The following is a 127,152-nucleotide window of genomic DNA, read 5'->3' on the forward strand; positions in this document are numbered from 1 at the left end:
TACTTGGGACCTACTTTTCAAGGACCTATGTTTGAGACCAACATTTGGAACCTACATTTTAACTCGTTTTATATGAAACTGTCAGGAATATTTTCCGTAAAATGTCTTTGTAAACAATCCCAAAAAGCAAATTAAAAATAAGCGCTGGATAAAAACCCATCTATCGTACATAAATAAAGGTACAAATTTCGTTGTCCGGTGGTCGTGTTTATGAGGTACGTTGCCTTGCACTTATGATCAGTTTCCCTGTGGTGGTGTTGGACGTTGTTCGTATGTACGGTCGCTGTACGGTCGCAGAAGCCATCAAAAATCAGGTCGATGCGTTCTCATATTCTTTCAAGTATGGAGCTACGCTATGAATATCAGAATACAGGGTGCATGAACGTGACGTGCATCAAGCCTCGATATTTTAGGGTGACCAGACGTCCCGGTTTTACCGGGACAGTCCCAATTTGGGGTTGTGTGTCCCGAGTCCCGACAAAAGTCTGTCGGGACACGGATATGTCCCGGTTTTCGCCACTCACAACGTTTGCGACTGAGCAGCGTGGGAATCATTAGCGGAGAAATGTCTGCATTTACTATTTTGATGAATTGACAGGAATCGCAAACTTTCCTGGTTACTGCCCCCTGGCCCTGTGGCATGGGTGTTTATTTAGCCACATTATTCCAGACAACAGAACGTGTTGCCATGCAACAATAAAATAAACATTAACTGGCACGAATGTTCTTTGTCTAGCAGCTAGCAGCAGTAATGCCGCAGCAATTATGCCGAAAAGAAAATGTACCTTTTCCAAAGATTTACAGGGCACCTACCCCTTCCTCCGAGAGGTGCAGAACAATGCGCACGAAGCCTACTGCACACACTGTAAGTGTTCTGTAAGTGTGGGGGCTTTCCTCGGGCTGTCGCCCCTCTCCTCCTTTATTACTGTTTTGTTTGAGTGTATATTCTCAAATCACTTGTCTCTTTTTTGTTTCTGTTTAACATACCATTCTGACAGTTTGGCCATATTGCTGTGTTGAACAGCTTTTGCACCTTCCATTAAAGTGTTCACTTTTGTCCACATCTTCTTGCTTTATTCATTCAGTTGTGGGGAATGGTTAGTAAGGCTGATTCTGACCTAGGCTATGTTGAGGTCACATATCTACTTTTTAAGTTCATGCTATAGTGCATACAATTTTAGAGATATAGCCTACATGTGCATATGCATTCTTCTTGGTGTTCTCACAAACAGGTGAAATAAATCAGTTTAAATTTGGCCTATGGACATAGCCTGGCCTATTCTCAGCCATTACAAAATCTGCTGTCTGAACATAATTTAACTGATCTGTATACCACTATGCTACTAGATAACAAAATGCCTGTTTGTTTTATTTCATGTGAGATGTTGATAAATGTGAGCTTCAACATAATGATAAGAGCACCTCTCTGAGTGTCACGTTTACGTAAAAAAAGGTGTGCGAGCACGAGCGCGCGCAAAAGTGTCCCGGTTTCAGACTAGGGAAATCTGGTCACCCTACAATATTTATATCAATCCATCACGGTATGAACTTTATTCTGTGCATCTGTTGCATGTGTTACAATTAAAGAGTTAATATATTTCTACATACGGTGTATAAGTTACTTCAGAATGTCACCAAATGTTTCATAATGACGTGAGATGACACACATGCACAACACAGATTGGGGAGTGTCATAAAGCATCATAAAGCATGACTCATACTTCTGTAGGTACAGTCCCTTTTAGAAACTACATTTCCCATCAGCCCACTTCCGCGTTGACCTGCGTCACGCCGGGGCGGGATCACCAACGTCACATCCTACAGGAAAGCCTAAGTAACGGAACACGCTTCCGCTTCCTCCTCTTTCCGTCCGGACCAGCGGCCTGGACACAAGGAGGATCGCTTGCTCCGCCAAGCACCCAGATAAAGACATCTTTTTCTTTTCTTTCTTGCAAGAATCAGAGTTTCGCGCTTTTCTTTGTTTACCTTTGGCCACGGTAGACTCTAAGATCGCGCGATTTTAAACTCAGCTCGAGTTTACAACCGGTTTTTCATTTGTTCCTTATAAGTACGTACAACACTGCAACCAGGCAGTTATTTTAAAGTTAAGAAGCGATTGAATCCTTTTTAACTCAAAAGCTGTGCACAGTATTTAATCAGAGACTTTCTTTTCATCACGAGCGACGCGTCGGATCAAGAATTCTCTGCTTTCCACAGACGTGCTCCACGGGCCTCTGTGAAACTCAACTTCTCCGAGTAATTCCCTGTGACTCACGTGCTTCACAACGGTGAAAAACTCCAAAGTTTCGGGACATCTTCTCATAATCTCGCATAGAAGCGGGATACGGAAGTAAGACTTGGCAAATTTTGGGCATAATTAAAGCTAGTCTTAGGAATTTGCTTTTATTGAAATAGTGTGAATTTAAACCCAGGTTTATTTGTTACACTGTTAAACACGCAGCGTGTTGATTTATTTTGTTCTATGTTCTCTCAATTGTTTAATAGATAGGCTGTGCATGCTCTTCTTTACTCCTACTAACATATTTAGTTCTCTTATTATACATCTTGACCGCATCAAGATTTCAGTGGATTCAGTATTGTTATAAGCTAGTGAAATTAGCCTACGGCTAATTCTTTGTTCCATTAGCCTCCAGGGCTAATTGTATTTGTCTCAAGGGATCACAAGGCCTCCACCACGTGGAGTTAGCTACACAGGCTAATCTAGGCCTACACAAACACGTGGCCACTCACAATTCCTTTAGCTAGCTCCCCTTTGTCTTAGCTTAGCCACATGAGGCTAATCTAGGCCTACACAAACACGTGGCCACTCACAAATTCCTTTAGCTAGCTCCCCTTTGTCTTAGCTTAGCCACACGAGGTTAATCTAGGCCTACCCGAACACATGGTCAACTCCTCCCCCACAAACACACGTGGAGTTAGCTACAAAGCTAACCCTCTTGTAGGCCACACCCACACAAGGCCTCTCATACACACACACCCACACACACACACCTCACTGTTGTATATAGTTCAATCTGCTATTATCCATTTTTATTTTTGTTATAATAAATTAATTTATTATTGAAACTGTGTGTTTTATTTGTGTTCCAATATCTTTGAAGTCCCCAATCTCCCAAAGAATTCAGAAAGGTGCATATAAGTTATGTAATATGGTAAGTGATCATAATAATTTGGAAATACCATAATTTGGCTGTTTGGTAATTTATTATTAAGCACCAAAATTAATGGTATGATTCACTTTAAATGATTCACTTTAAATGATTCACTTGAATGATTCACTTGAATGATTCAATTTGAATGATTCATTTTAAATGATTCAATTTAAATGATTCAAATGAGACTGATTCAATTTAATTATTAACCTTCAAATTTAATGAGACTGATTTAATGAGATTGATCACTTAATAATTACCAAATGCACCTACACTTCGATCAACCTGCCTCAAAGTTCATCAAAAACACATCATAACAAAACAACAAAAACCACACATCATTCAATCCAATCTGTTATTAATTCGGTTTGTGATGTCCACATTAGCCATGAGATCAATTTGCATCACATCCTGAATAAAGCACACGCTCTGATGGCCTACCTGTGTGCACTCTGACCGGAAAAACAAAGTGAGGCAGACATATTGCTAAAGCGAGCAAGTTAGTCACACAGGAACGGCAGAGAAACAGCAGACAAGATTTCCAGTAACACCTGATGTTCAGAGATGGACAATAACGAAGTACATTTACTTGAGTTCTGTATTTAAGTACACTTAAGTATCTGTACTTTACTTTTTTTTTTGGAAACTTCTGACTTTAACTTCACTACATTTGAAAGACAAATATCGTACTTTTCACTCCACTACATTTCTATCAAGGTCCTCGTTACTCGTTACTATGAAGCAGCTTTGAAAGTGGATGTTTTTTCTTTTCTTTTCTAAAACATGATTGGTTTTTTCGCAGGTGACACTGAGAGCCGATCAGTAATCACTAGGGTCACGTCACGTCCATAGACTGGATAAAATCAAGTTCAGTGATTTCTCAGCAGCGTTATTTAACACGATCAGTTGATGGCAGAATGGAAGGAGGCGGTTCTTCTGGAGAACGCACGCACTCATGGCTTTACCTAGAACCCATGTTTCAGTTTTCTGAAAGGATTAAAGATTCGTTTCGTTTTAAATATTTGTTTTGTTTGTCAAAAACGAACCACATCACGGCCGACAAAAACTCGCCGTCCGACCTGCAGAAGCATATTGAGGGATATAAACGTTTTATTCCAAGAGAAAGCTTGTAATGAAGTTGTCTGTGCTTTTAGAGCTAGCGATAACGTTCCAATAGCTGTGCAGTCTGGTTAGTCAAATGACTTTCTATGGATTTTCCCGCCAAGTTGCCATCGCCTTGTCCACGGCTAACGTTAACACATAGCTAGTTAACTTGGACACTGTTAGTTAGCATGTAAACATGGAGTTACGCTAACATGAATAACGTTAACTTATCTGAAGTCCTTTCAGAAATATGTTTTAGCATAATCTTGCCAAATAAACAGAATGTAGAAATCTTTATTTTCTAGTAGCGTTAGCTACACAATATGATTTCGAGTTTGAAAAGAGTTTGCTCACATGTCAGGTGGAGCTTCACTGACTAGCTAGCTTAACGTTAAACCACCATGATGCACAGAATGCGTTCATTTTGTGAATTCACATTTCTGTCTTTGGTAGAGGCGTTAGGTTTTGTAAGCGTTGTGGCAATAATACAACGATGCACTGACAGAAAATGTACTTTTAATACTTAAGAATTTTAAAAGCGAGTACTTCAGTACTTTAACTGAAGTAAAAATTTGACTGGAGAACTTTCACTTGTATCGGAGTCACATTTGACCAGTGGGATCTGTACTTTGACTTCAGTAATGAAGTTGGGAAGTTTGTCCACCTCTGCTAACGTTATATCTGCAACAGCCTGCACTGAGAAACAAAGCAAGAAAAGAAAGACTGAAGCGGAAAAGGTGATGATGAGAAAGAAGTCGGATAAACGCTGCCTTCATAAGGAGCCGACCTTAGAAGCTGCACATGAACATGAATGGCCCTCAACTTGTAATTTCGAGTGGGGACTTTGGAAATAATTTGCGTTTCAGAGTTGGGCTCCGCTTCGATCTTTCAACATTTCGGAAAAGAGGATGTTTTCAGTTGTGGATGGTACGTACATGTTTATTTTGAGCAATACAATTATCACTAGCTATTGCTTGTGTACGGTACAAAGTCTACGTTTTACTTGATATAGAATGATGCTAGTTAGCACGTGTGTTACAGAATCAAAATAAAATTTCCCAAAGATACAACTGAGAAGGAATTTGTTATGTTTCATTTCATTCCAGCATCAGAGAACTTAAACATGATATTACTCGTAATTCTGAATTCACAAGTGGGATGTAGGAACGACTAAAAATAAAGGATGTGAAGTGCAACTGTGAACGGCGACAACTGAGGGAGTTTTCTGGATTTGTTTTGTTTATTGGGGGAATTTTGTTAGTTGAAGATGACAACAATACGCTCCCACAACGCTCTCTGTTATGGGCTCATCCTCCAGCAGTAGTCAGGCGGTGTGCGTTCATGTGTTTTGGAGGCGTGGTTTCGGAGGGAAGGCTGAAGGCAGAGGGTGGGATTTTTTTGTCTCGAGTTTACTCTTGCTGTTTTTTTTTTTTTTTTAATTCAAAATCCCCGACTCTAGCTTTAATAAATCAGGGCCTTCACTGTTTCGCACTTCTATTCGTATTGTTGATTGAACATTTCTTTTCTTTATAATGTCTTTTTCTTTCCTTCACAACATCTTGACATTCCTGCGCTCTCTCTCTCTCTCTCTCTCTCTCTGTCTTTTCTCCTATTTTTCCCTCTGTCCCCCCTCCCCCCTTAGTTTATATTAGTTTAGGGAGAAACTGTCAGCGAGGTGAGTTGTGAATCCTGAACGAATTTTGCATATTTGCATTGTACAGCATTTCTATCTGAATGGAATATTTTCAACGCCGCAGTGTCATTCCTGCTGCAAACTGCATCTTTAAACAGCTAGAAAATGCTTACTTCACCTTAAACACTCCGTGTGTGTGTGTGTGTGTGTGTGTGTGTGTGTGTGTTTGGTGTATATATATATATATATATAGTGTGTGTGTGTGTGTGTGTGTGTGTGTGTGTGTGTGTGTGGTTTTACTTCACTCAGTGTTTGTAGAGTTGACTCTAGACTTACCTTTCATCTCACAAAATTCAACTTCTTCCTTTTTTTAAATAATATTGACTTGTGTAGCAAAATTATTGGCACCCTGTAAGATTACTGATCTTCGTCTCCCTAAGTACTGCCGCTGTCTTTTGAATTTTCACAGCTTAGCCGTCATCCATCATGCGCAATCAGAGCCATAACAAAAAATAAATAAATAACAAGAAGACAGAGTCATCTATATCCTCCGCCCTATATACCAACTATATACCAAGTTTCAAGATATTATTTGTCACATTTTTCAAGTTCTGCTGCAGGAAACCAACCCGACCTCTTTACACTGACCTCAGCAGCCCATGGCATAAACCCACCGGACCATTTCATTTTTAGGTGAGCTAAAATTTTAAATTTCTCACATTTCTTAGTCTCAAAAGGCACATATACATTACTTAATCAACACATATACCAACTTTCAAGACCATACCGCTCATAGTTTTTAAGTTCTGCTCTGGAAACAAAACCTACCCCGAAGACTAACCTGAGAGACTAAGTCGTTTCCATGGAAACATGAAAAATTTAAATTTCTCAAATTTCTTAGTCTGAAAAGGCACATCTACATCACCTTGTTAACATGTATACCAAGTTTCAAATCCGTATCATGAATAGTTTTGGATATATGCTCCGGAAACCAACATTGCTCTTAGAAACTAAGTGAAAATCTATTTTTTATGTAAAAATTTGAAACTTTTTTTTTTCAAAAATCCAAAATAGCAAAAGGAACCAGTTCACATGTTGCTTGATATGTATACAAAGTTTCATGAAAATATCTTCAGTAGTTTTAAAGATATGGCCCGGAAACGAAAACGTGACTGGACGGACAGCTGGATGGAACCCGTTTCTTTATTCCCCGTCGAACTTCATTTGGGCGGGAGATAAAAAGCTTCAAAATACTGAAAATAGTCAGAGATAATTTTAAATAATTTTGCTGGGAATTGGACGCATGAGCAGTACAGGGGATGCGAGACTTCGAAAGATGACAACATCGAGGTCCTCAAATTGCTGTTCCTGAACTTCACCATGAACCAAGAGTTCTTCAAAGGTTCATTTGAAAATTAAGGGCTCTTAACATGAGTGATTTGTTTGTTTTGCAACAATTAATGCAACTATAAATTGATAAAAAGTACAACGTATGATGTCATTTTCATGTCTCGCTGTTAAAAACCTGCAGTGTAAATTGAAAAAGGTGGAGTAGTTTTGGAAGATCCTTCCAAAGCAAGATGTTCGGTGCTTTTATTCTCATTAGGTGAGTTTTCAAAGAATATTAATTAGGGGGTGCCAATAATTTTGAAACAACTGTTTTGCAGAAAAAGCTTAATTTCTCATCTCATCATCTCTAGCCGCTTTATCCTGTTCTACAGGGTCGCAGGCAAGCTGGAGCCTATCCCAGCTGACTACGGGCGAAAGGCGGGGTACACCCTGGACAAGTCGCCAGGTCATCACAGGGCTGACACATAGACACAGACAACCATTCACACTCACATTCACACCTACGCTCAATTTAGAGTCACCAGTTAACCTAACCTGCATGTCTTTGGGGGAAACCGGAGCACCCGGAGGAAACCCACGCGGACACGGGGAGAACATGCAAACTCCACACAGAAAGGTCCTCACCGGCCACGGGGCTCAAACCTGGACCTTCTTATTGTGAGGCGACAGCGCTAACCACTACACCACCGTGCCGTCTGTGGCATATCAAAGGTGCCAATAATTCTAGAAATGACTTAATCAGCCTGTTGAGTGTGTGTATGTGTGTGTGTGTTACTTGTGTTACTTTATTGTGTGTTCCCTTACATATATGTGCGTGTGTGTGTGTGTGTGTGTGTGTGTGTGTGAGAGACATGCCCCGCTGAGAAAAACAGGCCGGACGCCGAGTCCTGAGAGATAAAGAATAATTATAGTGATGATCTGTCCTCAATACAGAGATAGACTGAGAACTGTGTCATTGTATTATTACCCTGAGGCCAATCACTCACACATACACACCTTCCTTCTGTCTTTCCATCTCAATACAGAGAGAGAGAGCGAGAGAGAGAGAGAGCGAGAGAGAGACCAGACTGAACAAACTTTTAATTAAGAGGAAACACGACATCATCAAACTCGCTCCGAAAGTTTAATCTTGCCTCCAGCAGCACACTGTACAATACATTACAACTGCATCATTATTTCGACCATAGAACATGATCGCTTGGCAACTTTGCCTAATCCTGCATCCCAAATGTGTTTGGAATGCATTTAAAACATGTTAAATAGCATGCACAAGACCACAATCGCTCAGAATGCCTCCGAAAAGCCCAAGTGTGAGCAGTTCATTACATCACATTTACATTACATCTCGGCTGAAAACGTATCTGTTTAGTCAAGCCTTGTGTTAATGGTGTTTATGAGGTAAAGGAGTAGATCTGGAGGATCCTCAGACAGAGTGTTTTGGTAAACTGGGATGTATGGATGCTGTCAGTCCCCACTCGTTTGCTCACTCGAGTTTGTTGACGGTGTAGTGGCTGCTGCTTTATGTCCCGGGGCCCCTCATGCCTGTGTTACCTTCTGGCTCTCCCCTTTTAGTTATGCTGTCATAGTTAGTTGCCGGAGTCCCTGCTTGTACTCAGTGCAATATGTATACTGTTCCTACTTATTCAGGTGACATTGGGCATACCTAACCACCTGTGTTTTCTCTCTCCTCCCCCCCAAATCTGTCCCTCTGAGTTACATGTCGGTCCTGGGATCGAGATGCTGAACGTCTTCTGCTCCTCGGACCTGCCTGATCCATCCTGGTGCCCTGTGTCTGGTTGGAGTCTCATCACATCGCTCCTGTAGAGGACGGCCCCATATGGACAGTTGAAAGTCACACCTGGAGGACGCGCTGGACTCTTAAGGCCAATTTATGCTGACAACCCAGTCCTCGCAGACGGTGTCGCAGATAGCGCCTGCGTAGCCCCCCCCCACCTTCGCAGACGCTCTGCGCGCACCTCCCAAAAATTGTGACCACCGCAGAAGCCTCGCAGACAGCGTCGCAGACAAGAGGGCTCTGATTGGTCCACTCGACATCCGCTGTACACGCACTTCCGCTTCCCTACTTTCCCGGTTTGGTTTGTTTTCACGACCGGCATTTTTAAAAACACGAGCGAAGATGGAGCAGCATGAAGAGCGGTTGATTGAGGAAGTACGTACATCTATACGACTCCAGTTCTAGTCATTATAAAAAAAAAAGTTATAGTCATTATAAGTAACCGGAGGATAAACACTCCACTAACCACACCCACCAACTACTCCTAGCGACTTCGCGCCCCCTTGCGTTGTGCCGGTGAATAACATCGCGCACGCCTATTGCTCCCCGCTCAACAATAAATTACAACTGTCTGTGAAAAGCTATCTGCGAAAGCCTTGTCGCAAGAGCATGCAGAGGCCCTTACAGTAATGCTTTTATGGCTGAGGGCTACAGTTGACTTGCTAACTTTAGGACTGCAGTTGTCATGAACAGTTTTGCACTCAAGTTTCCATCAATGAAGAGTTTATAACATCAACGAAACTGACTTCATGTTAAAACTGTTAATGTTATAGTCATGTTGTCTGTTGTTGCCCAAATGAGGATGGGTTCCCTTTTGAGTCTGGTTCCTCTCGAGGTTTCTTCCTCATGTCGTCTGAGGGAGTTTTTCCTTGCCACCGTCACCACAGTCTTGCTCATTGGGGATAGATTAGGGATAAAATTAGCTCATGTTTTAAGTCGTTCAAATTCTGTAAAGCTGCTTTGCGACAATGTTTATTGTTAAAAGCGCTATACAAATAAACTTCACTTGACTTGACATTAATGGTGTTTAGCAGACGCTCTTATCCAGAGTGACATACAGCAAACCCAGAGCAGCCTGGGGAGCAGCTGGAGGTTCGGTGCCTTGCTCAAGGGCACTTCAGCCATTCCTGCTGGTCCAAGGAATCAAACCAGCAACCTTCTGGTCCCAAAGCTGCTTCTCTAACCATTAGGCCGTGGCTGCCCACCATGATGCATAAAGATAGAACATTACTTATTTTACATAATTTAGTATAATTTGAGCTGTTCACTAACATGTGATAATGAGATTCTGGTGTAGTGTCGTGTATATCAGGCTTGTGGTACTCGAATCCGACTCGTGCCCTAATTTTAAGAACTCATGACTCGACTTGGACTTGAGCACTGATGATTCGGACTCGGACTCGTGCATTAACTGCATTCGGACTCATAAATTAGATATGAGGACTTGGATTTTTTCTTTATTTTTTTCTAACATGCCATAATAATTTGGCCTAAGATATTTACATAAATTTTTGTACTAATTTCATGTAAGAGTGTCACACCTGCACACCTTGGTGCGTGCATCAGACAGACTCTTGGGGTCGCTCCGGACAGCGCGCACGCCAAGCAAACGCTCTCTCGCACGCCGTAAATGACTCACATCTGTCTGCACAGGATTACGGTGCAATCAGCGCGCCGATATAAAAACTGTGAAAACACACTTACTTTGCGAAGTATTGAGTTGCATTGCTGACACGTTACCAAGCCTTATTTCCTTGTTTGGTTTCCTGATCCCTGATTTCCTGTTTCTCGTCTTTGATTCTGCCGAGTCTACGATCGCCTGTTTCACCGTTTTACGATTTTGCCTGCCGTTCTGGGTTGTTTACCGTCTTCACTTGTATTAATAACCACACCTTCTGCACTTCCATCCGTCTCCGACAGAATACTTCACACTCCCTGATAAAGAGAAGCACATTCACCTGTTCATACGCCATGTTCAGGAACAAACTAATGTTAATAGTGCTGAAACAGACACCGTCACATGGTGCGGTTGGAGTCTTGGACTTGGACTCGACTCAAATTTTTTTTAATGACTCGGACACGAACACTGGAGACTCAAGACTGGACTCGGACTCGAGGTTTAGTGACTCGACTACAACACTGGAGTCATGTAGTATAGTATAGTAGAGTATTGTAGAGTAGAGTACACGTTGTAACTACTACTGTTGTCATGTGTTACACAATATTATACAATATAGTGTAGTGTGGTGCAGTACAGCGTATGTGGAATAGAGGTGTGAGTGTGTATATAGTCTGGTGTAATGCGTGTATAAAGTATAGTATATTATGTATGACAAGGTATTGTATATTTTATCCTTCATCAAAAAATTCCTGTGCAGGGATTGGCTAAGGATGGATCATGTGACATAATAGTTCAACCGTTGATTAAGCAATGTATCTCATGATGTCAAAAAAAAAATGGACATGGTGTGAGTCAGTCATGGTATATCCTGGATATCCTTGACTTGCAAGTGACGTCAAAGCAAAATCGAAACCCGGATGTCGGCCATGTTGGTGGAGATCCAAATGCGGGGTCAAGCGACATTCTATACAAAACATAGTCATGTGTGCACAACTCTCTTTGTTTTTCCACTGCTTTAAGTGTTCTTTTAGCTCTGCCATATCTTTATGGTTGTGGTCACAACAGCACTCGTGACCGTGGCACGTTCCGATTTTTTAGAATTCCGTCCGGGACTCGGAAACAGGGCGAGGAAACTCTGAGGCTTTGTACGGAGAGGAGACGAGCACGGCTGAACAACATCAGCAGGGCTGATCGAACAGAGACTAAAACCAAAACAACTCATGTTTGTAGTGATCATTTTATCTCAGCTCAGATTTAAAAGCTCTCTCGATAGTATCATGGAAGAATTAGAAACAATCCAGACTGGGCACCCACTCAGAAAATGGGCTGTGCTTCGTCCGAGGTCGGACTTGATTCTTCGGCAGCCGAACCAGAGAGAACACGATATCTGGGTACTCGATGGTCAGTAGAAGCGTCTTATCTTCAGAAAAGTCTGACTTTTTAAAATAATACGGGTCAAAACTACACATACACTACCGTTCAAAAGTTTGGGGTCACTTTGAAATGTCCTTATTTTTGAAAGAAAAGCACTGTTCTTTTCAATGAAGATCACTTTAAACTAATCAGAAATCCACTCTATACATTGCTAATGTGGTAAATGACTATTCTAGCTGCAAATGTCTGGTTTTTGGTGCAATATCTCCATAGGTGTATAGAGGCCCATTTCCAGCAACTCTCACTCCAGTGTTCTAATGGTACAATGTGTTTGCTCATTGCCTCAGAAGGCTAATGGATGATTAGAAAACCCTTGTACAATCATGTTAGCACAGCTGAAAACAGTTGAGCTCTTTAGAGAAGCTATAAAACTGACCTTCCTTTGAGCAGATTGAGTTTCTGGAGCATCACATTTGTGGGGTCGATTAAATGCTCAAAATGGCCAGAAAAATGTCTCGACTATATTTTCTATTCATTTTACAACTTATGGTGGGAAATAAAAGTGTGACTTTTCATGGAAAACACAAAATTGTCTGGGTGACCCCAAACTTTTGAACGGTAGTGTATCTATCTTCTCTTTGTATTGAATCTTCACTCGAGCGTTCAAATCGTGGTAATAGTGAGAAAATTCAGCATTGTTTACAGACACGCTTTCAGCGGCTGCCAGGCTAGTTGCCTTGTTTATCCACCATCGTGGTGGACGCTCATGACGGAGCACATTTTGATCACGTGGTTGTAAGTCATCTATACCATGAACTGACATCACTGTTCCAAACTTTATGGCTGACTCGAGTCACAGCTGTGGTTCCATGAGCATTTCCGTGTGTAGATCTACGGATCATGATCATGCCGAGCGAGGCAGGCGATAATGTACATGGTACATACGCAGGTTTGGTTTTTTTTTTTCAGATTTATTTGTAATTCTTTGTCCTTAACACTTTTAGTTTGGAATTTTTTAATGAAGGATATAAATCAGATATACCATCCACTGAGAGGCACCGGGAATCATGGATTCTCTTCGGTGACTGGCTGAAATTTCAACGGAAGCCTCTCAGTGTATAGTGTGTCTGATTACTGTTACAGTACAGCATTGTACCGGTAGTACAGTACAGTTTGTCATAGCTTATTATGATTTATTTAGAAATCATATTATTTTTTAAAAAATGGGTCCTTCAAAAGTTCTTCAGGCTTCACTAGATAAATAACGTAAAAGATTACCAAAGCTAACTTTTTTCATGAATGTTCCACAACACGAAATACAACTATAAAGGGAGAAAAACAGGATGTGACCTTCTTTAATAAATAATTTTTTTTTTTTTAAAATCACAATGCTCGCAATTGATTGATTGATTGATTGATTGATTGATTGATTGATTGATTGATTGATTGATTGGCAAATCAGTGCTGTACAAAAAGCATCGCTGATTATTTTACTATAACAGTCACACACTCACTGGAAAGAATAAAACGTTTTAAAAAATTAATAAAATAAGACAAAACCATCACTCGTTCTTTAAAGATTCCACGACAGGATGGTCAGAGGAAGGTGGGAAAGGTTTTGCTTGTGACCTCATTTGACAGAAATGAATAAAGTGCGACAGCGCGTACAGCGGGGAATCGGGTTAAATTAAAATTAAAAAAAAAAAATTAAAAAAACAGCTTTCATTATCAGTGTGTTATTATACCTGCATTCTTCATTACTCATCCTCTATAAATACACATGATAAACGGATTATTGTGTGCAGAGGAAATGATGAATAGAATGAATCCACTTGAGGAAGTCAGGTAAGGAGTAAAGATGAGAGAGAGAGAGAGAGAGAGAGAGAGAGAGAGAGTGACTGGGTAGTGTCCTCTTCAATACCAATGAAAGAGGAGCAGGTGGCTTACAGACTCGGCCAGGGCTCTGTTTGGACATCACTCAGTGCTCCACAGTGGGAGGACATCACGCCAAGTGTCTTACTGTAATGCACACAGTATGAGAGAGAGAGAGAGAGAGAGAGAGATAGATGTGTGTGTATGCGTGTGACATAGGGAATGAGAGATGAAGAACAAAATGACAGTTGCAGGGACAGACAAAGCCCTTAAGGGGAGAAATGTGAATGAGTGTGTGTGTGTGTGTGTGTGTGTGTGTGTGTGTGTGTGTGTGTGTGTGTGTGTGTGTGTGTGTGTGTGTGTGTGTGTTTTAAGCTGCAAGGCCATGAATCAACACATCATCGTATGAACTCATCAACTCCAGCTCATAAACTCGTAACAAAATCTATTAAAAACCCAAATAAACACATAAACATAATAAAATCCATCAAAAACCCAATCAACACGTAACGGCAGAAGGAAAGCGATTACAAGCCCAAAAAATACAAAAAGTCACACAAAACCCAATTAACAGAACGGAAACTCGAAATGAAATGAAAAAAATACAACGAAGGTATTAAGTCGTATTAAAAATAAGACCTAAATGAAAAACCTCATCATGAAGATGCTGGAAAAGTAATCGCTGATGCAAAGCGCTGATGCTGGGGACTCCTTCTGTAAAATGTTAAATAAAAAAATTAAAAAGACTACCACCACACACACACACACACACACACACACACACACACACACACACACACACACACACATTTCTCCTTTCAGAAAAATTCACCACCTCAACCATTGGACACTGAAAAATCTGTTTTTTGTTAACAAACAATGGTGCGCTGTTCAGATCCCTCTGAGCGATCTGTTACGATAGATACAATAACATACAACCCCGATTCCAAAAAAGTTGGGACAAAGTACAAATTGTAAATAAAAACAGAATGCAATGATGTGGAAGTTTCAAAATTCCATATTTTATTCAGAATAGAACATAGATGACATATCAAATGTTTAAACTGAGAAAATGTATCATTTAAAGAGAAAAATTAGGTGATTTTAAATTTCATGACAACAACACATCTCAAAAAAGTTGGGACAAGGCCATGTTTCCCACTGTGAGACATCCCCTTTTCTCTTTACAACAGTCTGTAAACGTCTGGGGACTGAGGAGACAAGTTGCTCAAGTTTAGTGATAGGAATGTTAACCCATTCTTGTCTAATGTAGGATTCTAGTTGCTCAACTGTCTTAGGTCTTTTTTGTCGTATCTTCCGTTTTATGATGCGCCAAATGTTTTCTATGGGTGAAAGATCTGGACTGCAGGCTGGCCAGTTCAGTACCCGGACCCTTCTTCTACGCAGCCATGATGCTGTAATTGATGCAGTATGTGGTTTGGCATTGTCATGTTGGAAAATGCAAGGTCTTCCCTGAAAGAGACGTCGTCTGGATGGGAGCATATGTTGCTCTAGAACCTGGATATACCTTTCAGCACTGATGGTGTCTTTCCAGATGTGTAAGCTGCCCATGCCACACGCACTAATGCAACCCCATACCATCAGAGATGCAGGCTTCTGAACTGAGCGCTGATAACGACTTGGGTCGTCCTTCTCCTCTTTAGTCCGAATGACACGGCGTCCCTGATTTCCATAAAGAACTTCAAATTTTGATTCGTCTGACCACAGAACAGTTTTCCACTTTGCCACAGTCCATTATAAATGAGCCTTGGCCCAGAGAAGACGTCTGCGCTTCTGGATCGTGTTTAGATACGGCTTCTTCTTTGAACTATAGAGTTGTAGCTGGCAATGGCGGATGGCACGGTGAATTGTGTTCACAGATAATGTTCTCTGGAAATAGTCCTGAGCCCATTTTGTGATTTCCAATACAGAAGCATGCCTGTATGTGATGCAGTGCCGTCTAAGGGCCCGAAGATCACGGACACCCGGTATGGTTTTCCGGCCTTGACCCTTACGCACAGAGATTCTTCCAGATTCTCTGAATCTTTTGATGATATTATGCACTGTAGATGATGATATGTTCAAACTCTTTGCAATTTTACACTGTCGAACTCATCTCATTATCTGTAGCCGCTTTATCCTGTTCTACAGGGTCGCAGGCAAGCTGGAGCCTATCCCAGCTGACTACGGGCGAAAGGCGGGGTACACCCTGGACAAGTCGCCAGGTCATCACAGGGCTGACACATAGACACAGACAACCATTCACACTCACATTCACACCTACGCTCAATTTAGAGTCACCAGTTAACCTAACCTGCATGTCTTTGGACTGTGGAGGAAACCGGAGCACCCGGAGGAAACCCACGCGGACACGGGGAGAACATGCAAACTCCACACAGAAAGGCCCTCGCCGGCCACGGGGCTCGAACCCAGGACCTTCTTGCTGTGAGGCGACAGCGCTAACCACTACACCACCGTGCCGCCTGCATTAATATTAAAATTAAAATAACATTAATATTAATATAAACCTGAGGTTTGCAGCTGCACTACTCGCCAGAGCTGCAGTTCAAGGAAATTAATCATGACCTCCTGTCCAGTTTTATTTCTGAGAGATTCTGCCAGGTTCTGAGAGTCAGGGCTCGCGAGGAGAATCTGCGTGTGGTGTTTTAATTCGGGGTAAATCGTGTTATGATGAAGGTTTGATGACTGAAGGATGATCCAGGACAAAAATAAAATCTGTGAAATCTGTCGTGATATCTGAGGTCTGTGACATTTTTATCAGCCAGTAAAGCACATTAGCGCGTTACCTGTTAGCATGCGTGACTCTCAGAGGCAGAGACTCTCAGATTCAGATCCTCAGCTGCAGGAGAATCAGCGGAGCTGCGTAAAAGAGCGCAAGTCATAACCGCTGGTGCCAGATGTTGCTGCTTCATGTCATTAACTTAAACAGAATCGCTAAAGCGAGCGTCACAGGGTACCGGCACTTGCACACAAAAAGAACCAATACGTTTCTATCAGTACTTGAGTTAAGTGCTAAATTGCTTATCAGTGCTATATGATCTCATCTCATCTCATTATCTCTAGCCGCTTTATCCTTCTACAGGGTTGCAGGCAAGCTGGAGCCTATCCCAGCTGACTACGGGCGAAAGGCGGGGTACACCCTGGACAAGTCGCCAGGTCATCACAGGGCTGACACATAGACACAGACAACCATTCACACTCACATTCACACCTACGCTCAATTTAGAGTCACCAGTTAACCTAACCTGCATGTCTTTGGACTGTGGGGGAAACCGGAGCACCCGGAGGAAACCCACGCGGACACGGGGAGAACATGCAAACTCCGCACAGAAAAGGCCCTTGCCGGCCCCGGGGCTCGAACCCAGGACCTTCTTGCTGTGAGGCGACAGCGCTAACCACTACACCACCGTGCCGCCGTGCTATATGATTTAGTCCCAAAATGTTGTTTTGGTTCCAATTATTGTTTAATGTGCCGTTTTGATGCTATAAAGAAAGAAAAAAAATATTAAATTTCCTTTTGAAATGCTGTCACAGCGATGCAGGAGTCCTCACATGAAAACTCCTTGCGCTAGTTCAGTCTTCTCAATGTAGTCAATGTGTGTTTTGACTGAAATCATGTCTCCGCCCTGTCCTGTTCCATCCCATCATCGATTGGTTAGGTGCTCGATTGTGTTCAGGCGTCCTGTGTTGAGTCCTTGATTAGTTTGGCCATTAAAGCTAGACGGCCTTTCAGATTTTTCAAGTGTAGGTCATAAAAAGAATTTTCCCAACACCCAGTTATTTTTGTTTAGTGAACAAAAGCTACTGAATTTGAATCCTCGTTTTAAAATTGAACAATTAATGAATTTATCTCCACATGGCCCTAAATTCTCGGCTATTTTTTCCTGCTTCACCATGACACAATTCAAGATACTACGTCATGCATTATGCATCCCGTGGTGGGCTTTCCCCGTTCACGCAAGGCATTGTGGGATACAAATTTGAAACAGGAGAGAAAAATGGAGGACGTGAGTGTGCGAATGAAACGTGAAAGAGCGACTACAGTAACGGAAAGAAAGCGAGAAGAAAAGACGTTATGTTATATACGAAGGAAAGGAAACGCAGGACCAAACTAATAAATATTGGCGCTCAGCGAGCACCTCGGTGTGATCAGCTGTTCGTTTAGCGACAGAATGATGGAACTGTCAGTGCACGCTCAAAGGGAAACCTGTAGGTGGCAGTAATGCAACACTGTGGATGCCAGCTGCCGTAAAACCCAAAAGAAGAAGAAGAAGGTAAACCTGCGCATGCGCACACGGACTTCCTCTGTCTGCTTGACTGCGCCAAGCGAGCGATTTCATGCACATTATTTGCTTTAATCCCCTCAAATTAAATAACTTCCCAGCCACAGAATGGCCTGATATTTTGTGAGATATTACAGAAATAAACATCTATCACAATCACCACATTTCAGACGGAACTACATTTCACCGATTTTATGAAATCGAAAGGCCGTCTCGCTTTAAATCCTGTGTTGTGTCTTAACGCTAATGATACATGAAGCAATTTTTTGGGCAGTGTTGCCGGGCAATTGCGCTTCGACACTTTCCCATTGAGATTGCGCAACATCATTTTGATTGTTTTGCACAACTTTTTAAGATCATCCAATCAGAGTGCTAGCAGCGAATCACATGACCACCTGAGTGAGAGCTTCTGAAATTTTCAACAAAGATGGCGGTGTCTCAACAGCAGTGAAGAAAAAGAAAGAGAGACAACTTGTATCTTTTTATAGCGGTAAGTTGTTGTGTGTGTGTAAACCCAAAGTACTGAATTTACCTCAACAAATACTTCGAAAACCAACAGACGTCTATTTTTATATGCTCAGGTTGTAAATAAGACATTGATGGGGTTTTTTTTCAGCTAAGCATAAACTGCCGTTAGCTAACCACCGCTCCAAAGAGACTGAATGGGATTTACGGTAGCTAACTACCGGTGGTTTTTGCTAACATAGTTAGCTGAAAGTTATCGCTAGCTATGTAGGGATAACGTTAGCTCTCTTGCATCAAGTTAAAAGTGATGGGCAGCTCACGGTGTGTTTTTTTTTTTTGTGAGTTGTAATAGAGATTGTTGAACTTATCGTCTGATCTAATTCACATCCAGAGCACGACGACTTGTAGAACCCGAGAGCGAAACAGTGCAAACTTCAGGATGTAAAAAAGAAATAAAGCCTTTCAGGAGCTCTGCCACGCCTTTTTCCTCCTCAGCAGCATCTCCTGGTCCGTGTCCTTTTGTCTGTTTTTGTTGAGATGAAAATGAAACGATGATGTTTTTGTGATGTATGCGTCAATTATTAGTTCTAGTATAGGTGATTGAGGCTAGTAGCGTTTTTAAAGAGATTTAAAAAGTGTTAACAGAATAATGCGGTTATTTTGACTTATAAATGTTAAAATGATGGCGAATTATCTTTTGACCAGAGGATCTATTCAGTTTTGTTCCAGAAGTGATACTTACTTCTGCGAAATAAATAAAGGCTGAAGCCAAGACAAAAGTGACAGCTGTGAATGTTTCAGTGTCCATCATTGTGATGTCTGTGTCCCTGGCAACAGATTTGCACTTATCTGATTGGTTGTTGGGTGGCACGGTGGTGTAGTGGTTGGCGCTGTCGCCTCACAGCAAGAAGGTCCGGGTTCGAGCCCCGTGGCCGGCGAGGGCCTTTCTGTGTGGAGTTTGCATGTTCTCCCCGTGTCCGCGTGGGTTTCCTCCGGGTGCTCCGGTTTCCCCCACAGTCCAAAGACATGCAGGTTAGGTTAACTGGTGACTCTAAATTGACCGTAGGTGTGAATGTGAGTGTGAATGGTTGTCTGTGTCTATGTGTCAGCCCTGTGATGACCAGGCGACTTGTCCAGGGTGTACCCCGTCTTTCGCCCGTAGTCAGCTGGGATAGGCTCCAGCTTGCCTGCGACCCTGTAGAAGGATAAAGCAGCTAGAGATAATGAGATGAGATGATTGGTTGTTGCCCTAATTAGTCGTCCTGTGTCTCACCTGGTTGCCCCTTGCCGGAAACAGTGCCCAAAAAGTTGCCCCGTGCATCATCACCTTTAGTATCGTCGCGAAGTCTTTCCGTTTCATTCATTCATTCATTTCCGAGCCTTGTGTTTGTTAGTTTCTATTCCTTTATTTTTCTTTTTTACGACCTTCGCCTTCGTTGCTTTTTATGATCATGGATCATATCCTAGTACTTTGCCCCCCTGCTTTCACTTCTGTCTATGATTCTTGGATTTTCCCCAGATAAAGCCCACGCTGAGGATCTGCACTTGTGCTCTGCCTCGTTCACCACCTCCCTTTATAATAGACTGGAAATTGGCAAAATGATCAGAAATAATGATTTTTACTCTCAAACATGGTGTCATGAGTTCCATTATAAAGCCTGAAACATCCATTTACACTCAGTGGGTGGATTTGGTGCAAATTTTCAAACGTATTTGTCCAGCTTTAGAGGCGTGAACTCACTGGCTAATGTGGGTTAGTGAGCTAAAATGGACAAATCCACTTTATATTCATGACATGCGCTCGCTACACAGGATGTCATACATGCCATTCTCGGACCTACAAAAGATCAAGCTGACAAATACCATTTTTTCAGATCGAGCTCATGATTATTGGGACTCATCCAGACTTACTGTACGCTGCCTAGTACATGGAGCTTTTTTGTGAGTATGAGTAAATGAGCATGGTATTTGACTGATATCCAATATCGGTATCAATGTGTCCCTCGGCTACAACAGTATTCACAAAATCTGATCCCTTGGGCTTCAGAGACACGACAGCCAGGACAGAACCAGGCCAAGGACCTTCTCCAGGAGACGTTCTGGAGCCCGTGTTAGAAACAGAGATTTGGAATAGAAAGAACGTTAAGTCTATGGATGCAGTGAACGGGGTGGAAATCATTTATGCAGAACAAAATAACAGTGAACTGAAACAAGCATTAAATTGTGACAAAATTGTGCTGCCTTAAAAAGTTTCATGAGTGTGAACGAAGACAATGAGTTCCGGCATATTAGAATTGTTAATACGCCTCGCGCCGGCTGATTAAAAGACGAGAGAAGAAGGTAAGCTGCGGCCACGGGACTCTTAAACAAGCAAGATTTTCCATCAGTCACAAACAGTTACCCTGCTTCAGGCCGTGCTGAAGCGATTTAATAATAATTTCCATTAATTTCGAAGCTATTCATTCATGAGGCGCGGTATCGGCATCTAATTTGACACGCTGAAGAATTTCCAACCTCCTGCATACAAGCTAATGATGAGTGTTAAAGGTATTTTAGCGAAGTCTGAGTCACAATGGAGTCTTAACGAGACGGGTGGTCTGTGTGCTTTTAGTCTGAGAACCAAGAAGATCCTGCATAGAATGAAAATGACGACAACAGCGCGATTATAGAAATGTTCAACCAAGCTAAACAAAATGACTCGAGCTGCAATATTTGTTCGCAATGCGAGCTTAAAATCTTGAGAACAATTAAATAGCACGATGACCACATCACAAACATTTACCGTATACTGTCCCACCCTGTGGCACGCATGGCATTTATAAGACTACACAACATCTACATAAGCCCTTCGTGACAACTGATATAAAGCTACAACAGATAAGCATATTTATTCTATCCACATTCGCTGGATATGAGCAATCACGCGCTCTGATTGGCTACTCTACTACTAAGATATCAGCTCATATCCCGTGAGTAGAGAAAAACAAAATGGCGGAGGGTGTTGCTGAACCAACTGACGATGAAATAAAAGCTCTACTCGAAAACAAAACCCAAAAAATAAAAAAGGCAACAAAATATGGAATAAAAGTATGATGGTAAGAACGTATCCTTTTTTTAATTTTTCAAGAATTTTTATTATTATTATTATTATTATTATTATTATCATCGCAGTTTTCTCAGATTGCTCCTGTCATTTCGTCGGTTTGTTTACGTTCTTCATCTTTAATCATTAAAATTTGTTTAAATTTTTTAGACTGGTTCAAAAGCTCAAGCAAGTTTGAAAATTATAGAACTGAAACGTCCAAGAAAGAATTAAATAAATGTCTAAAGCTATTCTACACCTCGGCACGACAGCAAGACGGCACTTTCTACAAAAAAAAAAAAATGAAAGTCAATCCGTGCTGCCATCGAGAAGTTTTTAAGAAGTCCGCCTGAGCGGAAATGATTTTGTCGGACGTTTTGTATAAAGTTTATATTTATCGAATTTGCAATAAATAAAAAAATAAATAAAAACGCTCCATTTCTTGAATGTGGATGGAATAAAACAGTTATTCCACTCAATCTCAGTGCTACGCGTCTCATCAGCTATCAGCTCATGTATGATTCAATTTCGTAGAACAACTGTTAAATATCCAGGAGGATTTATCTTTGTCCATTTTTTATATTGACATAACACCAGCGTTAAAGGAACAGTCCACCGTACTTCCATAATGAAATATGCTCTTATCTGAATTGAGACGAGCTGCTCCGTACCTCTCCGAGCTTTGCGCGACCTCCCAGTCAGTCAGACGCAGTCAGACGCGCTGTCACTCCTGTTAGCAATGTAGCTAGGCTCGGCATGGCCAATGGTATTTTTTGGGGCTGTAGTTAGATGCGACCAAACTCTTCCGCGTTTTTCCTGTTTACATAGGTTTATATGACCAGTGATATGAAACAAGTTCAGTTACACAAATTGAAACGTGGCGATTTTCTATGCTATGGAAAGTCGGCACTATAATGACAGGCGTACTAACACCTTCTGCGCGCTTCGGCAGCGCATTGATATCTGAGCTCCGTATCAATGCGCTGTCGAAGCGTGCAGAAGGTGTTAGTACGCCTGTCATTATAGTGCGCACTTTCCATAGCATAGAAAATCGCTACGGTTCAATTTTTTTAACTGAACTTGTTTCATATCACTGGTCATATAAACCTATGTAAACAGGAAAAACGCGGAAGAGTTTGGTCGCATCTAACTACAGCCCCAAAAAATACCATTGGCCATGCTGAGCCTAGCTACATTGCTAACAGGAGTGACAGCGCGTCGGACTGCGTCTGACTGACTGGGAGGTCGCGCAAAGCTCGGAGAGGTATGGAGCAGCTCGTCTCAATTCAGATAAGAGCATATTTCATGATGGAAGTACGGTGGACTGTTCCTTTAAGATACAATACGATACGGTTTGAATTCAAAAGGCAACAATTTGATATTTGAAGATACTGAATGTGATACGAGATGATTCAATACAATACGATACGATGATATATACTCCAATACAATACAATACGACACAACACCATACGATGTGATTTCAATTCATAAGGCAATAATTCGATATTTGACAATACCACAGAATCTGATACTCTATGATAAGAAATGATATTATATGAGGCAATATTATACGATACAATATGATATATGAAATATTATTATCCATACAGGACACGTTTTTGATGGAATAAAAACGTGCTCTATTCCCTTCTAGCGGGTTTCATTCATTTGGTTCGATAGCATGCAATATTGTTAGCATATCGCTTATCCTATGTGTATTACGTCACTCTACCCAATGGAAAATGAGCGTTGAATATGGGTTACGATATTGCACGGTTCAATATTCAAGACAACATGATGTCACACGTCGGAGACATAAAACTTCCGCGCTAGCGAGCGACTGGGACAATTTGTAAACAAACATGGCCGCCAGGTTTGCTTTGTTAAAAAAAATACAGAAGATTTTGAGAGAATTTTGAAAGGGAAAGACACGTTGAACACCCAAAATGAATGTATAATAATAATAATAATAATAATAATAATATTGGCTGGCTTTTTTTCATGGTCTATCAGATATATTCCATTCAGCTACTCGCCTTCGACTTGTTCAGTATCATGCTCGCTGAATGGAATATATCTGATAGACCACTCAACACCAGCCAATATTATTTAAATATAAATGTTATACACTACAATATTATGCGATGCAATATGGTATATGAAATAATATTATCTGATATGATAGTATATGATACAGTATGATACAATGTTATACGATAAGATGTTATACGATACAATACGTTGTTATAGAATACAATATTATATGATACAATATGATATTTAAATAATATTGGCTGGCTTTTTTTGTGGTATATCAGATATATTCCATTCAGCTAGCATGATACTGAACAAGTTGAAGGCGAGTAGCTGAATGGAATATATCTGATAGACCACGAAAAAAAGCCAGCCAATATTATTATTATTATTATTATTATTATTATTATTATACATACACACTCTCTTTTCCAGTTTTTCGATGTCTGTTGGTATGTTTTTCTCTTGTAATCAGAGGGGAACCGTCAGGGCCTTCTAGGCCTTCAGAGAAGGTCCAAACATATCAGCATTTCAAATGTTATATTTAATTTCTTTCATTCTTTAATCACTTTCATTCTTTCATAATTTCATTATAATTATTCTCTTCTAATTTGAATTTGGCCTCATTTTCTATCAAATGTCCTGAAAACATTAAAATCGAGTTATCCAATGAGATCGTTTTGTTTGTTGTGTCTAGGCTGAGAAGAGTTTGGAGCTGCTCACTCACTGGTTTGGACTTCATTGCCCGGACAGAACGCCATGGCAGTGTATGTTTATGTAGGAAGTGACAGACGACTGATTAACCAATCAGATTTTGATTTATAGTGGGAGGGACCAAAAATTTATCACCTTAGACCTACTCGAAGGCCAACGCGAGTCGGCGCCGTCAGCACAGCAGTGAAGTCACCTTCCAGCTGGTGTAGCATTCATCAGTAGTGTTAGCAAATGCAAATTAATAAAGCGGTCAAGCCAGTGCTATCTATCGAGAGCAAGTAGCACAGGCTAACAACCGAGAAGCTAAGATTTCTGTCTCCAGACTCTTCTTCCATGCTGCACACGCACTACAGTAGTTTTCACTCAGACTTAAGTATTCATTTCCCTGTGAGTTACTTTTAAAATCAACATCGACAGCTACACACAACGGAGCAATGTTACGGAGCGATGTCATGTTGTCTTGACAACCATACAACACTGTAAACCATATTCAATGCTCATTCTCCATTGGGTAGAGTGACTTAATACACGTAGGCTAAGCGATATGCTAACAATATTGCTATCAAATCAAATGAATGAAACCCACTAGAAGGGAATAGAACACATTTTTATTCCACTGAAAAAGTGTCCTGTATGTGTAATAATATACAATACGATCCGATATTATCAGTTCTTGTGGTGTTGATCTACAGTGGTGCTTAAAAGTTTGTGAACCCTTCCGAATTTTCTATATTTCTGCATAAATATGACCTAAAACATCATCAGATTTTCACACAAGTCCTAAAAGTAGATAAAGAGAACCCAGTTAAACAAATGAGACAAAAATGTTATACTCGGTCATTTATTTATTGAGGAAAATGATCCAATATTACATATCTGTGAGTGGCAAAAGTATGTGAACCTCTAGGATTAGCAGTTAATTTGAAGGTGAAATTAGAGTCAGGTGTTTTCAAGCAATGGGATGACAATCAGGTGTGAGTGGGCACCCTGTTTTATTTAAAGAACAGGGATCTATCAAAGTCTGATCTTCACAACACATGTTTGTGGAAGTGTATCATGGCACGAACAAAGGAGATTTCTGAGGACCTCAGAAAAAGCGTTGTTGATGCTCATCAGGCTGGAAAAGGTTACAAAATCATCTCTAAAGAGTTTGGACTCCACCAATCCACAGTCAGACAGATTGTGTACAAATGGAGGAAATTCAGGACAATTGTTACCCTCCCCAGGAGTGGTCGACCAACAAAGATCACTCCAAGAGCAAGGCGTGTAATAGTCGGCGAGGTCACAAAGGACCCCAGGGTAACTTCTAAGCAACTGAAGGCCTCTCTCACATTGGCTAATGTTGATGTTCATGAGTCCACCATCAGGAGAACACTGAACAACAATGATGTGCATGGCAGGGTTGCAAGGAGAAAAAGAACATTGTCGCTCATCTGCAGTTTGCTAAAGATCATGTGGACAAGCCAGAAGGCTATTGGAAAAATGTTTTGTGGACGGATGAGACCAAAATAGAACCTTTTGGTTTAAATGAGAAGCGTTATGTTTGGAGAAAGGAAAACGCTGCATTCCAGCATAAGAACCTTATCCATCTGTGAAACATGGTGGTGGTAGTATCATGGTTTGGGCCTGTTTTGCTGCATCTGGGCCAGGACGGCTTGCCATCATTGATGGAACAATGAATTCTGAATTATACCAGTGAATTCTAAAGGAAAATGTCAGGACATCTGTCCACGAACTGAATCTCAAGAGAAGGTGGGTCATGCAGCAAGACAACGACCCTCAGCACACAAGTCGTTCTACCAAAGAATGGTTAAAGAAGAATAAAGTTAATGTTTTGGAATGGCCAAGTCAAAGTCCTGACCTTAATCCAATGGAAATGTTGTGGAAGGACCTGAAGTGAGCAGTTCATGTGAGGAAACCCACCAACATCCCAGAGTTGAAGCTGTTCTGTACGGAGGAACGGGCTAAAATTCCTCCAAGCCGGTGTGCAGGACTGATCAACAGTTACTGCAAACGTTTAGTTGCAGTTATTGCTGCACAAGGGGGTCACACCAGATACTGAAAGCAAAGGTTCACATACTTTTGCCACTCACAGATATGTAATATTGGATCATTGTCCTCAATAAATAAATGACCAAGTATAATATTTTTGTCTCATTTGTTTAACTGGGTTCTCTTTATCTACTTTTAGGACTTGTGTGAAAATCTGATGATGTTTTCGGTCATATTTATGCAGAAATATAGAAAATTCTAAAGGGTTCACAAACTTTTAAGCACCACTGTATCTGTGAAGGCTCGCTGTCATCATGCATTTGACCTTCTGGCTGAAAGGAAGTGTAAACTTCGATTAAATGATTCTTTCAGTCCAGAGAGCTTTAAGTTACACTTCAGGCGAAACGCTAATTTACTGTATGTTCAAATCTGAACGAAGCCCAGGATCCTTTCTACAGCTACGGCGCTTCTCTTCACTCATTTTTTAATGGACTTCTTTTCTTTTAGTGTTGTTCCTGATATCAGCGTATCAGCTTTTCGGCTCTCGGAAGAGTCATTGGGCTCCTCGTGGATGAGAGCTGCGAGCTATTTAAATACAAGAGGAGTACTTATACTCAGAAAACTGCTGGCCTCATTCTCTAAAGGTGCACTGAGAAGAACTTTCAATTAAAACTAAATGGCAAAGTAAGAAACAACAAGTGTGTTTACATGCACACTAATAATAAGATTATTTTTATTATTATTTCCTGCAATTATCATTTACACTCGCACTCAGATGTTTCTATCCACAGACAGGAATGTCATGGCAATATTGGGCTTTTAATTATTTCTCTGAGCTGTTCTTTTTTGTGACAGAATTGTTGTATGACACGTCTTTAATAGAAAAAAAAGAATTTGGCAGATGTTTTAATTTCCTTTGGATTTTCTGAAATCAACACAGGGTCAAAATTATACATACAGCCACTTAGATTATTAACTCAGTGGAGCTGAAAGTCCAAAATGTCTTTTAACTTGCCAAGGCCAACACACAGTACAATGGGAAAGTCCAAGGAGCTCAGTGCAGATCTGAGAAAGAGGATCTCACACTCAGGAACATCTCTTGGAGCCATTTCTAACAACTGCAGATTCTAAGAGCCATCATTCACACAATTATATGTAAGTACAAGTTATTGGAATCGTGAGTTGGCCTAGTAGTTAGCTTGTCTGTTTCTCGACCGGGAGATCGTGAGTTCTACTCGCAGTTGGGTCATACCAAAGATCATCATAAAAATGGTACCTACTGCTGTCTGGCAAGGCATGCTGCAATACAGATGTGAGTGGGGAAGTCAAACTCTCACGGTTACCAGAGAGGTCGAGGGCTATCGAAATGGAGATCGGCGCCGCACCCATACACCTTAAAGAGTTGGTTAGTACTGGGACAGGACAGTGCCTGGGAAGACCAGATCCTGGTATCAGAGGGACTTTGACTTTTTGACTTGACAAGTTATTGGGAGGTGGAGCTACTTTCCTGGAAGAAGATCCAAACTGTCCTCAGTTGAGTGGAAATTGGCTCAGATGGTCAGGAACAACCCAGGAACCACCAAGGCACAGACCTGCCATGAACTGGAAGCTGCTGGAACACTTGAGTTTTACATCACCATGAACTGAGAAGCTCCCATCCAAGAAAGACGCCCCAGCTCTAAAATCAACACCTTCAAGCTTGAGTAATGTTTCGAGCTGACCACATGGACAAAGGAAAAGCCTTCTGGAGGAAAGTTTTATGTTCAGATGAGACAAAGATTGAGTTGTTTGGCCACAATGACCAGAGGTACAGAGGAATTCATGCTCACTGTACAAACTCTGAAGCATGGTGGTGGTAGCATCTGGCTCTGTGGCTGTTTTGCTCACACTGGAACTGGTGCATTGCGCAAAGTGGATGGAATCATGAAGAATTCTTCATAATAAAACCTCAAACCATCAGCTAGACGGTTGAAACTTGGACACAACTGGGTGTTCCAACAGGACATCATATCAGAGCTGGCTATGGATAAAGCAAGAGAACATGAAGCTTAAAACAAGTCCTGACCTCAAACCTGTTGATATATGTAGACGGTGTTTCAAAAAAAAAAAAAGAAGTCGGGTCTGTTCCAAGGAACACACAAATTTAACTGAACTCCACCAATTCTGCCAAGAAGAGAGGACAAATATCTGACAAGAATTCTGACAGAAGCTTGTCGATGGCGAACAAAAGCGTCTGGTGAAGGAGGAACTCGCTAAGGGACATTTAACCAAATACCAGGTGGTTGGAGGTATAATTTTGACCCTGCATTGATTTCAGGAAACCCAAAATAAATTAAAACTGTCATGTGTGCACCAAATTCTTGCTTGTATAGAAACTTCTGTGTATGTAAACTTCCGAGTGCGACTCGAACCACTGAAGCACTCTGTGATCACTAATCAGATTATTTCTTGAATTTCACCAACTCTGATAAAACTGGATTTGAGCAAGGAGTCAGATTTTTCAGCACATGTACACTCAATCAGATTTCTTCCTTTCACAGCATCGCATGCTCACAAACACGAAGAGAGGATTTTAAAAACTGTTTTTCATCACTGTCTTTCAGATATACTTATTTTACAGGAGCTCTCGTCAACATTTATGCGATTGTTAATTGGTATCTGATTTTATTGATCTTTTCAGATCGAAGTTGTTGTCCCGAGAAACTAAAATTATCAGCAAAACTTGTGACTCGTGCTCCAATCAACCGACAGGAAATACAACATGACGGATTCAAATTTTACACTTGCAAACCTCAATTCCTGCCATGCTTTCTCTTTTTCCCTTTTTTTCTTCTCAATTTAGCTTGATCATATTCTTATTGCGCGTGTTATGTGTCCTTTTACCTTTTAGTTTTACAATGATGTGGATTTTTTTTAGGTGCTTTTAACATCGGTCCATGGACAACAGATACAGAAGAGCCATTGCGGCTAATTATGACATATTTACATTTTATGTTTATTAACGTGCATTGTACTGCAAGTTGGCCTAGTGGTTAACGTGTCCACCTTTTGACCGGGAGGACGAGAGTTCTACTCAGGGTCGGGTCATACCAAAGACCATCATAAAAATGGTACCTCCTACTGTCTGCCAAAATGTGAGTGGGGAGTCAAACTCTCGTGGTTACCAGAGGACCTCCCGCCCACTGTAACCCTAGCTGGGTTTCAGTCATGTGACTTTTCTTAACAGTGAAATAGCTGGTGGTCTAAACAGCTGCCGTAGCGCAAACAACTAGCGATAACTTATCAGAGTACGTTCGTAATCTAGAAACCACTGCTTGCTTTAGATCTATTCAGAAGATTGCTATGTGCAATGGAATTGACCCCTACAGTCTGGGAAAGAAGGATTTGTCATACGATCTCGAAAACTACCCTTCAGTCGAGTTCCCCGACATCATTTTTTTTTTTCCGTTTCCGGTTGAGAGTACGTCGTGCGCATTCTGGCTGCCGCTTCTCACCAGAGCCTTTTTAATTTTATTTTTATTTTCTTTCTTTTTCAATTTTCATTTTTTTTTCTGTGTGTTTGTGTAGTTTGATGTTTGTTTGAGTGTTTTGTCCGCCGGTTGTGGTGTAGCTCCGGACCCAGTTTTGGGCGTCGGTTCCCTCCAGGCCTTGGTTCGCTGTGGGCGATGCCGGCGCTCCCAGCTGTGGACTGCAGTGAGCTCGCTGCTCATTTAACATCGTGGTTGTCCAGCGCTCTGCGCTTTAACGCTTGGCGTGATGTTCTGAGTGATGTTGCTCGGTGGCGTCGCGGCGGCTGTGCAGGCGGTTTGGGACACACCAGCGCTCTGCGTGGCGGTGCTTCTCTGCTCGCTTTGTGGATCCACAGCGTGGTGTTTGAGCGATGTGGCTGACGGCGTCATGGCGGCTGTGCTGGAGATGTGGGACTCGTTTTCATGCGCTTTTTGGTGGGACTGTGGCTGCTACACCACGGGAATTACATCTTGACCCCTACTTGGTGGACTTTTTACTTTTTATTTTTTATTATTTATTCATTTATTTATTATTTTTTATTAATTTTTTTCCTTTATTTTTTATTTATTTATTTTTTCTTTGTCTATAATTGTAAAGCGTCCTTGGGTTTTTTGAAAGGCGCTATATAAATTCAACTTATTATTATTATTATTATTATTATTATCTCAAACTATCTGGCGTTGCAGACGTCCTTCTACACCGCAAAACAGATGAAAGCGTGGAAGAGTACGGAGGCTTACAACTGTTTTGTATGTGTCTGGGCAAAGGACCTCGGGATCAAGTCGCTGCCCAATGAATCCTGGATTGTTTTTGCCCGTGGAAGTATGTTTAAAAAAAAAAAAGATTTTTGTTCGCGTCTTTACAATGAAGCGCTGCAAGTTGAAGTGTAAACAAACAACACTTGGCTTGATTCTCACTTGTGTTGGCTCTTATCTCTCAGCTAAATCATTCACAAAGATCATCAGAAACCCCTTTAAAGACCTGGATCTTAGTTAAACAAGATGGAGAAGTGATCACGGCGCATTGTAACTGTACGGCTGGGGAAGAATTTTGTCGCAACCTTCATGCATATGGACTTTGTGAGGAGGAAACAAAGAAACCGCTGGGGACTTTAGCGCTTCGGGACTAAAAAAAAAGTACCGTAAAATAACGACACATAGCAAGAAAAGTACTTGGAAAAACACTAAGGACAGAGCTGAGAGGGAAATACAAACCTTTCACCGAGTGATCACTGCAAACTCCAGCATGCTTCGACTCGGCTCCCTTCGATTTCAGTGAGAGGTTCGAAAGCCACCTTTCTCCACGTCTTTTTGTGAAATCCTGTGTTCATTCACCCTTTTTTATTAGTTCACAGGGAACCCTGAAGAAACTTTTATCACTTTTCACAGGCTGATCGATTCGAACAACCTAAAACAACACAAGCGTAAGGCATTTTTCATGCAGGAATGCACCTTCTCTGTACAAACGCTTTTTCAACTGAGCTTTGGTAGACCACCAGATAAAGTTTTGAATAACTAATGATGCGGCTGTGACGTCACGTGAAACCCAGCAATAGGCAAGAGACCGAGGGCTATCGAAATGGAGATCAGCGCTCCACCCATACGCCTGAAAAAGTTGGTTAGTACTGGGACAGGAGCCTGCCTGGGAAGACCAGATTCTGGCATGAGAGGGACTTTGACTTTGAATGTACATTGTCCATGTCAAATAAACCTTCAATAAAAAAGTAAATAAATCAAACTTCAAGAAAAAATTTTTTTCTGCTTAAAAAGACACTTTTTCCTCTGATATTTGTTTTTATTACGATTATGAGATACACATCGCAGCTACAATACAGATTTATTCCTTTCTTTGATGCCGCATGCCATGCGCCAGAAACAACAGCACCACGTTTATTATGGTGTGACTCTGCTGGGTGCCTGGGGGACAGCAGTGAACCAGTGCTTTTACTTTACATCACGACTGTAGAGTTACCATCCGATATCACACTCGATATGTGTCAGATAACGGAATCCAGGGACACATGTCGGCCCGGGGGCATTTTGAGTTATTGACAGATTCAGAAAGTACAGTTTCTAAGCTTTCCAATGATGCCTTCCATGTGGAGATCTGACAATATTTGAAGAATGTGTGGCCTTTTGAAAGTGTATACTTCTTAAAACAGAAAAGGGAGAAAATCGCCCTCAAAGTTTTCCATCTCAGCTACTCTGGGTGTAGGGCGGGCACATAATGCTGCTCATTTGCATGACATTAAGGAAAGCCCTACCCCCTACGAGCTAGTACGATGCTACTTTCATGTAAACAAAGATCACCACGTCAATTTTCCTTCCATGCAAAGTATGCCCAACACAATTATGAAGTACAAAAATAAGTCCTAAAGTATACTTTAACGTTTTGTGGTTGAAAAATTACTCACACCGTAAGAAAGAAAGACAGCACGATGATAACACAACTAACACAATGCTAGTTTCATGTAGCCAAACCACAACACTCTCCGTTACATGCAAAAATAACCACACAGCCTTAGATTAATAAACTTACCCCATCAGAAAGAGAAACGTCACCTTGCACACACCAATGCCTCTGATGGAATAATGTAGTCCTAGAACACTTCCTTTTGGTTGCGTTTTTTTTGCTAGAAATGGTTATCTCCGATGTAAATACCGTGTGTCTGTTTGCTTCGCGGTGTTTCAGCTCCTCTGCGCTCTGTTTAGCTTGCTCATTCCATAGTGAAATTACACGCCTGTATACAGCTAAGTAGCCACGAGCTCAGCTAGTATCATACAGCTGATTGGCGAAAAAAAAAACCCCAAAAGACTTAAATCATCATGTGAATGGCCCATATGGTAATTTACCCACACCCCCCAGCAGGCTACAGTCCTGACAAAAACGAGACAATTTGCAACAAAAAAAATGTATGCTTTTCCAACAAAACAATCTATTATCTGAAATACTGATTGCATTCTTCAAGATCTCAACTTTCACATTATGGAAAAAACCGAAAATCACAAATTTCGAAAAAAAAATGCTTCTTCTGCGATTATCTCGGATTCGTTTCGGCCGATATGCATCCCTGGATTCGGAGAGGTGTCACATATGTCAAACAGTCGCCTGGTTTCATCTCTCACGTCCACAAGAGCAGCAACATTAAAGGAACAGTCCACCGTACTTCCATAATGAAATATGCTCTTATCTGAATTGAGACGAGCTGCTCCGTACCTCTCCGAGCTTTGCGCGACCTCCCAGTCAGTCAGACGCAGTCAGACGCGCTGTCACTCCTGTTAGCAATGTAGCTAGGCTCAGTATGGCCAATGGTATTTTTTGGGGCTGTAGTTAGATGCGACCAAACTCTTCCGCGTTTTTCCTGTTTACATAGGTTTATATGACCAGTGATATGAAACAAGTTCAGTTAAAAAAATTGAAACATAGCGATTTTCTATGCTATGGAAAGTCCGCACTATAATGACAGGCGTACTAACACCTTCTGCGCGCTTCGGCAGCGCATGGATATCTGAGCTCCGTATCAATGCGCTGCCGAAGCGCGCAGAAGGTGTTAGTACGCCTGTCATTATAGTGCCGACTTTCCATAGCATAGAAAATCGCTACGTTTCAATTTGTGTAACTGAACTTGTTTCATATCACTGGTCATATAAACCTATGTAAACAGGAAAAACGCGGAAGAGTTTGGTCGCATCTAACTACAGCCCCAAAAAATACCATTGGCCATGCTGAGCCTAGCTACATTGCTAACAGGAGTGACAGAGCGTCTGACTGGGAGGTCGCGCAAAGCTCGGAGAGGTACGGAGCAGCTCGTCTCAATTCAGATAAGAGCATATTTCATTATGGAAGTACGGTGGACTGTTCCTTTAAGACTAATTACCCTGAACCTGTTCCTGATTAGAGCTCAATCACAGCGCAGACATATAAGGACTCTCAGTAAGAAGAAAAAGACACCTTTATTTGTCACACACACACTCAAGCACAGTGAAATTCCTCCTCTGCATTTAACCCATCTGAAGCAGTGAACACACACACACACACACACACACACACACACACACACACACAGACAAGTGAGCAATGAGCACACACACATACCCAGAGCAGTGAGCAGCTACGCTACAGCACCCAGGGAACAGTTGGGGGTTGGGCACCTTGCTCAAGGGCACTTCAGCCCAAGGCCGCCCCATGTTAACCTAGCCCCTCTAACACACACCTTGTGTCCGAAATCACTCACTACTCACTCTATAGTGGACAATATAGTGAGTTCGACATTTTGTCCTGCTGTATGAATGTATAGTGAGAATTATTACACCCTATAAGGTGAACTCATAGTATCCCACAGTGCACCGTGAAAAGTAGTGAACAACCGATGGGCACTAACCAAGCAATATATACACTATATACATCATGCATTGGGGTCGCGCTGAACGAAAAATAGCAGACAACATTAGTCGTCGTAGTGTGTTGGGGTGAACGGACGGAGGAAGAAACACATTATAAACGGACATTCAAGTCCAATTAAAAATAGCAAGAGAATAGAAAATAAGCTAAAATAGAATCAGACAGATAAAATACCAGAATAAAAGTTCCAGTGCAGAGCGAGGAATTAATCAAAAGCCTCAAATTTGATTTAATAAAAGGCAGCGGCAAAGAAGAAAGAAAGAAAGGATTTAGCCTTGATTTAAAAGAACCGAAAGATGCAGCAGACACAAAGTACTTTGTATTGATTAATGTGGGAAATATGTTCAGTATAATATGGATTTATCACAAAAATTTTATCACGTGCGTGTATTTATTATTTTGAAAACCAACCAGCCACAGTTTTAAACAGTTTTGCACTCAATTTTCCATGAAGCGTTATAATATCAACGAAACTGACTTCATGTCAAAACTGTTAAAAATGTTATAATCATGTTATCACCCAAATGAGGATGGGTTCCCTTTTGAGTCTGGTTCCTCTCGAGGTTTCTTCCTCATGTCGTCTGAGGGAGTTTTTCCTTGCCACCGTCGCCACATTCTTGATCATTGGGGATAGATTAGGGATAAAATTAGCTCATGTTTAAAGTCATTAAAATTCTGTAAAGCTGCTTTGCGACAATGTTTATTGTTAAAAGCGCTATAAAAATAAACTTGACTTGACCAGCCGACTGATCTGGCACATTTTAATTGTGCCACAGTAATAACGTAAATAACGGCGCGGCGGAGTAGTGTCCGAAAGCGTTTTTTTTTTTTTTCATTTTACCAATGAGCTCACTATACAGTGGTGCTTGAAAGTTTGTGAACCCTTTAGAATTTTCTATATTTCTGTAGAAATATGACCTAAAACATAATCAGATTTTCACACGAGTCCTAAAAGTAGATAAAGAGAACCCAGTTAAACAAATGAGAAAAAAAAATTATACTCGGTCATTTATTTATTGAGGAAAATGATCCAATATTACATATCTGTGAGTGGCAAAAGTATGTGAACCTTTGCTTTCAGTATCTGGTGTGACCCCCTTGTGCAGCAATAACTGCACCTAAACGTTTGCGGTAACTGTTGATCAGTCCTGCACACCGGCTTGGAGGAATTTTAGCCCGTTCCTCCGTACAGAACAGCTTCAACTCTGGGATGTTGGTGGGTTTCCTCACATGAACTGCTCGCTTCAGGTCCTTCCACAACATTTCCATTGGATTAAGGTCAGGACTTTGACTTGGCCATTCCAAAACATTAACTTTATTCTTCTTTAACCATTCTTTGGTAGAACGACTTGTGTGCTTAGGGTCATTGTCTTGCTGCATGACCCACCTTCTCTTGAGATTCAGTTCATGGACAGATGTCCTGACTTTTTCCTTTAGAATTCGCTGGTATAATTCAGAATTCATTGTTCCATCAATGATGGCAAGCTGTCCTGGCTCAGATGCAGCAAAACAGTCCCAAACCATGATACTACCACCACCATGTTTCACAGATGGGATAAGGTTCTTATGCTGGAATGCAGTGTTTTCCTTTCTCCAAACATAACGCTTCTCATTTAAACCAAAAAGTTCTATTTTGGTCTCATCCGTCCACAAAACATTTTTCCAATAGCCTTCTGGCTTGTCCACGTGATCTTTAGCAAACTGCAGACGAGCAGCAGTGTTCTTTTTGGAGAGCAGTGGCTTTTTCCTTACAACCCTGCCATGCACACCATTGTTGTTCAGTGTTCTCCTGATGGTGGACTCATGAACATTAACATTAGCCAATGTGAGAGAGGCCTTCAGTTGCTTAGAAATTACCCTGGGGTCCTTTGTGACCTTGCCGACTATTGCATGCCTTGCTCTTGGAGTGATCTTTGTTGGTTGACCACTCCTGGGGAGGGTAACAATGGTCTTGAATTTCCTCCATTTGTACACAATCTGTCTGACTGTGGATTGGTGGAGTCCAAACTCTTTAGAGATAGTTTTGTAACCTTTTCCAGCCTGATGAGCATCAACAACACTTTTTCTGAGGTCCTCAGAAATCTCCTTTGTTCGTGCCATGATACACTTCCACAAACATGTGTTGTGAAGCTCAGACTTTGATAGATCCCTGTTCTTTAAATAAAACAGGGCGCCCACTCACACCTGATCGTCATCCCATTGATTGAAAACACCTGACTCTAATTTCACCTTCAAATTAACTGCTAATCCTAGAGGTTCACATACTTTTGCCACTCACAGATATGTAATATTGGATCATTTTCCTCAATAAATAAATGTCCAAGTATAATATTTTTGTCTCATTTGTTTAACTGGGGTCTCTTTATCTACTTTTAGGACTTGTGTGAAAATCTGATGATGTTTTAGGTCATATTTATGCAGAAATATAGAAAATTCTAAAGGGTTCACAAACTTTCAAGCACCACTGTATAGTCCTCTATATAGAATTCCCTAGATAGTGAGTAGGGAGGAGTGAGTGAGTGAGTGAGTGAGTGAGTGAGTGATTTCAGACACAGTTACAGACTTTGCGAAAGCCTTGTATCACTTTTGTATCACTTTTCTGGTTTTGACCCTGTTTGTGTTTTTGGACTGTGAGTATTGTATTCACTCTGATATCTTGTCTGTGCCTCGCCTGACCACTGCCTGTTCTTTGACTCTGCCTTTGTCTCCATTTTGGATCTGTTCGCGAGCGTGTTTTCTATAAAACTCTTCCTGCGATTACATCCGTCTGTCGCCCTTACATAACACAAACTGTCATCTGTCCAACAAGCGAGTGGACTAATAAAACTGTTTTAACTCGTTTTTTATGAAACTGTCGTGAATATTTTTTTGTAAAATGTGTTAGTAAATAATCCTTATAACTGTTATTATCTCATCCGGCCGACAGACGATGATCTTATCCCATTCTGTGTTGTCCGTCATCCGTCGTCCATCGTGCACATTTCATGAAAATCGCTTCTCTCTCAATTCTTCACCGATTTTTATTCTTTTTGGCAGGAAGGTGGGTCTGCCTGGGGTGCATATAGCTTCTACCCAAATTTCCATAATTGCAATTAATAATGAAGATATGGAGTAATTAATCAATCCCTAACGAGCAGTTTCCACACAAATCGCTTCTTCTCTCTCAATTCTTCCCCGATTTTGATTCTTTCTGGCATGAAGGTAGGGGAACCTAGGGTGCATATAACCTTCTACCCAAATTTGCTTCGCTGCAATTATTAATGAAGTTATGGATTAATTAAGCCTTAATGAGCAGTTCAACAAAAATCAGTCAATTCCTCGCCATTTTGGATTCTTTCTGGTAAATAGGTCGGTATTCCTAGGGTGGATATCGCTTCTATATAGAGCTTGTATATAATGTATATAGCTTGCAACATTTATTGCACAAGGTGACCCACTTTAGATCGTTCCTTCTGGACTAGGCGGGGCCGGAGTAAGCTACGCTGACATTAACAGACTCGTTTTTCTTTAAAGCAAATTAAAAATAAGCGCTGGATAAAAACCCATCTATCTTTTGGAAATAAAGATACAGATTTTGTTGTCAAGTGTTTGAGATACGTTGCCTTGCACTTATGATCAGGTTCCCTGTGGTGTGTCTGGTTGGAGTTTTATTGCATCGCTCCTGTGGAGGACGGCCCCATATGGACGGTTGAAAGTCACACCTGGAGGACGCTCTGGACACTTAGAGTAATGCTTTTATGGCTGAGGGCTACAGTTGACTTGCTAACTTTAGGACTGCAGTTGTCATGAACAGTTTTGCACTCAAGTTTCCATCAATGAAGAGTTTATAACATCAACGAAACTGACTTCATGTTAAAACTGTTAATGTTATAGTCATGCTGTCTGTTGTTGCCCAAATGAGGATGGGTTCCCTTTTGAGTCTGGTTCCTCTCGAGGTTTCTTCCTCATGTCGTCTGAGGGAGTTTTTCCTTGCCACCGTCGCCACAGGCTTCATCATTGGGGATAGATTAGGGATAAAATTAGCTCATGTTTTAAGTCGTTCAAATTCTGTAACGCTGCTTTGCGACAATGTTTATTGTTAAAAGTGCTATACAAATAAACTTGACTTGACTTGGTACACGGACATCGTCTGGTCAAAGCCATCAAAAATCAGGTTGATGCTTTGCCATATTCTCTGGAGTATGGGGCGACACACTGCTATTATAGTTGATGGGTTTTTTTGTGTTTTTTCCCCACAAGATATGACTAGCGTCACGTTTTTGGCTACAAGTCCTGACATTAATTTTAAAAAAAGATTACTGATTGATTTGGACTTTTCCTGAACTGCTTGTTAAAGCTAAAAGCTGATTTCTGTCAGACATTTTCTGATTCTGTGCACATAAACACCCCGAATCTGAGCCCTAATAGCAGCATGTGATGCTCAAAATAAGAGAAAAAGCTTACAATTTATGCTTACGATGTAAAATACACCGCTGATGCTAATGAAACCATCAATAAAGAACAATCCAGTTTTACACAGACTACATTCTTTTTTTTTTTCTTTTTTTTACTTGAACAGGAAAAAAGTCCAGGACGCATGCAAATCTAAATCACAGACTGTTTTTTTTTTTCTTTCCCAATGTGTGTGTGGACCTGGAGGAGAGATCAGAGGTCTGTAAGTGTGCGCTGGAGAATCTGCATAATAAGCTCCGGACCATTCAGCCATTCAGCTGCACCTTCCAGACCCGTGACTCATGAATATGCTAATGAGCATGCAAATGTACGCATATAAAGGGAAGGTGAACTCTTGCTGACTTCATCGAGACGTAGAGAGAGAGAGTGAGAGAGAGACCAATGATGAGTCGCTTTCTCAGTCGATAGCCAGGTGAAAATGTTTTCACAGCATATTTTTTCAAATAAAATTTTTAAAGAAATGGATTGAAAGCATCTCAGCGTAATGCGAAGGAAGTCGAAATAGACGGTTAGCTCAGGCTGAGCGATTTGCTGTACTGTTAATGTTATCAGAGATAAACCCATAACAGGCTGAGATCATGATGCGTCTGAAACGTCATGAATAAAAGGACGACTTTAATCGGACACTTTCGATCTAATTTCACTTGAAGTCGTTTCATTGTCTCATCTCATTATCTGTAGCCACTTTATCCTGTTCTACAGGGTCGCAGGCAAGCTGGAGCCTATCCCAGCTGACTACGGGCGAAAGGCGGGGTACACCCTGGACAAATCGCCAGGTCATCACAGGGCTGACACATAGACAACCATTCACACCTACGGTCAATTTAGAGTCACCAGTTAACCTAACCTGCATGTCTTTGGACTGTGGGGGAAACCGGAGCACCCGGAGGAAACCCACGCAGACACGGGGAGAACATGCAAACTCCGCACAGAAGGGCCTTCGCTGGCCACGGGGCTCGAACCCGGACCTTCTTGCTGTGAGGCGACAGCGCTAACCACTACACCACCGTGCCGCCCTCGTTTCATTGTAAAGAATAAAATATATTTTTGTGTTTTCACTAACATTTTGTTTTGGGGATTTTTGAGCACAGAGTGTATTTTATTTTTTGTTTATTTATCGGTTTATAAATTTAAATGGGGGCGGCACGGTGGTGTAGTGGTTAGCGCTGTCGCCTCACAGCAAGAAGATCCTGGGTTCGAGCCCCGTGGCCGGCGAGGGTCTTTCTGTGCGGAGTTTGCATGTTCTCCCCGTGTCCGCGTGGGTTTCCTCCGGGTGCTCCGGTTTCCCCCACAGTCCAAAGACATGCAGGTTAGGTTAACTGGTGACTCTAAATTGAGCGTAGGTGTGAATGTGAGTGTGAATGGTTGTCTGTGTCTATGTGCAGCCCTGTGATGACCTGGCGACTTGTCCAGGGTGTACCCCGCCTTTCGCCCGTAGTCAGCTGGGATAGGCTCCAGCTTGCCTGCGACCCTGCAGAACAGGACAAAGCGGCTAGAGATAATGAGATGAGATGAGATAAATTTAAATGAGGAGTTACTAGAGACATATATAGAGGCCACAATAAAACAAGTGAATAATTTATTAATTAATAAATAAATTTATTTTATTAATTGAGCTGTGTTCTATTGATTTATGTAAATCTTTCTCCATAAAACAAGAAAAATTCAGTCTCGGTGAAGGAGGCGGGGCTTCTGTGTTTTCGGTGACACATCAAAGAAAAAGATGTGGCCTATGTGTCTGTCAATCCATGAGAAGGGGGTGTGGCTTCTATGTTCTTAGTGAGACATCAGAGAAGGATGTGTGGCCTGTGTGCCTGTCAATCCTTGTGAAGCAGGTGTGGCTTCTGACACATCAGAGAAAGGGGCGAGGCCTATGTGTCTGTCAGTCTTTGTGAAGGAGGTGTGGCTTCTGTGTTTTCAGTGACACATCAGAGAAGGAGGTGTGGCCTATGTGTCTGTCAATCTATGAAAAGGAGGTGTGGCTTCTGTGTTCTTAGTGACACATCAGAGAAAAAGGTGTGGCCTATGTGTCTATAAATCCATGAAAAGGAGGTGTGGCTTCTGTGTTCTTATACCCCTTTTCCACCAAATCAGTTCCAGGGCTGGTTCGGGGCCGGTGCTGGTGCTGGTTCACAACTCGTTCAACTTGCGAGCCAGCTGAGAACCAGTTTGCTTTTCCATCGCTCGCGGTGCCACGTCATTACGTTGCTGTATACGTCATTACATCGCTGTATACATCAGTTACGCCGCTACGTTTGCTTAAACCTTGGCGCGAATATCAACTCCGCCCCCCCACTGACGTAAGCGGTTCTTTCCTCTGGCCCAGCAGAGAGTTGGTGCTAGCCTGGAACCAGTTTTTCTGGCCCCAGAGCCAGTTCTTTGTCAGTGGAAACAGAAAACCCGGTTCCAAACTAAGCACTGGCCCCGAACCAGCCCTGGAACTGCTTTGGTGGAAAAGGGGCATTAGTGACACATCAGAGAAAAAGGTGTGGCCTATGTGTCTGTCAATCCATGAAAAGGAGATGTGGCTTCTGTTTTCTTAGTGACACCATCAGAGAAAACGTGTGGCCTATGTGTCTGTCAATCCATGAAAAGGAGGTGTGGCTTCTATTTTCTTAGTGACACGAGAAGGAGGTGTGGCCTGTGTGTCTGTCAAGCCATGAAAAGGAAGTGTGGCTTCTGTTTTCTTAGTGACACAATGTGGAGGAGGCGTGGCCTGTGTGTATATCAATCTATGAGGAGGTGTGGCTTCTGTGTTTTCAGTGACACATCAGAGAAGGAGGCATGGCCTGTGTCTGTCAATCCATGAGTAGGTGTGTCTTCTGTGTTCTTAGTGACACATCAGAGAAGCTGGTGTGGCCTGTGTGTCTGGCAATCCATGAAAAGGAGGTGTGGCTTCTGTGTTCTTAGTGACACATCAGAGAAGGAGGTGTGGCCTGTGTATCTGGCAATCCATGAAAAGGAGGTGTGGCTTCTGTGTTCTTAGTGACACATCAGAGAAGGAGGTGTGGCCTGTGTGTCTGTCAAGCCATGAAAAGGAAGTGTGGCTTCTGTGTTCTTAGTGACACATCAGAGAAAGAGGCGTGGCCTGTGTGTCTGGCAATCCATGAAAAGGAGGTGTGGCTTCTGTGTTCTTAGTGACACATCAGAGAAAGAGGCGTGGCCTGTGTGTCTGTCAATCCATGAGGAGGTGTGTCTTCTGTGTTCTTAGTGACACATCAGAGAAGGAGGTGTGGCCTGTGTGTCTGTCAAGCCATGAAAAGGAAGTGTGTCTTCTGTGTTCTTAGTGACACATCAGAGAAAGAGGCGTGGCCTGTGTGTCTGTCAATCCATGAGGAGGTGTGTCTTCTGTGTTCTTAGTGACACATCAGAGAAGGAGGTGTGGCTTCTGTGTTCTTAGTGACACATCAGAGAAGGAGGTGTGGCCTGTGTATCTGGCAATCCACAAGAAGGAGGTGTGTCTTCTGTGTTCTTAGTGACACATCAGAGAAGGAGGCATGGCCTGTGTGTCTGTCAATCCACAAGAAGGAGGTGTGTCTTCTGTGTTCTTAGTGACACATCAGAGAAGGAGGCATGGCCTGTGTGTCTGTCAATCCATAAGAAGGAGGTGTGTCTTCTGTGATCTTAGTGACACGTCAGAGAAGGAGGCGTGGCCTGTGTGTCTGTCAATCCACAAGAAGGAGGTGTGGCTTCTGTGTTTCTCGGTTTCAGAGTCTCGACTGGACTGAAATTCCTTCGCCGTGATGTTTGATGGACGGGAGAAACGTGTCAGCGAGGCAGGATTGTACGCATGTCAGAAATTCTATTCTGCTTCTATAAACGTTACGTTCGGAATCACAGACTGGAATGAATTTATTCCGAATGTAAGAAAAAGTGTGCTATTGTAAACGTAGCTAATGAGGAGGTGTCGCCTCTGTGTCTGTCAATCCCTGTGAAGGGGGTGTGACTTCTGCTTTTCGGTGACGTCTCAGTGAAGGAGGTGTGGTCTCTGTGAGTGTTAATGAGGAGGCGTGGCCTCTGTCTTATTATTATGTGCACTGTTTGTTTGTTTGTTTGCTTGCTTGCTTGCTTTTGTTCTAATTAACATCCAAAGTGTTACTCCTACGATGCATCCCAAACGAGCGAACTGGAACCAGTTCATTGATGACGCCTCAAAATGGTGGACGATCAGAAACTACAAAACGTTTCCACGTCTTTACAAGAGAGCGGTGAAAATTTTCACGACTAAAATTTCTCTGGCATTGTTTTAACTTCAATTTTACGTTAAACAGAACTGAAATAAATCAGCTCTCCATATCACAAGAGTCAAATCTTTTACTCCAAACTTCTTATTTCAGACAAAGGACACGTGATATTGAGGTACGTTTCCTGTGACCTTACTGAAGGGGGTGGTATCTCATCTCATTATCTCTAGCCGCTTTATCCTTCTACAGGGTCGCAGGCAAGCTGGAGCCTATCCCAGCTTACTACGGGCGAAAGGCGGGGTACACCCTGGACAAGTCGCCAGGTCATCACAGGGCTGACACATAGACACAGACAACCATTCACACTCACATTCACACCTACGCTCAATTTAGAGTCACCAGTTAACCTAACCTGCATGTCTTTGGACTGTGGGGGAAACCGGAGCACCCGGAGGAAACCCACGCGGACACGGGGAGAACATGCAAACTCCACACAGAAAGGCCCTCGCCGGCCACGGGGCTCGAACCCAGGACCTTCTTGCTGTGAGGCGACAGCGCTAACCACTACAGGGGGTGGTATGGTGTTAAATATTAAAGTGAAATATGATAATCAGATAATATGTCAAATAACACAATAATTACATTTATGAAGGAGAAATAATGAGTTATTAAATCAAAATACTGTCGTAGCACATCTGTAATTTCCCGCCTTGCAGTTGTGCAGTTGAAATCTTTTTGAAATATGACGGAACAAGCTGCAGACTGATTGACTTCCCGATTTATTTACTCTGGAATGTGTTTCCCTGCGTGCACGGTGTTGCAGTCCTGCACTCGTTTATTCACGGTGCCGGTTAATAGTTTTCTCAGAATGAATCACCGAACCTGGAAATAGAAGTGCTGTTATACAACAGACCAAAATAGTGCAGGATTGAAGTGAACGCACACAAAACTTCTGCTTCAAAAGCTTCCAACGCTTCTCTGAAATCCCTCCACTTCCCCCAAATAACTGAAACGTCAGTGAGATATTCATCTGTTTTTATTTTGATATTCCTCCCTTCTGCCATTTTAGTTGATTAACCTGTTCACTCGCTCTGTCCCTCTGCGTGAGGAAGCGAGGGATCTGAATGTGCTGAAGGGGAAAGTGCTGCAGCAAATGGATATGAGTACACACACGCGCGCACCAGCTGTGGCCTCTGAGTGTACAGTACTTTAAAACAAGAGAAGAGAAGAGAAGAGAATGAGAGGGAAAAAGGACAAAAGAGAAGAGTAGAGAAAGTGTGAGAGTAAAAAGGAGAGAAAAGAATGCAAGAAAAAACAGAAGAGAAAACAAGAGAGAGAATGTGAGAAAAGGAAAGAGAAAATGATGAGAGAAAGAATAAGAAGAGAGGAGAAGAGAGGAGGAGAAGAGAGGAGAAGAAAGGAGAAGGGGAGAGAAGAGAGGGGAGGAGAAGAAAAGAGAGGAGAAGAGAAGAAAAGAGAGGAGAAGAGAAGAAAAGAGAGGAGAGGAGAAGAAAAGAGAAGAGAGAAGAGAAGAAAAGAGAGGAGAAGAAAAGAGAGGAGAAGAAAAGAGAGGAGAGGAGAAGAAAAGAGAAGAAAAAAGAGAGAAGAGAGGAGAGGAGAAGAAAAGAGAAGAGAGGAGAAGAAAGGAGACAAAAGGAGAAGAGAAGAGAGAAGAAAGGAGAAGGGGAGAGAAGAGAGGGGAGGAGAAGAAAAGAGAGGAGAGGAGAAGAAAAGAGAAGAGAGGAGAAGAGAAGAAAAGAGAGGAGAGGAGAAGAGAAGAAAAGAGAGGAGAAGAAAAGAGAAGAGAAGAAAAAAGAGAAGAGAAGAAAAGAGAGGAGAAGAAAGGAGACAAAAGGAGAAGAGAAGAGAGGAGAGAAGAAAAGAGAAGAAAAGAGAGGAGAGGAGAAGAGAAGAAAAGAGAGGAGAGGAGAAGAGAAGAGAAGAAAAAAGAGAGGAGAAGAGAAGAAAAGAGAGGAGAGGAGAAGAAAAGAGAATAGAGGAGAAGAAAGGAGAAGGGGACAGAAGAGAGGGGAGGAGAAGAAAAGAGAGAAGAGAAGAAAAGAGAGGAGAGGAGAAGAGAAGAGAAGAAAGGAGAGGAGAAGAAGAGAGGAGAAGAGAAGAGAAGAAAGGAGAGGAGAAGAAGAGAGGAGAAGAGAAGAAAAGAGAGGAGAGAAGAAAAGAGAAGAGAAGAAAAGAGAGGAGAGGAGAAGAGAAGAAAAGAGAGGAGAGGAGAAGAAAAGAGAAGAGAAGAAAAAAGAGGAGAGGAGAAGAGAAGAAAAGAGAGGAGAGGAGAAGAAAGGAGACAAAAGGAGAAGAGAAGAGAGGAGAAGAAGAGAGAAGAGAAAATAAAAATGAAAAGAAACATGTTTAAGGTTGTCTTCTTTCTGTATGGAGATCTGATGATGGTGATGATGATGGTGGCTTGTGAACGAATCCAGAGGTGAATTAGCAGAACAGGTAATTCCCACACAGGTAAGAGTCTAATCCAGATGTGCAGCACTGACACCCTGCTATGCGCGCGCTAGCATGGATTAGCTTGGACCTGGACTTGGATACATGCACTGATCCAGAACGTCACGCTATCTGTGTATCAATATTCGGCGGCACTAGCGCGAGGCAGATGGAGGGAGAGAGAGAGAGAGAGAGAGAGAGAGAGAGAGAGAGAGAGAGAGAGAGAGAGAGAGAGATGGAGGGAGGAGGAGGGTGAAGCGGGGATGCGGTGCTGAAACATTGGACTTACCTTGAAAGGGAACATAGGACATGTTCCATCAGTGTTGAACCTCGCTCGCGCTCCTCAAATCCTCTGCATGCTAAAAAAATCCTCCCTCAGCACTGACAGGCGGAGATGAGTTCGAATCTCCACAATCATACAAATAATAAAAATAATAACACTAATAACACTAATAACAACCCGCTCATGGTGTCTCGCGCGCCGACGCAGAGAGAGAGAGAGAGAGAGAGAGAGAGAGAATTCCGGTGATGGAGAGATGAGGGATGGAACAGGCGAATGGGTTTCAGATGATATTCCAGAGCATGGAGGAGGGAAAAAAACCGTGAGGAGGAGAGAAGAGAGGAGGAAAAGAATCCGGCGCTTAAAACTGTCAAAAATAAATAAATAAATAAATAAATAAAATAAATGAGCTTCACAAATAAATAGTGGCACGCGCCGATAGTGGTGGAGAGAGAGAGAGAGAGAGAGAGAGAGAGAAGGGGGCGGAGGAAAGAGCGCGAGCTTGTAGTCTATCTATCTATCTATCTATCTCTTTTTTTTTGCAGTGTGGTTAAATCTACATGCACTCGGTGTCCCCTCTCTCTCTCTCTTCCCTCCTTTCCTTCACACCGCCGGATAGCAACGCGTTAGTACAGCGCGAGCTTCTTTCGCTCAGCGCGCTCCCCCGCGTGCGCACCCACACACACACGCACGCGCGCGCGCACGTACACGCACGCACACGAACAAACAGGATGGCACGAGTGTCAATCGCGAGGGCCGCGCGCGCGCAGGATGTTGTGCTGGAGCGAACCCGGCCGTGCAGCCCGGTCCGGTCCGCTCCCATCCGGTCCGCTCGCGCTGTCTGACAAACAGCGAGAGAAAAGAAAAGAAAAGTTCATTCAGAAAGGAATAAAACATCAGCAGGGCGTGGTGTTACAGGAAAGCAATCCACGGTGGTGTTCCTGCAGGAGCGCATCCTGATCGGTTTTATTCCTCTGACACCGCAGTGATTTGCCAAAGACGATCATTTGTGGGGAAAAATCGTTAAAAAATAGTGATGTGTCGTTTGCAAATGAACCGACTCTTTCAGATGAATGATTTCGAGCGAACTCTATTTATTTATTTATTTATTTATTTATTTATTTATTTATTTATTTCCTCCTTCCTGACTTTTCTTTCATGACTCAATGTGCTTTTTGGAAGCAGAAAGAATCGACTCGTGTGCCAGTGAATCAGATCATCTCATCTCATCTCATCTCATCTCATCTCATCTCATTATCTGTAGCCGCTTTATCCTGTTCTACAGGGTCGCAGGCGAGCTGGAGCCTATCCCAGCTGACTACGGGCGAAAGGCGGGGTACACCCTGGACAAGTCGCCAGGTCATCACAGGGCTGACACATAGACACAGACAACCATTCACACTCACATTCACACCTACGCTCAATTTAGAGTCACCAGTTAACCTAACCTGCATGTCTTTGGACTGTGGAGGAAACCGGAGCACGCGGAGGAAACCCACACGGACACGGGGAGAACATGCAAACTCCGCACAGAAAGGCCCTCGCCAGCCCCGGAGCTCGAACCCGGGACCTTCTTGCTGTGAGGCGACAGCGCTAACCACTACACCACCGTGCCGCCCTGAATCAGATCAATCAAATGAAACTGAAAAGAGTAAGAATTCCCATTACGAACACTATATTATATTTTTATCCTTTTATGGTAACATTTATTGTTCCGGAACATCCACGAAATCTCTCTCTGTCTGTCTCTCCCTCTGTCTGTCTCTTCCCTCTCTGTCTCTTCCCTCTGTCTGTCTCTTCCTTCTGTCTCCCCCTCTGTCTGTCTCCCCCTCTGTCTGTCTCTTCCTTCTGTTTGTCTCTTCCCTCTGTCTGTCTCCCCCTCTGTCTGTCTCCCCCTCTGTCTGTCTCTTCCTTCTGTCTGTCTCCCCCTCTGTCTGTCTCTTCCTTCTGTCTGTCTCCCCCTCTGTCTGTCTCTTCCCTCTGTCAGTCTCTTGCTGTCAAGTTACATGTCAATCCTGAGACACCAGTGATCCTGACGTCTTCTGCTCCTCAGACCTGCCTGATCCATCCTCATGCCCTACTTCTTGGGTGGAGTCTCATCACATCGTTCCTGTGGAGGATGGCCCCCATATGGACAATCTAAAGACACACTTAGCAGACGGCTCTGGACTCTGACAGTAATGCTACGATGGTTTAGGACGACAATCACCATGATAACTTTAGGACTGCAGTTATCATGAACAGTTTTACACTCAAGTCTCCATCAACTGATGAATAGTTTATAACTTCAACAAAACAGACTTCCTGTTAAACTGTAATGAATTTCCTGGTTACACAGTTGTACTTTGTGACTCTACAGGACACAGTTATAGAAGTGAGTTATTCATAATCACGCTATCTGTGATCACCCAGATGAGGACGGGTTCCCTTTTGAGGTTTCTTCCTCATGTCGTCTGAAGGAGTTTTTCCTTTCCACTATCGCCACAGGCTTGATCTTTCGGGATAAATAAACTTATTAAGGATAAAATTAGCTCATGTTTCAAGTCTTTAATTTTCTATAAAGCTGCTTTGCGACAATGTCTGTTGTTAAAAGCGCGATACAAATAAACTGACTTGAAATGAGTTAGTTCTGACTTACAGTACATTACAGCAGCGATAAACACCCGTTCCCTCAGCAGTCTCTCTTTTTTATCTTTAAAGATAAAAACAGCTTGTCATGTTACAAAGAAACCACAAAGAAGCGCAGAGTGTAACTGACACGCTGACACTGGAGACTCCTTCCATAAAAGATAAATAAACACATTTATTCTATCCACATTCACTGGATATGAGCAATCACGTGCTCTGATTGGCTACTCTACTACTAGGATATCAGCTCATGTATCGTGAGTTGAGAAAAACAAAATGGCGGCACGTGTTGCTGAACCTATCGAGGACGAAATAAAAACTACTTGAAAACAAAACCACAAAAAATACAAAAAAGCAACAAAATATGGACTGAAAGTATTTGATGCTTAGAATGTATCTTTTTAAAAATGATTTTTCAAGAATTATTATGATAGCATTTTTTACAAATTGTTCCTGTCGTTTCGCTGGTTTGTTTACATTCTAAGTGGAAATTATTTCGTCGGACATTTTGTATAAAGTTTTTATTCATCAAATTTGCAAAAAATACAAATAAAAATGCTCCGTTTCTCAAAATCCAGTGAATATAGATAGAATAAAACAGTTATTCCACTCAATCTGGTCGTACATGGATTATAGTGCTATCAGCTCATGTACGATTCGATTTTGTGGAATAACTGTGAATTATGTCTCTTTGTTCAAGAACAATACATTTTTATCTTATTAGACTGAAATCAGACAGGGTGAAATGAACACAGGGTCCTGGGGTAGTTTCCAATATTTACAGGAGATCCTCCATGGAGGGTTTTATTCCCATCTGGACCGGCCATGTCAGTGTCCGTGTTTTATTTATGTTGTTCTCCTCTGAGAAATTTACCTGCTGTTTTTCATCAAACTCAGCTCCTGTCTGATCATTTTAGTCTGGATTTAGTCTGATATTGGGTTAAATGTTGGAGCTGGAGAAAAAAAAAGAAGAAGCTGTTTGACTGCTGCTGCTACTTGGTGGATTTAATCGTGTAGTGTGTGCATCAGAGTATCAGGGGCCCTTCATCAGATATTAAACACTCCCTGACTCATGGAAAAAAAAGGGATGCATTAAAAGAAGCAGTGAACCATACGCAGGACTTGGTGGGATAAAACCTCAACTCCACACACTCCCTGGGAAAGCATTTTCAGGAGGAGAAAAAAATAAAATCATGAAAATGTCCATCAGCGATGGAGGTTATCACGGCAGCTACAGATATAAAGGATTGGTTTATATTTACAAATGCGCAACTTTTATCGGCAACTTTGACTGATTCATACAGGAGCTGTTCCACTGACAACATCTGGGTTTGTAGAGAACACAACCCACTCACAACTCGGAGAAAATCAATCCTCCTGTGGTCATATAAAATAATATAAACCTGTGATTTGTAGCCGTCAGAGCTGCTGTTCATCGATTAGATTTGAGAATTCAGCTGTGCTGTGGAGCAAAACAAAAACGGCATAACACTGGGCTGCCAACTCTCACGCAATGAGCGTGAGACACACGCATTTGATTGTCTTCACACGCCATACCTCCAATTTCTCACGCTAGAAAAAAATCTAGTTTATCTATCTGATCTAGGCTACCCATTGCGTCACGCCAACCACTTGCGATCGATCAATTACGCCTTACGCACGGCTAAACAGGCAGAGAGGTGTTCCCTTCTGTACACACTCCCCTATGGTAGGTGGCGCATCTAATGATGCTGCACTCGCCGGAAGTTGGATAATCGCCTACCGTCAATTTAGCGGAAGAGGAGAGAGAAGAAGGTATCCGAGTTGAAGACAGGTGTCTCAGACAGGTTTGTACATATGCACGCCAGTGTGTGGTGTTACTGGCATAATTATGAACTTGTATAAAGTTTCTTAATCGTTTTAGCCTATAAGTGTTGTGAGGATATTTAATGCCATATCGAGAGCTGTGTACTAGGCATGCTAAATCATTATAGGCCTACTGCCGTGCCACAGCCTCTATCTTCCCCAACAAGCAGCACGGGAGAGCACCTCCTTAGCACACGGTTATTAAGGCGCATTTTTAGTTTGTTTACTGTATGTTATCATACTTTATGACTTTATTTGAAGCCATACTGGAAATGTTGTAAAATAAAGCAAGTAAGAGATATTACAAATGCAAGAAGAGCCATTAGCCACCATACCTATTGTTTATTTACAGGGTATTTATTTTAATTATTTATGATGTATGTACTTGCTCAGTTAAAATAAAGCATGGTCACCTGTAATATCAAAGAACTTGAACTTGTGAATAATTAAAAAAGACAAGAATATACTGAGGAGAGGGTTTCAAAGAGGGCAAGACAGGTTGTTACAAATGGTAACACAGGAAGGCGACATAGACGCAAAAAGAACAATTCAGAATAATTTAATAAACAAAAGTCTAGGGGAATACACAAAAGGGGGAGCCACGCTCCCGGTTCAAGATGAAAGCAAAAGCAAAGAGCCCCTCAGAAGGCTCAAAACACAAAAATAGGGCGCTCAGGCCAATCAAAAAACAGTCACAAACAGGCGCGTAGCAGAGACAAGACAAGCGCTGGCGTCAGACGGGTTCAGCGAGGGAAGCGAGCCGGATGTAAGTGAACGGTGCAGGGAAAGCTCCAGCTGCCGCTTAAATACGCTCACGCCCCTCCCCGGCCCAGGTGACATTGAGCAGGTCCTCCTACTGCGCCAGCGGTGTACCTACAGGGCATGGGGCACAACAACGATTAGTGGGTGCCAAACCCACATAGACCCAGAGGGAAGAAAAAGGAAACCAAAAAAACAAAAACACCAGGCTAGTAACACAGGTAGAGAATATTTGTCAGATAACAGGCCCTGACGAATGCTCTATTACTAATAAGAAACATAGATAAGAAATAAATTAATAAGAAATATATTAATATAGCTTATTTAAGTATGACCAAAATTTTTAAGCCCAACTTTGTGTGCACATTCCCACCTATGGCCAAGGTTCAGCTTTTTGTGTTTCAATACTGTTCAAACTTAATCATTGTAATGTTTCTTGTAGCACATGCACATTTTGCTTACTGTTTAAGCATTTTATTTGTTCTTTTGCTGTTGATATTTTTCCCCATGCCAATCTTCTGCTGAACCCAGTGGTGGGGAAAGCCCTTAAATGCATAATGAATAGTCAGTGAGGGACAATCTTATTTTTTGCAACAGTTATTAAAAACTTAACATTTAGCTTCAATTCAGAAGGTGTTTAGGCTTAGCTGATGAAATATTTTCAAACATGAACTTGCCTTTAAATCTGAAACACAGGTCTATAGGGCTACAGGAACATTGGCAGTCATCTGTAGTTTTCTAGTGTGGGGGCTTTTAAGCCAAAACTTGGTGCTTTTGTTGGCCACAAGCTGAAGGCCTGGCAAGTCAGGGTGTGTAAGAATGTAGGTATGGCACAGCAGGCCACTCTAAAAATCCACCAGAATGCTAGCCTAGTAAACTAGACCCAACCGCCTAGCTGCCAAAAATATTTTTTGCCTAGCGAATGGGTCTAGCCTCGCACCATATAAACAAAAACACCCCGGGCATCAAATCGTGCCCGCCAATCATAACGCAAGGTTTTTGTTTGGATTCTTTGGGCGGGCTTTTGCAGGAGTGACGACAAAGCTGCGCGACGCTGGAGAAAGCACAACAGGAAAGATGGCTACGGCTAGTGAACAGCGCGCGTTTGACTCCGCTTTGGAATCAGTTTTAGAAGAATTAGACTTGGAGTTTTCGTTGAAACATGAGCAGGAAGAGGCTCTCCGCTCATTCCTTTTCAAGAAGGACGTTTTCGCTGTTTTGCCAACCGGCTATGGCAAAAGTCTGATCTACCAGCTGGCTCCGCTCGTAGCCAAAAGGATGGGGCTAGTTTGTGCAGTACGAAGAATTAATAAACAGCTTTGAAACATTACTTTTTGATTGTTTCTTATTTTCCCGTTATTTTAAATTTAAGGGAAATTATTTCACCAAACACCACTAAATAAAAACTCTCAAAAACAGTTTAAGCAAACCCTTGAAAAACACTTGGAAAAAAATGTGTATGTGGTACAGACTCCAAACTTGTGGTCATTATCTCCAAACTTCTTAATATCTAGAACCTGTTTATTAATTAATGCACATTTTGAAAAATTATTTAATTTCAAGGCCTCCCCCACTGCTTTCTGTCGCTCTGACTACGTCACAGTCACTGTTGCGCTGATTGGTCAGACCGTTGGCCTATACGCACAGAGACAGTTTGAAAGACAGTGGTTTGTTCCTCCCACACCCTTCGGAAATGTCTACGGATCGAGGCCAGACTAAATATTCACATTTAGTCTGGCTTGCCAGGCTACCAGAATGCAGGAACATCTACTAAATCCAAAATCTCAACACCCCCCCCCCCCCCCCACCCCCCATTGTCCATCTCCAGCTGGACGACCCACAAACAAAACACCAGAATGCAGGGGGACAAGTGAATATCAAACTGAATACAAAATTCCCACTTACTGCGTGGTGTGCGGAAAAATTTTGCCGTCGACCCCCCCCACCCCAAAAAAAAAAATCTCACTCCAAGGAATTTCGAAAAGTTGGCAGCCCTGCATAACACACAAATTATTGGGGGAAATGTTTAAATGCTTGATGGGTTTACATGTTACTCGCTTTGTTGGTTTCATTGTGGTGGACTGTCTCACTAATCCTCAGTGGTGCTCCCTTTTCATTGATGGACAGGAGGCAGGGGTGCCAATACATTGTGCAGAGCAACAGATGGACAACAGTCAGTGATTATACACCTACACAAACCCAACACACACCGCACCTCAGCCAAGCCATCTCCTGGTGCCCCAACACACACCCGGAAGCTGAGCCTCGTTGCCATGGCAACCGCAGCCAAGATGGCGCTCACTGCAGCCGAGGGAAGAGCTTTGCACTTTAGAGCGCTATTAAATTGATTTAAACCCGCACACAGCGCTGCCACTTCCGCTCACTGACTGAATACTGACCTCATATCCTTTAGGAACGCACCACAAGGCGGTCCAAGCTGGAAAATAATAAATATAAATAATATTCCTTTGGCTTGGAATTTCGTTAGTGGAATCGCTTCCTGTTGATGTGCATGGCTGCCATCTGGTGGTCACTTATATGAATTACAGGCTAAATAATTTAAAAAATATGATGTTTTACAGTAACAGGAGGGAGGTTTCTTCACCAAAGTGGCTTTCAGGAAGGTCCTGACAGAGGTGGACAGGAATGAAGTACATTTACTTGAGTTCTGTACTTAAGTCCACTTTTTGAGTATCTGTACTTTACTTGAGTATTATTTTGGAAACTTCTGACTTTAACTTCACAAGACAAATATCGTACTTTTCACTCCACTGCATTTCTGTCAAGGTCCTTGATTGTTTTTTTTTTTTGCAGGTGACACTGAGAGCCGATCAGTAATCACTAGGGTCACGTCACGTCCATAGACTGGATAAAATCAAGTTCAGTGATTTCTCAGCAGCGTTATTTAACACGATCAGTTGATGGCAGAATGGAAGGAGGCGGTTCTTCTGGAGAACGCACGCACTCATGGCTTTACCTCGAACCCATGTTTCAGTTTTCTGAAAGGATTAAAGATTCGTTTTGTTTTAAATGTTTGCTTTGTTTGTCGAAAACGAACCACATCACGGCCGACAAAAACTCGCCGTCCGACCTGCAGAAGCATCTTGAGGGATATAAACGTTTTATTCCAAGAGAAAGCTTGTAATGAAGTTGTCTGTGCTTTTAGAGCTAGTGATAACGTTCCAATAGCTATGCAGTCTGGTTAGTCAAATGACTTTCTATGGATTTTCCTGCCAAGTTGCCATCACCTTGTCCACAGCTAACGTTAACACATAGCTAGTTAACTTGGACACTGTTAGTTAGCATGTAAACACGGAGTGACGCTAACGTGAATAACGTTAACTTATCTGAAGTCCTTTCAGAAATATGTTTTAGCATAATCTTACCAAATAAACATAATGTAGAAATCTTTCTTTTCTAGTAGCGTTAGCTACCCAATATGATTTCGAGTTTGAAAAGAGTTTGCTAGCATGTCAGGTGGAGCTTCACTGACTAGCTAGTTTAACGTTAAACCACCATGATGCACAGCATGCGTTCATATTGTGAATTCACATTTCTGTCTTTGGTAGCGGCGTTAGGTTTTGTAAGCGTTGTGGCAATAATACAACGATGCACTGACAGAAAATGTACTTTTAATACTTAAGTATTTTTAAAAGCAAGTACTTCAGTACTTTAACTTCAGTAAAAATTTGACTGGAGAACTTTCACTTGTATCAGAGTCACATTTGACCAGCGGGATCTGCACTTTGACTTCAGTAATGAAGCTGTTCTTAAATTTGAAGATGTGCAGACATTGGTGACAAAGTCTGGGTTGAGTGAGATCTTTCCAGTTGGGTTCCTTACGTGCACTGGTTCCTGAGGACTGTATCCCTGGGGACAATCCAAGATGATCTTGGCAGCTTCATTGTGCAGAGTTTGAAGTGATATCATCAGTGTGATGTTGTCTTTATCTCCGCACACAATATCACCATAATCAAAGAGCGGTAAAATGAAGCTATTGAAGCACAACAATCTAGTAAATTTAGGTAAGAGATGTTTAATCCATTTCAGAAGATCAAGGTGTTTACAGTGGTGCTTGAAAGTTTGTGAACCCTTTAGAATTTTCTATATTTCTGCATAAATATGACCTAAAACATCATCAGATTTTCACACAAGTCCTAAAAGTAGATAAAGAGACCCCAGTTAAACAAATGAGACAAAAATATTATACTTGGTCATTTATTTATTGAGGAAAATTATCCAATATTACATATCTGTGAGTGGCAAAAGTATGTGAACCTCTAGGATTAGCAGTTAATTTGAAGGTGAAATTAGAGTCAGGTGTTTTCAATCAATGGGATGACAATCAGGTGTGAGTGGGCACCCTGTTTTATTTAAAGAACAGGGATCGATCAAAGTCTGATCTTCATAACACATGTTTGTGGAAGTGTATCATGGCACAAACAAAGGAGATTTCTGAGGACCTCAGAAAAAGCGTTGTTGATGCTCATCAGGCTGTAAAAGGTTACAAAACCATCTCTAAAGAGTTTGGACTCCACCAATCCACAGTCAGACAGATTGTGTACAAATGGAGGAAATTCAGGACCATTGTTACCCTCCCCAGGAGTGGTCGACCAACAAAGATCACTCCAAGAGCAAGGCATGCAATAGTCGGCGAGGTCACAAAGGACCCCAGGGTAACTTCTAAGCAACTAAAGGCCTCTCTCACATTGGCTAATGTTAATGTTCATGAGTCCACCATCAGGAGAACACTGAACAACAATAGTGTGCGTGGCAGGGTTGCAAGGAGAAAGCCACTGCTCTCCAAAAAGAACATTGCTGCTCATCTGCAGTTTACTAAAGATCACGTGGACAAGCCAGAAGGCTATTGGAAAAATGTTTTGTGGACAGATGAGACCAAAATAGAACTTTTTGGTTTAAATGAGAAGCGTTATGTTTGGAGAAAGGAAAACACTGCATTCCAGCATAAGAACCTTATCCCATCTGTGAAACATGGTGGTGGTAGTATCATGGTTTGAGCCTGTTTTGCTGCATCTGGGCCAGGACGGCTTGCCATCATTGATGGAACAATGAATTCTGAATTATACCAGTGAATTCTAAAGGAAAATGTCAGGACATCTGTTCATGAACTGAATCTCAAGAGAAGGTGGGTCATGCAGCAAGACAACGACCCTAAGCACACAAGTCGTTCTACCAAAGAATGGTTAAAGAAGAATAAAGTTAATGTTTTGGAATGGCCAAGTCAAAGTCCTGACCTTAATCCAATGGAAATGTTGTGGAAGGACCTGAAGCGAGCAGTTCATGTGAGGAAACCCACCAACATCCCAGAGTTGAAGCTGTTCTGTACGGAGGAACGGGCTAAAATTCCTCCAAGCCGGTGTGCAGGACTGATCAACAGTTACTGCAAACGTTTAGTTGCAGTTATTGCTGCACAAGGGGGTCGCACCAGATACTGAAAGCAAAGGTTCACATACTTTTGCCACTCACAGATATGTAATATTGGATCATTTTCCTCAATAAATAAATGACCAAGTATAATATTTTTGTCTCATTTGTTTAACTGGGTTCTCTTTATCTACTTTTAGGACTCGTGTGAAAATCTGATGATGTTTTAGGTCATATTTATGCAGAAATATAGAAAATTCTAAAGGGGTCACAAACTTTCAAGCACCACTGTATTGATTTTGGTGATCTGTTTTTTAATGTGAGCAGACCAAGACATGTTGCTTGAAAAGACCACACCAAGGCATCTGAATTCCTCCACTTGGTGCACTTGAATGGATGTAGTGGAAATGTTGCTAGTTTTCCTCTTACTTCCAAACAGCATGTTGTTTGTTTCGGATGTATTCAAGGTTAAATGATTGCGCTTAAACCAATCACCAACCGTTTTGATATCGTCATTAAGCTTGTCTTCAATGTCAGCAACCGTTAATTTGATTGAACATTGAAGCTGAACAACCAAGCTGGTGCAATAGAACAGAACGAATCCCATGCTGGTTTTAGATATAGTGAGAAGCTGAGCGGATTTTTTTTCAATAATAAAAAAAAAATCTTTTAAAAAGTAAAATGAGAAAAACACTAGACAGGGCAGCGCAGTAATGCAGTGGTTATTACTGTCACCTCAAGCAAGGTCTGGGTGCGAACATACTGGTTGATCAGGGCCTTTCTGTGTGGGATTTGCATGCTCTCCTCATGCTTGTGTAGGTTTCATCTGGGTGCTCAGGTTTCCTCCCATCCGGTTAAAGCCAACTGGTGACTGTTTACATTAGACCGTATCAGCGGATCATCAGATTAACATTCTTAAAACGATTAGTGTGCACACAGCAACACCAATACATGATTCGCGTGCACACAGCAACACCAATACACGGATACGCTCGGCTCCGCAGGCATCCTGTGCTCCAAATCACTCCGCCCTGAACAGCGAGTGCCCTCTGGAGGGTGCGCACTCCGGCCCTGCGCAGCTCACAGAGTGCACAAGTGAAGCACACGAGCAGTGATTCGGGACTGAGCTGCTGTGTGTGTGATCTCAGTGCATGTCGGGCATGCGCGTCACTTACCACTTGCAAGTGGAAGGATGGCAAGCCTAAAGACAATCATAACTACACAATGGGCAGTATTTGCATCAGTATTTGCAGTATTTTCATACTTTTATACTCTTTAATGAAAGGTGATACAAGGCGGAAGTCCGCGCCGTTTTTCAGCAGTCGCGTCACATGACCAACGCCAGCGAATCAGGAAGGTGAATGTCACAGTGACGTTGTCCAATGACGATGCCAGCTAGAGCTCAGCACAGCGTATCCACGTATCTCAATGTTTACACAGCACCGGACCAGACACGATCTAGATTGAATACGTGGACCCTGGCGGATTCCCGTTTCCCGGCGTTTCCAGGCGTTTTAATGTAAACGGACAGTGCATCCGTGAAGAAAACGAGACAGATACGGTCTAATGTAAACTTGGCCTAATTACCTGGAGGTGTGAATGTGAGTGTGAGTGTGAATGGCTGTCTGTCTGTCTCTCCATGGAGCCCTGCAATTGCTGGGTTTCACATGATGTCACATCCGCCTCATTAGTTCTTCAAAACTTTAGCTGGTGGTCTACCAAAGCTCATTGACAAAGTGTTTGTACGGAGAAGATGCATTGTTCGCATGAAAATGCGCATTGTTTTAGGTTGTTTGAATCGATCAAAGTGTGAAACTGATAAAAGTTTCTTCAGGGTTCCCTGTGAACTAATAAAAAAGGGTGAATGAACACAGGATTTCACAAAAAGACGTGGAGAAAGGTGGCTTTCGAACCTCTCACTGAAATCGAAGGGAGCCGAATCGAAGCATGCTGGAGTTTGCAGTGATCACTCGGTGAAAGGTTTGTATTTCCCTCTCAGCTCTGTCCTTAGTGTTTTTCCAAGTACTTTTCTTGCTATGTGTCGTTATTTTACGGTACTTTTTTTAGTCCCGAAGCGCTAAAGTCCCCAGCGGTTTCTTTGTTTCCTCCTCACAAAGTCCATGAAGGTCGCGACTAGCCTGGCAAGCCAGACTAAATGTGAATATTTAGTCTGGCCTCGCTCGTAGACATTTCCGAAGGGTGTGGGAGGAACAACCCGCTGTCTTTCAAACTGTCTCTGTGCGTATAGGCCAACGCTCTGACCAATCAGCGCAACAGTGACTGTGACGTAGTCAGAGCGACAGAAAGCAGTGGGGGAGGCCTTGAAATAAATAATTTTTCAAAATGCGTATTAATTAATAAACAGGTTCTAGATATTAAGAAGTTTGGAGATAATGATCACAAGTTTGGAGTCTGTACCACATACTTAACATACACTCATTTTTTTTTCAAGTGTTTTTCAAGGGTTTGCTTAAACTGTTTTTGAGAGTTTTTATTTAGTGGTGTTTGGTGAAATAATTTCCCTTAAATTTAAAATAACGGGAAAATAAGAAACAATCAAAAAGTAATGTTTCAAAGCTGTTTATTAATTCTTCGTACTGCACAAACTAGCCCATCCTTTTGGCTACGAGCGGAGCCAGCTGGTAGATCAGACTTTTGCCATAGCCGGTTGGCAAAACAGCGAAAATGTCCTTCTTGAAAAGGAATGAGCGGAGAGCCTCTTCCTGCTCATGTTTCAACGAAAACTCCAAGTTTAATTCTTCTAAAACTGATTCCAAAGCGGAGTCAAACGCGCGCTGTTCACTAGCCGTAGCCATCTTTCCTGTTGTGCTTTCTCCAGCGTCGCGCAGCTTTGTCGTCACTCCTGCAAAAGCCCGTCCAAAGAATCCAAACAAAAACCTTGCGTTGTGATTGGCGGGCACGATTTGATGCCCGGGGTGTTTTGTTGATATGGTGCGAGGCTAGACCCACTCGCAGGCAAAAAATATTTTTGGCTGCTAGGCGGGTGGGTCTAGTTTACTAGGCTAGGTCGCGACAAAATTCTTCCCCAGTTGTACAGTTACAATGCGCCGTGATCACTTCTCCGTCTTGTTTAACTAAGATCCAGGTCTTTAAAGGGCTTTCTGATGATCTTTGTGAATGATTTAGCTGAGATAAGAGCCAACACAAGTGAGAATCAAGCCAACTGTTGTTTGTTTACACTTCAACTTGCAGCGCTTCGTTGTAAAGACACGAACGAAAAGCTTAAAAAAAAAACTTCTATGGGCAAAAACAATCCAGGATTCATTGGGCAGCGACTTGATAGCGAGGTCCTTTACCCAGCCACATACAAAAAAAGTTGTAAGCCTCCGTACTCTTCCACGCTTTCATATGTTTCGCGGTGTAGAAGGACGTCTGCAACGCCAGATAGTTCGAGATGTCGGGGAACTCGACTGAAGGGTAGTTTTCGAGATCGTATAACAAATCCTTCTTTCCCAGACTGTAGGGGTCGATTCCATTGCACACAGCAATCTTCTGAAGATATCTAAAGCCAACAGTGGCCTCAAGATTACGAGCGTACTCTGATAAGTTATCGCTAGTTGTTTGCACTACGCCAGCCGTTTAGACCACCAGCTATTTCACTGCCAGTAAAACCGCTAAGAAAAATCACGTGACTGAAACCCAGCAATAACCTGGCGACATGTCCAGGGTGAATCTCACCACTCAGCCAAAGTCAGCTGGGATTGGCTCCAGTTCACCCTGCAATGGATAAACGGTTTAGAAAATGAATGCATTAATAAAACATGAAACAATCTGCTCTTTAGCATGGGAAATTTTCAGCTCATCCATTCAGCTTGATATGTTTTTTTTAAAGAATCACATGTATGAAATGACTTGTCTTGCTTGAAACGTTCAAAATTCTCAATATAAAGAGTCTGATCATCTGTTTCATCTGCACCGTGCCAGATGATGGCATTCATTCAAGGTAAAGTGATACTCCGAAAACCTTTCCACTTCATATTCCCTTCTCATGGACGTCAACACAGGAAAAATGACTGAGAAATTTTTCCAGAGTTAAAATAATTTTCCTCAAAAATAGTGAATTTTGCTGTATTTTGAGTTTAGAGAGTAAAATGTGGAGTTGGATTTGGAGCAAAACTACAGAGTAATTGATAAATAGGCAGAGCTTGTCAAAAAGTTAAGTTTTATAATATCACAGATGTATAGAAGGCTCCAAATTAGGAATATAAACATTTGATGAATTAAAGGGTTTTTTTAATGAAAGTGTATCCACTGATTAATTCAGCATTAACTTCATGACAAGATCAGCTCAATTCACAAAGAGTAAAATATTCACACTGAATTGAGGAGAATTGACTCTGGAAAAAGAGCTCGCTCAAAAGAGGAACTTCTACTCTTTTTAGAGACGCACCTCGTTATCTGTTTTTTTTCCCGTTTCCAGTTGAGAGTACGTCATGCGTGTTCTGGCTGCCGCTTCTCACCAGAGCTTTTTTTTTTTTATTTCTTTTTCTATTTTTTTTTCTGTGTGTTTGTGCTGTTTGATGTTTGTTTGAGTGTTTTGTCCGCCGGTTGCGGTGTAGCTCCAGACCCAGTTTTGGGCGTCGGTTCCCTCCAGGCCTTGGTTTGCCGTGGGTGATGCCGGCGCTCCCAGCTGTGGACTGCAGTGAGCTCGTTGCTCATTTTACATCGTGGTTGTCCAGCGCTCTGCGCTTTAACGCTTGGCGTGATGTTCCGAGTGATGTTGCTTGGTGGTGTCGCGGCGGCTGTGCAGGCGGTTTGGGACACACCAGCGCTCTGCGTGGCGGAGCTTCTCTGCTCGCATTGTGGATCCACAGCGTGGTGTTCGAGTGATGTTGCTGACGGCGTCACGGCGGCGGTGCTGGAGATGTGGGACTTGTTTTCGTGCGCCTTTTGGTGGGACTGTGGCTGCTACACCACGGGAATTACATCCTGACCCCTACTTGGTGGACTTTTTACTTTTTATTTATTTATTTATTTTTTATTATCTTTTTTTTTCTTTTCTTGTCTATAATTGTAAAGCATCCTTGGGTTTTTTGAAAGGCGCTATATAAATTTAACTTATTATTATTATTATTATTATTATTATTATTATTATTATTATTATCTGGTGTGGAGTAAAACTTTCTTCAATTTGAGTTTGAATACTAGAGCGGCGGCTACAATTATCAGCAGTCCATAATTATCGACACCTTTTCAGATTTACCAATAAAAAGCAATTTTACAACGGTGAGTTGCACAAAGTGTTCAACTGTGTTTACAAACTGTGCACAAAGGTGTCAATAATTGTGGAACGGTGTCAATAACCGTGCACAAAGGTCTCAAAAATTGTGGAACGGTGTCGATAACTGTGGACAAAAGTGTCGATAATTGTGGAACGGTGTCATGTGATCTGATACGCTAAGTAATCGGGAATCAGCTCATCTCTTTTCCCAGTGGAAGTTTGAGTAATTATTCATGCACAATTTACGTATCGAAAGTCTTTTCTACTTTTGCAACAGCCAAAAGATCGTTAAGGTGTTGATAATTGTAGCCGCCGCTCTATATGTGAGAAACAAACAAACAAAAAGTCACAAATTTGATACGACCCGTATTACTGATCAGTTAAAGCTCTGAGGAGGAGAAATAAATGAAGTAAAGTCTGAGCTTAAGATATTCTTACGGAGTTGTGTCCATCTTCTGAATACTGGAGGAACTACTTTCGATCGTGTTCAGCACCTGATAGTCCACTGAAAGACAAGATAAACTGATTAAATAGGTGGAATCAGACATGGCTTCTGCTTGGATGGAATGAAAAGCTACACACACACACACACACACACACACACACACACACACACACACACACACACACCTCTGGGGAAATCCAAAGTGACCATAACTACAGTTTACTGTCCTGGTTAAGTGTCAGAAAGTTTGTTCCTCGAAACAGGACGACTTTTCATCGTGTCTGGTTTACGGATACCACGAAGTGTGAAAGTGTAAAACTACTTTCATTGTCCTTTTTTTTCTGATAGTTTAATCAAACATTTTCTCAGGTCTCTCTCATCCTCACACCATGACTGTATAACAGATACAGCACTTTCAAAATGTGTGTTATATACAGTGTCTTGCAAAAGTATTCATCCCCCTTGATGTTTGTCCTGTTTTGTCGCATTACAAGCTGGAATTGAAATGGGTTTTTGGAGGGTTAGCACCATTTGATTTACACAACATGCCGACCACTTTAAAGGTGAAAATTGTTGTTTTATTGTGACACAAACAATAATTAAGATGGAAAAAAAAAACAGAAATCTGGAGTGTGCATAAGTATTCGCCCCCTTTCATATGAAACCCCTAAATAAGAGCTGGTCCAACCAATTCAATTCATAAGTCACATAATTAGTGGATTAAGATCCACCTGTGTGCAATCAAAGTGTCACATGATCTGTCACATGATGTTTGTATAAATCAACCTGTTCTAGAAGGACCCTGACTCTGCTACACTACTAAGCAAGCAACAGGAAAACCAAGGAGCCTCCAAACAGGTCAGAGACAAAGTTGTGGGGAAGTGTAGATCAGGGTTGGGTTATAAAAAAATATCCCAAACTTTGAATATCCTACAGAGCTCCATTAAATCCATTATAGCAAAATGGAAAGAACATGGCACCACTACAAACCTGATGAGAATGCCTCGCCCACCAAAACTCACAGACCGGGCAAGGAGGGCATTAATCAGAGATGCAACAAAGACACCAAAGATAACACTGAAGGAGCTGCAAAGATCCACAGTGGAGATGGGAGTATCTGTCCATAGGACCATTTTAAGCCGTACACTCCACAGAGTGGGCGGGGCTTTATAGAAAAGTGCCCAGAAAAAGTAATTGCTTAAACATGTTTGGAGTTTGCCCAACAGCATGTGGCAGGCTCCTCAAACACATGGAAGAAGATTCTCTGGTCAAATGAGACTAAAATTGATCTTTTTGGCCATCCTGGGAAACGCCATGTGTGGCGCAAACCCAACACCCTGAGAATACCATTCCTACAGTGAAGCATGGTGGTGGCAGCGTCATGCTGTGGGGATGGTTTTCATCTGCAGGGACAGGAAAGCTGGTCAGGATTGAAGGAAAGATGGATGCCACTAAATACAGGGCAATTCTGGAGGAAAACCTGTTTGAGTCGGCCAGAGGTTTGAGACCGGGACGATCGAAGGCTCACATTCCAGCAGGACAATGACCCTGAACATACTGCTAAAGCTACACTGGAGTGGTTTAAAGGAACACATTTAAATGTCTTGGAATGGCCTAATCAAAGCTCAGACCTCAATCTAATTGAGACTCTGTGGCATAACTTGAAGATTGCAACCCATCTAACCTGAAGGAGTTGGAGCAGTTTTGCCTTGAGGAATGGGCAAAAATCCCAGTGGCTAGATGTGCTAAGCTAATAGAGACATACCCCAAGAGACTTGCAGCTGTAATTGTAGCAAAAGGTGGTTCTACAAAGTATTGACTTTGGGGGCAGTGAATACCTATGCACACTCGAGACTTCTGTTTTTTCATTAGTGTGCTTGTTCTTCTTAAGTTTACTTATTCTGCCTTATTCCGACACGTTTTTTGGATCCACTACTCCTCCTACGGCGTTCGAGATAGAGACACCATTCCAACTCTGAGACGTCTGGCCCGAAGTGGTGTAGTGTGCTTATATACAGCTTTTGGATCAACGCGCCCATTCGCTTGTTCTTGTTGTTTTTCTTTTGGTTTTTTCCCATAGAGAATGAATAGGGCTCATGAATCGAATCATCCTACTCGGACACGCTCCATCGCAGATGCACCAAACCTCGTGATACTTCAGGCCAACTCCCCCGACACATACATGCAATCGGTTCTGCCCCGCACTCATATTTTTCCTTTCTTTTTGCTCATCCCTTTTTCCTCCATAGGCTTGCATTGATTTTTGGCCCCATTGAAAATGAATGGTGTTTCAGGAGAAAAACTTTCACTCTCCATCAATTTTTTTAACCAAGTGAACAAACTTCAAGAAACTTCACTTGATGCCTCAGGCCAAGTCCCCGCACAGATACATCCCCTCATCTGAGACCTGCACTCGTCTTTTCCTTGGTTTTCACGCATCTCTTTTTCCCTCCATAGGCTTCCATTGATTTTTGGCCCCATTCAAATGAATGGAGTTTTGCTCAGTAACACTTCACCACACATCCACCAAACTTCATACGGCACCTCAGGCCAAATCACCATCACACACATGATATCGGTTCTGACCCGCACTCGGCTTTCTCTCGCCTTTCATCCGTCCATTTTTTCTCCATTTTGCCGCTAATCAGTGGAAGCTTGACTGAGTCGTTCCTCCCTTCCCCCATCGGTGATGATGCATTTGGCAAGGATCTGCTCATTTCAGACTTTGACAGCAAATCAACTTCAACTCAATGGCCACTTTATTAGGAATACTTACACGCACACATGATAGCAATTAGCATATAAGCATTCACGTGTAACCATGCTAGCTGTTAGCATGTTACCCATTACGATATCATGCCTGCTGTTAGCTCACGAGTTGTTAGCATGTTCACCATGAGCATGTTATCATGAGAGCTGTTAACATGTTAGGATTAGCATGCAGAGTTCACATGTTTGCTGTTAGCGAGTTCGCCTGAGCATGTTAGCATGCTAACTGTTAGCATGTTAGCTGTTAGCATGTCATCCTCAGCGTGTTAGCATGCTAAAAGTTAACGTACTAGCCATTAGCATGTTAGCCTGTTAGCTGTTAGCATGATAGCTGTCAGCATATTAGCCTTAAAGTGTGAGAATTTTAACAAATAGCATGGTAATCATTAGCATGTTAGAATGCTAGCTGTTAGCATGTTATCTATTAGCATGTTAGCATTAACATGTTAACATGCTAGCTTTTAGCATGTTAGTATGCTAACTGTTAGCATGTTAGTATGCTAGTTGTTAGCATGTTGGCATTAGCATGTTGGCATGCTAGCTTTTAGCATACTAGCATGATAGCTGTTCGCATGCTCATGTTCTGCGACAGCTCAGCAAGCACACTTTGCATTTTCTCTGCAGAAATGCAGTCTAGTTGTTATTATTATTATTATTATTATACATACTCTCTTCATATCAGCATCCTTGAAGGCCAACACTAGCTTACCCGCGACTTAGTGCTGTTAGCGTGGCAGTGCAGTTACCTTCCAGGCGGTGTAGTATTAGCAAAGGCCAATGCAAGTGCAGTCAAGCCGATTATTATTATTATTATTATTATTATTATTTTCCCTGTGTAATTTACTTAGTTACTTTTAAAATCAACATCAACAGCTACACACAATGGAGCGACCTGGCAGCCAAAATTCTCTCAAAATCTTCCATATTTAACGAAGCAAACCTGGCGGCCATGTTTGTTTACAAATTGTCCCAGTCACTCGCTAGTGCAGAAGTTTTACGTCTCCGACATGTGACGTCATGTTGTCTTGACAACCATGCAATATCGTAAATCATATTCAACGCTCATTCTCCATTGGGTAGAGTGACGCAATACACAGAGGCTAAGCGATATGCTAACAATATTGCATGCTATCAAACCAAATGAATGAAACCCGCCAGAAGGGAATAGAACACGTTTTTATTCCTGTATGTGTCCTGTATGTATAATAATTCCTGATATTTCACCTCGATGATGTCACTCCCAGTGTTTTCCTGCTGACTAGACGTGCGTTGTCAAAATAGCGAACCGGTTCACAATTAAAATTCTTTTGATTAACTTGCATTTTTTTTGTGTGGATGTGTCCATATAATATAAAGAACGTTACACAGTGGTGCGAAAATATTAAGTTTATCTTCTCGTGTTGAAAATATTTTCATATATAAATTCAACACTGAATGTATCAACTTCATATCATCGCACCACCGTGTAACATCCTCTATATATATTTTTCATATTTCTTGACGGAAATTCAACACCTTCCCCAAGTTTTAAGTCCACTTCAAGTTTACGGTTTCTTTTTTTTTTTCTTACAGGAAAATACAAACAAATTCCTTTGTGTTGTTGTCACATGATCGACTCCAGATACAATTTTAAATTGCCAGAGTATTCCTTTAAACCTGCGGCCTTCGTATCAGATACGCTGAGTAACCCCAGGCAAAAACGAGACGTCTGCAGAACACGCCAGCAGAGTTACAGTCCTGTGCAAAAGTATTTTTTTTCATGCAAACTTTGTTATAGATTTCTGTTTTATGACTACATTTGGACAGCACGGTGGTGTAGTGGTTAGCGCTATTGCCTCACAGCAAGAAGGTCCGGGTTTGAGCCCCGTGGCCGGCGAGGGCCTTTCTGTGCGGAGTTTGCATGTTCTCCCCGTGTCCGCGTAGGTTTCCTCCGGGTGCTCCGGTTTCCCCCACAGTCCAAAGACATGCGGGTTAGATTAACTGGTGACTCTAAATTGAGCGTAGGTGTGAATGTGAATGGTTGTCTGTGTCTATGTGTCAGCCCTGTGATGACCTGGCGACTTGTCCAGGGTGTACCCCGCCTTTCGCCCGTAGTCAGCTGGGATAGGATCCAGCTTGCCTGCGACCCTGTAGAACAGGATAATGAAATGAGATGAACATAATGAAGGCTAGTGGAAAATGTTTGGTGCAGAGTGAAGAACCGAGTGTGACGGTCAGTGTCCAGAAGAACTGTGGCTGGTTCTGTGAGATGTTCAGTAAAACCTACAGCTCATTTCCGCATAAAAGTGCACTCGCTGGACCTCAGACTGCTATATATATTATTTTTTAAAGCAAAGGGAATTTTTCAGCTGTTTTTGGACGCCAGCGTTTCTTTCCATGTGCCTCAGACTTCTGCACGGGACTGTATATAATATAACTACAGCACATAAAATAAAGAAACACATTCAACGTTAATACTTTTTATTCTTCACGTGTGTTTATTTCACAAAGATCTCGGAATAATCCCAGGTAAGGGACGAATGGAGGAGGTGGACGAGGATCGGCGACTCATTCCGATTCCTCCTATGACATGATGAGCAACTTTTTATTACATTATTACATCAACCTGTACACAGAACTGTACACATTTGGAACAAAAATTAATACATAAAGAAATAAATAATAAAAGTAAAGTCCACTAGTTTTGTCCCTTGAGTTAACCCTGAATTGATTTTTCTGTCTATGACATTAAAACACTTCACAGGTGGTGGACATAATCAATCACGATTTAAAAAGAAACTAATAAAATACATTCACTTCATCCACGAACGATGATCTGCTGTTTCTCAGACTCGGCTCCGCGTTCAGTCTCCTGTTCGGAGAGAAATATTTTGTTGCTAACTTGTTTGTAAAGTTTCACACAGAACTAGAACGGAACCGGTACCTCAGGCATTAACGTTGGGATCGAGTTTCGGTCATTTTCTTTACAATTCCTGATCCAGTTGAGTTCTTGTGTGGAACATTTTGAAATATATCCTGACATGGAGCGTTTCTGCTACAGGAGTCACAGCAGGATACGCAAATCACTTAGCACCTAAATAAATAAATAATCATAAAATGAAGTTTAAATCAAATAAAAAAAATAAATATACAGCTACTTAAATGCGTCCAATGATTCAAATTAATATTAAAAACTTTAAAATAAATGGAGATAAATTTAAAAGTTAAAATAAACTCAATAAAGCTACTTAAACTGTCACTGAAAGTGAATTTAAATGCATTTTTTTAAAAGTAAAAATTAAGTGAATGATATAGAGCTGGTTAATCACAAAATTCAAAGTGATCTTAAAAAAAAAAAACAATTTCTTTCATCTGATTCAGTACACAATTATTTATGGGGATGTTATGAAAAAAAAACAAACTCCGTAACAAATTATTTAAATGTTTTTCCTCACAGTTTGTGACGTTTCTGAAATGAATAATTTGTCCTCTGTTTTAATTTATCCTCGTTATTACTGGGCTTTTAAACATGAAGCAAACATTTCAATCATGAACACACTGACATTTTTGTGCATTTCTGTAAATGTAAATGTTTCTATCTGCTGTTTTCTCACACCGGACCTGACCTCAAACAAAATAATGCACTTATAATGCACTCATATAAACTTATATCTTATATATTTGAATAAAAAGAGAATAAAATAGAAGTGCTACAGGGTATTTCAGATGATCTCTAGATGTGCAAAATGAACTCTTCTCATCACCAGTCATCGATATAAAATTAAACTTGCATAATTATTATGCCATAATAAGAGGTATTATAAATCATTATAACTTACACTGATCAGCTATAAAATTAAAAACACTGACAGGTGAAGAAGGGAATTACATTAATTATCTCATTCCAGTGGCACCTGAACGGTCAGTTCTTGAAGTTGTTCTGTTGGAAGCAGGAAAAATGGGCGAGCGTAAGGGTCTGAGTGGCTTTGGCAAGAGCCAAGTTGTGATGGTGAGATGACTGGGTCTAAGCTAGAGGTCCCGCTCCCGCCAGCAAATCCCGCATGATGCAGACGTTCGCGTTATTTCTCAGGAAAGTTCTTGTCTTGACACAGCGTGATGGTGCCCCGCCCCCTACTTTGAGTGGATTTGAGTATAAATATCTACAGCTCACGTTCACATTTGTTATTGTTTACCTTGTTTCTGAATTCAGCATGTAGTGTCTCTAATAATAATAATAATTAGTGCTGTCAAGCAATTAAAATATTTAATCACGAATCACACATTTTTATCACATGAGAAACCATTGTAATTCTCTGATCAGCATAAAAAAGTGAATGGGCTTGCTTTGTACCAATGGCAGTGTTTTTTTTTTTTTTTTTTTATTGCAAAGCAGAGCTAGTAAGAGAAGTGAATTGATTTACTGCTTGAGTTAGTCTATAACTCTAATCAGAGAGACAGGTTACACAGTGACGGTAGGCTTGACTCAATGCTATCCCAGAAATCCTTCCTGTAATATGCAAATTTGGCCGCCTCTGATTGGACAGCCAAATTTGCATATTACAGGAAGGATTTCTGGGATAGCATTGAGTCAAGCCTACCGTCACTGTGTAACCTGTCTCTCTGATTAGAGTTGTAGACTAATGCAAGCAGTAAATCACTTTACTCATGGTTCTCTTGCTAGTTGGGTGTGAACTGCGAGTCATTAGAGTGATCAAAGGATTTCCCGTTAGGATGATCAATGGCAAATTTAAGATGCCATTCCTCACTCAATCTGACTCTCTCTGCAAATTTAGGCATCTTAAAATGTTTTTATTAATGCTAAATAAAATATCCAGCAAAATTATATATGATAGACATAAATTAATAATTTATAAATTTTATTTCAAACAAGTTTTTAGTTAGCGGGACTGCAGCTTATCACCGCTCCCGCCCGCGCCGCATATGTGCACTTCCGCTCCCGCCCACGCACGCATATGTGCACTTCCGGTCCCGCCCGTGCCCGCAATGAGCTTTCAAAATTTGTCCCGCGCTGCACTGCTTTGCGGCGAGTCCCGCGGGACTCCCGCGGGAGTGCAGGGCTCTAGTCTGAGCGTCTCCAAAATGCCACATCCTGTGGGGTGTTCCCGGTATGCAGTGGTTAGTACTGACCAAAAGTGGTCTAAGGATCCAAAGGACAACCAGTGAACCGGCGATAGGGTCATGGGTGCCGAAGGCTCATTGATTCGCATGGGGCACGAAGGCTAGTCCATATGGTCCAATCCCACAGACGAGCTACTGTAGAACAAACTGCTGAAAAAGTTACTGCTGGCTAAAACAGAAAGGTGTCACTCCACAAGATGTGCCATTTTGGAGATGATCAGACCCAGTCATCTCACCATCACAATTTGGCTCTTGCCAAAGTCACTCATTGATGAGATAATGAGAGATAATGAGAATGAGAAAATAAAAGTGCTCTGTTTCTCAAAATCCAGTGAATGTGGATAGAATAAAACAGTTATTCCACTCAATCTTGGTGCTACGCGCCTCGTCGGCTATCAGCTCATGTACGACTCGATTTTGTGGAATAACTGTTCACTAAACACTTCACCTGTCAGTGGTTTTAACGTTATGGCTGATCAGTGTACTTAATTCACAAGAATTTATCCAGGATGCCCTTCTTCCATTGTATGATATTGTTACAAACACTGATGTAATTCACGACCTGGCCATAAAGCTCTCTTTTTTTAAAAATCCCGTAATTCAGACATGTAATTAACATGAATATATCTATTATATTATATTATATATGATACAAATCAGGATAGTAAAGTTCAAGGCAATCTAAAGGTGTTTTCTAACAGTATTTGAAGTATAGGAGACGCCGTGGAAAGGACAGAAGGATGATTTCTAACAGTTTAATCCCACAGAGTGAAGTCGCTGTCGAGCCTCGACCTGGATTTGTGTCTTTTTTTTCTGCTGTAACATGAGCAGTTTTGTTTGTTTTCTTTCTAATAAACTCTCACGTTTCCCCACTCGACCAGGTACTGGACCTTTCCGTCCGGCGTGATGCGTCTGGCCAGGATCCTCACAGCCTCGCCTCCGCCCCAGCCTCGTGCCGCCGTGTGCCCTTCCAAGCTGACTCCGTTGGGGTAGGGGGCGACGTCGCGCAGGAACAGAGACGGGCATTGCTCAAACCTCTGCCCTGGAGGGTGAGTGGACGACATGGAGAAGGGGAGACAGGGCGCAGGAAGTCGACAAGGGTCCTCGGCACTGTCAGAGGTCAAATATAGCTCAGTATATGCACAAGGTCTTTTTTAATGATTATTATGAAACAGAGTCTAAAAATCTGATTGGCTGAGACGTGATGTGCAATATACAGTATCATCAAAAGTTTGTGCACCCCTGGCTATCAGACCCATATGTCCTTGACAGGGCTTTCCCCGAAGCACAGATACACGGCGCTCCACTGCGCTGTCACTTGCACGCCAGAAAAATAATCAACACCATAAACTGAACAATGCAGAGTGTTTTCCGCACCTAACTATCTCCTGTTCCCCTCTGAAAATGAGTAATAACGATAGAAATAGGACGATATTGTAATATATAGGTCTAAATATTTATTTATTTATTACATTTTGCCATTGTTTTAGACTTTGATATACTGCCAGCGCTTTTATGCTCATTGTCGATACACTTCTTTAGCAATATGTCTGTGTTTATGTAACTCTGTGTGTGCATGTGGGACTGATTGTTAGTGTTTGTGTCTTTGCTGCTGTAACAATCTAATTTCCTGCAAAGGATCATTAAAGTATATCTTATCTTATCTTGAGGGCGGCACGGTGGTGTAGTGGTTAACGCTGTCGCCTCACAGCAAGAAGGTCCGGGTTCAAGCCCCGTGGCCGGCGAGGGCCTTTCTGTGCGGAGTTTGCATGTTCTCCCCGTGTCCGCGTGGGTTTCCTCCGGGTGCTCCGGTTTCCCCCACAGTCCAAAGACATGCAGGTTAGGTTAACTGGTGACTCTAAATTGAGCGTAGGTGTGAATGTGAGTGTGAATGGTTGTCTGTGTCTATGTGTCAGCCCTGTGATGACCTGGCGACTTGTCCAGGGTGTACCCCGCCTTTCGCCCGTAGTCAGCTGGGATAGGATCCAGCTTGCCTGCGACCCTGTAGAACAGGATAAAGTGGCTACAGATAATGAGATGAGATGAGATGAGATGAGATCTTATCTTGACTATCTGACGTTCTAGGCGCTGGTCGTTAGATGGCGCTGTTGTATGATTTGACCTGCAATTCTGTTCCTGGCACTATACAGTACTGCAGGCTTTTGTGTGTGACTTTTGCCTATTGGGCTGCAGGTCTGTAGTTGACAGCCGTATTGCTAATATTCTCATTTCAGCTGCAAGGCTGTTCGATATCATGCATTTTTTTTGTTGTGCAATAAAATTAATAATTTTTTTCGTGGTCTGGTTTCCATCAAATCCTGCGCTCTGACTGGCTGGCGAGCGGGTCCGTATCCTACGATACGGACCTCAGTTACGGACCTCTGGCGACTCGCTTGTTCACAACAACAACAAACATAGTAGCATTTTTTTGTCAACATTTATTTTCGCATTTCTCAGGAGAATCGCATTAATTTTACAGCATGGATAGCGATAACGACAGTGTTCACAGCGAAAGCGAGTTTTACTACCCTGAGGAAGAAGAAATAAAAGAAAACATTTCAGGAGAAAGCTAAAAACCTCTAACTGCTGCCAACGCCGAGCAAAAACATGGCTGAATCCTGAATGACTCCTATTTGTATAAATAGGGGACTACATAGACGGCAAAATGTAGTTTTTTCCTGCCATGGAAGTGCACTTGTATACTGAGGAGGAAGCCATTTGCATTACAGCCGTGAATGAGGATTCAAAATAGCGGCTCGGCTCGGTTTTCCCTTTCGGGTGCTCTCATTTTCTGTTAGAGTTTGGTGAAGAAAAAAATAAATATATTATTTACCAGCTTAAGGTCGGTCCGTGTGGTGAAATACTGTGACTGTTTCCAGTGTTTTCATTTCAAATCTAATTTTGCCTTTTAAATTTTGCCTCCCCCTTGCATATTTGACAAAGTAAAAAACAGCAAATTTAATAATGTTGAACTGTGCCTAAATCAGCCTGAGATGCCACCAGAATGCACCATTTGAAGCCTCTAATTTCAAAATTTTCCAGGGGCCCATGTCCCCAGACCCCCCAAGCAGCTGGCCCTTACGGGCTGAGCTCTGCATCAGTAGCACCGCTCTGATATTTTCTTCTGAGCAAAGCTCTGCTTGATGAATGTCCCATTCATCAAGCCTTCTGCGAAGGCCATCCACTAAATTTTGGGGCGTGGCTGTGGGAATTGGTGATCGTTCAGCCACGAAAACATTAGTGTATTGTTTTTTTACACAATAATCACTCACTGGAATGTCTTTTGTGCTGAAACAAATCAGCTCAGTCCTAATGAACTAATAATTTATTATTATCAGAAATAAAGTGATGTTACTGTCATGACGAGGAGGTTGATTGCGTTCGCTGTAGCGAAATGAGACGTCACATCGCGTCCTGATGAACACCCCAAAATACGCACGCAGTTATTTTTAGTTACACTGCAACACTGGAATATCGGTCATGAAATACTTTGTTTTCAGCATGCTGTAAATCTCGTCATGCTCACTCACTAAGCACTTTCACTGGCACTTCGTCATCCATGTTCGTTTTTGTTTTTTTTCCTTTCACGCCAAAAATGATCAGTTAAATCTTTTTCGGTGGGTGTTGTGACTTTTTATTACAGACAAACCCCCAAGCTCAAAAAGTCAGGGCTCATTTTGAGCACAGGATACTTAACCTCAAAATCCGCCGTGATGAAACGACCATATTTCCAGGGTCAGGCTTCGTCTTTTGAACATACTGCAGTGCTGTTCCTCAAAAAACGATACAACTGCCATTGTATAAAAAAGTTGCGAGATTTGTCGCGAGGATTTTTCTTCATTAAAGTCGCTCGAGGGGTCTAAAAAATTTTTTTTTAAATCAACAAATCAATCGACAAAGTCTCTACGTTGGCAACTGAAGGGCCGTTTGGCCTCGGAAACGTTTCCTGACGTCAGACGTAACAAGCGGATTGTGGTAGCGTTCACGCATGTTCACCTCGTAATTACAGGCGTGACACGATGTCTGACATGACCCCTGGCATGATAATTACATGACACATTCTTTCGTTATGCAGACACAAAAGGTAATATAAAGCCAGACTACTCAAGGATTTAACAAAGAACATCCAGACACAATCAGCAAACACACCAATGACAGGCCAGGGGGCGGAGTCACAACAAGAACCACAGACCTGTAGTGATGCAGGGTTCGAGGAAGACCCTGAGATCCGTTATACGACGGGTGATACAGAGGGAACATTCTCTTGGGGGGTGACCTGTTCATAAACATACAAATGAAGCAGTTAAAGATCTCTGGCATTTATAATTTATGTGTAGAATTGATTACTGAAGCTCACACAAGGTTCAGGTTTCGACATCGAGTTAAATAAAATCAGGAAACCAAAAGACACCGTGCCTCATTCCTGAGATTTTCAGAATGATATCAATTTTTATTTGTCTTTTAGAAATAGAAATGCCCTCGATCTATACCGCTGATCGTCAATACCAACCCCAGCGGTAATTCCTCCTCGGATTTCCGGGAGTTGTAGACACTCGCACCGTTCACACACCCGTGACAACATGGCACGAGATTGATCTGGTTAGCAGGTGGACACGGCTGGAGAAGAGAGAAAGCAGGAGGATAACTTTTTAAAAATCCAACACAGAGGAAAATACATGCTAACATTGTACTGCTAATAAGGGCTGACTCGTTAGGCTGCTAGTTAGCTAGTATGAAATATGAAAGTTAGCACAAGATAGCAAGCTAGCGATAGTAGTACGTTTCCTTTTGAGAGATTTATGTGTATGAAAGTGTCTTGAAATGTTTTTAATACCTGTAAATAAATTATAAACAATATACTGCAAGAAATATGCTAACACGACATTGCGAGCTAGCTGACTGTTAGCGAGTATACGTAGCAAAGCTGTTCACTTTTGAAGCCATGCCACTTCATCGCGACATTAGCCTGTTTATTGGATTTTTTTTTTCAAGATTTAAGTTGATAAAGAGTCTACTTTCAAAACATTAACCATGTATTTTCAAAATTCATGCTAATTTGTACTTAAACCATGAAAGAATGGATGGAGAATGTAACAAAAAAAATGTATGCTGTATGCTAACACTACATTGCTACGGTACATAAAATACAGTCTACCAAGTTAACATGTGCAACTTCAGAGCTACTTTAGCTTTTTTTTTTTTTTCAAAAATAGATTTAAGCAGACAAAAATTATTGTTCACATCAATCTTCAAATTTTCAAAACTCCACCTAAACTATTGACACCCCTGCATTTAATACTTTCTACAACCTCCTTTGCTGAGTCTCTCCGAAAACATTTTATAAGGTTGGAGATCCAGAGCAGGGCATCTGAGCCCATTCCTCTTTACACAATCTCTCCAGATCATCCAGGGTCTTCACCCCTCTCTTGTGCTCTCTCCTCTTCAGCTCAGCCCACAGGTTTTCACTGGGGTTCAGGTCAGGGGATGTGAACCCCATGGCCAGGGCAGAAGCTTGATTCTGTGCTCAGCAAACCATTTTTATGTTGATTTGGACATCAGATCATTGTCCTGCTGGAAGATCCAATGGCGAGCCAGTTTTAGTTTCCTAAAATGCAGAGGCAGCCAGATTCTGATTTAAAATGTCCTGGGATTTCATGGAGTCCATGATACCATGATGACCCCTAACAAGGTTTCCAGGGCCTTTGGAGGAAAAACAGCCCCAAAACATCGCAGAACTTCCACCATATTTTACAATTGGGATCTTTTCATTATAGCCATCCTTCTTTTTACACCAAAATGGACGTTTGAGTGTTTATTGAAAAAAAAAGTTCCATTTTTCTTCCATCAGACCAGAGAACACGGTTCCAGTCAAAATTGTTGTAGTGTTTCACAAACTTCAGGTGCTTACCTTTGTGGTTAACTAACAGAAAAGGCCTTCCAAATAATCAGTTGGCATGGAGGTGGAGTCTGATGGTGGGTTTGGAGACTTGGAGACTCCAAGATTTTACTTTTTCTTGTAATTCACCAACAGTGATTCTTGGGGATTTTTTTTTTTTTGCCTCTCTTCCCCTCCTCACTGTACGTGGAGGCAAAATAAACTCGGCTCCTCTTCCAGGTGAGTGTGTACCAGTTCCAGTTGGTGTCCACTTTTTTACTTTTGCCCTAACAGGACATTGGAAATGGACGTTTTCAGGCAAGGAACTATTTTTATACCCATTCCCTGACTTATGAAGGTCAACACACTTCTTCTCCTTCATTGGGTTTGCGTGTCTCTTATCTTTCCCATGTTGATGTTGATGGTCTCTGTGTCACCTCATATTTGTACCCCAGTTGATCAGGAAGTCATGGATTACAGCTTGAAAGTTCCTACACACTCCAATCAACTCAAACACACTGTACAATGTAACTGGGAAGCATGCTTCAGTAACATTGTGTTCCAATAATAATGGAATGGAACATTTTTCGTTGAAAATAATTTTCTGGATGAGGGATTTGTTTTCAAGTAAAGGTTGGATTTTTCTCATTTTTTTCAGTGTGAGATAAAGTGACTTCACCAAAAGATGATTTTTTTTTTCAAACCCTTAAATCTTTACAAGGGGTCAATAATCGTGGCGGGCACTCTGGGTGTGTGTGTGTGTGTGTGTGTGTGTGTGTGTGCGCATGTGTGTAAATATATATTCAGTACTGTGCAAAAGTCTTAGGCACATGTAATGTAAAGAAATGCTGTTGACCAAAAATGGCTGAAAAATAATGAAATGAAATGTTTCAACATAAAAAAATACTATAAACAGTAATCAGTAAGCCATAAATGAAACAAAGTCAATATTTGGTGTGAGACGAAATTCCCTTTGCTTTAAAAAATTATATATCTCCTCACCCCCGGCGGGGGGGTGGTATCCATGTCATCCTCAAGCTCGGGTCCTCTACCAGAGGCCTGGGAGTTTGAGGGTTCTGCGCAGTATCTTCGATGTTCCTAGTACTGCGGTCTTCTGGACTGAGGCTTCAGATGTTGTTCCTGGGATTTGCTGGAGCCACTCTCCCAGTTTGGGGGTTACTGCCCCAAGTGCCCCCACTACCACGGGGACCCTTGACCTTCCACATCCGTTCCAGCTGCTCTTTCAACCCTTGATACTTCTCAAGTTTCTCATGTTCCTTCTTCCTGATGTTGGCGTCAGCTGGGATCGCCACATCTATCACCACCACCCTCTTCTGCTCTTTGTCCACCACCACTATGTCCGGTTGGTTCGCCAGGATCTGTTTGTCAGTCTGGAAACTGAAGTCCCACAGAACCTTGGCCCTGTTGTTCTCAGCCACCTTCTGTGGTATGGCCCATTGGGATTTGGGTACTTCTATTCCATACTGGTCGCAGATGTTCCTGTATACTATCCCAGCCACTTGGTTGTGCCTCTCCATGTACGCTGATCCAGCTAGCATCTTACACCCTGCTACTATGTGCTGGACTGTTTCAGGGGCTTCTTTGCACAGTCTGCATCTTGGGTCTGATCTACTCTGGTAGATCCTGGCCTCTATGGCTCTTGTGCTGCCATGATTAGTGCCTATATATATATATATATATCCATCTCAGGTCCAGTGAGTGCAGTTTTATGCGGAAATGAGCTGTAGGTTTTACTGAACATCTCACAGAACCAGCCACAGTTCTTCTGGACACTTTAACCATCACAACCACTTCTTCATTCTGCACCAAAAATTTTCCACTAGCCTTCATTATGTTTTCTTTTTTTAATCCAGAAAGTGCTCTTTGATGGAATATGCTGCTCAGACATTTGCAAACTTTTTTTTTTCTGTAACATTTAATTTTGTGCTGGAAAAACAAAATGAACGTTTGGAACTCTAAAATGTTTTTGTAATGTTTTGTCACATTCTAACTAGTCCTCTGTTATTATATTGTCTTTGTCCTGTTAATTTTTATACATGTATTTGTTTACTTATATTTTGCACTAAGTACTTTTGTACAGTATTATCTTTTTATATTTACACTACCGTTCAAAAGTTTGGGGTCACCCAGACAATTTTGTGTTTTCCATGAAAAGTCACACTTTTATTTCCCACCATAAGTTGTAAAATGAATAGAAAATATAGTCAAGACATTTTTCTGGCCATTTTGAGCATTTAATCTCATCTCATCTCATTATCTCTAGCCGCTTTATCCTGTTCTACAGGGTCGCAGGCAAGCTGGAGCCTATCCCAGCTGACTACGGGCGAAAGGCGGGGTACACCCTGGACAAGTCGCCAGGTCATCACAGGGCTGACACATAGACACAGACAACCATTCACACTCACATTCACACCTACGGTCAATTTAGAGTCACCAGTTAACCTAACCTGCATGTCTTTGGACTGTGGGGGAAACCGGAGCACCCGGATGAAACCCACGCGGACACGGGGAGAACATGCAAACTCCGCACAGAAAGGCCCTCACCGGCCACGGGGCTCGAACCCGGACCTTCTTGCTGTGAGGCGACAGCGCTAACCACTACACCACCATGCCGCCCCGCTCCAGAAACTCAATCTGCTCAAAGGAAGGTCAGTTTTATAGCTTCTCTAAAGAGCTCAACTGTTTTCAGCTGTGCTAACATGATTGTACAAGGGTTTTCTAATCATCCATTAGCCTTCTGAGGCAATGAGCAAACACATTGTACCATTAGAACACTGGAGTGAGAGTTGCTGGAAATGGGCCTCTATACACCTATGGAGATATTGCACCAAAAACCAGACATTTGCAGCTAGAATAGTCATTTACCACATTAGCAATGTATAGAGTGGATTTCTGATTAGTTTAAAGTGATCTTCATTGAAAAGAACAGTGCTTTTCTTTCAAAAATAAGGACATTTCAAAGTGACCCCAAACTTTTGAACGGTAGTGTATTGTTTATCAACGTATATATACCATATTTTTCTTTATTTTAATTTTTTTTTTTTTAATTTTCCCTTCATTTTGTCACTTGATTTTATGGACCACAATGGAAATAAGTGTCTTCACCTTCTTGTGTCATCCATGTATTTTTAATGCATTTACATTGTTTGTATGTATTTACATTGATTGATTTTATTTAGTAAATTCAATCAATCAATCAATCAATCAATCAGTGCTGTGACTCGATAATGTAGAAGTCATAAAATAGAAATTTATAACAAAGTTTGTATGAAAATAAGAAAAATGGGGGCTAAGACTTTTGCACAGGGCTGTATGTCACAGATTTGGTAGAAGAGGCAGATGATGCAAGTGCAGAAAATTTATTGAAAAAGATAAAGCCATAAGAATAAAAACAGTGAAAACAAGAACCATTATCATGACGTATTGGATATGACGCAAGAGACATCCAGACTATAAGCAATAATGAGTCGGTCACATGACAACAAACAACAAAAGCTTGATGGTGAGATGCTGAAAAACTAGAACTTAAATAATGATGCGAATAAGGCATAACGAGACACAGGTGAGAGTGAGTCGTGAGGTGTGTGACACGCTGGGGCTGATGGGTAATATAGTTCTGCACCATTTGGCTCTACCATGACAACATGACACTTCTGAGTCAGAATGCCAATTCAGCATCACTTTCAGCCCAGTGTACGATTTCAAACACCACGAGACGGATAAAAAGGGATCTGATCTTTCAGATTAGATTAGCCTGAGATGCTCAGTAAGTCTCAGATCTTTGAAACAGAGTTGAACGAGGGCACATTGTTAGCGATTTTGAATGTGTTTGAGCTCAGCGTCAGATGTTCAGCACTCGTGGAGAATCCAAATGATGACATTTCCTCTCCGGTGCGTTTCCCTTCTGCCAAATACCTGACAATAGCAGCATGATGCAGATTCTCCAATGGCACACGGATAGATAAGAAGCCGTCAGAGTCAAGGTTTTGTGAATTACCGCACAGACCGTGGATTGCTCCTGATGAACAGATAGAGTATTGTGGCTCGCCTTGCTGTCTTCCTGTCCATGCAGATGATTTCACTGTTCTGTGAAGATGGTGATGAAAACACTGCAGCATATATACCGATGACACGCTACCTCTTTAACTCCAGACTTCAGCAACAAGCCTGTGTGCCGGCGCCACCTGGTCCAGCTATAATAAACCGTAAAGCGTATCTGGAACAAATCCCACATCCCAGTGAAGATCGACCACGCCCTCATCTTCATTCAGCTACAGTTTCAGCTTCACCTCTGACTGTTACCAAGTGCTGATACTGGAGACTCCTTCCATAAATGATAAACAAACATCTTTCCTTACACAAAATGCCAAATCATTACACAATTTTTTAATCTCTTTATGTGAAGCATCCGCCATACTAGTCCCAGTGAATGAGCCGTTACTATAGAAACGATAATGTATTCGAATATATATCAATATAAATCTGTGATTTGCAGCAGGACACCTGTCCGAGCTGCTGGTAAAGAAAATTAATCAACCCTGGAGCTCGTTCTCAGTCTCGGTGGATGTGAGAGGCAGAAGTGCTGACCTGCTGAAGCGTCTCCACGATGCGCCGCTTTGATTTGCGAGACTCTGAGCCCACCGGTCGTCTGTGGCACGGCAGTGACAGCGGGCTGAGGACCAAAAGACACACACGACAAAAGCTTTCTCAGTCACCTTCTCTTTATGAATAAGCTGCAAAAAGTGCAGGAATGAAAGTGGTCAAGCAAAACTTGACACTCCTTTGAATTTTGAATGGAAAAAAAAGGAAACTGTACCTCTATTTTACAATAAATAAATAAATATATTCTATCCACATTCACTGGATATGAGCAATTGCACGCTCTGATTGGCTATTCTACTACTAGGATATCCGCTCATATACCGTGAGTAGAGAAAAACAAAATGGCGGCATGTGTTGCTGAACCAACCGAGGATGAAATAAAAACTCTCCTCAAAAACAAAACGCCCAAAAATTGTGATCAAGTATTTAAAAGAAACAGAAATAGCTAAAACAGGGGTTTTCAAATTGTGGGAGAGTCAGCCCCCCCCCCCCCTCGGAGAGCAAATAAACAACAGCGCCCCCCCTTACAATTTTTGTTGTTGCTATACTTAATGTTCCATTCGTATTTAAAAAAAAAAATGGTTGTTGTACACATTATTTTTTTCTTTTTCACATTTTAAACATCTGTGCTTTTTAAAACATCTTGTTTTACACATTTTAAACATCTCATAGCATCGTTAGCTAGCACCTCTTGGCAGACAACACACTGTGGCAGTGGAGCATCTTCAGATCCAGTCCATGAAAATCCAAACTTTAAATAATTGTGGTCATACTTCCTTCTTTTTCCAGTCCCCCCAGGATTCCGCGGGCCTTTTTTGTGATTGTTGCGGGCTAAAATGTCTGCTGTTGCGGGGGTTTCCAAAAAAATTGCGATGAAAGTTGCGGTGTTTAGGTTTTTGTTGCGATTACATTGCAGGAGGAAGTGAAAGTTGCGAGAAATTGTTGCAATTTTCTCTTTTTGTGATTAAAATTGAGTGATATGTTAAATATTAAGTTATTACTGAAAAACTATTGATTAAAAAAACAAAGACACTGAGAAATGGTCCTATAAACAACTTTACTAATATAAAAGATTACCAGGACTACAAAAATGCAGAAAAATCGGCTTTACTTATCCAAATGCTCCTGCTGGTTCAAAAGTTAAAGTGCAGAGAACCTCACAGCACAACATGAAGTTACCTTAAAATATAATATAAATGCCTCAGCTTTCATGTAAGAAAAAAAAACTATTAATACTAGTACCGTGTGCAGGCAGTTTCTCCTGAAGACTAAATTAAACAATAATTATAAACTAATAAAATAAATGGCTCAGGCTTCATAGAAGAAAAAAAACAATTTGAACAGAATCTCACAGTATGATGCTGAAGCTGCCTAAACAATGGAAAATAAAATACCATTTTGGCAAAAATGTTGTCATCCATTAATTTCTTGTATTAAGTAAAAAAATAAAGTGCACACAGTCCTTCACTGTAAACATAACACACTTTCAGTAACAGAATTTAAGCCTACAGAAACACTGACTCGCACATCATGCAATGTTGCCAGATACTGCTGACGTTTTCCAGTCCAAAATATGTTCAAAACCCGCCAAAATGCACTTGAAACCTCCAATCTGGCAACACTGCGCGCATGCTGCTTCTCTTGAACATAGACATCCGGAAGTAAGGCGGAAGGTAGTTTGTCGATGTCACCTCAAGACGACGCCAACGATTGGTCAAATTTGCGGGAAAGTTGCGGTGATTGGATATAATTGCAGCACCGCCCTGAATTCGTGGGGATTGGTTGAATTTGCGCTGAAGTTGCAAATCGCAACATCCTGGAGGCTCTGTTTTTTTGCTTGGCCGTCTCCTCACTCCCTGTAGCTTTAGGTACTAAAAATCGATCCATTTTGTCTCTCACGTTGCGCCCCCCCTGAAGAACTCTGGCGCCCCCCGGGGGGGGGGCGCGCCCCACACTTTGAAAAGCCCTGAGCTAAAAGAATATTGCTCCCCCCCATATCTCCTGTTCCACACTCCAGCCCACTGGCCAACTGCCAAAAAACCCTAAAGAAGAAGAAAACACACACACACAAAAAAAATATGGAATAAAAGTATTTGATGGTAAGAATGTATCCTTTTTTTCCAATAATAATAATTATTATTATTATCATCATCGCATTTTTCACAAATTGCCAGTTTGTTTACATTCTAGGCGGAAATTATTTTGTCGGATGTTTTGTATAAAGTTTTTATTTATCGAATTTGCAAAAAATAAAAAATGTTCCATTTCTCAAAATCCAGTGAATGTGGATAGAATAAAACAGTTATTCCACTCAATCTCGTCATACACGGATGCTAGACAACGGTGCTACTCAACTACAACACTGATATATACACATATACACACACACATATATATATATATATATATATATATATATATATATATATCAGTGTTGTAGTTGAGTCACTAAACCTCGAGTCCGAGTCCAGTCTCAAGTCTCCAGTGTTCGTGTCCGAGTCATTTAAAAAAATTTTCGAGTCAAGTTCAAGTCCAAGACTCCAACCGCACCATGTGACGGTGTCTGTTTCAGCGCCATTAACATTAGTTTGTTCCTGAACATGGCGTATGAACAGGTGAATGCGCTTCTCTTTATCAGGGAGTGTGAAGTATTCTGTCGGAGACGGATGGAAGTGCAGAAGGTGTGGTTATTTATACAAGTGAAGACGGTAAACAATCCAGAACGGCAGGAAAAATCGTAAAACGGTGAAACAGGCGATAGGTCGAGCGAGACACAAACAGGCTATCGTAGACTCGGCAGGATCAAAGACGAGAAACAGGAAATCAGGAATCCAAACAAGGAAATAAGACTCGGTAACGTGTCAGCAACGCAACTCAATACTTCGTAAAGTAAGTGTGTTTTCACAGTTTTTATATCAGCGCGCTGATTGTGCCTTAATCCTGTGCAGGTGCGAGTCATTTACGGCGCGTGAGAGAGAGTCCGCTTGGCGTGCGCGCTGCCCAGAGCGCGCCCGCGAGTCAATCTGATGCATGCGTCAAGGCACGCAGGTGTGACACTCTTACACGAATTTAGTACAAAAATTAATGTAGATATAAATATCTGGTGCCAAATTATTACGGCATGTTACAAAAATAAATAAAAAATCAGAGTCCTCGTCTCCAGTTTACGAGTCTGAATGCAGTTAATGCACGAGTCCGAGTCCAAGTCCGAGTCATCAGTGCTCAAGTCCAAGTCGAGTCAAGAGTCCTTAAAATTAGGGCCCAAGTCGGACTTGAGTACTACAAGCCCGATATATATATATATATATATATATATATATATATATATATATATATATATACACACACACACAGTGGGTACGGAAAGTATTCAGACCCCTTTAAATTTTTCACTCTTTGTTTCATTGCAGCCATTTGCTAAAATCAAAAAAGTTCATTTTATTTCTCATTAATGTACACTCAGCACCCCATCTTGACAGAAAAAACCAGAAATGTAGAAATTTTTGCAAATTTATTAAAAAAGAAAAACTGAAATATCACATGGTCATAAGTATTCAGACCCTTTGCTCAGTATTGAGTAGAAGCACCCTTTTGAGCTCGTACAGCCATTAGTCTTCTTGGGAATGATGCAACAAGTTTTTCACACCTGGATTTGGGGATCCTCTGCCATTCTTCCTTGCAGATCCTCTCCAGTTCCGTCAGGTTGGATGGTGAACGTTGGTGGACAGCCATTTTCAGGTCTCTCCAGAGATGCTCAATTGGGTTTAGGTCAGGGCTTTGGCTGGGCCAGTCAAGAATGGTCACAGAGTTATTCTGAAGCCACTCTTTTGTTATTTTAGCTGTGTGCTTAGGGTCATTGTCTTGTTGGAAGGTGAACCTTCAGACCAGTCTGAGGTCCTGAGCACTCTGGAAGAGGTTTTCTTCCAGGATATCTCTGTACTTGGCTGCATTCATCTTTCCTTCAATTGCAACCAGTCGTCCTGTCCCTGCAGCTGAAAAACACCCCCATAGCATGATGCTGCCACCACCATGTTTCACTGTTGGGACTGTATTGGGCAGGTGATGAGCAGTGCCTGGTTTTCTCCACACATACCGCTTAGAATTAATGCCAAAAAGTTCAATCTTTGTCTCATCAGACCAGAGAATCTTATTTCTCATAGTCTAGGAGTCCTTCATGTGTTTTTTGGCAAACTCTATGCGGGCTTTCATATGTCTTGCACTGAGGAGAGGCTTCCGTCAGGCCACTCTGCCATAAAGCCCCGACTGGTGGAGGGCTGCAGTGATAGTTGACTTTGTGGAACTTTCTCCCATCTCCCTACTGCATCTCTGGATCTTTGGGTTCTTCTTTACCACTCTCACCAAGGCTCTTCTCCCACGATTGCTCAGTTTGGCTGGACGGCCAGGTCTAGGAAGAGTTCTGGTCGTCCCAAACTTCTTCCATTTAAGGATTACGGAGGCCACTGGGCTCTTAGGAACCTTGAGTGCTGCAGAAATTCTTTTGTAAAGGCCTGGTCCCACTGGCCGATGGACACAAAACGTATGCAAAAAGGACACAGCGGACGAGCAAAATTTCGGGGGTGGCTCTATCCGTTTTCATCCGCTCCAGAAATGGACAAAATTGGCAAAAATTTGCGAAAACAGAATGGAAAAGAACGGACGTGGGTAGTATATAGCGGGGATGTTAAACGCATGTTCATAGGAAGCCAAGCGGATGGAAGTGGATGACAGCTCTGAAGGGGTTACCGGTGATAACTGAGAAGCGGACGCATAGCAGAAAGAGCGGATGCATAGCGGATGAAGGGGATGCATCACGTACGCCTAACGGAAACAAAGGGGATGTTGCGTGGATGTATATCGGATGCAGACCGTTCACTGCGCATGCGGGGGGTATGAATTGCATCTGCTCCGCGGATATAAAGGGATGCAGCACGCACGCCGTCAGCATAAAGCGGAAAGACGTGCTGGTGGCTACATCGAGAGATCCAGATGATTTTCTCCCCCTTTTTATACAAAATATCGATTGTCCGCTAGGTGTCCTTCTACATACGCTAGACATACTCCAGACATCCTAAATATACGAGATACATCCCAGATACAAACGCTTTGTCCGTTTTGAATACTTTATATACGAGATGCATACGCTTACATCCTTTCTATTTCTGTGCTACTAACGATGAATACACGTTTCATGTACCTTATCTTTCCTCCCTCTTTCCATTTTCAGCTGCAGCGGATGTGAGTTGCGAGGATGCCCAGAGGATGCAGAGAGGATACAGCAGACGTTTAATGGATGATAACGGACATAGAACGTTTGTTGCTCGTATATGTCGCAGATTTACATCGTACACGGCGGAAAGTTCATCCGTTCTAAAAGTTTTGTGCAGCTCAAAACTTTTTGCGCGGATGAAATCACAGTGGACGGATGCTCGATGGATAGAGCGTATGAAGCACGTATGCAATGAGTACACAACGGATGCATAGCGTTTTCCAACGGATGGCAAAGATTTTTTTACATTTTACATCCTCTTTGCATCCATAAGTGCAGTGGGACCGGGCCTTAACCTTGGCCAGATCTGTGCCTTGCCACAATTCTGTCTCTGAGCTCCTTGGGCAGTTCCTTCGACCTCATGATTCTCATTTGCTCTGACATGCACTGTGAGCTGTAAGGTCTTATATAGACAGGTGTGTGCCTTTCCTAATCAAGTCCAATCAGTTTAATTAAACACAGCTGGACTCCAATGAAGGAGTAGAACCATCTCAAGAAGGATCAGAAGAAGTGGACAGCATGTGAGTTAAATATGAGTGTCACAGCAAAGGGTCTGAATACTTATGACCATGTGATATTTCAGTTTTTCTTTTTTAATAAATTTGCAAAAATTTCTACATTTCTGTTTTTTTTTCTGTCAAGATGGGGTGCTGAGTGTACATTAATGAGAAATAAAATGAACTTTTTTGATTTTAGCAAATGGCTGCAATGAAACAAAGAGTGAAAAATTTAAAGGGGTCTGAATACTTTCCGTACCCACTGTATATATATATATATATATATATATATATATATATATATATATATATATATATGAAATGTTGGTGTATCCTGCAGAAAAACAGTAATTTAAAATATAATGCAAAAAATTTTTTACAAGACCCTCTCTGCCGACATAAGAAAGAGAGAATATTGAACTTTTGAGAGTTTGTTGTTTTATTGTTTGCTATTATTATCATAACAGACGTTATTTGCGCATTTTTGTTCATTTTTTACTGATAAAGTAAATAAAAAAGGAATAACGGATATCTATTAAGCCTGAACGCATGCGGCATCTTGTTCCGATAAAGTTCTTTGACTCGAGTTCTTTGTGCACGCTCACACCGAGTCGTCTTTCAATCAAAACTGCACTGAATTTGAAAACTGAAAGTGCTTAAAATTGCAATTTTCAATTCAAACTGGTTTTGAAAATACGCCACACTACTATAATTTGAATTTTGTATTTTTGACACCTGACGATTTAAATTTGAATCTAAAGCTGAATTTAAGTTCAATTTAGAGTTAAAATGTGGTAAAAAGAAAAAGGGAGAAGGGGGAGGGAAGAAAGGATGGGAAAGGAAATGGTGGTTCCTTTGAAGAATCTAAAACATGATTTTTGTTTATCACATAATTCCAGATGTGTTCCAGATGCTCTTTCAGAGTTTTGGTGTCTTCAGTATTATTCTGCAGTGGAGAGAATGGTTAAAATACAGTAAAACCTGTGAATGAGTAGGGGTGTATAAACTTTTGACTGGTACAGTGAATATACTACAGAATCACCGAGACTGTATGAATCACTTCAGGATTTAATTTGCGCTTTAAAAATCGACCTCTTCCCTTTGTTCATTACACATCTTATATTCGCTGTCTGTGCACAACTGTCTTTGTTTTGTTTTGTTGTACAGTCTTTGTGCTGGTATAATAAAAAAAACGTTAAAATGTGGTATGCAAATTTAGCTGGATGTAATACAGTGTGTGTGTGTGTGTGTGTGAGACAGAAGGCCAGCATGCCCTTTGCGCTGACCTTTTGCGGTGCGTGATGTTGATGGGCTGCTCGGTGATGAGGGGTGAGGAATCGGACAACAGCGGAGGCGGAGCTCGCACCTGAAGGCCAAAAAGACATTTCTTCTTCTTGATCTCTTTCCCCGAGACGAACCTTTAGGGTTAATGAGAGTTAAAATATTTACAGCACAGGTGCAACATGTTTGGAGTGTAAACTGCTTGTTGGACTGCGTGAATATTGTTTGTACATGAAACTGCGTCTCACCTGTCCTTGTGGGAATTTAATGCATTGAGCAGGTTGTGGCAGCGATCTTGCTTCGGCGTATCTGACAACTAAAAACACAGAGAACTGTCACGTGGGTATCAGGGAACACAGACATGAAACAAAACACTGTGGCTTAAATTCACTTAAACTGATTAGATCATATATATAAAATCGTGACAGTTGAGTTATGACATTTTGTAATAATCGACTTACAGTGGGGCAAAAAAGTATTTAGTCAGCCACCAATTGTGCAAGTTCTCCCACTTAAAAAGATGAGAGAGGCCTGTAATTTTCATCATAGGTACACTTCAACTATGAGAGACAGAATGGGGGGAAAGAATCCAGGAAATCACATTGTAGGATTTTTAATGAATTAATTGGTAAATTCCTCGGTAAAATAAGTATTTGGTCACCTACAAACAAGCAAGATTTCTGGCTCTCACAGACCTGTAACTTCTTCTTTAAGAGGCTCCTCTGTCCTCCACTCGTTACCTGTATTAATGGCACCTGTTTGAACTCGTTATCAGTATAAAAGACACCTGTCCACAACCTCAAACAGTCACACTCCAAACTCCACTATGGCCAAGACCAAAGAGCTGTCAAAGGACACCAGAAACAAAATTGTAGACCTGCACCAGGCTGGGAAGACTGAATCTGCAATAGGTAAGCAGCTTGGTGTGAAGAAATCAACTCTGGGAGCAATTATTAGAAAATGGAAGACATACAAGACCACTGATAATCTCCCTCGATCTGGGGCTCCATGCAAGATCTCACCCCGTGGGGTCAAAATGATCACAAGAACGGTGAGCAAAAATCCCAGAACCACACGGGGGGACCTAGTGAATGACCTGCAGAGAGCTGGGACCAAAGTAACAAAGGCTACCATCAGTAACGCACTACGCCGCCAGGGACTCAAATCCTGCAGTGCCAGACGTGTCCCCCTGCTTAAGCCAGTACATGTCCAGGCCCGTCTGAAGTTTGCTAGAGAGCATTTGGATGATCCAGAAGAGAATTGGGAGAATATCATATGGTCAGATGAAACCAAAATAGAACGTTTTGGTAAAAACTCAACTTGTCGTGTTTGGAGGAGAAAGAATGCTGAGTTGCATCCAAAGAACACCATACCTACTGTGAAGCATGGGGGTGGAAACATCATGCTTTGGGGCTGTTTTTCTGCAAAGGGACCAGGACGACTGATCCGTGTAAAGGAAAGAATGAATGGGGCCATGTATCATGAGATTTTGAGTGAAAACCTCCTTCCATCAGCAAGAGCATTGAAGATGAAACGTGGCTGGGTCTTTCAGCATGACAATGATCCCAAACACACCGCCCGGGCAATGAAGGAGTGGCTTCGTAAGAAGCATTTCAAGGTCCTGGAGTGGCCTAGCCAGTCTCCAGATCTCAACCCCATAGAAAATCTTTGGAGGGAGTTGAAAGTCCGTGTTGCCCAGCGACAGCCCCAAAACATCACTGCTCTAGAGGAGATCTGCATGGAGGAATGGGCCAAAATACCAGCAACAGTGTGTGAAAACCTTGTGAAGACTTACAGAAAACGTTTGACCTCTGTCATTGCCAACAAAGGGGATATAACAAAGTATTGAGATGAACTTTTGTTATTGACCAAATACTTATTTTCCACCATAATTTGCAAATAAATTCTTTAAAAATCAGACAATGTGATTTCCTGGATTCTTTCCCCCCATTCTGTCTCTCATAGTTGAAGTGTACCTATGATGAAAATTACAGGCCTCTCTCATCTTTTTAAGTGGGAGAACTTGCACAATTGGTGACTGACTAAATACTTTTTTGCCCCACTGTATTTGTATCTAATGTGGAGTACGAAAAACAATCATGACAGTCATGACATAAAATCATGAAGATACAGATCAAGACCTTCAGTTAATGTTCACATCTAACATGAATGAGGAAAAAAATTGCAGTGATCTCAGTAACTATGACCGTGGCATGGTTGTTGTTTGCACAGCGTTAACAGAGAATGGTGCGAAAAACTAAAAACATCTGCCCTGTTGTTGATGAGAGGTCAGAGGAGAATGGATAGACCTGTTCGGGCTTACAGGAAGGCTACAGTAACTCAAATTACCGCTCTTTACATCCACGGTGAGCAGAAAAGTATCTCAACACATCAAATTTTGAGGCAAGTATTTTCTGATGTCAAGTTCGAGACCTTTTTATTGTCGTAATTTTAGAACAACACAGACACTTTTTTCAGGTACTAATATTCATATTTATTGCTGTCATTGTCGTGGTACTAAGCAGCTTGTACACATTGTACTAAATCAGGCTTTACACGTTTATCCAGAATGTTCAAGTCATTTTCTTCTGGTAACCAGAATATCATGGCTCGAATTCCGTGGGAGCCAGTGGGAGCTGAGCTCCCATAGAGTGAGGACTGGCTCCCATGAAAACAGTAACATCTTATACAGTCATGTGAAAAAGAAAGTACACCCTCTTTCAAGTCTAGGTTCTAAGTGTCAGGACATAATAAAAAAAATCATCTGATCCTTATCAGGTCCTAAAATTATGCAAATCTAACCTCAGGTGTAAAGCAACACACAGCAGATTCCACTGTGTCATTATTTATTTCACAAAAATTAAGTGAAAATGTAGAATCCATATGTGAAAAAGTTAGTACACCCCATGACTCAATAGCTTGTAGAACCACCTTTTGCAGCAACAACTTGAAGCAATCGTTTTATGAGTTTATCAGTCTCTCACATCGTTGTGGAGGAATTTTGGCCCACTCTTCTTTACAACATTGCTTCAGTTCATTCATGTTTGAGGGCATTTGTTTATGCACAGCTCTCTTAAGGTCCCGCCACAGGACTTTGACTTGGCCATTCCAACACCTTGATTCTTTTCTTTTTCAGCCATTCTGCTGTAGATTTGCTGGTGTGCTTGGGATCATTGTCCTGTTGCATGACCCAATTGCGGCCAAGCTTTAGCTGTTGAACAGATGACCTCACATTTGCCTCTCGAATACTTTGGTATACGGAGTTGTTCGTGGTTGACTCAATGACTGCAAGGTGCCCAGGCCCTGTGGCTGCAAAACAAGCCCAAATTATCACCCCTCCCCCACCGTGCTTGATGGTTGGTATGAGGTGTTTGTGCTGATATTCTGTGTTTGGTTTTCGCCAAACATGGCGCTGTGCATTATGGCCAAACATTTCCACTTTGGTCTCATCTGTCCAAAGGACATTGTTCCAGAAGGCTTGTGGCTTGTTCAGATGCATCTTTGCAAACCTAAGCCGTGCTGCCATGTTCTTTTTAAATAGAAGAGGCTTTCTTCTGGCAACCCTTCCAAACAAGCCATACTTGTGCAGTCTTTTTCTAACTGTACTGTCATGAACTTTAACATTTAACATGCTAACTGTGGCCTGTAGAGTCCGAGATGTAGTTCTTGTAGTGATTGGTAAAACCATGTAACTGGAAGAGGGTGTACTTTCTTTTTCACATGACTGTATCTGTGTGTGTGTGGGGGGGGGGGTCTCTAAAAATGCAGCATCATTATATTTCAATCACAAATAAAGCTCATTTCCCTACAATATACTGAGTAATATTGACATTAAAGGTAGACAAATAGCCATCAATAATAATAAGAAGAAACATGTTTTCCAAAAGAACGCATTACAGCTCGGTGCATACAGTACTCTTATGAATGCAGCACCACTACAGCACTATGCACGCGAACTATCTTATGCCGCTTTTCCACTACAAACGCGGCTGAGTCGGGCTGAGCCGTGCCGTGCTGAGTCGAGCTGAGCGGGGCTGTTGGAGTTGCATTTCGACTACAACCGCGCTGAACCGTGCTGGCTGGAAGTGGGTGGACACATTGGGTGGAGTTAGCGAAAGTGGGTGGACGTTACGTGATGTCGTTAAGCAGCGCAAACAGTGACATCAGTGAGCTTTTAAGCGGTAGTCTCACAACCCGGATAGTAAACAATAAACATGGAGGACATGGAGTCGTTAGTGTTGTTGGTCTTGGTGCTGTGGCTTGTTGTCACCGACAACGCCAACAGATACTGGCAAGAGCGTATAGATGAGGCGAGGCGCATAAGGCTTCATAATTCTCGTAATTCGTAATTCTCCTTCTTCTGGGTTTATGGTGTTTACAGATCCCAGCGTGCTCGCGGGGCGTGTGTGGGCATGTGAGGACACTCCTCCTCACCAATCAGTGCACAGGGGAGTGTCTGCTCACGCCCCCAGCCTCACTCGGCACGGTTTGGCTCGCTTCAGCCCCACTCCAAAACGGTGCGAGTTTTAGGGGCTAAGCAGGGCTGAAGCGAGCTGAATCGTGCTGTTTTTTGGTAGTCGAAACGCGAGCCGTGTCGGGCTGAAGTGAGCTGAAGCGAGCTGAAGTGAGCTGAAAAAGGGTAGTGGAAAAGGGCCATTAGAGAGCCCGCAAACATTAACACACACACACACACACACACACACACACACACACACACACACACACACGTTAACCCTTGCAGAAGAAGAACCACTTGACCTTGGTTTCATTCGTCAGTTAAGTTTTCAAGAAAAAGATCACGACGACAGCCGGCTGAAAACAAACCGCTTTGGTCTATTTTGTCTGCGTGATGGAAAGCGAACGGCTTTTAGTTGCTACTCGTAGAATGCATTCTCCCTCTATTTAAAGTGTAGGCTACAGGAAAATAGCAAAAACAATATGTCAGAAAAAAACAACAATAAAAAAAGACTACTCTGTGTGTATCTGAGTATCGCCTCACGAACCATGTACGCTGCAAAAATTTCAAAATTAAATTTGAGGAGAAAATGACTTAATACGAATGAAATTATCTTGCTGCAAGGACAGATCATTTTACCTGATGAGACATCTTGGAATAAGTTGGTTACCGTGTAGAACTAGGTTTAATAATTTCAGAGTTGGTGTCTTGTATTCTTCTAATTGGAAAATGCGAGATCATTTTAACTCTATTCAAGATATTCTAACTTGCTAAGATGTCATTTTTTGCAGTGGAGCCTTTCACTCACGGAAAGTGAGGCTATTTATTTATATATTTACTCGCCACGTCCGCACACCGCTCCTTTTTATCCCCTGCTGGCAGAAAGGCCTGAAGGGGGATGATGTTGTGGCGATTTCCATCCGTCCATCCCGGGAAGGGCGCTCACTTTCTGAAATCAACTCCTCTAACAATTTTTGAATGAATTTCATGAAACTTGGCAGGATTCTTTGTTATATGTCGGTGATACGCATATTATAATTTCGTTAAATTGGGTCACATTTTACCAGAGTTACAGCCCTTGATTAACAAAATTAAAATTTGCCAATTTCATGAGAGGGTGTTTTCCTTCTGAAATCAAGTCCTCTCACAATTTGTGGAGGAATTTCACAAAACGTGGCAGAAGGCTTTGTTATATGACAGTCATACGCAGAGTGAAATTTCATTTAATTTGGGCAAATTTTCCCAGAGTTATGCCCTTGATTATCAACAAACTTGTACTTTGGCAATTTCATTAAGGTGTGCTTGCTTTCTGAAATCAACCTCCCTACAATTTTTGGAGGAATTTCATGTAATTTGGCAAAAAGTTTTTATCCCCCGCTGGCCAAAAGGCCCAAAGGGGGATTATGTCATGGTGATTTCTGTCCATCTGTCCGTCCGTCCCGGGAAGGGCACTCATCTTCTGAAATCAACTCTTCTTACAATTTTTGGAGGAATTTCATGAAACTTGGCAGGATTCTTTCTTATATGTTGGTAATATGCATATTATAATTTTGTTAAATTGGGTCACATTTTACCAGAGTTACAGCCCTTGATTAACAAAATTATAATTTGCCAATTTTATGAGAGTGTGTTTTCCTTATGAAATCAACTCCGCTCACAATTTTTGGAGAAATTTCATGAAACTTGACAAAAGGCATTGTTATATGTCGGTAGTACTCATATTGTAATTTCGGTCAATTCGGTCGCATTTTACCAGAGTTGTCGCCCTTGATTAACAACTTTGTACTTTCACAATTTCCTGAAGGTGTGCTCGCCTTCTGACATCAACTCCTCTCACAATTTTTAGATGAATTTCTCGAAGCTTGGCAAAATCCCTTGTTATATCATGGTAATACACATATTGCGATTTAATTTCGTTTGTGAAAATTTTCCCAGAGTTTTGACTCTTGATTAAATAACTTGTACTTTGACAATTTCATGAGGGTGTACGTTCTTCTGAAATCAACTCCTCTCACAATTTGTGGAGGAATTTCACCAAACTTGGTAAAAGGCTTTGTTATATGACAGTTATACACAGATTTAAATTTCATTTAATTTGAGCAAATTTTCCCAGAGTTATGCCCTTGATTATTAACAAATTTGTACTTTGGCAATTTCATCAAGGTGTGCTTGTTTTCTGAAATCAACTTCCCTCACAAATTTTGGAGGAATTTAATGTCATTTGGCAAAAAGTTTTTATCCCCCGGTGGCCGAAAGGCCAGAAGGGGGATTATGTCGTGGCAATTTCCGTCCGTCCGTCCGTCCGTCCCGGGAAGGGTATTCAACTTCTGAAATCAACTCCTCTCACAATTTTTGGAGGAATTTCACCAAACTTGGCAGGATTCTTTGTTAAATGCCGGCAAAATGCATATTGTAATTTCGTTCAATTCGGTCACATTTTATTAGAGTTATGGCGTAGTTGCCAGCAGGGGATATTGTGCTCTCAGAGCATTCTTGTTTTTTTTTTGTTTGTTTGTTTTTTAAGAGACCCCCACAAAGATGAATTCATAATTCGAACCCTGCACAATATAATCATATTCTCAAAATTGTAGATGTTATGGATATCATATCGACTCCAATATCTTATTCACTGAAGAGCTACAGGTTGATTAGTTGGTATATTTTACAGCCAATTACAGTTTTTTAATAAATAAATTCATCATCCAATAATCGTGAGTCAAAATCCCAAGAAAACTGGTGCAGCGCCTGACCAGGACGAGACCAAGTAAATTTCCCAGGAACTTATCAGGAGCCTCATGTGAACAGAAGCCAATACATTACTGGGAAAGAAGCAGTGACATCATCTATGTTGGCTGGTTTAAAATATAACCACAGTGAAACAACGACAGAAGGCTCAGCCTAAAGCGAACAAAGAATAAGAACAGGAGAAAGTTCTAGAAATTGTTACAGTGTGTGACTTTTTCTGAGCCAATCACAAGCAGACATCATCTGGGGTCATCTGTACAAAGTAATGGTGAGTGTGGAGGAGAAGTGAAGAAGAGAGTGCGAGCAGGTTGGAATGGATGGATGGAGGAGAGGAGAATGTCAGGCGTGATCTGTGACAGAAGAGTGAAAGGGAAAGTGTAGAAGACCATAAGACTAGCGATGTTGTACGGTTTGGAGACAAAAAGACAGGAGGATGAACTGGAGGGAGCACAGCTGAAGACGTTGAGATTCTCATTGGGAGTGACAAAGTTGGACAGGATGAGATGAGAAACAAGTATATTAGGACATGTAGGACGGCTTGGAGACAAAGTGAGAGAGGTGAGATTGAGATGGTTTGGAGACGTACAGAGGGGAGATCCAGGGTATGCTGGAGATGGAGTTGCCAGGTAGAAGGAAAAGAGGAAGAGGAAAGATGAGATTTATGGATGTGGTGAAGGTGGACATGAGGATGGTTGGTGTGACAGAAGAAGATACAGTGGACAGGAGGAGATGGAGGGACATTATCTGCTGTGGTGACCCCTAACAGGAACAGCCAGAAGAAGAAGAAGAAGACTCAATGGAAGTGGAGATTGTTTGAGGGAAGGTGCTGGAGATAATGAGCTCAAGAACCTAAAGTGTAAATTATGTTTGTAATAATGTCCTGACTTTGGAGTATGAGTGTTTGGTAGATGGCTAATCAGACATGCTAATCTCTAGACATGTTCACATTACCGTGCCCAAAAGCAAAGAATCCCAGTTCTCATTGGTGAAGGCCATTATTTCATGATCAAAATCAAAGTATTTCCTCTTGCAGCACAAGGACAGATGATACAGCACCAAATGGGCCAAATCTACCCTGGATAGATGGAACAAAATCACAAAACAGTAACACTTACCAGAAAAAAAATGTAGTGATAATTTGCTCACTAATATCAGGAAAGTGAAAGAAGAGCTTACCAGGTCATGGGAAGTCTCTGAATGGTCTCAGATCCATTTGTACACACTGAACACTGAAAATGATAAAACCTAAAAGAAGAAAAAGAGAAAAAAAAATGAAGAAGACCAGCATGTAAGGCAGCTGGGCCATAGAAGGTTCACGCTGCACGCTGCATGCTGCACGCTACACGCTACACGTTCACGTGAAGAACCGGACCCTGGGCCATTAAACTTCATGCTTGGATGTTCACGTGTTGCGTCTGTTCTACTTTGACCGAGTAACCAACAATATGGACTCTTCGGATGACGACGATTGCCTCATTCTGCTTTTACTGAGACAGAGGAAGAGAAAAAGGAACAGAATTTGGAGCCGAGAACACTTCCTTCTGAGAGAAACCCGTGGTGAATTTCACCGAACATTCTATAATCTGCTTGACAATCCCGATGAAGAACTATTTTTCAATTATACCATTCAATTATATTTTTTCTGAAGTTTTCCCCTGAAAGCATAGAGTTATCTCCCTAGACCCGTTCTGATTGGCTGGCGCGGCGGTGACCGCATGCATTGACTGGAATTTCCATCTTCACGCCTAGAAAAAAGTGTGCATGTTCATTTCTCGCTTCACGCGTGAAGTGTGCAGCGTGCAGCGTGAACGCCGTTCTATAGCCCAGAGCAAGTCATGCTACGTTTGTCCACTTTTCTTTACACGCGTGTAGCGTGTAGCGTGCAGCATGCAGCGTGCAGCGTGAACCTTCTATGGCCCAGCTGCCTAAAAGGTAAAAAGTGTGCCTGTGTTTAGCGATGATGCTAACACAATGCTAACCTGTCCCCGTACAGCAGAGGTTTAGTCAGGCACTGAGTGCAGGCTTCATGAAACCACTGACCACAACTGCCACACTGCAGCATCTTCAGGTTCCACCTCATGACAGGACAAAAAGTACACAATTAGTTTTCATCAATTTACATTTTTTTAAAAATATTATTATATCATAGTGGGAAAAGTTGGACTGAAATCATCAGCAGTGATAACGCACACATGACACATGGAGGATGGAATTAATTCAACGCTAGCTTTTATACAATATAAAAACTACCACGTGACTATTTTGTGTTCTGACCCATTTGACAAAAGAAAGCACGTGTGGTACTTTATAGTCTGATCACACTGTCTGATCTACTGACACATCAGCTCACACCAAGTTTTTATATTGTGTATATTGTGTGTAAAAGTAGCTGAGGTCACTAGCAAACTAATTAACATTAATAATCGTAAACTGGTTTGTTCGAAAGCGAGCCAAATATCAACCTATTCTATGGTTTAATGAATAGAGACGGTCATTAGCACACTTGGGTATGCTATGCTAGCAGTTAACTAGAACATTTTATATTGTGTGTGCTATGCTAGCAGCCAGCTAGTACATTTTATACTGTGCATGTTATGCTAGCAGCCAGTTAGAACATTTTATATTGTGTATGCTACGCTAGCAGCCAGCTACTACACTTTATATTGTGTGTGCTATGCTAGCATCCAGCTAGAACGTTTTATATTGTGTGTGCTGTGCTAGCAGCCAGCTAGTATATTTTATATTGTGCATGCTATGCTAGCAGCCAGCTAGTACATTTTATATTGTGCGTGCTGTGCTAGCAGCCAGCTAGAACATTTTATATTGTGAGTGCTATGCTAGCAGCCAGCTAGAACGTTTTATATTGTGAGTGCTATGCTAGCAGCCAGCTAGAACGTTTTATATTGTGTGTGCTGTGCTAGCAGCCAGCTAGTATATTTTATATTGTGTGTGCTATGCTAGCATCCAGCTAGAACGTTTTATATTGTGTGTGCTGTGCTAGCAGCCGGCTAGTATATTTTATATTGTGCATGCTATGCTAGCAGCCAGCTAGTACATTTTATATTGTGCGTTCTGTGCTAGCAGCCAGCTAGAACATTTTATATTGTGAGTGCTATGCTAGCAGCCAGTTAGAACATTTTATATTGTGTGTGCTGTGCTAGCAGCCAGCTAGTACATTTTATATTGTGCGTGCTGTGCTAGCAGCCAGCTAGAACATTTTATATTGTGAGTGCTATGCTAGCAGCCAGCTAGAACGTTTTATATTGTGAGTGCTATGCTAGCAGCCAGCAAGTATATTTTATATTGTGCATGCTATGCTAGCAGCCAGCTAGTACATTTTATATTGTGTGTGCTGTGCTAGCAGCCAGCTAGTACATTTTATATTGTGAGTGCTTGGCTAGCAGCCAGCTAGTACATTTTATATTGTGAGTGCTTTGCTAGCAGCTAGCTAGTACATTTTATACTGTGTATGCTGTGCTAGAAACCAGCTAGTACATTTTATATTGTGCGTGCTATGCTAGCAGTCAGCTAGAACATTTTATATTGTGCGTGCTTTGCTAGCAGCCAGCTAGTACATTTTATATTCTGTATGCTAGCAGCCAGCTATCATTTAATTAAAATGATCAAGGTTACAAGTAAGCTAGCTAACATTAGGCTATGATATTGTGTAAATAAATGGTCAAGATCTCTCACAATCAGCCATATTTAATAAGTAGCCTTCATTCCTATTTTCTTTGTAATTTGCATATTGAACCTGATTGGCTCTTCTGTTTTATGATGCAATAACACTTTCCTGTCACATGTTTCCATTCCCCATGTCATTATTTGGTGGTAATTGATATATTTTATAACATGACTCACTCTCCTGGTCCAGCACAGTAGCAGTAACACTGTTGCTGATTGGTCAGATGCTGAGCATCCCAGTCCAGAGTGGAAAGCTGATAGGGCAGCCTCAACTTCATCAACTGCATGAGTCGAGCAAAGCGCCCTCGTTTTAAGGCTCCGCCTCTCTGTGATGAAACACAGCCGGTTCAATCAGCGTGTGCCCAAAGTCATGTCATGACAGTAACAGTGCACGCTGGAGTCGTGAAATAATTAACACATGACACTTTGAGTGCTTTCATAGGGCTCATTTTATATTCAGACTGACTTTGGGAAAGAAACGTTTCAAACTGAGAGCTGTTCTATTCTGGATTTGTGAGGTCACATGAGTAAGGATAATAAAGTGTGATAAGATGTGTGTGAGTGTGAAATACAAGTAATGATGGACAGATTAAAGAACTCGCTGCCGAAAAACATGCAGAGACACAGAAGTCATTCATAGACATCCATTAAGGTAGAGATTTGGATTAATACTGAAACGTGACATGAATTTTCTGCCCAGGATTCCGTAACCTATAAAATCAAGCAAATCTGAAACTCAACCTTGGTGGCGACGGCAAAGACGCACTGGCGACAGATCCAGGAGTCGCTGTCCACCTCGGGGTCGATGGCCGGAGTGTGGCACTGAGCATGATAACCTGAAACAGCAACAAAACCTTCCACTTTAGGTACAATTCAAACAATTCATCTGCAGTTCAGTGTAAAAGTTTGTTGATAAAACGGAGATGACAGCTATCTTTAAAATAAGACACTACAAGTGAATAAAGTCTTTTTTATTTTTTCATGCAGTCCATATCAATAAATTTTTACCAGTGGATTTCTGATACTCTTACAAATATTTTTGTATTGAAACTTTTTTAAATTTAATTGGTTCAATTTGTAAATTATTTTATCGTGAACATGCTCATGAGAAAGACTTTGTAATATTTATATAAAATATAAATATATATAAAAATAAATATAAAATATAAAATATGTATTATTAAATATTAAAATATATATTAAAATATTAAATATTATTAAAATATATACATATATAAAAATATAAAGATTGGAATATCATTTATTGTACTGTTTAATCAAGAAAATTAAACACACAAAAAACATTTTTAATGCAATTTTGAATATAAAATCGATCATAAATACAAAAGTCACTCGCAATTTGAGAACTTTCCTCTATAATAAGCTTCTAAATAGGGATGGATATTAACATGTAAAATTTCATTAATACACCTCATCTAGAAACTGATTTTATGAAAAATTACCTCAAAAATAGGCATAATTTCATGAATTTAGTGTGATATATAAGGATTTTAAAAATAAATTTGCAGCTCTATCTCAATGACACATATCTTAACATGCACATCAGGAAATAAGCTTTTGAGGGACACGTCACATGGTGTTCTTGTGAAGTGGGCAGAGATTTTTCACAGTTGCTAAGTTTCAAATAATGCGAGTAGAACAAAGCAAAAACAGTGAAATAAAGATAGTCATGCTGAATTTTGACATTTTTGTTCCTGCAGTTTAAGGATAGACATGTTTGAGAGACAATTTGTCCAAAAATCAAGACAATGACTGATGACCTAAAATTGCCATTTCTTGCTATAGTGCCAAAAAACATTTATTTATCAGGTTTCATCAGCATTTCTTTATTATCACAAGTCATGAATCGCATTTATTCATTTATGTTCACTAAGTGCTTCATCTGGTCACATTTTCCAACAACAAGAACATTTTATAGGATTTTTAAGAACCGTTTTAAGGTGTTAAAACACCATTTGGATCTTAATTCATCTTTAAAAGTATTAAGTCAAGTTTATTTGTATCATGTTTTTAATAACAGATAGTCGCAAAGCAGCTTTACAGAAAATTAAAGACTTTAAACATATGAGCAAATTTAATTCCTAATAAATTTACGTATCCCTGATGAGCAAGCCTGAGGTGACAGTAGTGAGGAAAAACTCCCTCAGACAACATGAGGAAGAAACCTCAAGAGGAACCAGACTCAAAAGGGAACCCATCCTCATCTGGGTGATCACAGATAGCGTGATTATAAATAACTCACTTCGATAACTGTGTCCTATAGAGTCACAAAGTATAACTGTGTAACCAGGAAATTCATTATAGTTTTAACAGGAAGTCTGTTTTGTTGACGTTATCAACTGTTCATCAACTGATGGAGACTTGAGTGTAAAAGGACCAGAGGAGCCTGTTCAGTGACGGAATGCTCCTTCCCAAGTGCAGGATGAACAGACTTAAAAACTCCTTTGTCCCTCACGCCATCAGACTGTACAACTCCTCTCTGGGGGGGAGGAGGGGGAACAGGAGGACAGAGGATGGGAAGGAGCAGTAGCCTTGCCTAACAATAAGCAATACCGGACAATGTGCAATATAAAGTGCAATATCTCTCCTGCCGCTGCCCCCCCTTCCCCCCTTCCCCATATCTTATTCTTTTTATATTTGTACATGTAAATAATTTATTTTAATTTATCTAGAAGTTTTCTCTATTTCTTTTCTCTGTTTATCTGTAATGATGCTGCTGGAATCTTAATTTCCCTGAGGGAACCCGCCCAAAGGGATCAATAAAGTTTTATCTAATTTAATCTAATCTAATCTAAAACTGTTCATGAGATGAGTGTATGTACTACTAGCGTCTGTACTAGCGTATAAAGCTGCAAATAATAACTCACTAGTTCCTAAAACATTTAGAAATCTGCTCAGGATGGCTAACGAACAACATTCTTACAACACCAGATTTTCAGCTAAGGGAAATATTGTTTGTCCACCTGCCAAGACAAATTATAGTAAATTTTCCTTTCAATTTACTGTCTCCAAACTCTGGGAAGGACGGAATTCCCACAAGAATTAAATCAGCCTTAAAATCATATCTTATTTTAAATCAACAATAAGCATTTCTTTATATCCTAAAAACTCTATTATGATAAGTTATCGGCTCAATGTTTGCGTTAGTGTAAGTATGCATAGAGTTGTGTGTAAATAAGTATTGTGTATTTAGTCGCAATGTAAAAAAAATTGTGATATGACACAGGTGGCTGCTGACACAAAAGATTATACTACTTCAACAGCCACACACACCTTACATCAATAATTGTAGTAACTATTGTTTGCAAAATTCTTTTTCTATTATATATAATCGTATTAAGCTTTTTAGTAAATTTTCTTTCTCATATTATATATTGTCAGCTTAGAAGTTGAACTGAATTGATAACTGCAGTCCTAAAGTTATTGTAGCAAAACTGTAAGGGTCCAGAGCCGTCTTCTAAGTGTGTCTTTTGACTGTCCATATGGGGCCGTCCTCCACAGGAGCAATGTCATGAGACTATTAGTAGTTCTACATAGAACGCCTAACCAATCAAACCTTGAGGAACATTTGTTTTAAGTCCATAATGTTTGAAAGGACACTAAATATTTAAATGTGTGGTGTGTAATAATGAATAAGGAATTGACAAACTTGACCATGTTCTAATCTGTAAACAAAACTCATCACCCCTGAACAAAAAGCGAACTATGGATAATCAGTTGACTGTCAAAGGTGTTTTTGGAAACATTCTCTAATTGTTATAAGAGTAAAAAAAAAAAAAAGAAGAAGAAGAAGAAGAAGAAAGAAATAGCTAATGAATGGCATCGAGATAAGCAGTTCATTTACATTTGAGGGTTTGAACCAAAATAGTTCAGCTTTGTCGCATGACAAATAAAAACAAGCCATAAACAAGGAATTAGTGGTCATGTAAACATATCTGTAGTAAATAAGTACATAAAGTGATATTATTTTACATATACAGCAAGAGATTTTTTTTCTCAAAGAAAATCAACTTCATGTTGCTCATTATTAATCCCTTAAACTCATCCTGTGTCCGAAATCGCTCCCTACTCACTGTATAGGGCACTATATAGTGAGGACGCCATTTTGTAGCGCTGTCCGAAACCTTAGTGAGGACTATTTACACCCTATATAGTGCACTCAAAGTATCCCACAATGCATCACGAAAAGTAGTGTACAACGATGGTCACTAACCAAAGCAATATATCCCATCATGCATTGTGGTTGTGCTGAAAGAAATCAAATTAAAAGTCTCAAATTTGATTTAATAAAAGGCAGCGGCAAAGAAGAGAGTATTCAGCCTTGATTTAAAAGAACTGAAAGCTGCAGGTACTTTGTATTGATTAATGTGTGAAATACGCTCAGTATAATATGGATTTATCACAAAAACACACGCATGTATTTATTATTTTGAAAACCCACCAGCCGACTGATCTGGCGTGTTTTAATTGTGCGACAGTAATGACGTAAATACCAGCGCGAGGGACTAGTGTCCGAAAGAGTTTTTTTATTTTACCAATGAGCTCACTATATAGTCCTCTACGAGTATATAGTAATTCCCTATACAGGGAGTAGGGAGTAGTGAACGAGTGAGCGATTTCAGACCAGGGCGAGTGTATTATTTATCACATATAGTTATGCTAATTAGAAAAGAGGTTTATTAATAAGAAATCAGGACCCACTGATGGATCCTGGGAGGGGTTTTAATTTTAATTGTAATTTTAATCAATATTATATAAATAATTATTCTCTCCACATTCACAGGGTATGAACAATTGTGTGCTCTGATTGGCTACTCTACTACTACGATATCAGCTCATATACCGTGAGTAGAGAAAAACAAAATGGTGGAGCGTGTTGCTGAACCAACTGAGGATGAAATAAAAACTCGACTCGAAAACAAAACCCCCAAAAATAAAAATAAAAAAACAACAAAATATGGAATAAAAGTATTTGATGGTAAGAATGTATCTTTTTTTTTTCAAGAATTATTATTATTATTATTATTATTATTATTATTATGGGTGTCATGGTGGTGTAGTGGTTAGCGCTGTCGCCTCACAGCAAGAAGGTCCAGGTTCGAGCCCCGGGGCCGGCGAGGGCCTTTCTGTGTGGAGTTTGCGTGTTCTCCCCGTGTCCGTGTGGGTTTCCTCCGGGTGCTCCGGTTTCCCCCACAGTCCAAAGACATGCAGGTTAGGTTAACTGGTGACTCTAAATTGAGCGTAGGTGTGAATGTGAGTGTGAATGGTTGTCTGTGTCTATGTGTCAGCCCTGTGATGACCTGGCGACTTGTCCAGGGTGTACCCCGCCTTTCGCCCGTAGTCAGCTGGGATAGGCTCCAGCTCGCCTGCGACCCTGTAGAACAGGATAAGCGGATGCAGATAATGGATGGATGGATATTATTATTATTATTATACCGTAAAATACCAAATAATAGCCCGGGCTATTATTTGTCTCAATCACGTAAGAGACCCAGCGCGTATTAGAGACTAGGCGGCTATTTGGAACAGGCGATTAATTCCTTCTTCACAAACACCATCCCCAAAATCTACCTCAAAACGGGGAAAAAATCATTCTCAGGTAGGCCTACTTTTAACCAGTATAACTTACAGTTTGTTTAGAGTTAGATTACAGATAGCACGGTGCCGACTTCGGGGAATTTTGTAGACGCAGAATGCATCTTCGCATGGCACAGTCGGGGTGGATAAAGGATAAATCACACACCTTTTCCTGTTAATGACTAGTTAAGTGCATGCTTTACAAAATAATCAAGAAACCACACCATTGTCTGTGCGCAGCACTGTGATTTAATTACTCTGCAAAGTTATGGTCACTTGCTATCACCCTCACCCATGCAGCCTCCACCCTTTGCGCTTCGCAATGTCTGTCAATCTGAAATTGTATGGAGGGCGCGACGTTGAAGCAACATAATTAGGGTGCGAAGTGTCAAACCAAAGGGTTTTTTCTTATGCTGAAAAATAAGTGACCTGCAGTGGCTACATACTGTCATCTTGCATTCTCACGTTTCTCTCCAAGACGTCTCCCTATTTGGCCGATATGAGCCTATTCCCCGAGTGAGTTGGTACGGTGGCTCGACCCCGTAGAAAACTTAAAGTTCGGATGAAAGTTAGTTGAATAGGTTACTGACTTGTAGGCCTACATGTTGCCTGCCTAACGCGTGCTTCTGCCCAACTTGCACGACAGATTACTTGTTGAAAAGGCCCCTTGGATTAGATTGGCCGCGAGCAGACTGAAATGCATGTTAGAACGCTCTCACCTTTTTTGTAAAGCGTCTTCCAGATCCGAATGGGTAAGGGCAAGTGAAATGGTATAAGGTCTTTAATAAAACTCAGTGTGTGCTTTGACGCATGCATTCGGCAATTTAGGTCGTTTAACAGAAGCAGCAGTCCAACCTTGGAAACCCGCAGTCCTCAGTGTCACCACACACGCTGGCTTTCGTTGGGTATACCCAAAGGGGTATTCCTCATTCGATGACGTAAGTGATATCCCACACACCCATGTCAAACGTAATTGGCTAAGACATCTGTCAAAAGTTACGGAGTTGCATTCCTCAAGAAATATTACGGTAGACCAAGATTATAACATTGAAATGGCATGTTTATTATCACGTAACAAAATGTTGTAAACAGTATTATAGAAAGAATTTCATTTTGCATTCATTCATTCATTCATTCATATTGTTTCGGTAGAAAACTATGCAATGCAAAATCGTTTAAACACCAGAAAACCAGAAAAGTGCTGGGCCTCAAGATTCTAGATAGAACGTTCGGATGCTTTTTTTTTTTTTTTAGACCCCGGCGAGTATTCGGAACCGGCCTTTATTTGTCACAACACACGCGTACACCCGGCCGTTAAAGGGAACTCGGCGGTTAATTGGAACTCGGCTATTATTTGGTATTTTACGGTAATTGCATTTTTCACAAATTGCTCCTGTCATTTCGCTGGTTTGTTTACATTCTAAGTGGAAATGATTTTGTTGGACGTTTTGTGTAAAGTTTTTATTTATCAAATTTGCAAAAAATAAAAATGCTCCGTTTCTCAAAATCCAGTGAATATGGATAGAATAAATCAGTTATTCCACTCAATCTTGTCGTACATGGATTATAGCGCTATCAGCTCATATATGACTCGATTTTGTGGAATAACTGTTAATTATCCTTATAATAAAAAAAAAATTACTTACTGTGGCGGCATTTCAGACAGTTTATGAGCGGCTCTTTAAGAGGAGGACCGTCACAGACACAACACACTTCCTCTCCACTGGCTGAGACTGAGAGAGAGGGAGAGAGAGAGAGAGAAATAAGAAGTGTAACACTTGCTAACCATAGTACAGTGCTGTTGAATTCTGGATTGTGATTGGTCAGAAGGTGATGACCTACAGTATAACAGCAGCTCTGATACGAGTGTCATTATTGTAACATGATAGTTTTTACAGTAATAACTTAATAACAACAATAAACAGATTAAAACTGAGTAATCATTGAGATCATGACATTTTCTCGAAGGAGAAATGTGTTTGTGTAACATTTCTGGAAGGAGTCTCCAGTGTCAGTCAGAGGTGAAACTGTAACTTTACGTTTTCTGACATCTTCAGGACAGAAGAGTTTACGCTTTCTGGTTTCTTGGGAACATCTACAGTCAGTAAGAACAGGAACTTAAAGTGCGAGTCTTACGAAAATGACATCACCCTTGGAAATTAAACTAGACATGTGAAATAGTTTACTGTCTAAATTGTATTTTAAAGGAACAGTCCACCGTACTTCCATAATGAAATATGCTCTTATCTGAATTGAGACGAGCTGCTCCGTACCTCTCCGAGCTTTGCGCGACCTCCCAGTCAGTCAGACGCGTTGTCACTCCTGTTAGCAATGTAGCTAGGCTCAGCATGGCCAATGGTATTTTTTGGGGCTGTAGTTAGATGCGACCAAACTCTTCCGCGTTTTTCCTGTTTACATAGGTTTATATGACCAGTGATTATGAAACAAGTTCAGTTACACAAATTGAAACGTGGCGATTTTCTATGCTATGGAAAGTGCGCACTATAATGACAGGCGTACTAACACCTTCTGCGCGCTTCGGCAGCGCATTGATACGGAGCTCAGATATCAATGCACTGCCAAAGCGCGCAGAAGGTGTTAGTACGCCTGTCATTATAGTGCGCACTTTCCATAGCATAGAAAATCGCCACGTTTCAATTTGTGTAACTGAACTTGTTTCATATCACTGGTCATATAAACCTATGTAAACAGGAAAAACGCGGAAGAGTTTGGTCGCATCTAACTACAGCCCCAAAAAATACCATTGGCCATACTGAGCCTAGCTACATTGCTAACAGGAGTGACAGCGCGTCTGACTGACTGGGAGGTCGCGCAAAGCTCGGAGAGGTACGGAGCAGCTCGTCTCAATTCAGATAAGAGCATATTTCATTATGGAAGTACGGTGGACTGTTCCTTTAATACGAGACCGTGAACATGTTCTATTTAGCCGTTAAAGTTTGGATCTTTGAGTCCACCATTACACAACTGCGACTGGTAAGTTATTGTTAATTCAAAGGAAGTGGCATCATACGCACAACGCTTGAAAGTTCGCGACATTTCTGGCTTCATCTGCTTTGCACAGTGTAGCATGTTTTTAACGATTTTTTTAAAATTCCAAAACAAAACTAAAACCAAAGCACGTCTCCTAAGAGGTGTGTCGTTCAGGGCTGGTAGACAATAAAAACAAGTGGAATTTCAATCCATTATAACTCAAAGTCGGTAGGACGCTTGGGCTCAATTTGTACGAAAAAAGAGAGGTAACTTCAACTCGACAGGACGGCTTGGTGTCTGCTCCATACATTCTGAAAAAGATAAATTTGTGAGGCAGATTCACAGAGGAGGATTTGAGCAGCGTCTGGTACGCGGAGCAGTTCCTACGATCTGGAAAGAAAAGTTCAAAGCGCCGTCCCAAAGAGCTCACCACCGCACAGGTAGTGCTGAGCTTGTGTTTAGCCGGTTGCTTGAATTGATTAGTTATCCTTCGTCAGATAAATCAATAACGTTCTAAGGTAGTTTCTATGTGGCCAAGTATAATACTCAGATAGACGACAAACAATTACTGATCTAAAAGCAAACCGAAACATGCTGACTCCGAGTCACTTCTCCATCCTTGTTGTCGTAAAGTTGTGTAGAGAACTTGAGAAAAGAAGGCAGTGGCGTGTATGACATCACGCACGCAGCGCCGCTGGACCAATAAATCGCTCTGAACTAATGGCGGACAAGCTTTTAGTGATTTTTGGAACAGAATTCAGATGCAAAAAAAATCTTTTTTGAACTAATTTTTTATTTATCAGTGAACTCTACAACCTATTTGAGCAGATCACACACTGAAAACCTGGGATTTTATGATGTCGTTTTCATAAGACGAGCACTTTAAGGGTGTATTCAGACCAGGATAGTTCGATAGTTCACTTGCTTTGGTCCGAACCAAATGTTTTTTTTTATTTTTTCATTTTGGTGCGGTTCGCTTTCACACTGTACATTTTAGTAAGCGGACCAAAATCTGTCAACAAAGCCACGCGCCCTGAGGTCGTTCAGCTATTGGTCAGAGACGACACGCGCACAAAGCGTTAAGTTCAAAAGTAGTCATGGAGGCTTTCCGTGCTGTTATTCTTTTTAATGTCATCAAAGCTATATGTTTTTTCCAGTTTTTACTGTTTTCACAATTGTGCGATTACTATGCTGTTGTACAAGTAATTTATCAACGACGACGACAAAGGGCAAGGCTGCTACGGAGGATAGCGCTGATGAGCGCACATCATGTTGTGACAGTTCTGGCTCTTCACGCAATAGATGAATTTATTTTTTGCGTCGCTAGTACCGCCACTTTTTGAAAGAATGTCCCTGATTTTAATGTAGGTCTGACGGAGTTTCTTCACTTTTAGCCGACATTGTTCTGGGGAGCGCGTGAACCCCTTCTCCTTCATTTTCTCACTGAATACAGCAAACACGTCGGCATTTTTGTGTGTTCTCTCCAAAAGCTCAGATATGTGGACATCTGCCCATACCCCATACCACAAGGGTGCGCGTTTCTTCCTCGGCCCACGTTTGCCCCCTACTCATTTTTTGTACTCTGTAGTCTAGCCTACCACTGGTCTGAATGACTGAACGACTGTTGTAAGGTTCCCTTGACAACCGAAACAGTGTTTGCACTTTGCGGTGGAGTGTCAAGACTCTGTTTCCCATAATGCTCGACAAACGACGGAAGCTCCCGAGGTACAAAAAAGCAAAACTGTCGGATTAGGTCCGGTCTGCTTTCACACCTCCAAAAGATCTGCACCAGAGTTCCTTTGGTCCGGACCGAGTCCGACCTTGCAGCTCGGTCTCGGTCCGCTTGTTTGGTCCGGACCAGAGTTCGGTGGTTTGCATTCAGACCAACCCGAAAAGTCCAGACCAAGGGAAATTTGGTTCGTTTGGTCCGGACCAAACAACGTAGGTGTGAATACGCCATAAGATGTCACACATCAGCTATAAAAAAATGAGTCAAAAGCCTGACAAGCTGTTGTTTAATTAATGAAAGATTATTGTTGTCAAATTGTTGTGGTTTAAGATGAATAAAACACTTCAGGACATGCTGTTATAGGAAAATAATCAACTTATACAATGTAATGTAAATGTAAAATGTTGCTATGGTAAATGTTTATGTATCTGTTAAGTAAGCTTATACATTTGCTCCTTTCTTTTTTATGTTTTTATTAATTAATTTGCTTCAATAGAATTTCTAAAATGTTCCATTTCTACTAGTTCTTAGGTATTATTATTATTATTATTATTATTATTATTATTATTATTATTATGCATTGCAACATGTTAAATGCTACAACTGACCAAAATTACACCTTAATATTTAACAACTGTTCACTGATATTAACTGAGCCTGAGGTGGATCATTTTTTTTAGTATAAGTACACAGGTGATTATTTAAAAAAATAAAAAATCTTATTTAAGTTTTTTTTTTCAGACTTCAAAAGCAGCATGTAAACGTAATAACAGTGCCCGCAGACTCGTCTCACTTATCAATGCCGACTCACATACCGCAAAATCCTTTGTTTTGAAATCGATAAAATAAATCACAACTCCACCTTCCCTTTGAATAGTTTTAGACCAAACTTCGGAGCATCTTTAGTGCTTTTATTTTGGGAACAGAATTTTCTTTCATCATTTGTAATTTTTCCTCACTCACGGTGACGAAGCGATCGGCCGCCATTTTGGCGAGTCGCTCGAGGTGATTACTGAGAAATAGTTCAAATTTCTCGACCAATCAGGGCGCACGATTTTCTATCATCATCCGCGTATTTATACTAAATATCATTAATCACATTCTGCATATCAACACATGAACATATTCTTAATTATTGAAAGATTGTAGTCGTAAACTTTAAACAGCCAGGATGAAAACGTCATAATTTATGAATTAAAGGGGAACTGAAGTCATTTTTAAACTTGCTTTATTTCTTAATTAACGTGTTATTCAATTACGTTTTCGGTTTTAGTAACCTTATATCGTGACTCGTATTGGCAACTAATTGCAATTAAATATTATACTTATCGGCCTATTTGGTTTTTAGCCGTGTTGAATTTAGTTCGTTTGGTCCACGGCAGGCGTCGCTTATCCGCGCGATCTTTACGAGACTTGTGCGAGACTTCGAAACGTGAAGCATCAGCCAGGTGTCAGTGTGAAGTATTGCACAAAAACGAGTTTAAATGACGATTACTGCCTACTTTTTTCAAACTTTCCTGATTGCTATCAAAACAAACAAAACTTCCGGCTTGATCACATCAGCGTTCGAAAGATGGCGCGCGTGTCTTTTGACAACGTTGGCAGATGTCGGTCACTTTGATTTCCGCTGTACGTTTTACTTCCGTCCTACGATGTCTCGCACAGGTCTCAACGAATCTCGTTTACGGCCGTTGCTTTGACATACGGACTGATATATTACAGAGCATATTTCAAACACTCATAACTTGCTACAGCAGCGACAAAATAGCGATCAAAAATCCATTCCGATATTTAATAAAGTGAGATAAATAGAATTTCGATAATAAAAAATTTGCCTTCAGTTCCCCTTTCAAGGTTTGGACTGCAGAGTTGAATTCTGGGTAAAATTCTCTATTTCTGTTGCTGTTGGAGTTTCGAGATGTTTCTCTGCTGCACACACACTCTGTGTATCCTGTGTGTGAATATTTTGCCGAGATAAAAACCGTCCCGCATTTTATGGTTCCAGAGATCGCCGAAGCAAGCGAGCAACAATATCATGTGACCACCCTGGGGCGTGTTTGAACCAAATTACTTTTTACCAAAACAAACATGGCGGACTCAACCCTCCCGCCAGCAGAAAAGAAAAGGAAATCCTGCCTAGTGAGCGCAACTGCAAGATAGAGCAAGGTTAGAGAGATGACATGTCATTAGAGCTGTGCAATATATCGTATTTTTATCACAATATCGATATTGGTGTCAAATGATATCAAAATTCATAATATCGATATGAAACGATTTTTTGTCATTTGTAAGGTAAAACGAACCCTTCTGTCCCCTAAGGCACACCGTAGCCTTGTATACGTCATCCATTCTACTCCCGCGATATCTCCGCAACAGTAAAAAATCAGTTCTTCTGTTTTCATGCGTGTCGGGTGATTTGATATATTGATTTGTTAATATGTTGTTTGATTTGCTTGCTAATAGTTATAATAATACAATTAACATATATTTACGTCATATTTTTGGATGTGGGACTGGGTAATGTAAAAATGGCATCTACGGAAGAAAACAAGCACAACAATATTAGCACATATCCAGCTTGCTAGCTGTGTTAGATGTGTTAAACCGTGTGGATTTAAGTGGAATAATTGCGAGTCGTCCTGTGGTCAAGGCAGCGTTTTAAGGTAAGGCAATTTGGTTATTAATGTTGCCCGCCGCGGCATGTTTACTTGGGTTCATTTGATTTTGACTTGTGCATCTGCAGCTAGCATCATGTTTTGAAGTAGGTTCTGCTAAGGACGGGTTTATTGCGCGATGTAGACGGACTCAGATGTAATTACATTGTTTTTAAAATTCCGTGCGCTTAAAACGGTGTCCCCCTGCTAATCATGTAGCCCTAATCATGTGTTGCTTTTACTTTTCGAGTGAAATATCTCTGCAAATGGTATTTCAATGCTGACATGCCAAAAAGATAGCGGAGTCCACATTTGGAAGATGAAGGAAGAGAAGCCTGATGCTTGAAAATAGATCGCTTAATCCACAACGCATATCTGTATTTGAGACATAACCTGCAACTAGTGGGGATGTTTTGGAATGACTGTGCATAGGGTGTTTTTGGCCACAGAACACTAACCCACAGTAGTAGGAGGACTACTGGGTTCGTGGATTTTGTCTGTTGACTGAGCGAAGCATGGTGTTTGCCTTGTGCCATTTCACGTAGCATCTAGCCGCAGTGCCACCTACACTTTCAGGGAATGTTTACATGCCGCTGAGCTATTTTCATGTATGTTAATTCTTAAGGACTTGTCTCTATATTGTGCGTGTTCACACACGGACTGGCCATCGGGAGTAGTGGGAGTTTTCCCGGTGGGCCGGTGGTTCAGTGTGGGCCGGCGGAGAAAAAAAAAAAAACAGTTGCGCGCTGGCCTTTAATATGATAAGCAATGTTAACAGTTTATTTAAGAAACTGTTAACATTGTTTATTACAGTTGCGCGCTGGCCTTTAATATGATAAGCAATGTTAACAGTTTCTTAAAGAAACTGTTAACATTGCTTATCATATTAAAGGCCAGCGCGCAACTGTTTTTTTTTTTTTCTCCACCGGCCCACAAACTCCCGCTACTCCCAATGGCCAGTCCGTGTGTGTGCGTGTTTAATGTTGGTGTCTTAACAACACACAAGCTTACGCTGTAGTGTGTGTGTGTGTGTGTGTGTGAGAGAGATATTTTATCCTTGGCTGGCTACGAGCCAGTGTGGACGTTACGCAGTAATCAGTGGTAATACCAGCGCTGGCTCCATCCTCTGTGATCGGAAATGTTGAGTGAGGAGAACGTGAGCCTTGTGCAGGCGATAGGACCTATGCAAAGTACGCGCTTGCACAGTAAATAGTTTAAGTAAAAGGCGTTTCAGGGTACAACGGGAAGGGTTGACAGGTAGCCTATGAGGCCTGTACTATAAAAATGTGGCCCGGTGCCTCGGGTGTTGATGATCGGGGCTTTAAAAAAAGTGTATAAATATCGTTTTAAAAATCGCGATATCAATATTTACTGAAAAAATCGTGATATTGATTTTTTCCAATATCGAGCAGCCCTACGTGTCATTTTTCTGTCCAGATAACTAAATCATTCTAGCTAGCGCTTAGCTATCTTAGCCTGAGAATGCATGGGCTCGAGTTCACGGTAGCGACTCGATGACGAATGTTTTGATCTTACAGAGAAAGAAACGAGAACACAAAAGCAGGAACAGAGAAAAGATATAAATATTCATCTTTTGTTTCACGAAGTTGTTATATTTGTTCGCGAGTGTCAAACACAAATTACATCCCTGCGACTCAGAACTCTCCGAGGTCGATGTTGATGCAGACTCATGACGTTTTCGCCACCTTGGTGTGACGCAGTTCCACAGTTATGCTAATTAGTGAAAGCTCCTCGTTTCCGTCGGGCCGTACTGTTTACTTCAAGAGGGAGGAAAACGGTGCCAAAATGGAGAAAAGTGACCCTCAGGATATCAAAACGATCACATCTCTTTCATCTGCATGATATTGTTCTTGTGAGACAGAGGACAATAAAAAAAATGCCACGCACAATAAAAAAAAAATTTAATTTCAGATGATTTTGCAGTCAACACCTTTAAAGCAAGAACTTATGAAAAGGTTTCATATTTTTATCCTAAACAAGCTTCCTAAATGTTCACTTTATTGAAGTGGACGCTTCTGTTACCTATAAACGTGCACCAAAGTTCCTTCGATGTCCTGTACACTTTATTAATATTCAGTTTTCCAAACCGTATTCACACAACTGAAGAAAAAAAAAAAAAACGCGCTGTAATGAGAGCTGCTTCCAGCATTACGTACTGTAGGTAAAGTTTCATCACTTACATGAGTGAATGTCTTTCCTGAGGACCCAGAACTCAGAGTTATCCTCAAATCTGACCAAACAGCACTGTTTGACGACGTCTACCTGAGAAACAGAGCGCGGTTTAATACGCAAGACGATGTTTTGCGTCCGATATACCAGAGCACAAATGCATTGCAACGGGAAACTCACTCTTTTGACGTTGCCTAGGTATAAAAGTCCGTCGCTCCATCGTGCTAAGACGTCTTCTCCTTCAGTGACCACGCCCATCCTGAGTGCAGAGACAGACACAGGCAGGTTAAGAAGCAACCACACACACACCACACACTCCACACACACATTCAAGAACAGTGAACAGTCCAGAAGAAGCCCGTAGTGCAAGGCAGGACTGTTCAGGGTCTGGAGGGCTGGAGGTCCAGACCAGAGTTCTGGTTCCATCCCAAAGCTACAGGGCGTATTCCTGGGATGCTCTAATGTCTCAATTGTGAAAACAAGAAGAAAGAATTAACGACATTCGTGTGCAGGATGTTGGTGCTTTCATGACACCTCATCATTCAAACACTTAAACTTTATTTACCACATATAAGCACCTTAGATACATTTAAAGCTCTTGACGTTGCTAATCCATCACAGGCCACCATGCACACACACTCACACTCACTCACTCGCACCTATGGAGAATTTAGCAGAAGCCCATCCATCTAGCTGCATGTTTTGGGACAGTGGGAGAAAACCAGACAAGACGGAGGACACCAAAGAAAACGTTATATATTTTTAAAAAAATAAATGGGAGAAGGCGGCACGGTGGTGTAGTGGTTAGCGCTGTCGCCTCACAGCAAGAAGGTCCGGGTTTGAGCCCCGTGGCCGGCGAGGGCCTTTCTGTGCGGAGTTTGCATGTTCTCCCCGTGTCCGCGTGGGTTTCCTCCGGGTGCTCCGGTTTCCCCCACAGTCCAAAGACATGCAGGTTAGGTTAACTGGTGACTCTAAATTGAGCGTAGGTGTGAATGTGAGTGTGAATGGTTGTCTGTGTCTATGTGTCGGCCCTGTGATGACCTGGCGACTTGTCCAGGGTGTACCCCGCCTTTCGCCCGTAGTCAGCTGGGATAGGATCCAGCTTGCCTGCGACCCTGTAGAACAGGATAAAGCGGCTAGAGATAATGGGAGAAAGTGTGTAAAAATGGAATAAAAGTATAATAATGAATTAAATATCAAATGTATTATAAAAGTAGCATCCCAGTAAATGTACGGCTAATAATAAAATCCAACGTGAAAAATTATTTTAAATCAGTAACAGATGAGAGCTGCAACCTGAAGAATGGTGTGTTTAATGGTGTATTCCAGATCTTTGCTGCATCTAAAAAAAACTAGACAGAGACTGTGACTAAAGTCGCAGTAATTTGCACGAGCTGACCTTTGTCAATTGAGGGTGAAGGAAAAGTTGCACCCTGCCGCCCTGAACAAAATAAAATGATTGAAAAAAAATGATTGAAAAAATCATGAAAATTGACAGAGTTATAAGTGATTGAAAAAAATCCTGTTTTTCATGGATCAGTGATCCAGATCAGCACCAAAAGTCAAAGCAATGTAATTCACCCCAGAGGAATTCTTCATGGGAAATTTGGTGATGATTGGTTGAAAACTGAGGGAGAAATAGCATCCTAAAAATGTTCAGGATAATAATAATAATAATAATAATAATAATAATAATAATAATAATGAGATAGAGACTGTGAGTAAAGTCACAGTGAGTTCTGCTAGCTCTTACAAACCGGGACGTCTGGTCACTGTACCCTATAGATCCAGAACGGGAAGAGATACAGAATGACACTTAGTGAGGAAAAAATCCTGTTTTTCATGGATCATTCCGGATCAGCGATCCAGATCAGCACCAAAAGTCATAGCAACGTAATTCAGCCCAGAGGGATTCTTCATGGGAAATTTGGTGATGATTGGTTGAAAATTGAGGGAGAAATAGCATCCTAAAAAAGTTACGATAATAATAATAATAATAAGAAGAAGAAAGTAGAAAGATCCTGAGTGAGAGTAACAATTTGCGCTACCACTGCTAGCACAAATTAATAAAAGTTTCACACATGGAAGATGGAGAAAGTTAGTTCTATACACGAAAATAGAAAGTTAAAGAAGTTAAAGTCAAAGAAGATTATTTTCAGATAACAGCATCTCCCCAAGTGTTTCATTCCTCGTACACCACAGTGAGCCGCCAGCGTTTACAACTGAATTTATGTTGAAAGAAGGACGTCATAGTTTTTATCCATTTATAGTAACATTTCAGGTTGTTGAATGTCCAAAAAACAGGTTCATCCCTGTTGTCACTTACGTTACAGCAGCTAGAAGCAGTCGTTTTGTCACCAGCCTGTCTTCTCTGTCTCTCTCTCTCTCTCTTTCTTGAGAAGTTAATCACTTTACGACTTCCTGTTACCGAGAAACCGTTAAGAAGCATCAACTCATCTATCTGAAAAACTGAAGTTAAAAAATGTTACAAATTGCTGACACTGGAGACTCTTTCCATAAACGTTACAGAAGCTTCACTTTACACACACACAAAAAAAACCTTCACCATATCGATGATCTGACACGTTTTATGAATGGACTGAACCCATACGAGTGTTCAGTTTAAAAAACCAGTCACTACATTTCACTCTTCCAGGACGTCTATGTACATCAAACTGTTGGATTTGTCTCGGTGAATAGATGCTGTTTGATACCCGAAATGTCAGAAAACATTTCCATGGGAAACAGTGAATAAAGCCCTGTGATGACCTGGCCACTTGTCCAGGGTGTACCCCGCCTTTCGCCCGTAGTCAGCTGGGATAGGCTCCAGCTTGCCTGCGACCCTGTAGAAGGATAAAGCGGCTACAGATAATGAGATGAGATGAGACAGTGAATAAATGTGTCTTTTTTTTGTTTGTTTAAATCCAGAACTTGCATTATTTTCAGATTAAGTTTTCCGAGATGAAAAAAAAATCCAACTTCCCACCATCTTAAGGCGTCTCAGGTCTATCTCAGCTCTGGAACATGATGGGAACGCCGAACCCGTGCTGCTGGGTTAGTCTTGATCTCCCTGACACGTGGCTGACTAACTGCAGTGTGGACTGTTTAGGAGACTCTTTGAGACAGAAACTCCTTCATCTCTTTACAGAAAACTTCACCACATCAACCATTATCTTTAATGCATTTATTATTAGTGGAGCTTCTCTTCTGCTGTACAAACCCCTGTGACTGAGCTGTTACTATGGAAACGATAATGTATTGAAAAGAGCACATGAATATTCATCTAAGCCTGTGATCTGCAGATGCATCATTTTCAGAGTTGCTGTTATGGAAAATTAATCAACACCTTCTAATCAATTGGAATCCAGAATTCAACACCAATGATGACAATGAAAGACACTTTAGTCTTGAAAACCCTCTTTGGTGAGTTTTGTTTGGAGAGGCAGAGTTTTGTCTGAGATTTTTTTTCCCCAGAGAAGTCGCTCAGAATCAGAGCAAGGTTTTGAACCTCAAATGGAGAACCAGGACTTCGAACACCCTCACTAAGGACCCCACAGGACCTCAAACACCTCACTGAGGATGTCGCAGGACCTCAAACACCTCACCAAGGACCTCAGACACCTCACTGAGGACTTCACAGGACCTCAAACACCTCACTGAGGACCTCACAGCACCTCAAACACCTCACTGAGGATGTCACAGGACCTTGAACACCTCACTGAGGACGTCACAGGACCTCGAACACCTCACTGAGGACCTCGCACACCTCACTGAGGACGTCACAGTACCTTGAACACCTCACTATGGACCTCACAGGACCTCGAACACCTCACTGAGGATCTCAGACACCTCACTGAGGACGTCACAGGACCTTGAACACCTCACTGAGGACATCACAGGACCTCAAACACCTCACTGAGGACCTCAGACACCTCACTGAGGACTTCACAGGACCTCAAACACCTCACTGAGGACTTCACAGCACCTCAAACACCTCACTGAGGACCTCAAATACCTCACTGAGGACATCACAGGACCTCAAACACCTCACTGAGGATCTCGCACACCTCAGTGAGGACGTCACAAGACCTCGAACACCTCACTATGGACCTCACAGGACCTCGCACACCTCACTGAGGACCTCAAACACCTCACTGAGGACATCACAGAACCTCAAACACCTCTCTTACCCCTTTTCCACCAAATCAGTTCCAGGGCTGGTTCGGGGCCAGTGCTGGTGCTGGTTCACAACTCGTTCAACTTGCAAGCCGGCTGAGAACCAGTTTGCTTTTCCATAGCTCGCGGTGCTAAGGGAAGACACGTCATTACGTCGCTGTATACATCAGTTACGTCGTTGTATACGTCATTACGTCGCTGTATACGTCAGTTACGTCGCTACGTTTGCATAAACCTTGGCGCGAATATTGAAGCAAAAACAACACGGAAGAAGCAGCAGTAGCAACAATAATAATAATAATGGATGACTTCACGTTTGTACAGCTGCTGCTTCTCGTAGCTTAAAAATGGCGATCTTTCGCGGTCTTGTTATTGTTGTTGGTCTTAACAACTCCGCCCCCCCACTGACGTAAGCGGTTCTTTCCTCTGGCCCAGCAGAGAGTTGGTGCTAGCCTGGAGCCGGTTTTTCTGGCCCCAGAGCCAGTTCTTTGTCAGTGGAAACAGAAAACCCGGTTCCAAACTAAGCACTGGCCCCGAACCAGCCCTGGAACTGCTTTGGTGGAAAAGGGGCAACTGAGGACATCACAGGACCTCAAACACCTCACTGAGGACATCACAGGACCTCAAACACCTCACTGAGGACATCACAGGACCTCAAACACCTCACTGAGGACCTCAAACACCTCACTGAGGACATCACAGAACCTCAAACACCCCACTGAGGACCTTGAACACCTCACTGAGGACCTTGAACACTTCACTGAGGACCTTGAACACCTCACTGAGGACCTCAAACACCTCACTGAGGACCTTGAACACCTCACCTCACTAAGGATGTCACAGGACTTCAAACACCTCACTGAGGACCTCAAACACTTCACTGAGGACCTCAAAGGACCTCAAACACCTCACTGAGGACCTTGAACACCTCACTGAGGACCTCACAAGACCTCAAACACCTCACTGAGGACCTCGAACACCTCACCTCACTAAGGATGTCACAGGACTTCAAACACCTCACTGAGGACCTCAAACACTTCACTGTGGACCTCAAAGGACCTCAAACACCTCACTGAGGACCCCGAATACCTCACTGAGGACCTCAAACACCTCACTGAGGACCTCACAGGACCTTGCGCACCTCATATTTGCACAAAACGAGAAGCACCAGAACCACAAGTGTGCTCTTTCTCAGCTCAAGCACACCTCAGGGCATTTTGTCGAAGTTTTGTTCAGAGTGAGGAAAAACCGGAAAACTGGAGCAAAGTTGTGCACTCGCGCCCTGAGAGTCTTCAGAAAGCTCAAGTGCTAATGTGGCTCGGAATGAGGCGCGCGCATGGCGACAGGACGGGGTTTGAATGATCAGCATCCTTCAGCAGTGAGGCAGCTGCACTGAGGCAATCAGCTATGCAGTGGCACACATGATCAAATGCATTCATCCTTATGCAACAGCCTATTATCGTGCACTCCGCTCACAGAGCCGTCATAACGCATCATTATCAGCACCTTCATCATCATCATCATCATCTACATGCAGATCTCAGAAGAATAAAAAAAAAAACAGAGAGATGAAGTCAATTCGCTCATGAAGTGAATAATTTAGAAAATGCACGGATAGGATTTGCTCTGATCCGTGCACGCAACTCTGGACACATGCGCGCGACACACACACACACACACACACACACACACCAATTAATTAAGCAAAAAAGAAAGAAGGAAAGAAAGAAAGACAGAAAGAAAAGACAGGATAATCGCGCGAGCTGTGCTCTGTTGGCTCGCGCGCGGGCTAACCTGGAAAGTCGCGCGGGGTCACCGGGCTCGCCGCGCGAGCTGGATATGAACCGACCGACCTTCCCGCTGTGATGTTTTTTTTTTTTTTTTTCCGCCGCGCCTCGCAATAATTATCCCGCCGGCCGGGGAATGATGATGGACGCACTCGCGCACACACACACACACACACGCACGCGCGCGCACGCACGCACGCACACTCGCGCTAAATAATAATAATAATAATAATAATAAAAATTAAAAAAAAAGCCGTGGACGCGTCAGTGTCAGTCAGTGAGCGGTCGCGCGCTTGCTCCGTCCGTCTGTGTCGCCGCCGGCCGTCCTGCGCGAGCGCCGTTTCGTCATGTTTCCCCGTGCGGTCCTTTTTTTTTTTTTTTCCGTCTCCCGCTGATGTTATTAAACGCGGCTGTCAGAGACAGTGGAGCCCGCCAGAGACGCCATCATCCCCCCTCTCTCTCTCCCTCTCTCTCTCTCTCTCTCTCTCGCGACTTGTTGTGACGCAGACATAAAACACGGAGAGCGATAACGGAGTGGGCGGGAGCGCGACGGCCCCGTGTGTGTGTGTGTGTGTGAACACCTTCACATCTGTACAGCGGCCGCTGATGCCGGAGGCGCGTCGCGGGTTGAAAGGAGAGCTCGGGTCCCTGCAGCCGCGCGCACGCCTCAGTGTGTGTGTGTGTGTGTGTGTGTGTCCACTAATTAGCAAAAGTTTTGGACTGTCCTAACTGCTGCGAGCCGGATGAAGCAGGCAGGACTTGTGGAAGAAGTGTTCTCATCTCATCTCATCTCATCTCATCTCATCTCATCTCATTATCTCTAGCCGCTTGCTTTATTTATTTATTTATTTATTCCTATGTAAAATGTATTTTCATAAAAGAAACAATAATAATAATAATTTATAATATAATCATAATTAAATATTAATGCCTTTTTCAATAACAGTTTGTATGCATAATCCAGCCTGTTATTGTTGATGATCTCATCTCATCTCATTATCTGTAGCCGCTTTATCCTGTTCTACAGGGTCGCAGGCAAGCTGGATCCTATCCCAGCTGACTACGGGCGAAAGGCGGGGTACACCCTGGACAAGTCGCCAGGTCATCACAGGGCTGACACATAGACACAGACAACCATTCACACTCACATTCACACCTACGCTCAATTTAGAGTCACCAGTTAACCTAACCTGCATGTCTTTGGACTGTGGGGGAAACCGGAGCACCCGGAGGAAACCCACGCGGACACGGGGAGAACATGCAAACTCCGCACAGAAAGGCCCTCGCCGGCCACGGGGCTCGAACCCGGACCTTCTTGCTGTGAGGCGACAGCGCTAACCACTACACCACCGTGCCGCCCGATGATGATGATGATGATTTCTATACTACTACTACAGTACTATATAGTATTATTAGATTCCTAGCTATCTTATATTTATATTTATTCACATACATGTGTTTATTTGTTTACTAACAGCAGATTTCTTCATCAGTGTATAAAACAGGATTAATTTTGTCCTCAACTTTTCTCCTGACACTTTATGAGAGCCAACAGATTTTTTTTATGCATAAAGTGTTTCAGTAAAAAAAACGCTTATGATAAAGCCATGATAAAAAGCTCAAAGCTTATCAGAACTGGAAACGTCATGCTGTGATATTCAAAATGGCCTCTGAGCAGCAGCAGCTGTGTCAGTTCCCTCACAGCACGCCAGAGGGCATGAACACTGCACTTCCTCAAAAGGAGGAATTATACCTGGAATACCACGCTGGGATCCCGTTAGTCCCGGTTTAGCGCCGGTTAGTACTGTATCTTGGGGAATCCGGCCATGGATCTGGAACTGGAGACTTCAGGAACAGAACTTTCCTAGAAGGGACTGGGATTTTCCAAAGATTGCAAATCATTTAAGTTTTAAACACTGCTAACACTCATCAGTTTGAAAAAAAAAATCAGACATCAGCTGAAGAGAGACTGGTGGACTGGGGTGCCGGGGGGTGGTTGGGGGGGGGGGGGGGGGGGGATGTGATAAATATCTTGGAGAAAATGTGATAAAGTGCCCTAATGACTGCCCTTCAAATGGTAAAAAATGTGATGAAACGCCATCTAGGGTGTCCCTATGTCTGAGAAAACGTAGCAAAATGCCCTCTAAGGTGCCCTTACACTGGAGAAAACATGATGACTGCCCTTGATTAAATGCCCTCCAGGATACTTCTGCATGCAAAGATAAATGCAATGAAGTGCCCCCTAGAATGCCCTTACATGCTAGAAAACATGTTGAAGTGCCCTCGAGGGTCCTTCTATGTAAGAGAAAACATGTTGAAGTGCCTTCTAGGGTCCCTTAACATCATAGAAACATGTTGAAGTGCCCTCTAGGGTCCCTTAACATGATAGAAAACATGTCGAAGTTCCCTCTAGGGTCCTTCTATGTAAGAGAAAACATGTTGAAGTTCCTTCTAGGGTCCCTTAACATGATAGAAACATATTGAAGTGCCCTCTAGGGTCCCTTAACATGATAGAAAACATGTTTAAGTTCTCTCTAGGGTCCTATGTAAGAGAAAACATGTTGAAGTGCCTTCTAGAGTCCCTTAACATGATAGAAAACATGTTGAAGTGCCCTCTAGGGCCCTTCCATGTAAGAGAAAACATGTTGAAGTTCCCTCTAGGGTCCTTCTATGTAAGAGAAAACATGTTGAAGTGCCTTCTAGGGTCCCTTAACATGATAGAAACATATTGAAGTGCCCTCTAGGGTCCCTTAACATGATAGAAAACATGTTGAAGTTCCCTCTAGGGTCCTATGTAAGAGAAAACATGTTGAAGTGCCTTCTAGGGTCCCTTAACATGATAGAAAACATGTTGAAGTGCCCTCTAGGGTCCTTCCATGTAAGAGAAAACATGTTGAAGTTCCCTCTAGGGTCCTTCTATGTAAGAGAAAACATGTTGAAGTGCCTTCTAGGGTCCCTTAACATGGTAGAAAACATGTTGAAGTGCCCTCTAGGGTCCTTTCATGTAAGAGAAAACATGTTGAAGTGCTCTATATGGTCCTTCCATGTACAGTAAGAGAAAACATGTTGAAGTGCCTTCTAGGGTCCCTTAACATGATAGAAACATGTTGAAGTGCCCTCTAGGGTCCCTTAACATGATAGAAAACATGTTGAAGTTCCCTCTAGGGTCCTTCTATGTAAGAGAAAACATGTTGAAGTTCCTTCTAGGGTCCCTTAACATGATAGAAACATATTGAAGTGCCCTCTAGGGTCCCTTAACATGATAGAAAACATGTTGAAGTTCCCTCTAGGGTCCTTCCATGTAAGAGAAAACATGTTGAAGTTCCCTCTAGGGTCCTTCTATGTAAGAGAAAACATGTTGAAGTGCCTTCTAGGGTCCCTTAACATGATAGAATCATATTGAAGTGCCCTCTAGGGTCCCTTAACATGATAGAAAACATGTTGAAGTTCCCTCTAGGGTCCTTCTATGTAAGAGAAAACATGTTGAAGTGCCCTCTAGGGCCTCTTAACATGATAGAAAACATGTTGAAGTGCCCTCTAGAATACTGTCTAGGGTGCCTTTAAGATGTCATTCCAGTGGAGAATACATGGTGCAGTGCACTGTAGGTTCCTCTACATACAATAAAATTAGATAAAGTGCCCTCTAGGTTCATAAGAAAATTTGCCCTTGAGGGTATCTTGATGGAAAAAAAACATTAATGCCCTCCAGGTTACCCCTATTTTTTCTCCCACTGAATGCAAGAGGTGCCTTCACCCCCCCCCCGATGTCTTCCCCTGAGACATGAAGAAAACCATCTACATTGTGATTACTGCCCCTCTAGGGTGTACGGCAAAATGAAAGATTCAGTAATTAACAACAAACAAACAAAAACCCCAGAAATACAGAAAATATAATGTCCCAAAATAAGAGAAAATGGTAATTATAATAAACGTCTCCAGTTTTCCTATGGCATGTATGTTGTTGAAAAAGAAGCCTATCCTGTTTGAAACATCTTTTAAAAGAGCTGTTGGTCATTTTTCCAGCTTTCTGCTGGCTATGAGGTGAATTGCTTTTACGATGAAAATTTTAACAAGCCTTCCTTTTCTCTTGGATTTTTAAAAAATGAGCCAGGAAAACCAGTTCTGCTTTGGATGGGGGCGGAGCCTATTTCTGGACCAGAAAAAAATAAACTGAAGGCTTGAATAAAGAACTTAAATTAAACAGTGCTATTTCGGAAGTCATAGTTTTCTGAATGTGTCACTTTGGAAACAACAGGATGATGGTTGGTCTATTTGTAATTCTAAAAATGACAAACTGCTGCTTTAATTACTGAATGATGAGAGGGATTTAATACTCGCATTGTCGCTGGAGATTTACAGGTCACTGAGTGTCATGTTATTTGAAAATACTATGAAACTGTATTGTGCTGTTCCGCCTGTCATTATAACCAGTGGATAGATGTGTATTGGGGCACGCTGTAAAACTTGTTTATAGCGATTTTGGTAACCATTGATGGGCGAGTTGTTGTGTGACATGCAAGGTAGCTAACTGACGCCTTAAGAAAAGCTGTGATGTCAGAATTACAATAGCAGGCAGGGCCTGTAGGTTTCATTATAATGCTGGGAAACTGGCCTGTCATGAAGTCATTAAAGTGTTTTGGTTATGAGCATGAAGCATTTCAGCCATCAGTAAGAAAATCTTAAACCAAGCCAGAAGTTTCCATGGTTTATTGAAATCATTTATTTATTAATTTATTTTGTTTTGTACCAGATTTAAAAAGTTCCCATAGGTTTTATACAGTAAGTGCTAATCCTACTCACAGTGAAATGAAGGACTAGCACACTTTAAGAAGGACCGTTTACCAGCCTGGGTTGAGGTAAGGAACTCATACCGATTCATTAAATGCAATAAAACAAAACAAAACAAAACAACTGGTTTTCTATGTTTTAAATGACTATTCTAAGGCAGTAAGAAGAATCTGTTTGCAGTTATGAATTTTAACACATAAAAGTTTCAATCGTTTTTTAAATTGTTTGATAGAAAGTCAAATTCTAATGATGTATTTCAAGAATGCATGAGAAGACGTTATTAGAAATTAATCTGAATTGTGATTCAAAATGTTGTCTTGCTAGATTTCTACCATTAGTCTACATAATTATTTTGTGTGTTTTTTTGTTTTTTGTTTTTCAGTTAAAGATTAACACAGATAATGTACAGTACACAGGCACAACATAGTCTGTACAATGTACAATCTAGATACAGAATTAAAGCAGACTCAAAAGAGTCGATTCAGATGAATAAAAATGAATTTCAACTGCAAACCGGAACGTTTTCAACACAGTTACATAAAGTTAACACTCAAACTAACTCCACAGAGACTCTGAGACATGGAGCAAAATGTCCACATACAATAAAAGGTGGGTGATTTGCAAACGAGTCTTTCCATTTAAACGACTCTTTAAAGTGATTCAGAAGAATCGACTCGCCTGCACGAACGAATTAAAGGTTTCAATTCACTGGACCGAACTTGTTCGAAAGAATCGATTCAGTAAAATGAGTCGTGAAGTCCAACAATAAGTTGATCAGAGCAAAGAGGTGGGTTTATTGTATGCTGTGGGCGTGGTCTATGTGGCACCATTAAAAATTTTCATATGAGATAGTAATATCAGAAATATATTTTGTATAGATTGGTTCGAGGAAATTATTTCGAACATGATTCCTAAACAATTGATAAATTCTTAGTTCAGATGTCGTGTGTCACCTTGTTAGCTCCTGGCCCCTGAATCGTGGCTTCTTTCATAGCGTATGGAAGAAAAAATTTGCCAATTGTAGGATTGTTATTGTTTCACGGTTAATCACTAAATGCATTTCTCTTTGTTATCGTCCAGTTTTTAACCAGGTCGTGTTCATTAGCCCGGTGGTTCTCATCCCTTTTGTGTCTGGCTGCAATTCGCTAAAAAATTCACCAAACTCTCCCTAAATCACATGACAGCATTTCTGATTCTTGGTGCAGAGACGCAACTGCACTAAAGCTGTTTGGCTGGGGGTTTCTCTTCTTTTGTTTTGTTTTTCATGGATTTTCCTCAATTCTTTCTCCTTAATCGAATCCTGGCCAATTCCCACAACCCTCCCTTATCATATGAGAGCTACCAACATGTTTAAAACATGCTTCCTCTGAGACACATGAAGCCAGCCAGTTGGACTTTATTGAACTGCTGCTCATGCTGCATCACAGGGTGGTGGAACACAATCAGAGAAAAACAATATAGCCGCAAACAGTGATGAAGGGCCCGAGCACCTCCAGTTCCACGACCCGTCACACGTGGTCGTCATACAATGCACACGCATCTGAGATGTGTGACAAAAGCCTGGGTATCTGATGTGTGCACCGCCAATGATGAGTTTTTAGGCAATGATGTCATTACTGTCCAGATCCAGATGGTGGCGTTATATTATTATTAAATAATAAGAATCCTTATGAAACAATAGGGCCTTGCACCTCCGATGCTCGGGCCCTGACTAGCTCGTGTCGCTGTGATTGACAGGTGAAGGAGAGTATGCGCCTTCCATCCAAAGAGACACATGAAGCAGCATGATCAGGATTTGAGATGACAATCTCCAGATGTTTGCATCATTCAGGAGCCTCTTTTGCTGTGTTTAATGTTACTGATATAAACACGGTACATCGCTGTCACTCTGAGCATGTTCTGAACTTTATCACACAAAGTTTAGCATAGAAACACACAGCACTGATGACCACAACTGAACCACACAACGTTTTATTTTTGCCTAAGCAGCGCTGCCCACCACCATGCTAGTTACCTCGCCGCTACGGAGTAAGTGGGGTGAGGTATTGTTTTCAGTCGGGTTTCTTTGTTTCTTTGTTAGCAACATTACGGGAAAACGGCTGGACCAATCTTCATGAAACTTTCAGGATAGATGGGCATTGGTCTCAAAAAGGACCTCCAACATTTTGAGGTTCATCCGGTCAAGGTCAAGGTCATGGTGACCAAAAAGGTGGGAAAAAAAAGCTCTGAGCTCAGACTGCAGGAGCGCTGCCTCGGAAAGACTCCTCCCACAAACATGCTGATTGGATCACTACCTGCCTTATTTGCATACACTGTGCTGTCATTGGATCGTTTCTTGGTTCATATGCAAAGGAAGGGATTTTGGCCATGCCTACTTTTAAACCCCACTTATAAAAACTTACCCACTCTGTTGATTAATTATTATCACTACCTCGCCCGCTATGGACTAGACTAAAGAAATGGCTTTCAGACATCTCATCTCATTCTCATTATCTCTAGCCGCTTTATCCTTCTACAGGGTCGCAGGCAAGCTGGAGCCTATTATAGTGCGTCCCATTGAGCTCTAGCGCTGGGCCTTTTCCGGGAAATAAGAGTTTGAGTTGTGGTGACAGCGTGTGTATGTCAGCCTCGGTTCTTGGTATATTTTCTCATCTCATCTCATCTCATCTCATCTCATCTCATCTCATTATCTGCAGCCGCTTTATCCTGTTCTACAGGGTTGCAGGCAAGCTGGAGCCTATCCCAGCTGACTACGGGCGAAAGGCGGGGTACACCCTGGACAAGTCGCCAGGTCATCACAGGGCTGACACATAGACACAGACAACCA

The 127,152-nt window shown here is 41.6% G+C and overlaps 1 protein-coding gene across 1 annotated transcript; it reads right to left on the reverse strand.

The window, feature by feature from the left end:
* Positions 1-69,509: 69,509 nt before the first annotated feature.
* Positions 69,510-119,643, reverse strand: phf1 (PHD finger protein 1). Its single transcript, XM_060901002.1, has 15 exons — positions 119,545-119,643; positions 113,755-113,833; positions 113,586-113,667; positions 105,657-105,743; positions 99,154-99,248; positions 98,590-98,738; positions 96,708-96,803; positions 95,905-95,973; positions 95,680-95,803; positions 87,776-87,843; positions 87,533-87,664; positions 80,469-80,553; positions 74,496-74,602; positions 74,178-74,261; positions 69,510-71,095 (listed from the first exon to the last, which is right to left on the reverse strand). Exons 2-15 carry the CDS (start codon positions 113,830-113,832, stop codon positions 70,834-70,836), a joined length of 1,518 nt encoding a protein of 505 aa, XP_060756985.1. The 5' UTR covers position 113,833; positions 119,545-119,643; the 3' UTR covers positions 69,510-70,833.
* Positions 119,644-127,152: the final 7,509 nt, after the last annotated feature.

Source organism: Neoarius graeffei, chromosome 19 (assembly GCF_027579695.1).
Source record: "Neoarius graeffei isolate fNeoGra1 chromosome 19, fNeoGra1.pri, whole genome shotgun sequence".
In the NCBI taxonomy this organism is placed as follows: domain Eukaryota; kingdom Metazoa; phylum Chordata; class Actinopteri; order Siluriformes; family Ariidae; genus Neoarius; species Neoarius graeffei.

Bases quoted from the DNA above. Each gene is read 5' to 3' on its own strand.
- phf1 (XM_060901002.1), bottom strand. From the start codon at position 113,832: ATGGGCGTGGTCACTGAAGGAGAAGACGTCTTAGCACGATGGAGCGAC. The intron at 87,844-95,679 runs GTAATGTGAACA...CTGTGTTTTTAG, and splicing joins ATTCTTTGCTTTTGGGCACG to TTGTCAGATACGCCGAAGCA. The intron at 71,096-74,177 runs GTCTGTGGTTCT...GACCTCTGACAG, and splicing joins CGAACCCTGCATCACTACAG to TGCCGAGGACCCTTGTCGAC.